This window comes from Setaria viridis, chromosome 2, assembly GCF_005286985.2.
Source record: "Setaria viridis chromosome 2, Setaria_viridis_v4.0, whole genome shotgun sequence".
Lineage (NCBI taxonomy): Eukaryota > Viridiplantae > Streptophyta > Magnoliopsida > Poales > Poaceae > Setaria > Setaria viridis.
In genome coordinates this window covers 8,039,616-8,160,061 of record NC_048264.2, presented here as the reverse complement: position 1 = coordinate 8,160,061, position 120,446 = coordinate 8,039,616, and the positions used below count along the sequence as shown (strand labels likewise).

The 120,446-nt window shown below is 46.2% G+C and overlaps 11 protein-coding genes, 2 long non-coding RNA genes and 1 pseudogene across 14 annotated transcripts; 10 read left to right on the top strand and 4 right to left on the bottom strand.

Moving 5' to 3' along the window:
* Positions 1-6,551: 6,551 nt before the first annotated feature.
* LOC117844057 (pathogenesis-related protein PR-4) lies at positions 6,552-7,116 on the top strand. Its single transcript, XM_034724835.1, has 2 exons — positions 6,552-6,836; positions 6,946-7,116. Exons 1-2 carry the CDS (start codon positions 6,552-6,554, stop codon positions 7,114-7,116), a joined length of 456 nt encoding a protein of 151 aa, XP_034580726.1.
* An 11,973-nt stretch (positions 7,117-19,089) lies between these two features.
* Positions 19,090-22,892, bottom strand: LOC117842387 (cadmium/zinc-transporting ATPase HMA3). Of its 2 annotated transcripts, none has more exons than XM_034722809.2 (6): positions 22,297-22,892; positions 21,599-22,213; positions 21,364-21,501; positions 20,938-21,265; positions 20,464-20,666; positions 19,090-20,384 (listed from the first exon to the last, which is right to left on the bottom strand). In XM_034722809.2, the coding sequence occupies exons 1-6, from the start codon at positions 22,592-22,594 to the stop codon at positions 19,249-19,251; spliced, it is 2,718 nt and encodes a 905-aa protein (XP_034578700.1). In that variant the 5' UTR covers positions 22,595-22,892; the 3' UTR covers positions 19,090-19,248. The 2 variants fall into 2 exon arrangements, with proteins under 2 accessions (XP_034578700.1, XP_034578701.1); XM_034722810.2 differs by having other exon boundaries at positions 19,154-20,372; positions 22,297-22,887.
* A 12,998-nt stretch (positions 22,893-35,890) lies between these two features.
* On the bottom strand, positions 35,891-38,950 carry LOC117846237 (amino acid transporter ANT1). Its single transcript, XM_034727362.2, has 3 exons — positions 38,475-38,950; positions 37,240-37,884; positions 35,891-36,579 (listed from the first exon to the last, which is right to left on the bottom strand). Exons 1-3 carry the CDS (start codon positions 38,733-38,735, stop codon positions 36,193-36,195), a joined length of 1,293 nt encoding a protein of 430 aa, XP_034583253.1. The 5' UTR covers positions 38,736-38,950; the 3' UTR covers positions 35,891-36,192.
* A 7,459-nt stretch (positions 38,951-46,409) lies between these two features.
* Positions 46,410-47,912, top strand: LOC117842610 (protein LURP-one-related 15). Its single transcript, XM_034723095.2, has 3 exons — positions 46,410-46,863; positions 47,249-47,476; positions 47,583-47,912. Exons 1-3 carry the CDS (start codon positions 46,603-46,605, stop codon positions 47,721-47,723), a joined length of 630 nt encoding a protein of 209 aa, XP_034578986.1. The 5' UTR covers positions 46,410-46,602; the 3' UTR covers positions 47,724-47,912.
* A 215-nt stretch (positions 47,913-48,127) lies between these two features.
* LOC117842611 (protein LURP-one-related 15) lies at positions 48,128-50,088 on the top strand. Its single transcript, XM_034723096.2, has 3 exons — positions 48,128-48,505; positions 49,445-49,672; positions 49,776-50,088. The coding sequence occupies exons 1-3, from the start codon at positions 48,269-48,271 to the stop codon at positions 49,914-49,916; spliced, it is 606 nt and encodes a 201-aa protein (XP_034578987.1). The 5' UTR covers positions 48,128-48,268; the 3' UTR covers positions 49,917-50,088.
* Positions 50,089-50,642: 554 nt separating this feature from the next.
* LOC117845781 (protein LURP-one-related 15) lies at positions 50,643-52,420 on the top strand. The gene is made up of 3 exons (XM_034726864.2): positions 50,643-51,125; positions 51,777-52,004; positions 52,089-52,420. The coding sequence occupies exons 1-3, from the start codon at positions 50,859-50,861 to the stop codon at positions 52,227-52,229; spliced, it is 636 nt and encodes a 211-aa protein (XP_034582755.1). The 5' UTR covers positions 50,643-50,858; the 3' UTR covers positions 52,230-52,420.
* Positions 52,421-56,586: 4,166 nt separating this feature from the next.
* On the bottom strand, positions 56,587-59,623 carry LOC140221976 (uncharacterized). The gene is made up of 3 exons (XR_011897479.1): positions 59,368-59,623; positions 57,732-57,821; positions 56,587-56,804 (listed from the first exon to the last, which is right to left on the bottom strand). It is a non-coding gene; the product is annotated as an uncharacterized lncRNA (long non-coding RNA).
* A 2,020-nt stretch (positions 59,624-61,643) lies between these two features.
* Positions 61,644-62,847, top strand: LOC117845619 (protein LURP-one-related 15-like; annotated as a pseudogene).
* A 373-nt stretch (positions 62,848-63,220) lies between these two features.
* On the top strand, positions 63,221-65,504 carry LOC117846558 (protein LURP-one-related 10). Its single transcript, XM_034727769.2, has 3 exons — positions 63,221-63,680; positions 64,838-65,068; positions 65,155-65,504. Exons 1-3 carry the CDS (start codon positions 63,411-63,413, stop codon positions 65,293-65,295), a joined length of 642 nt encoding a protein of 213 aa, XP_034583660.1. The 5' UTR covers positions 63,221-63,410; the 3' UTR covers positions 65,296-65,504.
* Positions 65,505-67,568: 2,064 nt separating this feature from the next.
* On the top strand, positions 67,569-68,371 carry LOC117844056 (protein LURP-one-related 15). The gene is given in 3 exon segments (XM_034724834.2): positions 67,569-67,778; positions 67,886-68,107; positions 68,219-68,371. Coding segments are annotated over 3 exon segments (585 nt in total).
* Positions 68,372-69,385: 1,014 nt separating this feature from the next.
* On the top strand, positions 69,386-70,602 carry LOC117844055 (protein LURP-one-related 15). The gene is made up of 3 exons (XM_034724833.1): positions 69,386-69,586; positions 69,689-69,904; positions 70,486-70,602. The coding sequence occupies exons 1-3, from the start codon at positions 69,386-69,388 to the stop codon at positions 70,600-70,602; spliced, it is 534 nt and encodes a 177-aa protein (XP_034580724.1).
* Positions 70,603-71,796: 1,194 nt separating this feature from the next.
* On the top strand, positions 71,797-73,648 carry LOC117844054 (protein LURP-one-related 15). The gene is made up of 3 exons (XM_034724832.1): positions 71,797-72,018; positions 73,186-73,473; positions 73,574-73,648. Exons 1-3 carry the CDS (start codon positions 71,797-71,799, stop codon positions 73,646-73,648), a joined length of 585 nt encoding a protein of 194 aa, XP_034580723.1.
* Positions 73,649-83,441: 9,793 nt separating this feature from the next.
* LOC117846225 (protein LATERAL BRANCHING OXIDOREDUCTASE 1) lies at positions 83,442-84,819 on the top strand. The gene has a single exon (XM_034727353.2). The coding sequence runs from the start codon at positions 83,519-83,521 to the stop codon at positions 84,620-84,622; it is 1,104 nt and encodes a 367-aa protein (XP_034583244.1). The 5' UTR covers positions 83,442-83,518; the 3' UTR covers positions 84,623-84,819.
* Positions 84,820-106,769: 21,950 nt separating this feature from the next.
* Positions 106,770-108,035, bottom strand: LOC117842995 (uncharacterized). Its single transcript, XR_011897478.1, has 2 exons — positions 107,658-108,035; positions 106,770-107,534 (listed from the first exon to the last, which is right to left on the bottom strand). It is a non-coding gene; the product is annotated as an uncharacterized lncRNA (long non-coding RNA).
* Positions 108,036-120,446: the final 12,411 nt, after the last annotated feature.

The window sequence follows — 120,446 nt, the reverse complement described above, 5'->3', positions numbered from 1 at the left end:
ATAAAGGGAATAATAAATATGAAACAAAATAAGTTTACAAATCTCAAGGCCTATGACTGCCACATGTTGATGACCCAGTTGCTTCCGGTTGCACTGAGGGTTGTTCTACCAGAAAATGTCCGGTTGTCGCTCGTAAAGCTATACGCATTTCTCAATGCAATTTCGCAGAAGGCAATCGATCCATCCAAGCTATCAAAGCTACAGAACGATGTGGTGCAATGTCTTGTCAGTTTTGAGTTGGTATTTCCACCATCCTTCTTTAATATTATGATGCACTTACTGATTTATCTAGTAAAAGAGATTGGTATTCTCGGACCTGTATACCTGCACAATATGTGGCCTTTCGAGAGGTTCATGGCAGTCCTAAAAAACTATGTTCTTAATCGTGCCCATCCAGAAGGAAGCATCGCCAAGGGATATGGAACAGAGGAGGTGATCGAGTTTTGTGTTGATTTTATTGACTCAATTGACTCGATTGGGGTTCCAACTTCACGCCACAAGGGGAGGCTACGGGGAATGGGCACCCTTGGAAGAAGATCAAGTTTGAGCAATGATACTGATTTGTTCGACAAGGCACACTGCACTGTTCTGCAACAGTCATCCTTTGTGCCTCCGTATATCGAGCAGCACAGACAGATGGTAGTTTCCAAAAACCTGACGAAATCCGATGCTTGTCTTACACGTCATCACATGGAAACTTTTCCCTCCTGATTGCGCTAACAACTTATGGATAACTCTGAGATTCACCCATAGCTCGCTTGGTTAGCTAGGGGACCTGCTAGCACAATACTGGAATTCCAAGGCTATGAGATAAATGGTTATACATTTTACACGAGAGCCTAGGACCAGAAAAGCACGAACCATAATAGTGGTATCCGCATATAGGCCATAGATAGAAATAATAGCAAGGAGTCGTATTATGGTTTCATACAGGAGATATGGGAACTCAAATACGGACCACTCTACATCCCTCTATTTCTTTGCAATTGGGTAAAGCTAACTGCTGTAACCAAAGATCAGTACGGAATGACAATAGTGGATCTGAGCAAGACTGGATACAGTGATGAACTATTCGTACTTGCCAATGATGTGCATCAGGTTTTCTATGTGAAGGACATGTCTAGCAAACCTAAGAGAAATCTAGAAGAGCCATGGGAGCCAAAGTGCCACATAGTTCTTCCAGGTAAAAGAAAAATCGTGGGAGTCGAGGATAAAATAGACCAATCAGATGATTATGATCAGTTTGATGGCATGCCTCCATTCGCTGTTGAAGTTGACCCAAGCATCCTGCTATCCAAAGAAGAGGCTCCGTACTTACACCGCGATCATAATCAAGGAACTTTCATGAAGAAGAAATTTTATAATGTTGTATTGTAATGCGCTAAATTTACTTAACCTTTATGTACTACTTGATACAATTTTTAATTTAACATATGTATGATTTCATGTGTGCTTAAATTAGTTGAGGTGAAGATTTATTAGATAAACATGAACAATGTTAAGCACATACATAAATGAAATTTTTCGCGCGTTCAAATTATTTAATTGAATAATTTTTCTTGATCATAGCAATGTAGTAAAATAATTATTTTAGAAGCTAAACGAACTAGTATAGAATTAATGACTAATTCACACTTATTGTCAATATACTCGCTAATTTAATATATTTTTGCATGTTCAAAATATGTAATTTTTTTTGTTTTTGCATCCTGAAATGCAGTGAAAACATAAATAGCTGTCCATCTCCAAAAAACAGGCGGGAGATGAAAGTGTGGGAAAAGGCCCTTTTGTCCCGGGTGCCAATAGCAACCGGGACAAAAGGCCCTTTTATCCCGATTGCCAAAAGTAACCGGGATAAAAGGGACAAAAGGACACCTTTTATCCTGGTTGCCAAATGTAACCGGGATAAAAGGGTAGTTTTCGATTCCTGCCAGGAACGTACCCTTTTATACTGGTTAGAGTTTGCAACCAGGATAAAAGGGGATGTCCTTCTATCCCGTTTGGTGTTGGCACCCGGGATAAAAGGGCCTTTAGTCTCGGGTTCAATTATGAACCGGGATAAAAGGGGAGGGGGATAAAAGTCACTGTAGCCTCTTCTACCCCCCACGCCAGTTACACTTAGCCAAATTTTCACCGGCGCCAGATCCCGCGCCCTCCCGCCTGCTCGGTCGCCGCCCATCCGCCTCCCTCGCCAGCCGCCGTCGTCCTCGTCACCCATCGCCCCGGCCACCATCGTCCTGCTACCCTGGCTGCCTCGCCTGCGCCCGGACCGCCTCCTTCTCCATCACCCCGGCCCGCCTCCGATCCTCCTCCATCGCGCCCCCTCGACCTCGTCGCCGCCGGCCGTCTCCATCACGGGGCCTCGTCGCCGCCTCCGTCAACACCACCTCCTCCGTCACCGCCGCGCCCTCGTCCGTCACGGCACCTCGTCGCCGCCTCCTTTCCTCGTCGCCGGCCGCCTCCGCCCCTCGTCGCCGGCCGCCTCAGCCCCTCGTCGCTGCGGCCACCTCGCTTCGTCCCCGCTCCGCTGGTGTGTGCATTGGTTCTCCGCCGCCTCGGGCGCCGTACGACCTTGTCGCCCAGCTAGGCACCGCGCGACGTCCGCCGGCATTGGCGCCGGGAATGAACGGCCCAAGGGCCTTTTTATTTTTTAGTTAGAAAATGAATAGATATTAGTAGAAGTTTTCTAGAAATTCCAATAAATTTGTAGAAATTAGTATTAATTTTGTAGAAATTATTACAAATTTAGTACTAATTTGTAGAAATATTTAGAAATTAGAAGAATTTTGGTAGGAATTCTTAAAATTATTAGGAATTAGTAGAAATTTTCTAGAAATTCCAATAATTATGTAGAAATTAGTATAAATTTGGTAGAAATTCTTACAAATTACTACTAATTTGTAGAAATTTGTATAAACATTTCGGACTTTGTGGGATTCATGTTATTGTATGATTTCATGTATATACCTTTACGTACATGTAACTAAGGCGATTTCATGTAAGTTTCATTTCATGTGAGTTGCCTATTTCATGCTTGTTCTATGATTCATGACTGTCATGTATGATTCCATGTATGTTTCAATCAGTAGTTGAAATGGCAGATGACGAGACCGCAAGGTATCTAATGGATCAGATTATTGCTGGTGATGGTAGTGGCTCCAACCTTTCCATATCGTACACCGATGAAGAGGGCACCCAGGCAGACATGTTCCTCAACATGTTCGGCGATAGCAATGAAGAGCCTGAGCCCCAGCGAAACCTTGCCGTGGTGGAAGGTTCCGGCGAGGTATTAAAAATTTCTATTGTTTTACCTCACCGTTAATACTATGTACTAATTAACGAATCTTGAACTGCTAGCCCTCTGGATCGACAAAAGGGCAGAAGACCCGAGGTCGTACAAGGGTGATGGAAGGGAGGCTTATCATCACGGAAGTCACAGAAGAGGGCAGGCCGGTTGCTCCCGAAAAAGTAGCAAAGAAGTACGTGAGTCAGATCAGGGCAATCGTAAGGGACAACGTGCCTATCAGCATCAGGGAATGGAAGGGCAAAAGCACTAATCCGTACGCGCTCCCGAAGACACAAAAGAATATGCTATGGGAAGATGTCAAGAGACATTTCACATTTCCTAAAGGATATATTGAAAAGTATGTGAAAGCGTGGACGCTGAAAAAGATGGCTACACAATTCCAGACATTCAAGAAGATGCTGGATGCCAACTATCTTAAGAAGGGACGAACTCCAGATTTCAATGTGTGGCCAAAGTTGAGGGACCACTGGAAGGCATTTGTTGAATATAAGAGGAGTGAAGACGGTATGAAAAAGATCTAGACCAATACTAAAAATTCTGGTCAGAAGGAGTACCATCATCATCTAGGGCGAGGTGGTTATGGCATAACAATTCCCAAATGGAAGAAGTTGGAATAAGACCTGATCGAATGGGGTATCGTACCTACAACTATTGAATGTCCCGAACGATCGAAAAATTGGTATTACGCTCATGGAGGCTCCCTGAGCCAAGAGGATGGGACGTTGATATTCAATGAGACAATACGTCAGAAGGCCGAAAGGCTTATGAAGAACATTGAAGATTCTAAGGCTGGGAGGTTGAAGGTGGACCGAGAGAATGATGAGCTCACATTGGCCCTCGGTAATCCCAAGCGCCCAAGACGTTGCCGAGGGTTCGGGGTCATTCCATGGAAGTTTGCTTTCCGAGGCGACAATGCATCGTACAGAAGCCGCAAGTGAAGGAAGGAATAGATTGAGGAGAGCTAGCGGCAGATGCTAGAATCCAAAGTGCATTCCCAAGAAGAAAGAATGTTGGAGGAAATCAATCGTCGAGTGGCCCACGCAGTTGCGGAGTTGGCCCAATCTGGAGCATTGCCGAATCCAAACTTCGTCAGCCCTTTTCAACACCTCTTGAGCAGTTGTACTTCTACAGGGCTCCCCGATGCGCAGATGCCCAGATTACCTATGGAGGAGCAACAGTTCGCTGTGGATGCCATCATGCAACGCATCTCATGTGAGCTGCATGCACCGGTCGGCAATCTCACTATTAAGGTATACTTATACATAATATTTATGCAATCTTCTCAAATGATCCACGCCTCGGGATCGGAGTTTAATAACTTGTTACTTCTACTATATGTACAGGTGGTGTACGGGAGTGCGTTACCAATCCTGGTAGGGCAAACAAGCCATGGAATGGAGATTCCACTTGGCTATGCCAGTGTTAGCGTAGAGCAGCTTGTTGATAGCCAATATGAAGGCCTAGAGCTCAACCTCCCGAGAGGCGACGGGGAAAGGACACTGGGAGATGCGCTTCATGGGATAATTCTATGGCACAAATGCTACATCATCATTCCCGGCACGAAGCCATCTACTCAAAGCTCAAGACCGCTCCCCGCAGATCCCCAGCATGACTTTCTCCTCAAAGCTCGAGACCATCATCTCCCGCACAACCTGCTCCAGGACCATCACTTCCTGCTCGATCAAGGTCTCCATCTCCACCACATCCTGGTGGTGGGAGCGACGATGACAATAACAACACCCCTCCTCGATCATCGTCACCGGGACTACGAGCAGCCCCGGTGAAGGAACCTGCAGCACCACTAAAGAAGTCACGAGCACCTCCTCCCAAGCCAAGATAGAGAAAGAAGAAAACAAAGGATCCTGAAGTGACTCGTAAGGAATGCTGGGAGGCAATGAGTCATGCCGAACAGTGGGCAGAAATCCAAGTAGAGGCCAGTGAGTGGTTCAAGAAACAAGCCGAAGAAAAAAAAGCAAGGGAGATGGAGCCACCGCTAGAAAATCGAAGAGATTTAAAAAAAAATTTTATCAGGATGGAAGAGGGAGCCAAGAAGAGGATACAACTGCTATCAAACTACGAACGGGCTTTAGTAAAGGCTGATGAGAGGGACAAAAGGAAAGAAAAGTCATCTTCCAGTGGTGCTGTTCCCGACCTCGGGCATCTACCAAAAAAAGACGCTCAAAAGATAGCAGCAATGCCGTTGGATCAGCAAGCACAAGTATTGAAATTCATGGAAGAAACAGGTATGGGACTTGATGAATGTTTAGGGCAAGTTGAGCCGCCAGCTGAATTCATGGAAGAAACAGGTATGGGACTTGATGAATGTTTAGGGCAAGTTGAGCCGCCAGCTGCACCGCCAGTTCCACAGAGATGGACTTTTGAGCTAGGCAAATCTCTAGTAAGGCCTGAGTTGGTACGGAAGCTATCAACAAAGATGTACGAATTCCATCAATGGTACATGAAGGTGTCCGCCGACTCGAGGGAGATGTTCGGCCTTAAGGTAAAACCGATAGATTTTCACGACGAAGGCGAGAAGGTTCTGTGGCTAGAATTCAAGTCTGCCAGAGTGTACTGACCATTCTCATCAGATTAAACCCTGGGCAATGGTTGTCATCCACATTGGCACTAGAAATTTACTCCGACAGCTTAGCACACTCTTCCCAGCTTAACGCACTAAAAATCTTGGTCATCCCACATAGAACAGCTCGGAAATATGCTTTAGAATCACGAGGCCACAAAGATTTTGTATGTTTCACACTGCACAAACGATTTTTACAAGGTAGGCATTGTCAATTTGGACAGATGATTCTGATTGGCAGATAATGACAAAGACATCTGTTATCTGTAAACCACTGTAATTTCATCCTTCATGTGTTTGCATTACGAACAAATTTTTCATTAAAGATGTGTATTCACGAGTCACTATCGGAAGCTAACCAACTATAACACATGTTGTTTTGGAAAGAAAGGCATATTAGTTCTTCTAATCTCATAGGTCTTATCGAATTAAATACTTAACTGATAGCAAGTCTTGACGATGAGTCGATGATAACAAGCCGGATTTGTAGCACACAAGCTCATCATTAGCTGTAGGCTAATTATTCTAGCTGATAACATAGACTATCGACATCAATTGGTATGTATAAGTATGCCCAGAAATGACACATGCCGCAAGCCATCCTTATCAAATATCCAACCCAAAGTGAGCAAAATACTAGTACTACACAGCCAAAGAAGGTAGCAGATGGGGATCACCCAGGCCACGAGGCTGTCACTGCTCCTCACCGTTGCTTCGGCTGTTTCCTTAGCCATCTGCGGTGGTGTCGCCGGCCAGCAAGCTAGTGGCGTGGTGGCGACATACAACATGTACAATCCGGCCCAGATCAACTGGGACCTAAGGGCTGCCAGCACCTTCTGCGCGACGTGGGACGCCGACATGCCGCTGTCATGGCGGCAGCACTATGGCTGGACCTCGTTCTGCGGCCCAGCCGGTGCCCACGGTGAGCCTTCATGCGGCCGCTGTCTTCAGGTACGTTTACACATCGTGCCCTCGGAAATATGAGTCATACAGCAATCATATGGAGGTAATATGATCAGGTGTGTGCGTGGTCATGCTCATGCATGTGTCTAATTTGAAGGTGACCAATACGGCGACCGGAGCGCAAACAGTTGCGAGGGTGGTCGACCAGTGCTCCAACGGTGGCCTTGACCTGGACATCTCCGTTTTCCAGCAGATCGACACGGATGGCGGTGGCATGGCCCACGGACACCTCATAGTGGACTATAAGTTCGTCGACTGCCATGACTGAACCTAATGGGAGTATTGAAATCCAATGTGCGTTAATAACGAAGGCTGGATTGAAAACTGATCAAGCATGAAATTATTCTCCCTCTTGAATGAGCTGCTCTGAAGTAAAACACGGGAGAAATCCTACACTTATGTGCACAATGTTGTGAAAATTACTCGGGAAACGTTTGCCAAGAAGATTATAGCACAGCGAACGGGACAGAAAATTTTCCCAGCCTGCCGTTTTCCCATTTGTTTTTTTTTTGATGAAAGCCGTTTTCCCATTTGTATGGAACGTTGCGTGCAACACCAAATTTCACTTCTTGCCTCCATTGTTTTCATTGTTTTTCATGTGTGTGTGTTTCTCTAAAACTATCTAGTGTTTGTCAGTAATTTTTTAAAAAAAGCTACACCATTATTATTGAAACAAACCACAAAACGAAAACCTTTTAAAACATAATATACAATGTTGACAACGTAGGTATCACAAGACTGGACTATTAGGAATCAATTTCACAAAGCACTTGATTAAACTATATATGATCGTAGTCTTCATAGAATTTATCGTAAAGTAACACTCTTTCAAAGCAGTTCTGCAAAGCTACATTTTTCTTGACATAGGTATCACAAGGTATTAGAATCAATTTCACAAAGAAACACACTTATTGTCTCTTCCTAAAACAGTATATATTTGTGCCCATTCATATTGCAAAAACAAATTAAAAAGTGTAGTTTTGTGATCAAAGTCACAATAACGTTGCAGTTTTCTGAAGTTGAATAACTATATCGCAGCTGAGCGAGGGGGGGGGGGGGGGTTGGCGGCGGAAAAAAAAGGGGCGGAGGGCACCGGGTGGAGGTGAGGTGCTTTATAGGGCGAGGGGGAGCGGAGGCGGCGCCAGTGGGAGGGTAAGGGCGGCGGCCGGCCATTCATGGTGGCGGGTGGTGGAGGCGGTCGTTACTGGTGGGGAAGAGGAAGCGGAGGGGGTGGCGGCTCGCGCGGGGGAGGCGGAGCGATGCAGGGAGCTGAGGGGGCGCGAGAGGCCGAGTGGCGCGGGTGCGCGGCAGGCAGAGCGGGCTACGGCCAGCCCGAGGTGGGAGACGGCCCCGACAGGTGGGGCCCACCTATCGGTGAGGAAGAGAGAGGGAGAGGGGAGGTGGGCCGGGCTGGCAAAGGAAAAAGCCCGGCGGTCTGCTATTGGGCTGGGCTGGACCGATTGATGCGGGTCGGGCCCACAAGTTCGGCCCGTTAGAGAAGAAAACATTATTTTCAGAAATAATTCCGCGTATAAAGATAAATCCAGAAAATTCTAGATAAATCATTTAGCTCATGAAAAATACTCTGAAAATCCCAAAAATTCCTGGAAAAATCCTAGAGATAGATTGGGACATGAGGAATCCAAATAAAATACTTGGAACCAATGAAAAAGAATCTAGAGCCTTCTAATAAATAGATTTAGCTCTAAGGAAAGGAGAATAAATTCCAAAAAAATTGGAAATTTCTCAGAAGGACTTGGTCATCTTCTAGGCGCATTTTAAAACATTTTGCACTCAAGAAAAACCAAGATGCATCGGCATGAATGCACAGACAAAGAACAACATTATTTAATCCGAAAAACAAACAATTATTTTTCCTATACTAAATTTCCTGTAAAAAAATAAATGTTGGAAAAAATTTAAAATTATGAGAAAATCTTTGTTTATTTATTCCTTTTAGTCACATCCTAAAATTCTAAAATTTCAGTGTGTGGGAATAGGGCCCATCGCAACCTGCTCGACCACCGTCTTTAGCACCATCAAATCCTGCAGGCGCGAGCAACGATGACCAAAATACCCCTCCTCGATCACCGTTTGCAGCGTTGGGACTAAAGTTTGGTGCGAGCATGGAACCACCTGCAGCACCTCTCAAGAAGTCGCGACCACCTCCTTCCAAGCCAAGGAAGCCAAAGGCAAAAGAATCAAGCAAGAAACCAAAGAAGGAGTCGGAACCTATTAAGAATCTAGCAAGCGATATGACTTATGACTTATGAGGAATGTGAGATAGTATCGCAAGCACAGGTGACTGAGTTCTTCGAAGCATGCGCTCAAAAAAGAAAAGAGAAGAAGCTGGAGCCACTACCTGTAGATCGAGCCAAATTAAAGTTTTTTATTGGCATGCAAAAATATGTAAGAAGAAACTACTATTGAACTATGATCGCTCGTTACTTAAGTCTTAACAGAAGAAAAAATGAGGAGATTCATCGTCCGGTCGTACTGTCCCCCAGGTCAGGGAGCAAGATCAGTTAGCAGATAAAGACGATCAAGCTATAGCAGCTTTGCCTTTAGAACAACAAATCAAGGTCATTAAGTTTATGGAAGAGACAGTTCTCTTGCTTTCTGAACTTCTAGGGCAAGCCAAACCGCCACCTCCAGAAAAGACTATACCTAAATGGCCCTTTAAGTTAGGCAAGCCTCTAGTCAGGTCTGAATTGGTACGGAAGCTCATAACTAAGATGTATGAATTCCATCAGTGGTACATGGAGCACTCAGCCAATGAAGGTGAGAAATTGATTGATTTTTTCGGTGAAGGTGAGAAACTGTTGTGGTTGGAATTCAAGGATATTTATGAAGTGTACCATCAAGATGCCTTTGATGTCTCCCTTATCAGCACATAGGTTATGTAAGTGTGTGTTTATTAGATGTTAATTTTGGCTCAGATCATTATTGTGTGTCTCTCCCACTAACTTTGTTTTTCATTTTATGTAGGATGTAAATTTAGAGGTGCCACCGAGAATCATACTTCATCGTTGGCTTCATGAACCCAGCTCTTGTTAACCAACAACAGATACATGATCACCCAAATGATACATTGGACCGAATACATACTACTGCCTTACAACTTTAATTAAGTGTGGGTATAGTCTTCTTTCATTTTTCTTTCCTTACCTAATTAATGTTAGTTAGTTCTAATATGAACATTTATGTATGCAGTTTCCATTGGATTCTCCTTATAATTATGATTGATAAAAGTAACACTGTTGTGTTTGATCCGTTGAGGAAACCAAAGGACGAGTACCAAGTCATTCAAGACCTGCTTAACTTGTAATAATTCTGGACCTTTATCTCTATGCAAAAGTTTGTTTCGTAAATTTTCACCTATCACTAATTTTATTCATTATTTTAATTCGCAGTGCACGGAAACGATTCCGTAAGAATCACCATGGTGATTTCAAAGAAAAACTTACATTTAGTACAACTTTTCTGATCTATGAAGTTTGCACATTTTGTACATTCTATAACACAAATATTTCATAACTTGTTTTTTTCACTAAAGTGCTTGAGACACGAACAAGGGAATAATTTGTAAGGATACTACGTCTATGAGCACATGCACCATTTCGTGAGGGACAAGGTGCTATCGGACGATATAACTATACGTAAAATAAACCTATTAATTATTAATCATTTTCTAGCTTCTTTTATTTAATTGTTGATGTAACATTCACATATTTCCAAATTACAGATGTGGCATATTCGCGAAGAACTCTTGGAGAAGGAAAGGCATTTCGGAATCCAAGAAGCACTCATAGGATTTCTGGTGGACGAGGTGATAAATCCCAAAGGAGAATTTTATTACAATGGACATTCAATAGCCGAACCGATCAACACCATGACGGGAGGATCCTAAGAGTTATGAGGATAAATTATTGTATATATAGTAATTGTATTAATACTAGTTTGATGTGTATAATATACTAAGAATAGTATTTATAATTAATATTATGCATATACTATCATGAAATATACATACGACATGCATACAATACGAGCGTATACGTATAAGTAGTGTACGTTAAGGATGTATATGGATAGGTATACATACATACATACATACATACATATAATAGTGAAGCAACAATTAGCATTTAATATGGAAAATAATTCATGGTAAAAAAAAAGGTCTTTAGTCCTTGGGTGCAAACTTCCATAGGCAATTCAAGAACAAGACCCTTACGAAATTGTTCAAGCGCCTATGCAGCCAGAATTAGGATAAAAAATTCAACCTGCTGTGGAAGAAACTTGACGACCTTACAAAGAAAGAGTCCGAAGAACTAGGCAAGAGGCCGGTGAACAGCGAGGCCGACCACCCTGTCTCTCTGGAGGATGTCGGACTCGATGGTTCCACTGTCAGGCTAAGATGGGGAAGGTCCATCAAGACTTTCTCACAATGGATTGAGCATGAGTCGAAGGACAAGTGGGTATTACTCTTTGATGATGGAGGTTCTCGGTGGGGTATAATGACTACAAACCTAGCTGAGGTTTACAATCGGGTCCTGCGCGGTGTTCAGGAACTACCCATTGTTGATATCATGGAATTCTTCTGTACTGCACAATGAAGTACTTCAAGGAAAGGTACCAGTTGGCTGATAACTCAATGCGCGACAATCATAGAATATATGGGTACCAAATGACAGAGTACATGGAGAAGGCGGTTAAGAAGGCTCATAATCATCGTGTGAATGAAGTGGGAGCCGTGGAATGCCGGTTCGAGATTGTTTGCAGCGACAAAGGTCGAATGGGTGGGAGGCACAAGAATCACACACAGGAGTGCATCATCAGCAATGAAGGGTGTGTTTGCTCTTGCCACAAGCCAAGGTTGTTGCACCGGCCTTGCAGCCATGTCATTGTTGCATGCATCGAGGTAGGGGGACTTCAGCCTCGTCGGTTCGTGCCGCACTATTTCCTGAAGGAAACTATATGGCACACTTGGAGAAATGAGATTTATGGATATCATTTACTAGACAACTACATAAACAATCCCCGTAATACCGCGCACTACATTTCTGACCCTGATCCAGAAATGTTCCAAGGGGTCAAGCGACACAAGAACAGACGTATCTGGAATGACATGGATCAATCTGAAGCAGGTTGTGATTTCCGCCTCTGCTCCAAGTGCCATGAAGCCAGTCACACCTCCAAGAAATACCCTGCAACGACATATGGAGGTGGGAGTAGCCAAGCTGGGCCATCAAGCGGTGACAGAAATGCTGCAGTGCGCGGTCGGGGTCATCGTGCACGTGGCAACAATGACGGGCTTCTATGATTCATGTGTTGTATGTTTGTGAACTTGTTGTGTTTTAAGGTTGTCAAGTCGTGGTGTTGTATGTTTGTGAACTCGTTGTGTTTTAAATTTGTCAAGTAGTTGTGTTCTATGTTTGTGTACTCGGTGAACCTTCATATATGTAATGTAATATGTAACCTAAGTTGTAGTAGTAAGACATTGTAAAATTTGCATATCGTCTACTATTTCATTAATGATTCCTTTGCAATATCTCATTTGTAGTTTATTTAATTTCATTTATGTTTTGTCGTAGTTATTATTTCGGGCGCGTACTTATATTTTTCATGTTGCAGGTATGGCACGGCAGGTTCCAGAGGGGTACTAGACCCCTGAGTTGCTTGACCCTACCTTGGACGGCCTTCACAGGTCATTCATGTTAGCTGTACGGGGCTTGAGGCTAGGCACGTTTTGGGCACATACCCCGCTTTCGACGATGTCGATCGACACCTGTTGGATTTCGAGGTATGTCGTACTTAGTTAAATTTATTTGGTAAGTTGTAGCATTACGCTGTTTCAACTAATAAATATTATGCATGGTACAGGTTACGCGCTACAGGCCTCCTCCCTCTAGCGAGGTTGGTTGCGGGAGATATGGTCGATGGCGCTGCGTGGCCCGGGGAGAAGTCTACACGCTTCCACTTCGACATGTCACTGCTGGCAGCTCTTCTGGACTGGTGGCGGCCCGAGATGCACACCTTCCACCTCACAGTGGGTGAGATGGCCCCGACACTTGAGGATGTCTTGCTGCTACTTGGCCTTCCTTGTGCCGGGAGTGCTGTTGCCACGGTGGACGTGCCTCCTAGCTGCCGTGACGAGCTGTTGGGCCGGTTTGCCGACGTTCAGCACAATGATCGGGCCCCGCCGTACCGGACCTTCAGCTCGACGCACGGGCCCACGAAGGCGTGGCTCTTGCAGTTCAGTGTGAGTACTTAGTTACCTGACTATCCATATTGTTTTCTCTAACTTTTTTGAATTTCTCAACTAAATGTTATTGTTGTGCAGGCTGAGTACATGAGAGACGACGCCACTGACGCCACAATTGCGCGGCACTTGGAGGCGTACCTACTGTGGCTCTTCGGGTGGATCATGTTCTACACCTCCCAGGGCAACTCGGTGCCTAAGCACCTACTTCCTTACATGAGGGCCATTGCGGAGGCCCCACTCAACGATATTCCACAGTACAACTGGGGTTCAGCTGTATTGACGGCGACCTACAGGGGTCTTTGCACAGGCTGCTGCAAGGTAGACTCGATGGAGTCAATCTTCCTTGGTTGCCCGTTGCTGCTTCAGTTGTCGTCGTACGAGTGCTTCCCAATCGGGCGGCCACGGAATGACATGTCCCCCTACTAGGAGCCACCTTTCGACCATGACGACGTCGACAGACCCATGATGGGGTCGTTGTGGTGCTTGATGAAGGTATGGTAATTCACCTACAATTACTCAATTCATATGATGCATGCTTTAAATGTTTCATTTCGTGAGCCTTGTCATGAGTTTATTTGTTGTAGGGATCGTGGGTTGGGGTGCAGACGAAAAAGTCGCACCCGAACTTCGTCAGTCAGTTTGACACTCTTGTCGACACCGATGTGAGGTGGAGACCCTACACCATGGATGATGTGCATGCTTGTGCCCCGCATGGCCTCATGGAGTACTGGAGGACGATGAGGCCACTGGTCTACAACATCCATGTCGAGGACTACACGATGCACCGTGTCATGAGGTAGTTTGGCCTGTACTAGCAGTCCCCATTCCTTGTTACTCACGTCATCCCGGCCGCCGTTCACAGGTACACCCCACCCTTTCATTCTCCTTGTAATAGAGATTTTTTGTTTATCTAACCCACTGCACGATGGTTATGTTAGGGCTACCCATTAGGGTGGTGGTAGGCCTGGGGCCTAGTGGGGTCCGAGGATGGTTCAGTGGATCGAGATGTGGACGATCGCTTTAAAGGAGGTGGTGGAGGAGGACTATCCGCATGATGACGACGCTTTCGCAGCGTACCTTCGGTGGTTCTTGCCGAGGACCAGGATGCGGGTCATGTACGTTCCGAGGCAGCCACCGACAGAGACCGTGCCTGTGACGCAAACGTACCCGCGCTCAAGGGACATCAACGTCGACGTCACAGTAAGCTTCTGCATCATTTGTTACTCAAACTGCATCATGTGGTGTGCCTAACTTGAACCTTGTCCTTGCCAAAAGTACGACGTTATTGCAGAGGTTGCCACTGAGCTAAGGTATGGCGTTGAGAACTTCCAGCAGCTATCTGTGCAGCAGCACGAGACGTTGTACAGGAGGGCCTTGGGCGCCTGCAACAGGTTCCTGAGGGCCGTCAGCTACTGTGGCGGTCACGCGGACGTCGTGCTTCCACCACGGGCTGCCTACCCCCGTTCATCCTCTTCAGCTCCTACTCACCAGGCCAGTATGTCCTCTCAACCACCCGTTTGTCCGTCGTACCCCAACCCCTGTACTGCACCATAGGCACATGCACCCTCCTAGGTACCAACGGCCGGGCTGTCCTAGGGCCTACCGACACCACCATCGTTTTGGTATGCCCCCACCGGCCCGTCCACTGCTCCACAGTACGTGACCCCGATAGGTACGTGATTGTTATTTTGTCATACACCATTGACGAAACATTGTCCAATTCACCTTACTAACTTATAATTTCGTAACACAACCCCGCAGATGTACGGAGCTTACAGTGGACTGGGGCCGTCTTCTACTGCACTGGGCACAGAGCTACACTACTTCGGTGCGTGATAAATACATGTTTTCTATTCCATTTTAAATACGCAACAAAACTAACAATCATTTCCTTGGTTCGATAACAGGGTTTGCAGACCGCGGAGGGGCTTCGGATGACTCCGTCAAGGAGGGATAGAGGTCCAGCGTCCATGCATAGGTGGACGATCTTCTCAGATCCGACCCTGACATGATCGGTCCTTCGCAGTTGGGTGACGCCCCGGAGGCTCCTACACAGGGCGGGACTTAGGACTTCGCAACACCACCTGCGGCCGCAGCAGGACGTCCGCCTTACGACGTTGCCCCACGGGAGCCCTTGACGTACGACCAGTACCAGACCAGAGCTGCGCAGCAGGCAGCGAGGCGTGGTCATGGTCGCGGTGAGCCTTGTTTCAAGTGAGGATGCATTTAGTGCATAGGACCTCCTTTATCTTTTGTCGGCCAGTGCAGGCTATCATGTGTATGATTCTGTACCGTACGATGTGTGCTCATCCGCAGACTACTTTATGTAGGCTGGTGCAGGCTACGATGTTATGCAGTGTGTGCTGTGTAGGTTTTGATAGCTAGGCTGGTGCAGGCTATGAGGTCCATGCATGTCCTTTTCCATTTTCCATTATGGACATGGTCATGGATCATCTTAATAGCATTCTATATATAAGATGTTCAGCCAACGTTCAAAACCACTACTAACACCACGCAACCCGAATCCACCATTTGCAGTGAGGTTGCATCTCCCTCCAAGAAATGTCGTCATGGAGGCAAGAGCGAGATGGGGTTCCACCATGGAATGAGCGCCTCAAATGCCATTGTGGCTTTCATGCATGGTTGCAGGTATGTGAGGATAATAAACCCAACGGGAAGAGGGGGTGTAGATTCTTCAAGTGCCCCGATATTGATGATAATTTTGTGGTCAGTCCATCTATTCATAAACATTTCACATACGTTTTGTACATGTACCAGTTCCTTTAACTACTAACAAATGAACATGCAGGCATGCACATTCATGGAATGGATCGACACTAGGCCTATAAGGGGGGAGCCCCATTGGCCAAGGCAGTTGGAGACCAAAGCCCAATACTATGGAAGGATGGAAGCAGCTCGAGACGTGGCACGTGCTCCTCGGCTCGAGGAAGAACGACACGTCCACCAACGAGAAATCTGTCTGAAGGGCAAGGTGGATCAACTCCGAAGACAGCACGAGGAGTTAGGTGCGCGAGAGGTAGCACTGAAATGGTAGGAGGAAGAGTTCGAAGCTCATCAGGCACAGCTCCTTGAGGAAGAAGAACGATAGAAGAAGATGAAGCAGCAAGAGGGAGAATCTTCCTCCTAAGCATCAAGCAAGGGGAAACATCCCCACTTCACCCAGTAGAATGTTACTTGTCCTCCACCGATTTATATTACATAAGGCATTCTATCTTAGTGAAGGTGCTCTTTTATGTTTGTCATGTTGGGTGCCTCGGATGCCATTGTACTGTTTCTTGTACTGTTCCTTGTACTATTATAATATTTTGTCTCCTTTCATCAAGTACTGAGATTCCACACTATTCCAATTACGCTACACTGCGGCAAGTACGGTACTCAACAGTGGCTTCCACTATTAATGTGACCTCTCACCGAAAAGCCTACACTATACACTGTTGACGAGAACCCTCACTTAAAAGCCTACACTATAGACTATTGACGTGAACCCTCACTGAAAAGGCTACACTGTAGACTGCAAGGACCCTAAACATGAAGCCTTCTCAGGCGGATGGGATTCCACACTTACACCTACGTCCATGCACCTGCAAAGGCTATATGTACCATTTCTCAGGATGATTGAACACGACGGCGTAATGAGCACATAGGCTGCAGCACTTCTGCATCTCAGCACTCCTTATAAAGAACCCCCCTCTCCCAAATCCTTCCAACCCACTGAGCACGAGTAAGACTCCCATATCCTTCGACGCCACTAAGCACGGGTAAGAACTATGGCATCCGCAAGGGGGAGAGGTCGTGGGAGGAGGGGAAGAGGAGGGGGTGCTCTTATTCCAACCATCACTTGGCCAGGTTCTTTTGGCCCAACGGAGTATGAGGCACCCCTCGATGAGTTCCCTCTGGAGGACAGGGCTAACTACGCCCCTCCAAACTGCCTTAGGCCTTATCATGACCGCTAGGATGCGTGGCCAATGTGTCACCATAGCGTGGCTTGTGTCGTCCAGCTCTATGACGGCTACAACGATGGAAGTCAACGTTTCTTTCGATGCCCGTATGGGTTGGTGAGTAAAGTGATTACTTCATTACTCTTCCTAAGCTTCTCATCCTTCAAACTAACATCACGTTCATACCTATCTCGATGAAGGTAACTGCCGCTACGCCAAGTGGGTCGATCCACCACTTCCTGAGCCAACACAGGAGTACATACACTACCTGAAGTGCAAGATCTTTGACTTGGAGTGTAAGGTCGAGGATCTTTAGTCCGAAGTTGAGGCGAATCCTTAGGCGGTTGACATCGCTAGTAACTTCATTTGCAAAGATCCATGGTGCAAGTGCCCCTACCACCACAACAGGGATCGCCACCCATCTCCCCCATCCTCTGGGGGTGCTGGCTACTATGAAGTTGGGCTGTCGCAGTTCTCGTAGAGCCAGTTCTACTAGGAAGTAGACATGGCTCGTTCCCCAGCTATTTCAATTACCTAGGGCATGTTAGATTTAGAAACGGTACTAGTTTAGGATAGCATATGTGCCGCACATGCCACCGCAATGTATAATTACTTGTTCACCCTAGAGTCATTGTTGTTCGTATGTTCCGCAGGAATTTCGTTTCCATCCGTTGTAATCTCGCTGCAAACAGCTATGTATCTAATGGCCGGGAGTTAAATCATTTTTAATTATTCCGTTCAATCACTCTACCTCTCTCAAATTACAAAGTTACATATTGCAATGGAACTACATATTTTACTTTCAAAAATATCATACAAAAATAAAGGAAAAATAATTTAAACAGAGTTATAGTCTAAAATTACGAAGTTACGTATTGCAATGGAACTACACATCTTACTTACAGAAATGTCATACAAAAATAAAGCAAAAATAATTAAAACAGAGTTATAGCCGATTCAAACAGCTATAAGAGGTTATAGCCGTTTCAACCAGTTATAACATCCCAACCCGGCTAAACCTATCTGAACTGTAAGCTGCTAAAGTTCCACCAGGTTAAACAGCCACCTTCTGCCGTACGAAATGGTGGTAAGTGGCCTACCTGCCTACCACCGTTAAGTGGCCTACCTGCCTACCACCGTCTCAACTGGCAAAACAAGCCAGTCCACCACGGCAGGCATCGTTCCGCCAAATGAACCAGCGAAAATAGGCCTACTGCCAATTCGTACGGCGGCTTAGGTCTATTTTTGTAAATTTTTGGTTCAAGTATTTATTTCTGCAAATTCATAAAAAAATAAAAATAAAAAAATTCCACCAATTACCCCAACATGGCTCTAGTTGCACTCATTCATTATTGAACTAACCTAGAGAATTATAGGATCCACTGCATAATTTTTGCCAAAGTTCCCAACCAACCAATGGAATGCTTCAAGTTTACAAGTATTCGAGATCAATGCTAGCTTTGGTACTACTGTTGTCACGACCTGATTGCTCATGACAATAATTGGGGTTTAGGAAAACTATACAAGCTTAAGAAGATCTAGAGGTCAACGAAGTATTCATCATTGTTGTGTGACTCAGCACAAGCCCGATATGTGTATGCCATCATATGAGCTTCAGCCTATTACAGACTAACAGGTAGCAGCGTGCAAACCAACTTACACGACAGGCCCGGTCTGCTTGCTGCTCTTGGTTTGTCTTGGGCCTTCGGTCATTATTAGGCCGGAGGTCTTGAGAAGGTTAATCTGTACAAAATTCACAACAAAAATGTGAAATGAGAACGACAACAATTTTCATTGAGCTGCCCAGTCGATTTGAACACACACGTTCGATGCCCCGGTTAATTTTTCTAATTGTTTTAAGTAGAGCTCCATCTGATTCTGATTCTCCATGCGAGTTGATTCTCAGAGAGAAGTGATTCTGTGGCTGAAAATGATTCTCTTTGATTCTTTAGCATAAACTATGATTCTCTTTAATTCTTTAGCATAAACTCTTAAAATCAGGATGAAAAATCACTTCACAGAATCAGAAGAAGCTACCTTTTTCCGCTCCCAGCCTCTTAGTTATTTCAGAGAATCACTTCACACAATCAGCGAAGAATCAATTTTCTTTAAAAAATTGTTTGCAGATCTCCTGTTGGATTCAGCAGCTCTGGTAGCTGTGCCAAACGCACCCTCAGTAATTCACTTGCACTTGGGAGACACCACCGGAACAACACCTTGCATCGTCCCTGCAACCTTGCCCTTCCTTCCTAGGAGAACCCCGCGCACCACCTCCATTGTTGCAGCAGGCTGTCTTAACACTCACACGGCTGTCTTCTTTACGGGCACAACATTTTCTCGGAACGTCAGCTGCAGAAGTCACCGTGGAAGCACCACAAGCTTTGCCGGCGCCGCAACATCCACCGCCGCTGCCTTTCGCCGTGGCGCGAGGAATCTGGATTTCTCGATGCTCGGCAGATGATGATGATGCCGCCGGTATGTCGATCACAACCGAGTGCTCCTGCTCAGACGACTTTCCTGGCTTCTGACAGCAACGGCAGCTTCTAGTTCCTCCAACATCTGGTCCCTGAATACTCGCCGTCGCGCCGTTCGATGCTGCGGCGAGCTGGGACGACCTCATGGCCAGCGACCTCGCCGTGGCGCGGCACACCTCGTCCTTCCCTCCCCTCCGTGTCCCAGGTTCCCTCAGCAGCGTCATGCTGTGGAGCACGACGAGCAGGCACGTCCCGACGTCGGCGAGCACGGCCGCCCACAGCACGGGTCGCCACGCGACGGCGAGCGCGACGACGGCGGCCTTCGCGGCGACGGAGACAACCACGTTTACGGCGATGGTCCGGCGTGCGCGCCGCCCGAGCCCGACGGCGGCGGGCACCCTGAGGATGTCGCTGGACATGAGCGTGGCGTGGCTGGTCTCCATGGCGGCTGCCGAGCCCGACAGACCCATGGACACGCCGACGTCCGCCATGGCCAGCGCGGGGGCGTCGTTCATGCCGTCTCCGACCATCATCGTCGGCCCGTCCCGCGCCTTGAGCTCGCCGACGAGTCGGACCTTGTCCGCCGGGAGGAGCTCCGGGTGGAGCTCATCCATGGCGCCCCTTAGCTGCTCCTGCGCGCGCATGGCCGCCGACCTGCTGTCCCCTGTCAGCATCACCGACTTGATCCCCATTGATCTCAGCTCGCGGATCGCCTCCGCCGCGCCGGTCCGGCAGTCGTCGGAGAGCGAGAACGCCCCCACTAGATCCCCGTCGCAGATCACATAGCCGATCGACGCGCCTTTTCGATCATCCATTTCTGGTACTGCGCACGTAACTGAGTTTAGAAGTTCAGAATTGTGTAATTTCATTTCCTGAAACTTGTTCAGTGTCAGCCTATTGTTTGTGTTGCTCACCTGTGTAGCATGAGGACCTTGCCATGATCCTTCTGTTTCCAATGTAGACATGTCTTCCACTGATCTCCCCATAGATGCCTTCCCCGGGGTAGATGCGAAATTCAGTCGCGTTTTCCGGCTTCGGCTGGATGGATTTGGACTGAGCGTACTCCACAAGTGCAGTTGCCATTGGATGGCTTGATTTGCTCTCAATGCTAGACACCCTACAAAAAAAAAGGGTTTCATCCAAAAAAGTTCAGCATCATCGTTTCACATAAACTGAGCTGAGCGACGATCAATTCGAACAATCGATAAGAATTGGGTCAGGCATGCTCAGTACAGGTACAAGTATCCTTATGGCTCTGTCTCTGTTCTTTTCAGTACCAAAGCACTCTAATTCAACACGCGGTACATGACTACAAAATCAAATTTCTTATTAATAATAAATTTAATATATCCAAAAGGAAATTTGGAGAGGTAAATCATCAACCATACCAGTAAAGAAGCTGGCTCAATTCAACTTTGTCCCCAACCACATGGAATCCATCAATGCTGAACTCCCCTTTTGTGATAGTTCCCGTCTTGTCGAATGCCGCAACCCTGATCCCACCTAGTGTCTCAAGAATGTCCCCTCCCTTGATGAGAACCCCCATCCTCGCCGCCCTCAGGAGCGCGCAGAACGTAGCGACCGGCGTCGACAGGACCAACGCGCACGGGCACGCGCTCACCAGCAGGACTAAGGCCAGCCGAAACCATCTTCGCATGTCCTGTGCTCGCAGCAGCAGGGGGACAAGAACCACACTTGCTGCAAGAGCAACCACGGCTGCAAAAAGAAAAAAAGTTTTTTTTTCCTAATGAATTTGCTGTGAATTGTATGTTTTCAGATCATGGTCTGGTGTGGAAGATGACGGTGTCGCGTACCCGGCGTGTAGTACTTTGAGCAAGAATCGATGAGCCGCTGCGTCTTGGACCGGCTGTTCTGCGCCGCCTCCACCAGCCTCTCCATCTTTGCCACCGTCGAGTTCTCGGCCAGAGCTGTTGTCCTCACGGCAATGTAACCTGCAACATCAGAGTTTCTTGATTATGATCAACACATGAACATTTTTACCATGGATGTTTTCTGAATGCAACTGAAAAAAAATAACGCAGCTTTTACCATCCAGGTTCATGGTGCCGGCCCAGACCTCCGACGGCGGCTGCTTTGGCACGGGGAAGGACTCGCCGGTGAGGCTACTCTCGTCGACCTCGCTCTGCCCGTCGACGACCACGCCGTCGATCGGCACCACTTCCCCCGCCCTGACCGCGACGACGGCGCCGACCTTGACGTCGCGCAGGCTGACGACCTCCCCGGTGTCGGCGAGGACGACCCTGGGCGGGATCATGCTCATGAGCGACGACATCCCGGCGGTGGCCTTGGTGCACGCCAGCGTCTCGAGCCACTCGGCGGTGGTGAAGAGGAACACGATGGCGCCTGCCTCCGCGAAGTCCCCGAGCGCGGCGGCGCCGGCCGCCGCGGCGAGCATGAGCACGTTGATGTCCAGGGCAAGCCTTGTCGCCGAGGCGAGCGCCCTGAGCAGCACCGGTGGCGCGCCGGCGCAGGCCGCCGCCAGCGCCAGCCAGCGCAGCGGCGGGAGGAGCGGCGCGAGGGAGGAGGCGAGGAGGAGGCCGCCGCTGGCGAGGATGTACGGGCTGGGCCACCTGCCGACGACCCCGCCGCTGCTGCCGTACGCGCGCTCCGACGCCTCCAGGCCCGCCCTGTTCAGAGCCTTCACTGGTCCGGGGTCCCGACACAGGTGAGCCAATTCTTGCAAGGATCTGCAAGTCTGAGGAGGAGGAAGACAAGGGGTTGGTTACCGATGTGGGACAGGGAGACGGCGGCGGGGTCGTGCTCGACGATGACGGTGCGGGAGGGGACGACGACGGTGACCCCCTGGATGCCGTCGATCGGCGCCAGCAGCCGCTCGACAAGCGCTACCTCCGCGGAGCAGCAGACGCCCAGCACGTCCAGGTACGTCTTCTCCCACTTCCCCCTCTTCCTCCTGCCGCCGCCGTCAAGATCTCGGCTCCTCGCCGCCGCCGGCGGCCGCAGCAGCCTCTCCTCGAGCTCGGCGGCTCCTGGCGCCTTCGCTGGCCTCTCAGCACCACCCATCATCGCCGGCGCAAGCGACGGGATTACTGGATCGAAGCACAGGACAGCAGGAACAGCAGTGACTCAGCGAGAGCTCGGCAGAGGTCAACGGCAGCCGAGGTTGTTTTCCGGAGGTGGAGCGCGGAATTTGTTGGCGCGAGGAGCACGCAAACGCGACAACGATAACATCGGCGGCCACAAAGAACGGAGCTTTCGCTGTCCGCTTGTGTGATTCGGTATTGTGTATTGCTGCAGCCTGCAGGACGGGGTCGTGCTGATGGAGCTGTGAAGAAGGAAGAGACACGCTCACACGCGTCGGAATGGGATTGGTTGGGTTCTCGCTTTCACTTTGGTCAGAAAATGGAGATGTGCTGCTTGCCTGCTTCTGTTTAGGCTTGCCTGGGGTGGTTCTTGTCGAGCCAGGAGATCCTTGGGAATACTGTTGTAAAACACGCCAGCGGTTGATCTCCCTCTCACGGTCTCTCACAATAAGCATAAAAATAGGAGACAGTAGACAAGACATATTCGATGGACTATTCTTTATTCTCTAAATATTGATAATTTATATTGAAGATCTCCCTCGTAAATATACTCCCAACTATACCTAGAGATTTGGTAAGAGCCCATAAGCAACTGGATTAGGACTAGGACTTCTAGTCCTCCTTTCCTTCCATAAAAAGTCCAGTTGTTTTACAACATTTCCCCTTGGGCGATTACTGCGAATGCATATGCCTCATAAAAACTCCATCCGAAAAACCCAAGGGAAAAAACGGTTCTTGGAGAAAAGAGTACATATCAACCGCTATTGTATTGCACATGTTGCCTCATCTAAAACCTTATGTGAGAAACCTTCAAGTAAAAACTCACAAAGGGAAAACGAGTACAACATTAAACCTTCTTAGTTATATAGTATTCTATATTTGCTATTCTTCATGAATAGTAATCAATCTTCAAGATTTATGCATGAACTTCATGATTCTTGCAATAAAGATCTGTATGATCTAAGTAACTGAGTGATATACCTTCATAGTAAATTCAATAATTAATCATCAAACTGATTCCTTCTACGAACAACTTAAAAGATTTCAGATCTAAGGGTCCCCTTGGTTGGGCTTCCCAGCCTGCTTTTGCTTCTCAAAAAGCCAAAAGCCAACCAAAAGGTGGCAAACCCATAGGTGCTTTGGGCCAAAGCTACTTTTCCTCAATACAAAACTCACAGCAGCTTCCCCCTTGCTTTCTCCGGCTATGGAGGTGGGCAACTTCGAAAAAATTACCCACCTGCCACTGATTATGAGATACCGATTCGTTTTTTCCCTTCTATTCCCGTCCGCGGGTGACCTCCACCACCGTCACCCCTCCCACCCCCGGCGCTCCACATGCCTAGCGCCACTCCATCTCCGACCCCCTCCTCTCCACCCCCCGCTCCTCCCGTCGCCGCCCCTCTCCGGTCCCTTTCCTCCTCTCCCAGCCGACGGAGAGCAGGGGTGGCGGTGAAGTGCCTAGCGCGGCGGGCGGCCAAGGGCCCGCTGGAGAAGGCCGGTCTGGCAGGGCTGGCCACGGCGGCGGTGGCGGCTGTAGCGCTGCTGGTGCTGCTCTACGCCACCTCGCTCTGTTGCTCGGCGACAGCGCTGGCGGCGGCGCCCCGGAGGCCTCCTGCTCTTAGCCCCTACTCTCCACCCTCCTACTCTCCTCCCAACGACGCCCTACTCCTGTCCCCTCCTCTCTCGGCGGCGGTGCAACTCGGGGCCGGCGACGCCACCCACTACATCGGCCGCCGCTCTACTTGACGCGTCGTGGCCCCTCCATGCGGGCCGGCCTGCCGTGCTGCCGCCCACCACGGCATTGCGAGATGCGAGAGAGGAAGAAGAAGACGCTGATGAGTGGGGTTTGCTCGTCAGTAAGAGAGGGAGAGAGTTGAGTGGGGTGGACTGTGAATGACATGTGGGGTCCACTCATAAGTGTTTCCGAAAAGCCACGCCATTTTACCAAACGGCTTTCAGCTTTCTCCCAGCTCACAACCTACAACAGCTTTTCCACAGCCCGCAGCTCACAACTACTTTTTTAAAAGCCACAGCTCAACCAAACACCTTAAATATGATTAAAGATATGCTCCCCCTCATAACGACATCCTTTGAACTTCAGTGCTCAAAATGCCTTAGTCACATTCTTCATAAATGTGCATGAGTACAATATTTAGTCCTTCAAAGACTTAATTCATAATTATATTAGGAGCAATGCTTCGAGCACTAGTAATCACTTATTTAACTGTGCAACACAAAATAAAACTTATCCTTTTAGAGGAATCTAGGGATAATGAGTTGCAAATTTGCATATCTTCTAGATATTACCTTTCAAACTTCAATATTTGAACTTAAAATAACAGCAACTCTATCTTAGTGGATTTGAAGTTATAACCAATGATCTATTCTATAGATCTTCAGGAATTGGCTTGTTCCACACTTCCACTATAGATAATCAGTCTTAAGTTGGCATTTGAGGGGATAATTCAAATTGCCAGTCACTGTTGGGTATTTTAGTGATGCGCGAATGAATCCACAAGCACATGGATATCGTTATAGCTTTCACCTCAGAGTATTCTAAGGGTATCGAATCCAAGGAAACGTGTGTGTATACCTACGACTCTAATATCCAAGGACAACCAACCAAAGGTGGGTGAAAGATAGAGATGATTACTATGTATAGTGATGGATAAGTTAAAGGTCGATCTCTTGGTCAAGATACTCGCTTCAGGCACCGTCTTACCCTAACTTAGTCAGGCATCTCCGGCCAACGGCTCTACGCTATATCCAAACGTGGAGGATTACAAAGGACCAATAGGGCTGTCACCACCTATGACCTACGATATAAGACAAACGAAGGATAACCCTTAGCCCAGACACCACGTCTACGCTACTAATTACTACTACAATCTAACTACGTCTGTCGACCTGTAGTAGCTATACAGCACTCCGTATAACTACAAAGTGACGAAACTGTGAGTAAGAGAACTGATCTCACTTATAAGTAAAGCACTAAACCATAGAAGAATCACGAATACTTACTGAAATATACCAAAGGAAGCTAGCATCCATAGAGGTACATGGCTGGAGTAGAGTGCTGAGGAACTCGACACTCCTCCAAACTACTCCCTCTCTCTCTCTCACTCTCTTCCTATCCTAAGCACTTGCCTAAGCAATGCTTCACCATGGAGCTCTTCTCTTGATAGAAGTGGAAGTGGAGTTGGAAGGTGTGGTTGTTGTTGTTGTTGTCCTCAAATGAGACCCCTCCCCTCATATTTATAGGCACTTGGGGGTCGGTTCTGAGGGGAATATTCAGGGAATCTTCTATAATCGTCATTGCAAGGTCGGTAACTAACGACATGTGGCGGTTGGTGGTGAGTGGAGCCAGCAGGGGTTCGGCCGACCCCTGGCAACCGCCTTAGCCAACCGCCTTTGGCTGGGTGGCTGCCAGGTGGGTCCTCACTTGGGTACGGGGTGCTTTGCAGTGAATCTTGTCATTTTACTCCCGTTTGTGGGCCCTTCAATCGGTGTGCTTGCTCCTGATTGGTTGAGAGTGTGTTTCCTTGCTCTTGAAGTGTGTTTTCTTCCTTAATGTACCTGCATACAAATATTCACCAACACTTGTGGAATTCGTTAGTAATGACTCCTACCACTACTGCTTGTGCTCATCTTTTCTGTGTTTATGCAGGAGTTGATGGCCTAGATTTGGTACTTAAGAACCATCAACAATCACCGATATACCTTCTATGGTATGTGAGGATACATGTTATCAATGCTAGCTAGTTACATATGCACTTAGATGTGCTTGCATGGTACATTCAGGACCATATGATGCCACACTATATTCTTAATTCAATCACTTGGGTCTGTATGAATTTTTATTCACATCTTCAGGATTATTGGTGTTCATTCAGGAATTGACTGATAAGTCATTCATTAACTATATCCTTCAAGAATTATTTAATTCTTCGAGAATAGTATTTCTCTTCTGTGAGAAATCCCCTCATGCAAGAGAGAAGTGATTTATCTGATTCTTTTAATTTGAGCTCTTCAACGAACTCTTTTATTGGGAATGTGTTATTCACAATAAGTCACTTTTATGATTTTATTTCCTTTGAGGAATTTCTCTTCTAGAGACTATTAATATTCATTCAGGAATATAATCAACCTTAGACATTCAATACTTAGTATGAGATTTAACTTCTATTTGTTGTGATTCTTATTCCTTCAAGAAATGATGAGTCCTTCAAGGATCATCTCTTATAGATTTTCAGAATCCATCTATTAACTGGACAATATATATTTCATTCATTCTTTCCATATGCATATATGTAGCAGAATATGCATATATTATGAACCATTGCATTTCACCATGTCATTATTTCATAATGATTCATCCAATTTGAACTTCCAGGTTCAAATACTTTCTTCATGGTTCAACCTCAATTGCATGCTTCAATTGGACCCAACATGAGTGCTTCATGCAACTCTACCATGGACTTTATTTATGGATCCATATTCTCGTTAGAGAAATATTTGCAATGATAGAGGTAATATTGTCGACATTCATTCTTTTCTCTCCCATATCTTTAGGATAAGACTATGATATAGTCAATTAGCAGCTGCTATCCCAACACAAAATACTGAGCGCGGTTTATAGTGATAGGCATTCATCTTCATGATGATTATTTCTTAGTTTGTGAGGTATTTGACCATAATAGTCTTCTTTCTAGAATTCAATGGAGATTTCAATAAATTGTTTGACAAGTTCATTCAATCCAAAACCAACAGGCATCCCAGTAGATTTTAAATTAATGATCAAGTCATTTGCCATGGTGAGTATATTATTAAATACCCGGGATATATCACACATAGCATTGTGTTTACTACAAGTAAACTGAACTTCTGGTCAATAACTTCAGGTTTGTTTCTCCTATTTTCTAATTTCCCATTTGTCAGTATTCATTATGTGCGCATTCTTACTGGGATAAAGTCCTTCAGGAAATTTCATTTTAAGTGTATTTCCACATCAAGTGGTGCCCTTCATAGGCTTCTTCACATTTTAAATTTATGGCATTATACTTCGCTTCATGCGATTTAGCGTGTGTTTCTATTCCTACTTCAAGCTTTCAGGAACATTATGAAGATTAATCTTCCATTCAATACAAGGCATTCATATGGGCTTCCTCTCCCCCTAATGCTAGTATTAGATCTTCATAAATAGCATACTTCCAATGATATCCTCGTGAGCTTAATGTAATGGAAATTCAAATTCATATTTCTCCAACTTTAATGCAACTTGATGCCCATTTGTATGCTAAGATGGTGAAATAAAATTTCACGCACTTTATTTTAAACTTTAGAGTTTATTTGTTATGGAGTGATCTAGATTTCATTAATATATTTAGCAGTTGGCATGTTCTGCATACCAATAATCTGTTCAAAATATTCATCCAAATACTTATACTATAAACTTCAAGTACTTCTGATAATTAAACTTCAAGTTTAAAATTTATGCAAAATATAATCTACATAGAATTTCTTCTGAAAAATTTTATTGCTTTTTCATTCACGAATTCCCATTTGCTTTTAAATCCATAATATAAAGTTGTTTTCCATACAATGAACTTATCCTTTTATTTGTCCGCAAACTCATTCTAATTGGGCTAACCAATTTCTAATTGGATAAATTCCCTATTGGTTCAATTCTTAACCAGTCTGCTTGCCTTAATCCTAGCGTTCTTGTCTAAAGATTATTTAATGACTACTAGTTATTTTGCACATATGTATATAATATATTGATTTGCTAGCATGCTAGCTGGTTGATAGAGTGCTATGATGGCTTACCGGCCATCTTATCAGAGTGGGAGCTACTTCTCAATAGGAGAAGTTTTGAATGATCACAGCATGCAAGCTGGTGCAATGATAGGAATAGCATGATGGCTACAAGCCAACATGAAATGGAATTTTCATTTGATGTGCATGCAAAGACTTCTAATTATTGTGGTGACATGCAGGTCCTCACATTAGTGTGGAATAACTACTAACTTTGTCATTCTAAGTGACATAGTGATATCAGGATTACAAAGCTACATGGAGCTCTTGTGTTTCCTTTGTCTTCAGTGGCAAGCATGAAGCGGGTTGCCGGCGCATTCAGGAGGATGACGGGTTCAAACTTGTCCCGCTTGTGGTCTAGCACAAGCTCTCCTCACTCCTCCGAACCAACACCGAGCCTGACTTCAATGGACTACGAAAAAGAGCAAGAAGAGCAAGCTGAACCACAAGTCAAAGCTATGGACGTGGACGCAAGTGATGCCCCTACCTTGACTTTCAAGGCGACCGAGAGAAGCAAGCCTACGCCATCCTCAAGGACCGGACATTCGGTCACACCAATGCCTACGACCCGGAACTTCTGGAGAAAATAGGTATGGATATCGAATTCACCTCTATTTGGTCTGCTATTGGGTGGGATGATTTTTCACTAATTGGAAAGCTTGGTTCTCAGCCCCTCACCATCCAGTTTCTTTGCACTCTTCAGGACATGATGGATGGTGTTTCTTTCTGACTTTTCATGACGGAATATCATTTTACTTGGAAGGAATTTAGCCGTCACCTCGGTTTTGGTCCTTGTGCTATTTTTCTCAACAAAGCTTGTCATGGTTTTTCTCGACATGGTTTTTAGGGTGAAATCTCTGGTCAGATGGTCAGTGGTAAATTTACACCTCGGTGCAATGACATTCAGAATCCAACCCTTCCCTTGATGCACAAGTGGCTTGCCATCACCCTCTTCCTAAGAGAGGATGTCAGACCCGTGCGCAACGATGAGTTCATGATTTTATATGCCATGGTCAAGAAGATCAAGATCTTCCCCATCAAGGCAATGGTTCGGCAATGGCTCGAGAATTTTAAGATGACGGGTCCCATTGAGTGCATTTCTTTGATCACTCGCGTCGCTTCGAGGAACGGGGCTCTAGATGGGAATGCTATTCCCTTCATTGAGATGCCTTGTCCTCACATCGGAGAAGTGTATTTGATTTATGGCCACACACTCAAGAAGGGTCTGGATGATTCTTTAGTTTTCTTCTTTCCCGGTTATACAAATGAGATCCTATCACCTAACCCGGGACTTCGTTTGTATAATTGCCGGTTGCTAACCATGCCTGTTCTACCACAAGAGGAAGCTCGCAAGAGCAATGTTTCTGGTGGCAGGATGACCAGGAGCATGCCGAGGAGTGCAGCCATACAGCAGCCACCACCACCGCATCCGCAGCCACAGCCTCCCGTGTACCTAGCTCAGGCAGGATGGCCCACAGCTGGTTGTGTGCCCGGGGTAACACCCGAGTACACTTCCGGTTGGGACCAACCCTCCTATCAGCACAGGGCGAGTAGCTCAGCGTGGCAGAATGTGGACAGTGATGAGTGGGACAAATCGATCCATCGGGACTGGTCCACTAGTTCCAGCTCCGGTGGTGTCCCTTTCACGTTCAGCGCTTGGCGCTCGTTCTCATCTCGAGACCACACCGGTCTCACTCAGCAGCTGAGCGAGCTCACCATGCGTACTAGCGACATGGAGGAGTTGCTGAACTAGCACATCCAGTCCACTCAGGATTGGCAACAACAGGCCGGCGAGAGGATCCACGAGATGCAGCAGTTCCAGCGGCAACAGCAGGAGGAGCTGAGGGCTTACTTCCATTGGACGGGGTACAACCCCAACCAGCAGTAGTGAGCCAAAAGCTAGCTTGGGGGAGGACCCCCATAAGAGAGGTAACTTGTATCTTTACTGCTTTCCGAATATGCATGATAAAAACAAATAAAAATCTGAAAAAAAAAACTAAAAAGACCAAAAATATTTACTACTTTCCTATGCGCGGTAAGAATGTTTAAATTCTCCATGGTTGAAATGATACATAGTTTCTCTGTTTATTCCCTCTCATATGTCTTGCTACAACTTAGTATCCTACCCATGTTTTTGAATTTGTTGGCTTGCATGATCAAAACCTTAGCTTGAAACTTGTGGGTAGCAAAAAGCATGATCCATGTCTAGGTTGTTGTGAGATATGATATGGTAGAATAGAGCTGCTATTATCTTGTTTTATGTGATGCTTGATATCCAGAGTTTTATTTTTGAAAATGCTAAAATGATAAGTTCCTCAATGATGAGAAATTCCTATCCAAGGTCATGTGTTGATCCTATTATATAACCTCCACATATGCAGCTTGTTCTCTCATTGAGCTTTGTCAAATTGTTGTGACCCTTAGTGAGAAACTTATCATACTCTCATGATCAAGATCACGTACACGCCACTACCATATGATAAGCTTCTACACTGGAACTTAGTAATCATCATTTCATCCATCCACAAAATAAAACTCCATGTTGTTTTATGACCTCTCTCTCCAAAAGTATCCTTGCAAAAGAGACTTGGGATATGAAAAAGAAATAAAGAACATGCTCATGGAAGCATGATGAAAAAAAAGATAGCCCATGTCTCCAAAGAAAGAAAGTAAGGAGAGAGAAGGATCATACAAAAAGCAGTCCATATACCATCCACCATATTCACCGTCCACACACATGCACATCTTGATCAGGTTGTATGACTTGCTTCTCCAAAGGATCCGATCTTTGACTTAGCAATATATGAGAAACAGGTATACCTTCATTCGTCCCTACCTATAGCTCCACATATAAGCCTATTAGGAGTAGGTTGTGAAAGAAAGGCAATCCTATGCCTTGGTGAGGAATCATACACATTGCGCGATCCGAGAGTATCATTTGAGGAACTTTGATTTCTTTTGAAAAATGTTGCAAAAACCTCCAAATTGATAGCTGATCAAAGTATGAGTGAATGGTGCTCTATAAAACCATTTTATCTCTCAACCACCCAAGACAAGGTGAAGCTACATGCCCCACAGAAGTAAGGTAAGAGGTAAGACCAATGCCAACTTATTCAATTGTTGGTAGAATATTTTATTGTAGGCTTGGCATGAGTTAGGAATACAACATCATAGCAACTCCTGATCAACCAACCTAAGTCTTAGCATTTGCTCAGGATGAGCAAAGGGCTAGCTTGGGGGAGTTGTTGACGGTCGTTGAGTACAAAATATGACCGTCAATATACTCAAGAATAAACGAGGTTGGCATTTCTTACACGCATATTTGGTTTCGAATAATGTAGTCCCACTTGTCCTTGGAGAATATTTGGTTGTAGGTGAATTAGCATAAAAGGATGGAGAAAGTACCCTCTAAGGATCCAAGAAACATGCTTCTGACCAACAGGAGGTTGCCACGTATGCATCCCATGGATTGAAGGGCTCACAAACTACCATAACTACCTCAATCCACCGGATAATGCACACAACCACCATTGGGACCCACCAAACAATCACCCGGAGAAAGGCAGTTGCGAGGGGGGCCCACAGGGGGTCGGCCAGTTCCCTTGTCCCCTCTCGTCTCTAGCTTCCATGTGGCGACGATTTACGTCGGTTAAGGGATATTCCCCAAGATTCCCTCGCAAAACCGCCTCTTGGAGCCTATAAATATAAGGGGAGGGGCTCCATTCTAGGACACACACACAACTAGTGAATCACTCTCTCCCTCTTAGTTTCCAAATTAGTGGAGTTAGGCTAGAGTTGCTCTACTTCAGGTTCCAGGTCTCCTTGGAGTGTAGGGTATGGCTCTTGTATCATTTATTCCTAGGTTGACTTTGTTCTATTCAAAGTATACATATTCTTTATATAGTGTTGTGTTTGGTTCTCATATGCATGAGTTAGCTATATACCCTTGCTATGTTGATGTGCTAGGCTTATACGCTCGTATGCTAGTCGTATACCCTTGATATCGTAGTATAGGCTTATATACGTCCATGTATGCCTCGAGACCATGCTTCAATACATACTCTGTGTGCATATATATCTTGTATAGCTTAGTTGATCTATGCTACGGTATCGGTTGAATGTCCATATTTATGGTGGCTTCAGCCATTGATATAATAGCCCGGTATGGCACGAGTGTTGTTAACAATGCAAACATGGTGCTTGGATATGAGTTTGCATCACGAGTTGCTAGGGGTAGGCCGCAGGTGGTGACAACCCTATTGGTCCTTCGTAATCCCCCACGTTTGGATACGCTGTAGGAGTTTGGAAATTAGTAGTAACTTTACTGGGCAGAACCAGTACGGGTACTGTCTCCCCGTGTGTGCCTGGGTGCATAGGCCTGAGTTCTATACACTGTGTATGTATGTTATACTTGTATGATCTGTACAGTATATAGGAAGTACATATGAACCTAGAGCTAACTCTTAGTCCTTCTCCCTAGCTTAGTTATCTTGAGATGATTCCATTGTGTGTCATACTATCTATCTATCTATCTTACCCCTATCTTGAGTATTGTCTCTATCCATCTATGGTATACTCATATGCATAGTAAACTCTTTTGACCTACCCGCCTTCCTTTGGGAAATACAATACCATTGGGAACACTCTTGGGTGAAATGCTACAACGGTATATCCGTGCGCTTGCGGATTTATTCGTAATCATTAAATATACCAACATCGGGTGGAAGCATCGCGAGCCTCGACGCACCGGCAAGCCCGCGTGACAACTGGCAAGCCCTGAGCGAGGCCTCAGGATTCTGCGTCATGCAAGGCATCGGGGGGACCGGACCTGGACACGCACCGGCAGGAGTCCGCAGAACCAAGGGTCCAGGAGGGACCTCCTGACAGCATCGGGCAGCAAAAACCAAGCCGCGCCTGCATTAAAATCTTCTGAGCGAATCCCCGATTCCCTCAGAAGCTCGGGGACTAGACCCAGTGGGTCCGCTCGCGCAAACCCACAGGACATTTTTGGATACCGAACAGCATACAAGAATAATAAAGGAGTCTTCCCCCGACCACAAGGTTGGAGGAAGCCTCGGGAGCTACTGACGGGTTCCTATACCAAGGGTAACTTTGAGGAAAGGGATCCTAGACAACTGCACGCGAAAAGGTCAAAGGCCCAACGGCGAGGAGCATGTTGGAGGCAGCCCATGAAATGCCACGGCCAACCTCCCGACCTCCTCAGGTCGAGATAAAGGACGTGATCCACCGCACCAGCCTGGGGATAGGGCCCACACGGGGTCCACCATGCCCCGCCTACTATTGTCGTGCCAAGGGCATTAAATGTGAGGCGTGGCCCCCCTGACCGCCCCACGCCAAGACGTGACCCGACGAAGGGAGCCGACCATTAGCTAGGGGTCCAATGGTGAGGCTACAACCTTCGGACCGCCCAGGACGACCTACGGGACGAGGCGACGTGGTCCGTACTCGCTTACTTACCCTTGCGTCATCATCACCCTCCCTGCTATAGTGATCCACCGCAGTCAAGGTCAGACCACCACGCCAGGTCCGTTACAACCCGCAGACAACGCAGGACCCGATGTCAGGCGTCACGACATTGAGTGGCCGTGAGCATGCTAGAGAGATCAGGGAAAGCCGGAGAAAGCGGCACGCCATGCCCTGGCCGATGACCCAAGCCTCGCGTACTCACCCCAGGTACGGTCATCAGTAAAAGTGTTCGTCCCGTTCACTGCCACGGGGTTGGCGGACAGAACGGGGGCGTATCTGGAAGTGGCCAGGCCCTGCGTAGGCATCCCACGCTGCACAGGGAACTCGTACAGGTTGCATGGGGCCCACGGCGACGAAGGGGGCATGATGAGAAGGCCCTGCAATGCTAAGGAAGGCCAGGTCACCTCGGCCACCTCTGAGGTCGGGGAACCCACTCCTTTCTCCAAACATTGTCGCCCGGTCCTTGGCTTATATAAAGGGAACCGAGCCTTCCTTCTGGCTCTCTAGCATTCATTCACGTGCACACACACTCACATATCGCACGAACGCTTGCTTGCAAGCATCCCGTTGTAAGCCTAGTGCACTCGATCCAGGAACACGACTCTTGCCGAAACTGGACGTAGGGATCTTCCCAAACTAGTATAACTTCTTGTCTCTTGTGTGCTGGCCATCAAAAGTGAGGAGAGCATGGCATACAATCACTAATGGGCGGTACGAAACAACAACAAGAAGGCCATGTGATTGGCAAACAAAGAATGCTTAGTTTGATCAGGCCCGCTACTCACCATCGATCTTCCTTCCTAGGCCCAAGTAGCTAACCCTAAACCAAGGTACCTCACCTAAATTTTCTCCTGAAGATGACTAGGATTTAAGCATTACACACAAATTGTCATGCAATTCGCATGGGTTGAGATTCGACCGACTTTGCCATAAAAAATGAGTCATAGATAAAGTGCAATTATATAAGTAAACTTTGGAGGTAGTCCAATCACTCTACATATTATCACCTACATATATCGATCGTCTATAATAATAAATTATATATGCACCTTTTAGGGGACAAACCAACTAGGTTTGGTTGAATATTCGCAGTAGCTCTCCTCCGGTGGCCCGTACAGGCATTCCGAAGTGTAATCCTTCATGTTGTAACACTCCAAAGTGTAATCCTTCGTGGTGTTACTAATAGAATTAAAGGGTCCCCACGAGTTACTATAAAAGTATTGTATTCCCTATTCAGTTAGATGTACTGTGTATGTGAGATGGTAAGAAAACTACACGCGAGACTTGAGGTCGTGGGTTCGTATCCCACGCACCGCGCACGCACATATTTCGCGTGAAAAAAATCATATAACTTGTGACGTGCAAAGTGCGGAGGGGCCTCCCGAGAATTTAAAATATTTTTTTGATGCAAAACATTTTAGTCCCGGTTAGTATTACCAACCGGGACTAAAAGAAGGTCTTTTTTCGCGGATGGAAGATCCAGGATTAAAAATGGGGACCTTTAGTCCCAATATATGAGGTTTCCCAACTAGAACTCATGCTCGTTTTTTCTACTTAGTGAGGGAGAGAGCGCGCTAAAAACATAGGACGTAGAGGAACTTTGGCTGACAAGCAGGGGAGGAGTCGACCGGCCAAGAGGTGATGCCGCCAGGGAGCTTCACGACGACATACCATAGTGGTGTGAATTTTCCTTTTCTATTTTTTTCTATGCATATTTCTTAAGTTTGCGGGGAGCTTTTCTAAGAATGCTTGCCAATGCTACTGACACTGATGATATGGACAATATTCACCAGTTCGTCAAATCCCGATGCCATGCCTTCACCGCTCATAGCGATACGACCTGCCGTTGTTTCCTTCGTTGACCAAGTGTAGTGAGGTACTTCTGGCTAGTACACATCGTCTTAAAAAATAAGAAAAGTCACCTACACCGTAAGTTACAGAGAACCGTCGCAACAGACCCGGTGAAAAACACCATAGCTGTAGCAAATCATGTCCAAATCAAACCAAGGATGCTCTTGTGCATAAACCGTATACAGCCCATGTGCACTCGTCAAATGGGGCAACTCTCTGTTTTGTCCACGTGCAGAAAAGACACAAAGATACATCTGTGCATTATATAAAATGCTTGGAACAACCGGCAATACAAATATCAGAGCCATCTCCATTTGATCCATGCCATCCCAAGATCCAGATTTGTCAGCAACGCTGTCCAGCTGATGACTTCCTTAGTCTCTTGGGTTCAAATCCTGATGTACACATCTTGACCGTTTGGGCCATTGTTCAATGTGGGGAGAGTGCAGTGACAAGACCATATCCTGCAAAAGCCAGACCAAACAGAAGAATCACGTAGTCCAGCACCCGCCTCCACAAGGACATTGACGAGCCCACAATGCTGAGATGGAAGAGGGCGGGCAGCACGAAGGAGAGGAGCGCGCACATTGTGCTCCCGATGAATGAGATGAATGACCCAAAGGCAGGGATGAAGGACGCCACCACAGTTAGGATGGCCACCACGAGGATGCGGCTCGAGTGCAGGCCTAGCCACTCCGCGCCACGGACATTGCGGGAGAGCTTCTGGAAGCTTGATCTGAACCTTGTCTCGACGATCTCATGGATCGGGTGCATCATGACTGGGAATGTTAACGCCAGCGCAACACATAGGCCAACCTGCCCATCGATTGCAGATTGTTATGAGAAAAATGTGATTCAAATATCTATTGTCAATTGTCATCTAATTCCCATGTATGAATGCTACTTCAATGCACAAGCCAATCTGTCATGAAACTTCAATACAGTCCAAATTACTACATGTGCATCATTGTCTTTCCAGCGAGACAAGACTCATTTTACTTTTTGTCAAGAAGAGATCTCATGTGCATAACAAGATCAGATCTTATATCTCTGAATATAGAATGTTAGGTTGCATTTTCCAATCAGCTGCATGTCTCAGGGGGTGTTTGGATACCCCTAGTTTAGCACCTGTTACATCGGATGTTTAGATGCTAATTAGGAGTATTAAACATAGGCTAATTACAAAACTAATTGCACAGATAGAGTTTAATTCGCGAGACGAATCTATTAAGCCTAATTAGTCCATGATTTGACAATGTTGTGCTACAGTAACCATTTGCTAATGATGGATTAATTAGGCTTAATAGGTTCGTCTCGCGAATTAGCACAGGGGTTCTGCAATTAGTTTTATAATTAGCTCATGTTTAGTCCTCCTAATTAGCATCCGAACATCCCATGTGACATTGTTAAAGTTTAGCACCTAGTATCCAAACACCGAGTAACAACAAGAAGCAAACTAGTGAAAACTGCACTAACCTTAACTGCAACTGACGACCAATTGTTTGGAAGATTAAGTGTTATGATGTCTTTGGTGGCGTCACCATAGGCCAAGTACCCACACACTCCAAAACACACGTACACGGTTATGATGGCGGCAACTGCTTGAGAAAGTACCCCGCGGAACTTTCTCCGCTCCGCCATTGATGCTTCCAGTGCAAGGGTCATGCTGAATCCTTCAAAACAGAAGACTGCAACCCCAAAAGTGAATGGTACTGCCCAAAGTCCATTAAAAGCACTTCTGTTTGCAAATGGATGATCAAAAAGCTGAAGATCCTCTTTGATCACAATTGCCATGGCAAGGACATTGCACACATCTGCAAATATACTGAACGGAGAAAGAGAAGACAGTGAACGGATGAAGGAGAGAGCGATCTGCACAGGCAGGAGGATGGCAAAGATGAAGCCAGCTGGTGACATCAGCTGGCTGAATATGGAATGAAGATTTTGACCAATGAATATCAGGTACGCTACAGAACCACCCGCCTGGGAAACAAGGATGAGGATTTCTGTCAGGCACCGGCCTACAGTCCCGAAGCACCTTTCACCCAAATCCCCATATGTATAGTGACCATGATAGCACTCCTCGGTTTCGTCCTCTTCGAGTTTATCCCTGCAGTCCACCTTCAGATTCGAAATGACAGCGAGTCAATTAAACAGAAAGCAGTTAATGAATCCAAAGATGTTCGGTTCTGAAAGACATGGCTTATATAGCAATTCCAAACCTTATTTTATTTGTGTAAGTCGCAATCATAATTCTAGTGTTGAACGAGAAGCAGAAACACAAAATTCTCATGCAAAGTCCAATTAAAATCTAAGCAGATAAGATAAGAAGAACTACCATTTTGGGCTTATTAAAAACGATTTTTCGTTTTTATCAGAGCTGATCGATTGCAGATTTGTCCTTATCCTCTGCATTCAGTTTCTTAAAAAATCATAGGCAACAAGAAGTTGCATATCTGCCAGCACACGAGTACTACCACAGCTGTGTCACTGCACCGCAGGCTACAGCTAACACTCATTTCAGAGTCTGAAGTTTGTGTATTGCAACCTTCAGAACTCAAGAGAAAACAGCGATTCGGATCTGTAAGAGGAAGAACGCGCTGTAGGCTGAACCGCTGAAGCCACAGACAAAAGCAGAGTGCTTGGGAAGGAGCGCAGAGGACTCCGTTCTGAGGAAAAGAGGGGGGAGAGAGATGGGCGGGCGTACTGACGAGTAGGAGCATGCAGTAGAGCGTGGCGAAGCCGGCGGCGGCGACTCCGACGGAGCCCGCGAGCCAGCCGGCGGTGCTGAAGGCGTAGGGGAGGCCCAGCACGCCGGTGCCCACGATGGAGACCACCACGTTCCCCAGCGTCTGCGCCGACGTCGCCCCGCCGCTGCCGCGCCTCGCTCCCGGGCTCCCTTCCTCCCGCGCCAGCAGCGGCGCCGCCGCCACCGGCGCCCCGTCCGCGGCAGCAGCCTTCGCCCCCGCCATCCCCGGCGCGGCTTGCCGGGAAACAAGCGGGCACGGGAGGGAGGAGGAGGTGGCGAGGTGGGCAGTGAGCTTCACGTAGCGAAATTGGATTTTGGATTCGCGCCAGCCTCCGGCGCGCGAGGGGATGGAGTTGGTGGGGGGCAGAGAAGAGGAAGCTGGGCTGTCGCCGTGAATTAAAGCGAGAAGCCGCCGCCGTGGAGGCCAGGGTGGTGTCTGGATTGGTCGGGGCTCCAGATTCGCCACGTTTTATTTTGTTAGGGGGGGGGTTGGATTGGTCGGGGCTCCAGATTCGCCACGTTTTATTTTGTTACCGGGAATTTGGATCTCTAGTCCGGACTAAAATTCATACCACATCGAATATTTGAAGGCTAATTAGAAGGATTAAACATGAGCTAATTATAAAACTAATTATATAGATACAAGCTAATTCACGAGACGAATCCATTAAGCCTAATTAATTCATCATTAGCACATGTTTACTGTAGCATCATATTATCAAATTATGGACTAATTAGGCTTAATAGATTCATCTCGCAAATCAGTCTCCATTTATACAATTGGTTTTATAATTAGCCTATGTTTAATACTCCTAATTAGTATCTAAATATTCGATGTGATAGGAATTTTAGAAGGTGCTAAACAAACAAACACCCCCTTACTTCTACTCTTTCTTTCACTGTTGCATGCCACTTATCTTCATCGTACTTACTGAGGCCCGTTTGGATACCCTTGCTATAGTTTAGCACTTGTCATATTAGATGTTTGGATGCTAATTAGGAGTATTAAGCATAGACTAATTACAAAACTAATTGCACAGATAAAGTCTAATTCGCGAGACGAATCTATTAAGCCTAATTAGTCCATGATTTGACAATGTGGTGCTACAGTACCCATTTGCTAATGATGGATTAATTAGACTTAATAGATTCGTCTCGCGAATTAGCACAAGGGTTCTGCAATTAGTTTTATAATTAGCTCAAGTTGAGTCCTTCTAATTAGCATCCAAACATCCAACGTGACACCGCTAAAGTTTAGCACCTAGTTTCCAAACACCCCCTAAAGAGTGTTTGTGTTTGTTTCCTAAGGGCTAAACTTTAGCCCCTACCACATCGGATATTTGATACTAATTAGGAGTATTAAATATAGTCTAATTACAAAACTAATTGCACAGATAGAGGCTAATTCGCGAGACGAATATATTAAATCTAATTAATCCATGATTTGATAATATGGTGCTACAGTAACCATTTGCTAATGATGGATTAATTAGGTTTAATAGATTCGTCTTGCGAATTAGTTCAGGGTTTCTGCAATTAGTTTTATAATTAGCTCATGTTTAGTCCTCCTAATTAGCATCCGAACATTCGATGTGATAAGGCTAAACTTTAGGCAAGGAAACATGTCCTAAGAATAGATGTATTCGTATGTCTTCAATCTCAATAGTTTCTGTTAATAAACCACAAGCTCGGTGGCTCATGAACACCCTAAACGCTTATAAAATTCGGAAGTGGATCCAACTAGAACCGAGAAAAGGTAACTGGGTTGAGAATCCAGTTTACCTTCACCCGACGGACATCCTTGCCACCACGGGCACCTGCTGGTCGTGGGCGAGTTGGCATCGACGGCCAGATCCGGTGCTGCTATCGTCGGATCTACAGTCTTCCGACCTGGATCTGCACGGGCTCAGCTTGTTGCCGCCCACAGGCCATGGAGGCCGAGGCTGCCGTCTGCGGTCATGGAACCGGGTGCTCGTGGCCGTAACGGAGGTGGAGGCTGCTTCGCGCAGGCGTCGTGGCCGTGATCTAGGCTTTGATGGTTGGGCCCCAGGCTGGGCGGAGGCGAAGGCAACGGCGCAAGGAGGCCAACGTGCTCGCCGGGGTAGACCCTGGCGGCCCGTGCAGTGACACATGCAGAGGTGGTTTCGGGCCGGATCTGCGGCGGGCACTCGCGAATCTGTGGGCTGCAGCCGAATCCGCCACCGAGTGAGGCGCGTGGAGGCCGCGCGGCGACGGCCGGGAGCGGGCCAGGTCTCGCGGCCGGGGCCAGCGAGCCATGTGGAGGTCACGCGACGGTGGCCCGGAGCGGAGGTCGGTGTGGAAGCCGCGCGACCGTGGCTAGCGGTGGTGCGTGGAGGCTACGTGGTGGCGATGCAAGCTGAGTAGGCGATAACGCGACGCGGGGTGAGTGACATCCCAGCAGAGGTGGGGTTTGGTCACACAGGCACTCCGGCCAACTCAAGGTGTTGTGGGACGTGTGGCGGCGGTAGGGGTCGTCAACGAGGCGACCGTGGCAGTGTGCAACCGGAGTACGGTGAGGAGGAGGCACGTCAGCGAGGTAGCAGCTAGCGCGACGAGTGGCCACGAGTGGTGCTACGACAGCTTCGTGCCTGACAGCACAACGATGATGAGGTCGCGTGCGTGAGGCAAGGCAGGTGGTGGTCGCATGCAGAGGAATGCTACAGGAGGTTACCTGGCGACACTGGTAAGGATCTATGCCGGTGGTGGGATGGCATTGCTATCAACACCGGTGGTGAAGTAGGGCTATGTGGAAACATCGGCGAAAGCATACCTGGTTATACCAGGTACGACGATGGCGACGCTCTCGGGCGCTGTTCCTCTCCTTGGAGGCATTGCCTTTGTGTTTCTCGTAACCCTTTGTCTAGCCGACGTCCGATAGGCCTCGCCAAAGAGATGGACCATGGTCTTTTGAAGCTTTTGGTCTGCCCATGTGGTTTTGCCGGGATTCCGATGGCGACAAGGCGAAGGTGTAGTTAATGGAGCGGCTCGGTGCCTCTGTGTCACCCTAGGTGGCAAAGACAATGCGGGTCTTTGGCGTGGAGTCCAGCAACAGAAGTGGCGAGGCCCCCGTTCGCTTTAAGGTGATATGTTTGAGGAGTGGTGTGAGGCGGTGGATGAGGTGAGGCCCCCATGCATTCGAGTTAGCCTTGGAGGGTCTAAGATCCGATGTGGTGCTTTGGTCGTTTGGTGTGTTCGGTGCTGTAGCGGTATTTTCAGCGATGGGTCCTGCATGGCAGGGGCCTTTTCGGTGTGGTGCGGTGTGCCCTCCTTTTGACTTCTGCTGACGCGGGGTCGTGTTTGGGAGATCAACGATTGCGTGGGCGTGCTCTTAGGGTGACGGTGGCATGGTGCCATAGTGGAGGAGGCGTGGTGGCTACACAGATTGCAGTGGCCAGCACTACATGACAGTGGCTGGTTCGGTGTGGGGCATCGTCGGGGACGACGGTGCTTGTGGTGAAGACGACTTATCAGCATAATTTCCCGGGTTTGGGTGGTGCAGCATGGTGCGGAGTGTTGTTTGTGGTGTCATGCAGCATGGGTTGAGGTTCCAATCCAACCTACTACATGTTGTTAGTTATTGTTGTGAGAGTAGTTGATGTGGCAGTTTTTATATTGCCCAGTCTGTATTACTTCTACTTATTAATATAATTCTACTTATTAATATAATTGGTAGCACTTTTGCCTATTCGTTTTTTTAAAAAAAGAAAAAGTCCGAAATATTTCGGGCCAAAATATCTAGCACACGTCCACACCGCAAGAGACATCACATTGTTATCGAGCCAGGCTCAGACCTAGCCTGGAATACGCACTATTTTTATGTGTAATCATAATTAAAATAAATAATATATCGGGCTAAATCTGTCCAATCTTTTTGGAACCGGCAAAAACGAATTTGAAACCAAACAGTGATAATCAAGAATGAAAACTATAGACGAGCCGTTCATTCAAGAATGATCACCCCTTTTTATAATGGGGATGGATCTCCTTTTATAATCGAATCCCAATTATTTTACATACCCAAATTATCCTTCCACAACTACTATATTCTAAAAAATAACATACAATTCAAATTGGATTTTTTATCCAAATCACGCTTCTCACGCCACTCGATCCGGACCTTCACTGAGTTTCGTTTCGACCTCAGACCTCGAACATTTCCTCGACCGGGGGGGGGGGGGGGGGGGGGGGGGGGGGGTCGTCACAGGTTCTGCCTCCGTGGTAAGCCTCGGAGCACGCAACCATCGTACAAACATGCGATCGGTGTTATCTGCCTGAATGTCCGAGGGTTATCCGTACAGAACCTGAGCACCCGAGGTCTCTTGAACTCTCTTATAAGCCTCGGATCGTTACAATGAGGAGTCATGCTCCCCTGTTTCCCAGCTCGTTTGACCATTCGAGGGTTCTTGCAAGGATCTAGGTAATCACGGCAACACAACAATATCCTTTTGCAAATAAGCTACCCGCACGATGACCCCGCATCGGACGCTCGAGGGTTTGCACTATTTTTGTGATCCCCAACACAAAATTAGCGCCACACCTAGCCATATTAGAGAAGGGGCCGAGCTTAGCCCAGTGGGCTCAGGCCGGGCCGGGGTGGATCATATTTGCTTAGATTTAGATCTAGATCTAGCCATACAAAATAATTGGTTGGGTCCTAAGATACACTTTAAGCTATCTGAAATTAGATGTATTTCATATTAATCACAGTTAACTTTCCCCACCTATTTGTTTGAATCTTATTTGAAAACGTTTGTAAAAAGTTAGCTGATCGAATTGTATTAAATAAGTTTTATACAAAACTTAGATGAACGATTTTATGCTGAAACCATATCTTTGAGTAAGTTTTCTTGGAGAAGCTGAAAAGCGACAAAATTATGTGCAGAAGGTGTCTGAAATAGTTTCAAAAACTAAAAAAAAATGTCTTCCCAAGACGTTCTTATGATTAAATTCTCATTAAAATGTGCTCAAAAGTTATAGTGAAAATGTTTTTCTTGGTACAACATCTTGAAAATATTATGCTAAAAGGTTATCCGTATAGAAAAGTTGTGAGAAGTTATGCCATACATCGAAATTGGCGACTCGAATAATGCCTAGCACTAGCAGCCTGCTAGAGCTAAGCTTCATCAGCACGTCACCTACATAGCCTATGGCCACTGGCGGTGCCGGGTTCGTAGGAAAATTTGGCCGGGGAACAGCGCCGCGCGTACCATCATTCCATCAATGCAATGGTGATCGCTGCGGCGGCGAAGTGATGATCTGTTATTCTGTTACGAAATGACTCAAATGAGCAATCGTGGGCCAGGACTCAGGATGGGAAATGGGACGATGGAGCGGGGCCCATGGGTCGAGTCCGGAGGGGACTGGACGACGAAAAAAGCGTTGTCATGCTGATCTAATTGGGATATTACCTTGAAGCTCTCTCCTCGCACAACGTGCGTAAATTGTAGATCAATTCTTTTTTTTTCCCTTTTAGACGACCCAAGCCCAATTTACGCAGGCTCTCCATTTATTATTTCTAGGCTTGCTCGCTCTCCTCCGTCATTCCTAGAAAGGCCCAAACAGAAAAACCCATCAACACAGGCCCATGTAGCGTTCCGTCCGTGTTAACTGTGCTAACCTTTCTTCGGTTTTCAGTTGTCTTTTTTCCTTTTTTTAAAAACGGAAAGTTTTCTTTCTTTCTGAATTCGCTCGTTCCTCTCGCATCCAGTTCTGGTGAACAAATTGATTTTTTTTTCATTTTACAACAGGGACGCATCCGTTAAAAAATGACGGGCTGCATTTCTTAACAGGAGCGGAAGTAAATAACCTTCGTGTTTGGTTCTGGATCGAAGTGGGTTGGGATGGATTCAACCCATGTTTGGTCGCAAATGAGTGTGGGTTGGAGCCAACCCTCATAGGTATATTCCGTTCAGGTCATCCCACCGAAACGAAGGGACCGCGCCAACACAGTGAAACGGCGTGCGGCTCCGTCTCGCCTGCGCGCGAGAGGAGGCGCTGGAGCGCTTGCCACCAGGCCGGGAGGAGGCGCTGGCATGCTCGCCGTCGGGCCGTGGAGGTGCGCCGCCGGCTGGGGAGGAGCGTCGCCGGGCTAGGAGGAGTCGAGGCAGGGAGTTGCGCCGCCGGGGTGGGGAGGTGCACCGCCGGGCTAGGCGGGGCCGGGGCGGGGAAGAGCTAGGGCGGGGAGGTGCGTTGCCGGCCTCAGGAGGAGCGCCGCCGGGCAGGAGGAGGTGGCCAGCGGCGCTGAGGGGAGAGGGGGGCGCGGGAGGAGCCAGGAGGAGAAGGGGACGCGGGAGGAGCCAGGAGAGGGGGGAGCAGGTAGACGAGGGGAAGGGGAAAAACAGAGAAAGGATGATAGATGGGCTCCGCAACTGATAGGTGGGATCCACAACTAACAGCAACCCTCTCAACCTTCTCAACCAAACACAGGACTGGATTCAACCCATCCCTCTTCACCCCTCCCATCCAAACACGAGATGGGTAAGCTCCAACCACACAAAAATGGGTCGGCTCCAACCCAAACCACGTCGTCCCAAAACCAAACATACGCTAATCCGACCCTTCACGCATGAGTAGCAGTCATTATTACAAGTTGCGGTGAATAAAATACACGTTTTCACATGAAACGGTCGTCACCATGAAAAAAAATCCCAAATAGTTTATCTCATAACAGTCGGTCAAAGGTGGAAATGGAGCAAAGTTGGTCAAACAATTAACGGCGGCACCCCCATTGCCACAATTAACGCGTAAGCATGTAAAATAATGGCGCGTGATTTTGATTGGTTGCATTGGCATTGGCTGGGCGGATCTCATCCAAATGTATTTATGCGTTACGTGTCCAAAGCTGATGTCGGATAACTTTCATTAATTCCTTTTTCAGTACATAAAAAATATAAAGGTTGATCCAATGCACATGCTTACGCGTTAGATTAAGAAGTGAATAATACCTAACCCACTATCTTGAGTTCACCGAACCGATCAAGAAATTTTACTCAGCTAGAGTACCATCGCCGCCTCAGATACCATGGCCACAAGTACCACCCAAGAGAACGGTATCTAGACACGATATCCCTGTTCACACCCTATAGAGTCTCTCTATAGTAGAAACAGCACCTACGTTGATATCAGGGTGTCAGGGCATCGTTAGACCTCCTCCAACAATACACCATGTTAGCTAGCTCATAGGAATATATCTACCTATCATTATGCTTATGATGTGGAAAAGAGAGAATATGTGAAGAGAGAGTACTATCTTCTCGAAGAGTTAGCTTATAAAGACAATGTTTTTTATTGATGTGAGAGAGATTGCGGAAATTTTTTTCGAACAATGTGCTATAAGATAGATCATTGGATAGTATCTTTTTTACTATCTCTTTGGTAAGGTGGACAAGTTTAGAGCTAATACACTAGCTCCACTATTGAAGAAGACCTTAGGACCAGTTTATTTGAGCTGCAGCTTTTGAGCTTTTCGGAAAAGCTGATATTGTTTTTTTTTTCCTGAAAAGCTGGCCAACACTATCTTTTAGAATATGCATTTAGCTTTTTGAGCTCAGAAAGCTACGAAAAGTTCATAAAACTGAGCTTTTCAACTTTTTTGAGTTTCTAACTTTTCGGAAGCTGCATGAAAAATTCGCTGTTTGTTTAAGCTTGTGACTTTTCACGCTGAGAAACTTACCCTTAGAGCACCTTAGTATTATCGTCACTAGCCCGTTGCTGTACCGTACACACCCACACCACCCGCCAAGTCAGGAATAATTGAACATATAAATTTAGGTGGGAACACACAATTTGAAACATGGGTTTGTTAAAAGTAAATCCGTTTGATTGGTCAAGCAACAGAACACGTGAGCTTTTTATACCGCAGGCCACACGAAATTTCTACACACCGCGTGCGCGCGCCTGCCTCTGTTCATAAATTGAGATCGTCCAGACCCCAACAACAACGGCCTGCGAAACCGAAGCTGCTACGGCTAGGACAGCGAGAACGCGTGCCGCTGATCGAACTCAAAGCCACCGAGCAAGCGACGAGGTCTCCTGCACCGGCGCCAAGGCGATCGAGCTCCCCACAAATAATGGCGGCGCCCTACAACGACGGAGCTCCGGCCCAGGCGCCGACCCCGGTGGCGGTGGTGTCCCCGCCGCAGTTCTGCGCGCCGTACGCGGTGCCGCTGACGGTGGTCAAGAAGGCCATCAGCCTCTCCGGCGGGGACTTCGTCGTCACCGACGCCAACGGCGCCGAGATGCTCCGGGTAAAGGGCGCCGTCTTCAGCGTCCACGACCGCCGCGTCCTCCACGACGCCGCCGGCCAGCCCCTCGTCTCCATGCGGGAGAAGGTTGTTGGTGGTGTTTTTCTCTCTTTCATTCATGCACTCGACCAAATTCTTCCTGAGTACTCGTATATTATAGTCCCTGTTGGTTGACGCAATCGATCGTTGACTTTGATCTTCAAGTCTCTACTTGGTAATTCAGCTTAATTACTTTAATGATGGTAGTTCCAATTAGCAATGCAGAAACAATAGTCAATAGTCTGTTGTGTTGTTGACAGCTTCAAAAGATGTAAATTGTTTTGTCAACTCATCCGGTTTCCACGTTAATTTTACACACCAAATACTTCTGATGAACTTTAAAAAGAAACTGTCAGTGTTCCTTGAGTAAGTAGAGTGGGCATGCCAATGCCGCAGCATGATCTAACAACGACGGTGAATTCTATTCTGTCAGGTATTTAGCATGCACAACAGATGGGAAGTTTTCAGAGGGGACAGCACGAACGCGAGCGATCTGCTCTTCACAGTGAAGAAAGCTTCGGTGTTCCAACTGAAGACAGAGTTGGATGTCTTCCTGGCCGGCAACACCGCACAGCAAGCCTGCGATTTCAAGATCAAGGGCAGCTACTTCGAGAGATCATGCGCCTTCTACCTCGGAAACTCCAACAACATGATCGCTCAAGTGAGTACAAAATTAAAAGAAATTTGCTCGGTTTACCATATATCTTCTATATATTGAAATTGAAATTTTATCAGTATTTAGTGAGAATATGCGTTTGGTGCTGCAGATCAACCGCAAGTACACAGCAGCAAACGTGCTGCTCGGGAAGGACACCTTCGTCGTCACCGTGTTCCCGCATGTCGACTACGTGTTCATCGCGGCTCTTGTTGTGATCTTGGATGAGATTCACCGGGAGCGATTCGACTGATGATTCACATCGGCCTTAAAATTAAAGCTTCCATCGAGTTCAATAATGGCCTTGATATTGTCACAATGCTATCTTGTTACCAGCGTTATGGTGATTCCTTGTTGCATGAAAAATTGTGCTGCCCAGAGATCAATTTTTCAACTGTTTTAATAATGTGAATGTGATTGTAGTTTGTGGGTTGTCATGCAATGTCTGTCCCTCCCTCCCCCACAAAAAAAAGTGTTACCATTTGAATACGAATTATAATTTTCTGTTTTTTCAAAAACAAAGAATTACCATTTATTTTAGTATACGAATCCGAAATCTATAAATAAAAAATATCTGATATTCTGGCATCTGTTCGATGGGCCCACAAGCACCTGGTACATCCTCCCTTTGCTCTCTCCACCACCTTTTGTCGGGGGCGAAGGCAAGATAAACCGCCCGGACTCCAACAAGACAACTAGAGCACGACGGCACGTGGAAGCTCGCCGCTCACCGCCGATCGAATCCACCGAGCAAAGCCGCCGTTGCAGGAGAGGTGCCGAGGCGGCGATCTCAATCCCATGGCGGCGGCGGCGCCGGCAGCCCTGGTGGCGGTGGTGTCCCCGCAGTTCTGCGCGCCGTACGTGGTGCCCCTGACGGTGACGCAGAAGGCCATCAGCCTCTCCGACGGCGACTTCACCGTCACCGATGCCAACGGCGCCGTCGTGCTGCTGGTCAAGGGCGCCCTCTTCAGCGTCCACCGCCGCCGCGTGCTCCTCGACGCCGCCGGCCAGCCCATCCTCTCCATGCAGCAGAAGGTAAATATATGCACGGATCAGCCATCCATTTCTTTGTTTCTTTCCTTTGATTGGCTTGATCTGAAGTTCAGAAGGATCGACCGTTGTCCTAGAAACAAGAACAGAAAAAAAAAGAACAAACATCACTCTCTTGATGTATTCTCTGTTTTTCCCTTCTTTATTCGCTCTCTTGATCTATTCTCTGTTTTATTCCTTCTTTATTCAAAGTTGCTAAATGGGATTGGATGGTCGATTTGAGGGAGAAGATAGGAGCATGAATGCAGGATCAATTGCCGAGCTTAAGCAAAAAAAGTTGTGCTTCAAATCGTGATAAAGAAATATTTCTTCATATTCCACTACTTGGTCAATTTCATGGCATGGAAGGGCGTCTGCATTTGGAAATTGATGCTTCCTGACTCCTGAGTACCTGACTGAAGTGCTAGTTGACCACAGGGTACTCTCGTACTGAGGAACGGTAGCAATAGTTTAGTTCCCTGCGCAATCTCTGTCAAAACTCACAACTTGATTAAAAGAAATTTTACGATTTGGACTTCCAGGAATCAGGATTTGGGATGCTTCCGCAATCCAACTTAAGAATTCATACTGAGCATGATATTAAGTGAGCATCACATAGCAAGGTTCAAATAAAGATGAAGTCCAACAACTCAATATAACCATAAGGTTTTGCGAGAGAGTAAAAACAAAATAATTTCTGAACTTTGTTTGTGACAGAAACCTATTTTTAACTCTCTGTATTAGACTGTACTACAAAAAACAGGAACTTGTTGACAGATTTACAGGACATCACTCTGTTACCAACACATCCAATTTCCATGCATTTTTTTTACGTTAAATCCCCGTACCATTGCTACAAAACCAACAAGCCCTCTGTTTAATACGCTCTAGTAGGTCGATCATATATACCAGTTTAGCATCGCCTCACCGTGGCACATTTACCAGGTATTCAGCATGCACAAAAGATGGGACGTGTTCAGAGGGGATAGCGCGAAGGCAAGCGACCTGCTCTTCACCGTGAAGAAGAGCTCAATCATCCAGCTGAAGACGGAGCTGGATGTCTTCCTGGCTTCCAACACCGCGGAGCAGGCCTGCGATTTCAAGATCAAAGGCAGCTACTTCGAGAGGTCGTGCGCCTTCTACCTCGGCAACTCCAACACCATGATTGCCCAAGTGAGTACCCAAAAAGAAAAAAAAAAAGGCTCTGTTTCTAATCGTAGGTTTGGAGTTCTGCAAATATTCAGTAGCTTGATGTGGTTGTCATTTGGTGCTGCAGATGAACCGTCAGTACACTGTCTCGAATGTGCTGCTCGGGAAGGACACGTTCGGTGTCACCGTGTTCCCGCATGTCGATTACGTGTTCGTCGCTGCTCTGGTGGTGATTCTGGATGAGATTCACAGGGAACGATCCGACTGAAGACCACCACCATCAACTCCAAGCTTCCATCGAGTTGGACACAAATTTGACGTTGTAAACCGCGGTTGAGGGTTTTGCTTGTCAAATTATGCTAGCAGAATCAACTATTGAACTTTGTTGATTCATACTGTGTTATGCCGACGTTCAATAATGTGTACTACTGTTTTTTTAAGGCCTCGTTTGTTAGAGCTTCGGCTTCTCATAAAACGGCTTTAGCTTCGGCTTCTTCGGTGGAGTGGCTTTTTTAGTGAAGTTGAAGCCGTTTTGCAAAACGTTTGGTAAAACGGCTTCTCAATGGCAATATATGTAATTTTATGATCACTTAATGCTTGGAGAGAGAGGAGAAGCCGGTGAAGCTACTTTTTTCGGCTTCTCCTCTTTAGTGTAAGCCGTTTTGCGGCTTCTCCCCGGCTTTGGTGGTGAAGCCGTTTTGAAATTGACCATTTGGTAGGGCTTCACCAAAAATCGGTGGAGAAGCACCAAACGGGGCCTAAGCTAAATAATGTGTACTAATTCTGTGCCCTTTGTTGTAAGGAGTCCACTGACTTGTATGGGCTGCCACCCGCATTGGGCCCTTGAAATGGCCGAACTAGTCCATTTAGGAATGAATGAGGCCTCCTGAATCTGCTGGACATTCAGAAAAACCAGCCCACAGTTCACACAGCAGGGTTCGTGCATGATTTCTCATTTCTGGATTGGTTGATCGGCCGGATACGTAACAGGGTCGCTATGCGCCGACCTTCTTCGCAATTACACAGAAGATCTTCGCACTTTCCTTTCAAAGCTGTCACACTCCAAAGAGGAGCACACGGAAGCTGAAGCTGAGCCTTCGAGTACAGCAAAAGCGCGTGTAAATCCTTCGAGCACCACGACCGTCAAATACTCAAATCTATCCACCGGAGACGACAAGGGGATCGAGCCAGCTTCGTCGATCCGATCCCCATGGCCATGGCAGCACCGTACAGAGATCTTTCAGCGCTGGCGCCGGCGCCGGCACCGGTGGCGGTGGTGTCCCCGCAGTTCTGCGCGCCGCGCACGGTGCCGCTGACCGTGACCAAGATGGCCATGAGCTTCTCCGGCGGCGACTTCACCGTCACCGGCGCTGACGGCGCCGTCGTGCTGCGAGTCGAGGGCGTCTGTTTCAGCGTCGGCAACCGACGCGTGCTCCACGACGCCGCCGGACGGCCCATCCTCACCATGCAGCAGAAGGTAATACAGCGGATCCGGTCGGCATCTATTTCTTTCTTTCTTTTGTGGGCTCCATGGGAGTTCAGAAGGATTGGTCGTTGCTTCTACAATACTTGCAAAAATTAAAAGGGCAAATATCCAAGCAACCGGACTGTACGTAGTTGCAGCTATTTTTATGTTCTGGCGTACAAATACAAGTTTACTCAACAAGTATATACTTTAACCCGATTGTCAATTTCATGCGTGTTCGGAACATTAATATACTTTGACTGCGTTTTTTTGGTTGTCCATGTCACAAAACTATTTTGATTTAAGGTTTCGGGGCGTTCTAGCAACTGATTTTGTGAGATCAACCACTGATAATCATTCTCTTTTACTTATTCTTTTCAACTTTTTGGGGTGGGAGGGGGAGGAACATTCATAACTAAAAACTATGTTAACTGGTTTAGACTGAACTTCATTGCTTGAATAATGTAGGCATCACATACAAGAGTGCAGAACTGAATTTAAAACAAGCTAACTATTGTTTCATTATAAATTTTAGATGGTTTAACTAAATTAGGACAAAGCTAGGAATACACTTATTTTTGAACGGAATGAGTATGTAAATATACTTCAGTGTGTTTAGTATACCGATTCTGCGTCACCTCACAAAGAGCGCATTATCCGCAGGTATTTAGCATGCACGACAAATGGAAAGTGTTCCGAGGGGATAGCACGAGTTCACGTGATTTGCTCTTCACTGTGAAGAAAACATCAATTTTCCAACTGAAGACAAGTCTGGGTGTCTTTTTGGCTCGGAACACCTCAGAGCAGGTATGTGATTTCAAGATCAAGGGGAGCTACTTCGAGAGATCTTGTGCCTTCTATCTTGGCAACTCCAACGCCATGGTTGCTCAGGTGGGTAATATTGTGTCAAATTTCTAGTTTTATTTCAAAGTTTAAACATATTTTAGTAAACATGCCTGCCATTTGGTGCTGCAGATGAAACGTAAGTTTACTGTGTCAAATGTACTGCTCGGAAAGGACACCTACTGTGTTACAGTGTTCCCTAACGTTGACCACGTATTCATTGCGGCTCTTGCTGTGATTCTGGATGAGGTTCACAGGGATCGATCCAAATGACGACGTGACGTCATCGACAAATTCCAAGCATCCATCAAGTAGTTTCAATGCTACGGTCTACAGTGTTATTCGATAAAAAAAATCAGGCAGAACAAACTTTTGTTGATACACTACCGGAAATCTTAAAATTGCGAGTGTATTTTTTTTTTGCCGAGTGTTTTTTTTCGAGCACTCGGCAAACAAGCTCTTCACCGAGTGCCAAGCCAAAAACACTCGGTAAAAAAAAATACACTCGGCAAATCGGCGCTTTGCCGAGTGTCAAATAAAAAACACTCGGCAAAGCCCCCTCTTTGCCGAGTGTCAAAAAAAAACACTCGGCAAAGAGGGAGGTTTGCCGAGTGTAAAAAAAAACACTCGGCAAATAGGGGGGTTTGCCTAGTGTTTTTTTTGACACTCGGCAAAATAATAATTTTTTTTCCTCTTTTCACCATGAAATTTTTTCTACTCCCCACATACAACATGTGGTACTCCATGTTAAAATTTGGTATATTTTTGGATTTATTTGCTATATTTATTTAATTAATTACATTTCAAGGAAATTTTTGGTATAAGTCAAATTTGAACTGCAAGTGATTCAAATTATGGAACAAAATGAGTAGAAAAATGATATTCATGTTATTTGGCCCAATTTGAGACCTGACCCATGAAATGAAAAGAAATTTCGAACGTCTTGTTCAGGGAACACGACCATGAACGTGTGGTAGTAGTATTTTTAAATTGTAAAAAAACAAGCAAAGTCTGAAAATCATGAGATTTGTCATGATATGATGATATAATACGTGGAGGCTGTGGAAAAAAATTGAGAAGGTTTTGCACATTTCATCATGTACAATGATTACAAACCGAAGCATCTAAGAAGAAGAATAGTAACTTTGAGAGGATTCGATAAGATTTAGAGTCGAAGTGACGGTCGAGTTTGGTTTGACTACAAAACTTTTTGTATAGTCACTAGAGAACATATATTGGTTCGTGTGAAAATTTGGTATTTTTTTGAAACTGTTGGATATTTTTAAATTTTTTTTCAAAAAACTTTGCCGAGTGTCCTACGTGGGACACTCGGCAAAGAAAACCCTTTACCGAGTGTCCACGTAGGACACTCGGCAAAGGGCCAAGCCCACCCGCGCCGCTAAGACCCCCCCCACCCGTCCTCCGGCCCGCAACAGCCGCCCCCACACCCTCCCTCCGCGCGCACCCCCGGCCGGCCGACGCCCCCCCCTCCCCCACCTTCCTCTCCCGCCGCCGGCTAGCCGTCGCCGCCGCCGCCCCTTCCCTCCCTCCCTCCCTCTCCCTCTCCCTCTCCTACCGGCGCCCCTCCCCCTCCTCTCCCCTCCTCCCTCCCTCGCGTGGCCACCCCGCCCCTCTCCCCAGATCCGGCCGGATCCGACGGGGAATCCGCCCCTCCTCCCCGGATCCGGCGGGGACTCGCGTCGGGGGCCCCGGATCCGGCAGGGACTCGCGTCGGGGGCCCCGGATCCGGCGGGCGTGGATGGTGGCGGCGGCGGCGGCGTGGATGGTGGCGACGTGCTGGTGGTGCGGCCGACGGTGTCGGCGTACCTCCTCCGGTTCCGGCGCCGCCGCGTCCCCCCTCCAGATCCACCCCCTCCCCTTCCCCTCCCTCTCCGACGCGGGCGGCGCCCCTCCCCTCCCTCTCCGGCGCGGGCGGCGCCCCTCCCCTCCCTCTCCTCCGGCCCTTCCCCTCCCGGCTGGCGGTGGTGGTGGTGCTGGCGGCTGGTGGCTGGTGGTGGTGGCTGGCGGTGGTGGCTGACGGTGGCGGCCGGTGGCGGTGCTGGCGGTGGTGGCTGGCGGTGGTGGCTGACGGTGGCGGCCAGTGGTGGTGCTGGCGGTGGTGGCTGGCGGTGGTGGCCGGTGGTGGCCGGTGGTGCTGGCGGTGGTGGCTGGTGGTGCTGGCGGTGGTCGTGGCGGCGGCGGAACAGTTTTTTTAATTTTTTTTCAAAAATTGGATGCCGAGTGTTTTATGGCCACTCGGCAAAGACTTTACCGAGTGCGCGACAGAAAACACTCGGCAAATCCGTGTTTGCCGACTCAAAGTTTGCCGTGTGCCGTTTGCCGAGTGTTACACTCGGCAAACGGCTCGCCGAGTGTATTTTGCCCTTCGCCGAGTGCCCCTGGCACTCGGCAATTTTCTTGTTTCCCGTAGTGATAGTGGTGTACACTATTGTATTTTTAATTAGAATACTATTATTTGGTTCTTTGCTGCAGCGCATATGTTTGTTTGCTTAATGTTTTGGTAGGTGGAATTTACTAAAAAATTAATTACAAAAATAATTTGACATAGTAAGGGATAGAGTTGGGCCCAAGCAACAAGGGTATGTGTTTGGTTTGATGGTTGAAGTGGTTGGAATGGGTTGGACCCAATTGAGCGGGTGTTTGGTTGAAAAGGTAGTGGGTTGGCTTCATCCCAGTAAGGGAATATTCTCTCAATATCCGGGTTCGTTCGGTCCGCTCAAAACGAAGAAATTGATCTGACCTAGATGAACGGTGTCTTCCTCCGTTGTCTCTGCGTGCGAGGGAGGGTGGCGCGAGGCAGCTCCGCATCGAGCGGCGCGAGGCAGCTCCGCATCGAGCGGCGCTGGACGGGGCGGCGGAGAAGGCCTCGTGGGGCCGCGTCGGCCATGGAGCAAAGCCGCACGGGTGCGGCATGGAGGCGGGCTAGCGGGGAGCATTGGCGACGGTCGGCGGGGAAGCCGCGGCAGAGCCGGCGGGAGGCGGTGGTGACGACCGGCGCGGAAGCTGTGGCAGGGCCAGCAGGGAAGATGAGGTAGGGCCGGTGGGGAGCGGTGGTAACGGCCGGAGGGGAAGCCGCAGCGGAGCTAGCGGGGGCGGTGGCGACAGCCAACAGGGAGTCAAGGCAAGGCTAGTAGGAAGTTGAGGCGGATGGAGCAGATGCGGGTGGAGGTCTGGAGGATGAGAAAGAAGATAAGGTAGAAGAAAAAACATAATACAAGAGAATGATAAGTAGGCCCCACTGTTGACATGCGGGCTCCACAATCTACTGTAGCTAATGGTGTTAAGATGACATTCATCCTATCCCACCTAACCATTACAACATTACAATCAAACAAGAACATGGGTTGAATCCATCCTCATCAACTAAACACGAGATGGGTTGAACCCAACTTAGGTTGGAGCAGACCCAATCCACTTGATCCCGAAATCAAACACATGCTTAGCAGCCCAGGTAGTAGGTGGGCCTCCGGATCCTCGCAAGGACTTCGTTTCCTACCTCCACTCCCCCAACGTAGCAAAGTAGAAGTAGGCCATAGAACAATCTCCTTTTTCGGTAGCAGCAGACAGAACCAGCAGAGACAGATGGCAGGCTTAAGAGCATACCTTGATCACACCTCCGTGTTGCTCATACCGAAGTATCATATGAAATCAAAGGCTATGTAGCAATATCGAAGTCAGAGTATCGTATTAGAGACTATATCAGGCACCCTAACGGGCATATGTATACATTGGCTCAGAGGGAGTGCATATCTGCATGACATATTCTCTCGGGGATATCCAAACATGGGAGAAAGAAAAAAAAACTTCTCATTTTGTTTATATTTTGAGAATTTTGAAAAGAGCCTGTGTGAATTTAGTTTCGAGCCAGTGCCCCACATATACAAACCAACCAAATAAAGCTGTAATCTTTGGAGATCCTCCAGTATAGGAGAGGAAGAAGGGTTGGTTGGAGTGGTAGAAAATCCAGGTCGAGTAATGCGTCTGTTCCTCTTTTCTGCAATGGCCACTAGTAGAGAATTGGGCTTTAGTCCCGGTTGGTAGGGTGCAAAGATCCCGAAAATGCATCCGGGATAAACCAACCGGGACAAAAGGGGGGGGGGGGTCTTTTATCCCGGGTCACTCAACCGGGACAATATTACCAACCGGGATAAAAGGGGTCACCCACGGCCGACGTTGCAAAAAAAAAAAAATTCCCGAGCTCCCAGGAGGCCCCCCCACACGCGCACGTCGCGATTTTTCACGCGAAATATGCGCGTGCGCGGTTCGTGGGATTCGAACCCACAACCTCCAGCCTCGCGCGTAGCTTCCTTGCCATCCCACCTACACACCACATCTGACTATGTAGGGGATACTATCCTTTTGTATTAACTCGTGGGGGACCCTTTTTTATCCCGGTTGGAAACACCAACCGGGATAAAAGACCCCCTTTTATCCCGGTTGGTGTTTCCAACCGGGATAAAAGGGTTCGAGGATTTAATCCCTTTCCAGCCACCTTCCAGTCACCTCGTTGGGGGACCCTTTTATCCCGGTTTGAAACACCAACCGGGATAAATGATCCCCTTTTATCTGTCACACCCGGTTTTAAAGGCAAAACCAAGTGCTACCTATATGTATGCCAGGATCAAGTTTCATACATATAGTGACATCATTAGTGAATAACAGCAACAGTATCACGTAAAAAGATACAAATAAAGACTTACAAACCATCAGAGATATACAGCTTAATTATGGAAACGGAGGCTCCAAACTTCACAGGCAATCGACTAGGGCTGCGTACGCCTAGGACTCAGCACCATCTTCACAATAACTTCATAGCAGCTTCTTCTTCTGAGCAACGTTGTTTATAGCAAGGGTGAGCACTTGTCGTACTCAGCAAGTGTGAGGAGAATATGAATGCAAGGGTTAAACAAGGAAAGGCTGACCGGTTTACTACATTAAGCATTTTTAGTTGGTCAAATTTTATTAGCACCTAATTACTAAGGTATAAGTATATACCAACCCACAATTAATAGAAACATAAACATAAGCCATAAGCATATGGCACAACCATAACCATAGCATAAACCACAATCTAAATCCATCTTCAAGTATATTACTCATGTGAGGGTCCAGGCCGCTCTTAACCGTGAGCACGGCTGATCGATCAGTTTTACACTCTGCAGAGGTCGCACATCTTTACCCACAAGTCGCGTAAAAGCTCAAAAGAACTTTAGACCCAACCACGCTTGTGCTGATCAGGCACAATACCACACTTCCGAGGTGTGATTGCATAGGGACGCTACGAGGCCTTTACAAAGATTCATTAGTCAGTGGTAACCCGCTAAGGTTTCGGTGTCTGGCGTGCACCACCCATCCCAGGTAAAATGCAACGACTCAGTCCCCCCTCTTGCCTCATCACGAGTAAGGTCACCCCAGACTAAGGTTTCTAATTAATCAGCCAAGACCAGAGCCATTTAGTCTTGTGGTAGCACTGTTTTCCTAGGTGGTCGCTCCATGTTCCAATTAAATATTGTAATCTTGTAGCAACAAAAGGTATATCATAAACAGAATAAGTTCACCATGTTGTTCATTAGAACCACCATAACCCAAGTATAGCAGCTAAGCATAGCTACCCAACAGAAAGGTAAACCCAGGTTGGCAAGGAATAATCACAAAAACTAGGCAAACCTTAATAGGACCCATAAAATTTAATGCAAGCATATGCAATAGTGATTAAACAAAGTTATTAGGATAAAAGCACAAGGACACACTTGCCTTTTTCCAGCGACAAGTTACTTCTTACTGCTCTTCGGCTCTTGCTCTCTTGAAACTCTTAATCTTCAAAGCTTTCGAACAGCGATCCTTCTTCTCAAAGCAATCACCGGCACAATCATACAAGCAAACAAACAAATACAACTAAGAGCAGTACACCAAAATAAAAGGAAAGCTTTAAAAGAGCGTACTAACGACAAGGCTCGATCTAAGGTCACGCGAACGTAAGGAACGCTTAAAACGGAACTATGGTTGAAAAGATAAAGCTATCGAGAGTTTTGAATTATAAAAGAAAGATAAGAGCTACAAGCTTTATTTATTTTAGTTGAGAAAAGCAATGTAAAGATATTTCAGAGAAATATCCTTAGTTAGAATTAATCAAGTCATATTTATATTTTCATAAGAAAAGACGGTGTAAAGCTTAGTCCAATTTTATTTATAAATATTTGAGTACAATTTATGCAAATTAAACGTTTAATTTAAAAATAAGATACATGTAGACATCTAAGCGTATAGCTTTACATCTCGAGTTCAACTAAGTAGATTAAATTAAAAACACATTTATATTTATATTAGCCAAATTAATATTTAATTATGAAAACTCGAGATATAACCTATACAGATTTTATTTAGAAAACAAATTAAATAGACATCAATCAAGTTGAATTTAATTTATGAAACGTCGAGGTATAACTCTAAGTGGCTTTTAATTGGAAGAATTATTTAGGTAGGCATTATTCCAATTAACTTTAGTTTATAAAAAAAACCGATATATAACCTAATTGGATTTTATTTAGAAGAGGGTATGAAGTAGGCATTAATCAAATTAACAATTATTATGAAAAACAATGTTTAACACTAAATAGATTTTATTTAGAGAAGAACTCGTTTGTCAGGCATTAATCAATTTTAAAATAAATTTTATTTTCAAAAACATGTGTGAAGGAAAACATTACCACTAACGTGTAATTTACATCATTATGAATCTAACGCAACTTGAACGGACGAAAATGGAATTAAAACGTAGATTCTATGGGTTAAACAAGGTTGTAGGGGCCTAAACATAATTAACCGTAGACCTGAGGGGTTAGCAAGGAAAATTTGCAAGACACCAGGAATAGTGCTCGCAAATAATAGAAATAACAGGGTTAGATCCAAAAGATTGTGAGGCTCGGTTTAAATTGAATGGGACCGGAAAGATCGAGGGGTTTTCTGTGAAGTTGCCAAGACACAAGAATTAAGCTGAAAATTTGAGTTTTCCTCAGGGGCCTAATAGCAAAATCACCAACTCATCTTCAACCTTCCAACTCTGGTAACACGTTGGCCATCGACCGTGGCCTAGGCCGATCCTGCCGGCGGCGACGGCCGGGGCCGGGGCGGCTTGCGCGAGCGGCGGGTGGATGCGCCAGCAGGGAGGCTCGGCCGGCGGCTCCGGCGGCGCACAGGCGGTGGCGCAGCATGCAGGCGGCGGCCAGGGGCGAACGGACAGGCACCGATGGTTTCAGTTGCGTACAGAAAGAAAAGAAACAGGAGGGAGGGAGAGAGAGAGAAGGAGGGGTAGGTGGAAACGAAGTCCGATCTCGCGCATGAACGGCAAAATGGAACGATATCGACAAGGCGAACAAGATGGTGTGCTCACCTTCGGCAAGAGATGAGAAATGGCGGTGGAAAAGCTCGCCGGAGTTGGGGAGGACGACGGAGCCGACATCGGATTCATGCAATCCACCACACCACGGCGTAGAGCTCGAAGAGAGGAACTCTATGATGGTGTCGGTTTTCGCCGAAAGTCCACGGTTTCGCCGGAAAAGCTCGCCGGAGTTTGACGAAGACCGAACTTTGACTTCAGATCTATGGAGTTAGGAGATGCAACTCGTGAAAAGGTTTGCAGATCGGAAATCCTCGCATCGAGACGAACGCGGTGATATATATATAGGCCACACTCGGAAAAAGATATTTTCGAGTTGACTTTTTATTTTTCGGAATTTCTGATTTTATTTATCTGCGCGAAAACAATTCCAGAAATAGCTGGACTCGTTTTCTAAAGCGAGAAAAATACCTAGAAAATTCCGAAAAATCTGAGATAAATCTCAGAGATGGATTGGGACACAAAGAATCCAAATAAAATACTTGGAGCCCGTGAAAAGGATTATAGAGCCTTCCAAAAATTAGATTTAACTCTAGGAAAAGGAGAATAAATTCCAGAAAAAGATGCAAAAACCTCACAAGGGTCTGGGCAACGTCTAAACGCATTTTTCAAAATTTTGCACTCAAGAAACACTAAGATGCAACGACATGAATGCACAGACATAGAATAACATTATTAATTTATAAAAGCAAATAATTATTTTTCCTATACTAAATTTCCTGTAAAAGAAAATTAAATGTTGGGAAAATTTTAAAATTATGATAAAATTATTGTTTATTTATTCTTTTTATTCACATCCTGAAATTCGGAAATTTCAGGGTGTGACATTATCCCGGTTGGTATTACAAACCGGGATAAAAGGCTCTTGACCCTTTTATCTCGGTTGGTGTTACCAACCGAGATAAAAGGGGGGTCTTTTATCCCGGTTGGTGTTTCAAACCGGGATAAAATGCCTCTCAGAGTCTTTTTTTCCCACTAGCCTTTGCAACCGGGATAAAAGGTCCCGGTTGGTGAGCCCTCCACCAGTGACCCTTGCGACCGCATGTGGTGACAAGTGTGATCACAGAACGGTAGAGGCTGGGTCTGTGGAGCCTTGTACCAAGAGAAGTGTGCCCGACACGGGTTAGGGGATTGATGGGGACGGCCGACAAGGGAAGCGACCCTCTATGGTGCGCGGATGTCGTGAACCTTTTGTCCCGGACCAACTTTAAACCGGGACAAAAGGAGGCGTATGGAAAGGCAATTCTCTACTAGTGGGCTATAGCTGTGTGCTCGGAAATTGATCGAGCTCGGAGATAGCGCGGCACGGGCAGACAGCGACGACCGTCCACAATGGCGGCATGCACGCGGCGGAGCGTGGTGGGCCCACACTGCGCCACATGCGGCCTTGACAAAGAAGAGGCAATCAAGCGACTTCACCGTCGCCGACCGGCGACATTGGCGGGCATGGCGCGACGCCATCGATCCTGCTGCTGCTGATGTTGAGTTGTTGACGACGAAGAAGCTAGCTGGGGGGAGCTCTCGCCCTCTCTTCTCCACATGCTGCAAAAGGAAAACTAGCCCGCGTCATTTCCTTCCATTTATGGAGCGCGTGGATTAATTATTTGGATCGTTGGAGCGCGTGGATTAATTATCATTTCCTTATGGATAGGGTGGCGAGCAGTACTTGTATTGTACTTCAAATGTGACAAAAAAAGCTCGCCAAATATATAGCTGCCACCGGCACCGGATAGAAGGGACGTGGCAACACGGGGGCCGATAATATAGTATATTAGCAATATTCAAGTGCTAATAACTCTCAAATAACTACGTATCCGTTTTGCATATTTATATTTGTGGCAATTGAATAATCTATGAAATAAGATGTCACCAACTATATCTCACTGCAAAAAAAAATGATAATGATATTGTGTGGGGTCCACGTGTCATAGTAAGAAGTTGAATTGATTTGGCTAGGTATCAAACACAACGTCGGCAACGTTTATTCAACATATTTGTAAGCAATTTTATTCAAAACTCTCATCCATCATTGACCAGTTGATCAATTGGTCAAAGAGAAAATGAAACTATAAAAATACAGATTTGTGGTGATTATGCCTTGACCTGTTCTTCACCCCAATCATTTGAGTTTCCTGGGCCCCACCAAGGGAGATCTTTCCACAGTCCACGGTCCACGGCCAGTACGCGCCTTACCTCCACGTCCTCCCGTCAACTCAACCGTGTGTTATATATACTCCAACGGGCAAGGGGCAACGGCAACAGCAAACGAGAGCAACAAGCCTACAAGGACGACAGCAAGAATAATCCTTGCCGCCCCCGATCAAGTCCGTCGATCAAGACAAACTCTAAGCACCGGCGTCAAAGCGAGCTAGCGGCGGCGATCCCCATCGACGACCGATGGCGTCGCCCTCCGGCAACGAACCCCCTTTTGGCGGCTGCGCCGCCGGTGGTGGTGGTGTCACCCCAGTTCTGCGCGAAGGAGGTGGTGCCGCTGACGGTGACCAAGAAGGTCAAGAGCCTCACCGGCGGCGACTTCACCGTCACCGACCCCAGCGGCGCCGTCGTGCTGCAGTTCAAGGGCAGCGTCTGGAGCGTCCGCAACCGCCGCGTGCTCGTCGACGCCGCCGGACAACCCATCCTCTCCATGCACGAGAAGGTAAACACGCCGAGTTGGGCCATCCTACCTGCCCATCCATTTCTCTTCTTTGTTGCTTCTTTTTTGGGCATGATCAGATTCGGATGGATCGATCCTTCTTGCTCCGATGCACAAAGTAGCAAAGATCCAATAAACCCGAACAAAAAAGTTTAAATTGAAAATTCCAAGTCACCTGACCTGACTACATCGCACTACCAGGTACTCAGCGTGCACAACAGATGGGAGGTGTTCAGAGGGGACAGCTCGAACGCGAGCGACTTGCTCTTCACCGTGAAGAGATCCACGCTCCTGCAGCTGAGGACAGAGCTGGAAGTCTTCTTGGCCGGGAACAACACCGCCCAGCAGGCTTGCGACTTCAAGCTGAAGGGCAGCTACTTCGACAGGGATTGCGCCTTCTACCTCGGCGACTCCAACACCATGATTGCTCAAGTGAGTGTTCTAGCTACTTCTTCTTATCATGCTTTCAATTTTGTGCTTGAAAATGTTTAGATAACATATCTTATTTCGACTTTTTTGTGCTGCAGATAAGCCGTAAGTACACTGCCTCCAATGTCCTGCTGGGAAAGGACACGTTCAATGTTACCGTGTTCCCTGACGTCGACCATGTGTTCGTCGCGGTTCTTGTTGTGGTTCTGGATGAAGTTCACAGCAGGGACCGAAACTACTGATGATGAACAACAACTTCCATCGAGTTCGACGCGGGTCATAATTTTTACATGTCAAATTATGCTAGCAGCATACTGGACTTCGTTGATTTATGCTGATGTACATTATTGTATATTTGCTTTCGATTGAGGAGCGCTACTCTGTTTGATTGATCTTTGCAGTGCATGTTTGTTTGCTTTAAGTTTTGGAATAATAGTTGAATGTTCTTAACCAAAACGAGTCATGTCGTTTTTAGTTTGCTCTTTCGATTGAAGACTATTCTCTATAACTAAACGTGCATCGAATGTGCACATCAAGAAGGTTCGAAAGGAATTTAGATCCGGGACTACTGCCTCTCTAGTCCCAGGTCCAATTCATCCGAGACTTTGGACAGTGAGTACTGAGGTTAATTACCGTAATAAGTCTTGTTGCTTGAGTCAAAAAGTTCGAAGTTTCAGGCTTCACACCACGTTAAATTCGCATCACAAAAAAAGAGAGAGTTAAACTAGTGGATCAGCTCACTTGGCGGTTGGGTCACCAAGAACATGCACCGTCCATTCTTTTGGGTTTGGCACCAATCCCCCTATAATACAGGAGGTCCCTCGATTGGCTTCCTTTGGCAAAACATAGAGCCCCGGCCCAACGACTGTGCACGTCCGGCAAGAACGTCGTATGAGCCCCGTATCCAAACCGACGACCAGCCCCTTGCGCTGCTACCTGCGACGGCGAGACCTTGATGGCGGCGCCGCCCCTCCCAGCGCCACCGCCGCCGGAGCCCAGCGGAGGCATCGTCGAGCCGGTGCCGGTGGTGGCCCCGCATTTCTGCGCGCCCTACGTGGTGCAGCTGAGCGTGAAGGAGAAGTATGGCCTGCGAGAGGGCGACTTCACCATCACCGACACCAACGGCGCCGTCGTGATCAGGGTCAAGGGCGCCTTCATCAGCATCCACAACCGCCGCCTCCTCCTCGACGCCAACGGAAATCCCCTCCTCTGCATGCGGGAGAAGGTAAACCATGCAATTACTTGTTGGATGGAAAATGGAGCCATCCGTGCATTTCTCTGCTCTTCCGATCCCTTTGTAGATTCACTTGATGGGATCGGAGTAGATAATAAACTGATAAAGATGGGATCAGAGTAGATAAACTGACAAATTAAGATGGCTCCCTGGATATAGAAAAGAAATGGGCAGGATTCAAGAAAAAAAAAGAACAATATTAGGACCCTTTCCGATTGATTGAGCAATACATAAATTAAAGGTATAATGTTTTTCAGAATAGTATTGTTTAGTACAAATTTTGAAGGACCTAGATGAGTTGGAATGAACCACATGAAAAGTACGTTGAAGGATCTAGATGACCATTGAGAGTTTACGAACTCATATGAGAATGTGAAAATAGTTTAGGAACCCATAGTGTATTTCACTCATCCGATTATATCGTTTTAAATGTAATTATCTCATAGCCTAAATGGTTTAATGCATCAATGTGCAATATACTCCCGACATCCCATAATATAAGCGCGCGCAGTTCAAGATTTAAACTGAGATTCTTGGCCTACAGTTTGTCTTACAAAAAATATCATTGGACTTGTATTTAAAACTACTTTCATATGGCTACAATTTTGTTGCTACAAACATTATGGTATGGGAGATATTAAGAATCAAATGTTAGTATTGTGTAGATCATATATGTCAAGTTTGATCATGCCTTATATTTTGGGATAGAGAGAGTACGGTTTAAGCTTTAGCAGAAGGGAGGTTGAAACAATCCTTTAGAGAGGAAATGAGCTTCTTCTATTTAAGGGGTAGGAGAGTGAAAAAACGCGGCTGAGGTCCTGGCTTGATCATTTCGGATAGTTCTTATTATATTTTAGCTTGGGTCTTGCAGACCATTGTACAATTTATTTTCCTTCTCTGTAGTGGTCAGTAGCGGCCCCTCCTGTTTTCGTAAAAAAAAAACATGAGTATGAAGGTTAAAAGGATTTCCATTTATGAATTCATTTGTCACTATTCCTTTAAAAGGATTTCCATTTATGAATTCATTTGTCACTATTCCTAATCCCAACACTGTATTTCAACTGTTCATATTAATTGCCAAGGATAAAGTTTTTGATATGACAGGTAATACCAATTATCTAGCATCACTAATCAATGTGCATTGCCAGGTAATTAGTATGCACAACACATGGGAAGCGTATAGAGGGGACAGCACGAAATCAAGTGATTTGCTCTTCACTGCCAAGAAATCTTCAATCATCCAACCGTTTAAAACAGAGATGTACATCTACTTGGCTTCCAACACTTCACATGAGGTCTGCGATTTCAAGATGAAGGGTAGCTTCAAAGAGAGAGCGTGTTCTTTCTATCTTGGTAACACCAACACCTTGATAGCTCAAGTGAGTACAAAACTTGGTTGTGCTTCTGATCATGCTTTGAGGATTTATAGAAAGTTTGTTAACAAGTGTACAATCGGGTTATGCAGATGCACCGTCAGCATAGCGCCATGAGCACGTTGTTGGGAACAGACCACTATGGTCTCACCGTATTTCCAAATGTCGACTACGTCTTCATTTCGGCTCTTGTTGTGATTCTACAGGAGCTTCACACGGATAAAAATGATTGATGACCACAGGGATCCAAGCTTTCACGCATCGAGCCGTGGATGTCATATATGATATATATAATCTTTTTGTTTCTATTTTTAGAGCAACTCTAGCAATAGCTCTAAACGGAGACCCCTACATCTTAAGTAGGGGCTTCTAGGGACCTATTTTCTACAACTAACTCCAGTAAGGATCTCTAAATTTGAACTCCTATTTATTTCTTCTTTTATTTTCGCACACATCCTCTATGTATATTCTTCATTTCACACAACATTAATTCAAACTAAAATATTAATAATGCGTAGTGGACTATTTCTAAATTTGTGATTTGAAACACACGATCCATATTCAAATTCAAAATTTTTAATGAAAATGACCATATTCACAGCTCACTAACTTTAAAATGCAAAACCATCACACAGTTTGAACAAGCACGTGAGTTGAAGTTACATGCATCCAGGTGAAGCCACAAAATACAAATATTTTAACCAAGACTAAAAATGTTCTAATTTTAACAAACGTGCAAATAGACTTGGAGAGTGAAGACACTGGACCCTTTCAAGAACCGCAGCCTGCATTGTAAAAAATATGCAATCAGAAATGAAACATGCTACCATGTACCAAAATTCAGTATAAGGGACTGCAATACTAGAATGCTCAATGCATCAATTCCATATACCTGTGGATATACAACAACGCCATCACATCAAACAAAATTAAATAGGCCAAATGGAATGAACAACACAAGGATAAAATGATCGATAATGAAGCATGCTACCATAATACATACCTATTGTGATGCTCCATTGACATCACCACCTTTAAAAGAGTCAAACACACCATCAAACCTGCTGCCAAATCCACTATTGAAGGCAGCCATCTTTTGTGCTGCAATTTGTGCCCTCATTGCCAACACATAGGTCTTCTGATCCAGATCAAGGTGCTCACATCACAGAACATGATCCTCTGTTCTTGCTCCCAAATGAACTTTTCCTTTTCCAAGAATATCTTTTGCTGATGAATCATCCTCGTATCCTTCCACCTCTCCTCCTTCAGTTTTTTCTCCTCCTCCCTCAGTTTCTTCTGCTCTTTCTTATCCAAGATCAACTCCTCAATAGCTTCTTTATATGGACCTGCATCTCCTCCGATCTTCAACCTTTGATTTGCTTTCTTCCTTCCAATTGGCCTCTTAGTTTGGCTTGCCCGTGCTGAATTAGGAGTCTGACTCTTACCTTTCTCATCCCCCTCTTCTTCTTCAGGACCTTTCTCAGATAGTGTGGAAGACTTGCTGGGCCTTGATCTCTTGTGCAATTTATCTATTGCTTGAAACTTGGGACAATTCCACACCTTGAGCCAACAGTGAATAAACTGAAATGCCTTCTTTGGTGGCATGGTAGTGAACATTGCTTGGAGGTGCCAGCTGGAGTGGAGCACATCCACGCACGCCGTAGCCCATGCTTCAGCAAGAGCTCAGGCTGGCCTGGATCTTATCCTCCTCATGACCTAGCGAGGTCTTGGTGGGGAAAAGAGATGAAGAGGGAAGGAGGCAGCGCAGGCCTGCGCGCGGGATGAGCGAGATGGAGGGAGGTGAGCGGACTGCCGTGTGCGGGATGGAGGTGCGGGATGGAGGTGCGTGGAGTTTTCTATTCCGCGCCAAAATAACCGTGGATGGGGATCTTCGGAGGGACCCTCCAGGTCTGGGGAGTGTGGGAGGGAATTTAGAGGCCTCCCCAAAATGGGGGCTCTAGTAGGGACCCTGCTGAACTTCATTTTTTTTACTTAGCCTCCGAAGTAGGGGCTCTATTTAGAGGATCTGCTGGAGTTGCTCTTATTAGTGTAATTTAGTTCATGATTGCACGCAGAGAAAAATTTCACAGAGATTAGTCAAACTCATTTACTTATGCTGATGTATGTGAATGCATATTTTCTTTTTGGTTGGTCAATATTCAGTAATTGCTTGCTACAGCGCATGTTTGCTTGCTTGAATATGACGTACATCTGTTAGATAGAGTTTTGAATCAGAATATGAAACTTTTCAGTTGACACTTTAAAGCTAGCCCATCAACCAGCTGGGCCTGCATGCAATGGCTAGCAATCTTCGTAAAAGAATTATTTTGGTATTAATATTTAATTATAAATATTTTAAGGCAAGGATGAGTAATCAGGAAGGAGTCCGACAACTTGGCGCAGAATTTTTTTTTCTCTACGTATCTCCCAGGAAGAAACCCTCTCCCAGCACCAGCCGGATCAACCGAGAGCATCGCCGGACGGACGATCTCGGCTAACAATCCCAATGGCGTCGCCGCTGGCGGTGGTGGACACACGGTTCTGCGTGCCGCGCACCCTGCCGCTGACCCTGACCATGAGCCTCACGCTCGGCGGCACCGTCACCGACGCCAGCGGCGCCGCCGTGCTGCGAGTGGACGCCCCTCTCTTCGGGTTCCTCCACCGCTTCGTCCTCGCCGGCGTCGCCGGCCGGCCCATCCTCTCCATCCAGAAGAAGGCACGGCACGCTTGTCTCGCATCACTCAAATTTAGTCTCTCGGGTCGTCCTGCAGCTAATTCAGGTACTTAATCGTACGACGGACATTGGCACATTGCATTTGTCAGGCATTTAGGTGGGAAGCCTTCGGAGGGGACAGCCGGGACGCGAGGGACCTGCTCTTCACGGCCAGGAGATCGCCGATCTTCCAGGTGAGGACGCAGATGGGTGTGTTCCTGGCGCCGAACACGGCGTGGCAGGGCGCCGCCTGCGGTTTCACGATGAAGTGCAGCTACCTCGATAGATCATGCGACGTTTATCTTGGCAAATCCAGCACCAAAATCGCCCAGGTACGGCGAGAACAAGAATCTTTTAATTTGTCTCGTTTATGATGATAATGGTTTGACGTTTTTTTTTTGGTTTTGTCGATGAGTACGTTTATCATCTGGTGCTGCGTGCAGGTGCGCCGTAAGTTCTCTGCAGCAGGCGTACTGCTCGGAAAGGAGAAGTTCAGCGTCACCGTGTTCCCGAACGTCGACTAAATGTTCATCGCGGCTCTTGTTGTGATGCTAAGCGACATTATTCACACGGCTGAAACAGACAGACGACGATAACAACAGGTCCACAGCGATCCAAGCCGTTGATCGAACTAGGCTTGTACTGTCATGTGACATGCCATCCTATATATGCTGCTGCTGCTAATACAAATAGTGTAATCCAATCGAGAGTAGCATGCAAAATTTTGCTAGCTGGCAGGACCGTCGACAATTTTGTATTTGCTTTTCGTTTGATCATTCTATACAAACTATTTGGTCAGGGCAGATGACTTGAGTAAGAACAATGTTTCTGACAAACACTGCGTATTCTATGACTGGTAATGACCATCTATACAAATACTCTGTCTCATAATAATAGAATATACTTGCTAAACGTAAATAAAAAGTTAAAAATATTTGACTTTAGGCAAACCTAAATGTGATAATATTTTTTGTGGAGGGAGTATTTCTTTTTGATAAAGATAAATATTACTTCAGTAGGCTAACATGTACTCTCTTTGTTCCAAATGGTTGGTTACGTCAAACCTCTCAAACTTTGTTAATTGCTCAATTTTCATAATACCAAATAAATACACTATAAGTACATAATTCGTGGGGGAATTTGATAATGAAACTAATTTGTTGTTGTAGATGTTGGTACTTTTAATTTTCTACAAACTTGTCAAATTTAGATAGGTTTGATTTGGGACAAAACTAATTAAAATTACCAAGATTTGGAACGAGTAGTTGAAATTAATGCAGATTCTCTACCCTTCTTCCATCCGACAGCCACATATGGTTGCCTACAATGATGTACTATACATATGACCGGAACCTTGAAATTGAAATTGTCGTGGCCAATCGACAAGCACCAATATCAAAGTGAAAAGGACACCCCCCAGAATGTCGTAAACGTATTGCATCCTCCAAAATCTTATATACAAATTTCGCAACTTCTTCAAGTTCCCTTCGTGTCACCCAAGAACAACATCTTGATCGAGAGACTCCAAGTCGCCAAGACGCACCCGGACCCACCTAGCGAACAAGAACTATAGGCTATAGCTACCTAGTACGTACGTCCGGCGGATCCCAATGGCAGTGACCCCAGCGCCGGTCGTGGGCTCGCAGTTCTGCTCGCCGCAGGTGCTGCCGCTGAGACTGACGACGAAGCTCACCGGCGGCTGCACCGTCACCGACCCCGCCGGCGCTGTCCTGCTGCGGATCGACGTCCCGCTCTTCCGCTCCTGCCCTCGACGCCGCCCGCCGGCCCATCCTCTCCCTGCAAAGAAAGGTGTAGAGTCTCAACTCTCAAGCTTTGCACCTGATGAACATGAACTCCCTTTGAATTTCGCTTCCTAGATGATCGACATGATCTCGGCGTGTCTTCCGTGTCAGGCTCCTGGCATGTGGCAAGTGTTCAGAGGGGACCGCGGCAATGGCGGGGACCTGCTGTTCACCGCCAGGGCATCGCCAGTGGCCACACCAAACTCAGGCCTCGACGTCTTCCTGGCCGGGAACACGGCGCAGAACGTCGCCGACTTCAAGATCAAGGGTGACTTCGGTGGATCCTGCTACTTCTATCTTGGTGACTGCCACACTATGGTCGCAACGGCAAGTGTTCTACATCTTCTGGATATTGGTCCTCACTTCTCCCATTTGACACAAATTTAATTTCACCGATATATATGGCGCACCGTTTTATATGTCGATGCTAATAAACTAAGATCAAACCATTAAGCCAATATATAGTCTTTGTAGAGAAAATATAGAATGCACTTTCTGGTATTGTGTGATAATATGAATGCTCTATAGTGTGAAGTGTGACAAAATGCATGATTCATTAACATGTTTCACCTTGTTGTTTTAAGGGTTTGATGACATCATATTAATTATTTATGATAAGATTAAGCTTATGATGAATACTTAAATAACTTTGAACTAAAAATATTTTGTAAATATAATATAAGATATGTGAAACAATATTTTATCCTGTTTTCGAAAGCTCCTTCTAAGATTAGAAATTTCCTGAAAGCTGCTATAGAGCCGTGTAAACTCATATTGGATAAAGTGAAAAAGGAAGATTGGGTTCACTGCCTCACTGGAGCTCAAGTTACAATAATATGGGATATCTACCATTCACATGCTTGTCTGTACATGCTTGGCTAAAGTGACTTCCCCCTCTTGTGCTGCAGATGAACCGTATGAGTAATTCTTTGGGAAGGCCCTTTTTTGGTGTCAACGTGTTCCCTCACGTCGACTCTGCACTCATCGCAGTCCTTGTTGTGATTCTTCATGGAGTCAACACGTAGAGGTTAATGAGACCTGTGATCAGTTGAAAGCGTTCTGATCGATCAGAACCGTCGTTGGAATTAATATTTCCCTTCTGGAGTATTGTCTTACAATGGACATAGTGTGAGAGCGATTAATTGCAACCAGTATTAATGTTCAAATAATACTATGGCTTTTTATTACATTTGTATAATGGTATCCAAATTTTCTGAAGTTTCACGCCATGTCTCAAATAGTGACATTAGGCGAAGTATCCAAATCTTAGTGAGTATAATTTTCTGAAGTTTCACGCCATGTAATAGTATCATCATTGATTTAGGAACAGATGAAGTATAAATTAAAAAAAAAATTGGTGCAAAAACAATCTGATACCAAGGATTGTCCAGGTGAAAAAAAACATGTTCAGCAGGTTGCCATCCATATCTTAGATCTTAACTGAATTTTGTCGTGAGTGTAAGAAAAACATTGTTTGTGCACTCAACTATCTTTATGCTCTTACAACCAAGAACAACATGTGAAACAAAAGATAGGGTACGTATCCAGCCCAAAACACCCTAAAAGTTGTAATGTTTGCAAAGTCGTCAAAAACCATGGCTAGAAGCTTGCAATAGAGTAAATTAAGCACAGTTCTAGTGAGATTGTGTCCTTCATCCTTGTAAAGATTTCACGAGCAAACTCAATCCCACCTATAACAAGATGAAAAAAAAGAAGACTATAAATTAAAATGAACACAACTACACAAGTATATATACATGCCACAATGTACACGGGTCTTATATCAATCAATCCAAACCTTTGATGAAAGAAATATATGCAGGTTCCATTATTGCTATAAAGAACGGCACCTCCACCTGAACATGAATCTACTCCTTCCGTCCTAAATTACTATTTATTTTTAATTTTTCTAGGTACATAGTTTTTTATATACACCTAAATATATTATGTCTATATAAATAACAAAAGTTATATATCTAAAAAATAAAAAAACGAGTAGTAATTTGGGACAGGACTAAATGATGATCAAAAGTGGGAAAAATAAACTATTTTAATCCCCTAATCATTCTCCCCGATGTATATCAGATATGAACGTAATCTAAATTCACACACACGAAATCTATCCACGGCCTTTCAACTTCTTCTCCAAGCTCTCTCCGCTGATTTGAGACTCGGACGCCAGCAAACACACATCAGCGACGTCCGGCCGGCCAACCCTAATGGCAGCTCCTTCAGCGCCGCTGCTGGTGGTGGGCCTGCAGTTCTGCGCGCCGCACGTGCTGCTGCTGACGCTGGCCATGAAGTACAACGGCCGCTGCACCGTCGACGACGCCAACGGCGCGGCCGTGCTGCGGATGGAAGAAGTCTCCTTCTTCAGCTTCCGCCGCCACTACGTCCTGGTCGACGCCGCCGGCGTGCCCGTCATCTCCCTGAAGGCAAAGGCAAGACACGTGTATATCCGATGGTCAGTCAAGAACTCAAGATCACCCTGATGATAAAATGCTCCAGCAAGCATTTCAGACATCCACACAAGTGCAGCTAGGCAACGGCAACCTTGGGCACTATTCTGGATCGACAGGTGGAACGCCGGTTCATCACCTTACATCATTGCGCCAGATCTTTGTAGTCTGATCAGAGCAAGGATGAGGAACAGAATGACAGTAGCGGCAGTGTTGCAGAACAAACAGTGGATACACTTTATTGTCGGACCGCTAATAGTCAAAGCAATTCACCAATACGTCCAGATGTGGCATGAACTGCAGCAAGTTCAGTTGGCGCCTGGAACGGAGGATGTGGTCAGCTGGAGATGGGAACCATCTGGACTCTTCTCATCTAAATCCACCTACAGGACGTTCTTCATTGGTGCTGCCACCTCCGGAAAGCTCATCTGGAAAAACTAGGCGCCATTGAAGGTTCGCTTCTTCACGTGGCTCGCCACCAAGGACAGACTCTGGACTGCAGTTAGGCGCCATCGCCGCAGCCTTCAAGACAGTACCACGTGCGCTCTTTGCGATCAGAAAGCAGAAACAGCAGATCACCTGTTCTCACACTGCTCATACACGCAACAAATTTAGCATGCTGTCTGCTCCCTACTGCGCATTCCTCATCAGGCGCCAATTCAGGGGACAAGCATGGTGGATGATTGAATTCAGAAGCGCAAGGGGCTCGCCAAGCCGAATAAGAAAGGGATGGACTCTACATACATGCGGTTTCATGGATGGTTTGGAAGCAACGTAACGACCGAGTGTTCACAAGAAGCAGCCCCAAGCAACCAGCACAGCTCATGACAGACGTCCAGGAGCAGGCAGCCTACTGGTGCTCTGCAGGGGCAAAGCACCTTTGTTCTGTAGGTTGGCCGCTACGAGCGGCAATACAGCACACGACCTAGTGTATTAGTACCTAGGTTTACGCGCCTTTCGGTTGTAAATTCCAACATGTAATCAACTAACATTTCCTAGCTGTGTGCGTGCGCCCGGGAAGCTCGCATTATACGAAACTTTTACCTTCTTCTTAATCGAAAGATACGTAACTCTCCTGCGTATTCCCGAAAAAAAAACAAATCTCGTGTCCTTGTGATTAATTCATCGCGACTTCCGTCGATCGATCAGTTCGGCGGGCTTTCATGGCAGGTGTTCAGAGGCGACAGCCACGACGCCGGCGACCTGCTCTTCACCGCGACGGCGTCTTCAGGGGGGCGCTGGCCATTTAGAGGCCTCGACGTGTTCCTGGCCGGGAACACCAGGAGGGGAGCCGCTGATTTCAGGACCAAGGGTGACTTCCGCAGATCCGGCTACTTCTATCTTGGCAACTCGGACAAGATGATTGCTTCCATATGTAGTATATCCGCTGCCAATCAACAAATTCCCTTCTCATGCCTTCTGAATCATGCATTTCTAGTATGTGTTTTTTTTAAAAGAGTTTCTAGTATGTGTTCGACTATGAACAATTTCAGGCTTCATGAAAAGTGCTCTTTGTGACTTTTATCTTGTGTTGCAGGTGAACCGTATGAAATCTTCTGGAAGGCCCGTCTTCGGTGTCACTGTTATGAACGACGTATGGAATATGAAGTAAAGAATCAAACCACAGAGGAGACACACGATTTAACGTGGAAAACCCCGTCGATGTGAAGGGGAAAAACCACGGGCACCAGCCAGCAACAATCTTACTATCTCAAGAGTTTAGGGTTACACGCCTGTGGCGACTTACAAGAGAATCTGATGATCTCCTCGAAACCCTAGCAAGGGTATGTATATATATATAGTACCGAAACCCTAGCAAGGGTGTAAAAGTTGTACGGACTCTTGGTCCCGGGCGAGGATGGAACTCCGCCTCGCCCGACCCTGAGCCCGGGGTCGGATGCGCCTGACCCCTTGAGGGTGGAACTCCGTCTCGCCCGACCCCGAGTCCTGGGGTCGGGTGGAACTCCGACTCGCCCGACCCCGAGTCCTGGGGTCGGGAAGGTCGGCCTTTATCCTGGAGTGAATTTGGAACAACTCCAACAAACTCCACCTTGAGACAAATTCATCTTGTATCATAAATCAACCCTTCATCCTGAACATAACAAAGATAGAAAACCACTGGTGCCAACAATAGTCTCTTGGACTATCCAATTAAACCAACTAAGCTTGAGCACAGCTCAAACTTAGCAACAGGAACAGGCTTTGTCATCATATCAGCAGGATTATCATGAGTACTGATCTTGCATACCTTCAGCTTACCTTCTTCAATCACATCACGCATAAAATGATACTTGATATCTATGTGCTTAGTTCTTTCATGGAACATCTGATCTTTAGTGAGGTAAATTGCACTTTGAGTGCAAACTTATGCAAGATTCAACTCCACAAAGCTCAGCGTACAAACCTTTCAGCCAAATTAATTCTTTGCACACTTCACAAATAGCCATATATTCTGCTTCAGTAGTAGACAAAGCAACAACCGACTGTAAAGTAGCCTTCCAACTCACAGCACAACTGCCAACAGTAAATACATAACTTGTAAGTGATCTTCGCCTGTCCAGATCAACAGCATAATCAGAATCCACATAGCCAATAAGACCCTCATCAGTTCTTCCAAACTTTAAACAGGAATCTGCTGTGCCTCTGAGGTACCTGAAAATCCACTGAACTGCCCTCCAATATTCTTTGCCAGGATTAGACATATATCTACTAACAAGACTCATAGCATATGACAAATCTGGGCGAGAGCAAACCATGGCATACATCAAAGACCCAACAGCACTAGAATAAGGAACCTTTGACATGTATTTAATCTCTGCATCTGTACTAGGACACTGAGCATCTGACAACTTAAAGTGAGGTGCAATAGGAGTACTCATAGCCTTAGCATCTTGCATGTTGAAACACTGAAGAACTTTCTTGATATAATTTTGTTGACTAAGAAATAGCAAACCAGATTTTCGGTCTCTACTAATTTCCATACCAAGAATTTTCTTAGCACTACCAAGATCTTTCATATCAAAACCACTACTCAAAAGCTTCTTTAACTTATTGATTTCAATCTTACTCTTGGCGGCAATCAGCATATCATCAACATAAATCAGCAAATATATAGGTGATCCATTAACATGCTTGATGTAAACACAGCTATCATACTTAGATCTTTTAAAGCTGTGTGATAACATAAATGAATCAAACCTCTTGTTCCACTGATGAGGGGACTGTTTCAAACCATACAAGAATCTCTTCAACTTGCACACATATCTTTCCTTGCCAGGCACTATGAAACCTTCTGGTTGGTCCATGTATATGTCCTCCTCAAGCTCTCCATGCAGAAACGCAGTCTTCACATCTAACTGCTCAAGCTCAAGATTATGTGAAGCAACAATACTAAGGAAAGTGCGAATTGAACTGTGTTTTACCACTGGAGAGAAAACATCATTGTAGTCAACACCTGGAATTTGACTGTAACCTTTAGCAACTAACCTTGCCTTATACTTTGGAGGCTCGCTTGGAGATAAACCCTCCTTTCTCTTGAAGATCCATTTGCAGCGGATGGTCTTCTTATTCTTAGGCAAAGGTACAAGCTCCCATGTACTGTTCTTCTCAAGGGATTGCATCTCCTCATGCATAGCAGAAAACCAATTCTCAGTATCACCACAATGAATAGCTTCCTTATAGGTTGCTGGCTCATGAACATTCTCCACCTGTTCAGCACAACTCAAAGCATGGTAAGACAAATTACACTCTTCAATAAGACGGTTAGGAGGTGCAACTGTCCTTTTGGACTTGCGTTGAGCAATGGGTAAATCCTCCTCTGACTGCAAAATAGGAGGAGTTTGCTGAACATCATCATGAGCATCAGCCGACCCCGGGACCAAGGGGTCGGGTGCATCCGACCCTGAGACCAAGGAGTCGGGCGCATCAGCAACATCCGACCTCAGGACCAAGGGGTTGGGCGCATCAGCAACATTATCAACAGGCTCCACCTGCATGCGCATGCGCTGCAGCTCTTTTTCTGGAACGTGATCTGAGGGCAAACTGTCAGTAAACATCACAGATTCATTGAAAACAACACTCCTGCTCATAAAAGTCTTTCCTGTTTCCGGGTTCCACAATTTATAGCCTTTGACACCCGAACTATAACCAAGGAAAAGACACTTAACAGCTCTAGGCTCTAATTTTCCATTATCAACATGAGCATAAGCAGTGCATCCAAAAACTTTCAACTGTGAATAATCAGCAGGCGTACCAGACCATACCTCAATGGGAGTTCTTTTATTTAGTGGAATAGAAGGCGACCTGTTGATCAAGTAACAGGCAGTATTAGCAGCTTTAGCCCAAAAACGCTTGCTCATCCTGGCATTAGACAGCATGCAACGGGCCTTGGATATGATGGTTCTGTTCATGTGTTCGGCCACACCATTCTGTTGTGGAGTATGGGGTATGGTGTGATGCCTAACAATGCCTTCCGATGTGCAATAATCATTAAATTCACGCGAACAAAATTCTCCACCATTATCAGTACGAAGTAATTTCACCTTCCTTTCAGTTTGCCTTTCAATCATTACTTTCCAGTCCTTAAAAGCAGCAAAGGTATCATCTTTCTATTTAAAAAAATAAGGCCAAACACTTCTAGAGTAATCATCAATAATTGTAAGCATGTAACGAGCACCACCAAGTGAGGACTTACGGGAAGGACCCCATAAAACAGCATGAATATAATCAAGAGTACCTTTAGTGGTGTGAACAGAAGTGTTGAAACGTACCCTTTTATGTTTCCCGAAAATACAATGCTCACAAAACTTCATTTTACTCGAAGTGCAGCCATCCAGTAGGTTTCTCTTCATCAATTCTGCCATACCATGGTGACTCATATGTCCCAGACGCATATGCCAAAGGTTAGTTTTACTAGGTTCCTCATTAGTAACAGCAGCAACAGTGGAATCAGAACCAGGTAAAGTACACCCTCTAAGGACATATAACTTTGCAGAATTAAGATCACCTTTCAAGCAGACAAGAGAACCTTTTGATACCTTCAGAACACCTTCTGAACCGGAATATTTGTAACCTTCTGCATCAAGTGTGCTCAATGAGATAAGATTTCTGGACATCCCTGGTATATACCTGACGTTTTTCAGAGTGCGTGTCATGCCATCATCAGTCTTGATCTGAACTGATCCAATCCCCACAATGTCACACGGGCTATTATCTCCCATCCGCACAACATCCCCTTTCTGCACAGGTTTATACGAGCTAAACCAATTTCTGTTAGTGCAAATATGAAATGAACATGCGGAATCAAGAATCCATTCATCATGACCAGCAACACAACCGGCAAATACTACCAGACAATCTCCAGACTCTTCATCGGACACGGCAGCAACAACAGAGACCTTACCAGCCGACTTGTTTTTCTTCTTCTCCTTATTCTGTTCTTTTCTGCAATCCTCAACAGTATGATTTGTTAGCTTGCAATAAACACAGAATTTTTTATTACCATGCGGCTTGGACTTTGAGCGGCCTCTCCTTTCGTAGTTTTTTCTTCCATCATCATTGGAGGATCTGTTTTCAGTTCTGCCTCTCACAAGCAAAGCATTGCCCTTGGAGGACGACGTCCTGTCATTCTGCACCATACCTCTCATCTTCTCCCTTGACTGGAGAGCCTCATAAACTTCCTTTAGGGTTAGTTCATCACGGCTCAAGAGTATGGTGTCACGAAAATTTGCATATGAATTTGGCAAAGAACATAGCAGTAAAAGACCTAAGTCCTCATCATCATACTTCACCTCCATTGATACTAGGTCGGCGACGATCTTCTTGAATTCAGCGATGTGGATCATCACTGAATCCTCCTCCTTCATCTTCAGAGTGAACAGCTTCATCTTCATCTGCATCTTACTGGTTAGATCCTTGGACATACAGATCGATTCCAGTTTCAGCCATAGTTCTGCAGCAGTTTTTTCTTTCAGACACTCCTGCAAAATATCATTATGAAGATGCAACTGTATTAAGGCGAGCGCCTTCTGATCCTTGCGGATCTCTTCTGGAGTCCACTCGGCGATCCTCTTTTTGAAACCATCCAGCGCCTCACCATAGTCATGAGTCTGCGCCAGAATCCCCCGCATCTTGACTTGCCATAGCGAGAACCGCGTGTCGTAGTTCAGCAGCGGTAGATCGAACTTCATCGATGACGTCATGAACCCTAACAGCAACCAAAAGCTCTGGTACCACTTGTTATGAACGACGTATGGAATATGAAGTAAAGAATCAAACCACAGAGGAGACACACGATTTAACGTGAAAAACCCCGTCGATGTGAAGGGGAAAAACCACGGGCACCAGCCAGCAACAATCTCACTATCTCAATAGTTTAGGGTTACACGCCTGTGGCGACTTACAAGAGAATCTGATGATCTCCTCGAAACCCTAGCAAGGGTATGTATATATATATATAGTACCGAAACCCTAGCAAGGGTGTAAAAGCTGTACGGACTCTTGGTCCCGGGCGAGGATGGAACTCCGCCTCGCCCGAGTCCTGGGGTCGGGTGGAACTCCGACTCGCCCGACCCCGAGTCCTGGATCCGGGTGATACTCCGCCTCGCTCGACCCTGAGTCCTGGGGTCGGGAAGGTCGGCCTTTATCCTGGAGTGAATTTGGAACAACTCCAACAGTCACTGTGTTCCTGCAAGCCGACCATGCATTCATCATAGCTCTTGTTTTGATCTCACATTATGTTTTTACCAACATTGAGAGGGAAAGACAAAGGCAAGAAAACAGATGAGTTGAAGGCGCATTCTGGTCCTGATCTTCCTTGGAGTTCCTCTACGCCGTATTGTCTCTCTTATGGATGAGTGTTGATGTTCGGAGCAACAATATCAGTGACTTGAAGCTGTACAAAGGTGCATCTAAACAAAATACCTGCCTGCATTCACATTTTTTTCATTTAATACGTTAAGAGAAATATCACTCCTCTCCCACATTCACGTTGTATTTTTTTTCAAATAATATGTTAAGAGAAATATTTAAAAAGTAATCAGATGAAGTAAACAGTTCCTCTTCATAATTCTGATTGCTTTAAAGCAGTTCGAGTAACGTAAAGATGAATATTAAGAAACCAAATCAGCTATAATAAAAGATCATGCGGGGGATCAAACCCTGGAGGCTGAAGTCCTGATCTTACCAAGTTTTTCAGTAGAGAACTTTGCTCTGCAGGCTCGTAAATGTGATATACATCATGATGAACATGTATGTACCAAAGAAATAGTGAAAATGCTACCTCTGCTTAAGTCCATTACATACCCTTCTAGTCATAGCTTCTTTCTAGTCCATTTTCTAGACCAATTTCGGACCTACTCCTTTGGACCCCATTGATTGAGGTGGCCAGTGGTGGTTTTACAGCCCACCGTACAAAAATTTGATGTATGAATTGAGAGGATTTTACACGGGTGGCTCCAGTTCTCGGTGATGAAATTGAAGCTACAAGCTTGGAGTCACAAGAAACTCGAACTTAACACGTAAGAGCAACTCCAAAAGTACCTTCAAAAATTCTTCCCCAAAACTATGTATCAGGAGTTCTCCTAAAAAAAATTTCCCCCAAAAACATATCAATCCACAGTAGATCGCTAATAAATTGCCCACAATATTTCAAAATAGGTCACGTCATTGTATTGGGCCGATCAGAAGGGACGCGCGGGCGTGCGGGAATCAGGATTGGGGGAGGAACGCTAATGCTAAAATATACGCGGTGACAGGCTGTTTTTTAGCGTCGCTAAAAAATTAGGGAAGGTTTGGATGGACTGTTGGAGTTTGTTTTTTCTCCTTTTCTCCTAAAAAAAATATTAGGGGTAAGATTAGCAGCTTTTTGAAGTTGCTCTAAGCTGTTTCTCGCTCCCCTATACTTTAAGAGGATATATCTAGGTTATATTAAACCACCGTACCATACCACTAGGCCATATGGGTCAACAATTACTACTGTAAAAGGATATCTAGGCTATCTAGGCCAGGGTATTATATAAGGAGACTAGGGGCATCTAAATGCAGGTCTTGACACGAATAGTCTGATGTAGTTGTACCATACAACATGGCACAAGTAATGTGGTGGGGTAGCCCGAGCAACACATCGACCTTCTAGTCAATCTGAAGTTAGGTTGGAGAGAACAAGAAGAATTAAATGCTTAAATCAATCTCTAGAGAGCATGAAGAACAAGAGTGAATTATAATAAGGACATCAATTTTTTGGGGGGTTAAGAAAGGTCACTGTGAATCATTAAGATCATATTTCGACTTACATATTACTCTCACATCTTTTGCGTATTCAAATGTACCTCATGCGGCGATACGGTATATGCCACCGTCGCGGGGGTGGCATGGCTACAGAGTAGAGCAGTGTGTAGCTCATGGAGTGCTTGCTATCTTCGGACTACACACATGTGCCCTGACATGCTTTTCCAATATAATCTCCAGTTCTCCGTGCCACAAATCATCACAAGTATTTTATCTTAGAAGATGAAATACCGATCTTTAGGTAATATTAATTTCACTTGCACAATACTGAATTAATTCGTCATAGCCTTAAAAAGCAAATGTGAAGTAAAGCGTTTATTGACTCTAATTCGTAGGATTATTTTTTGAGATGTTTTATCATCTCTCTTATACATATAAGCAATGTAGGGGTCCAAGCAGGATATATAAACACATTTGATGCAAAGTAAAAAGATGTTATACTTCCAATCAAATGAATTGTGATGTAAGCAAAATTGAAGTGAGTGCGCTCTTTTGCACGGTACACCTTGCTAATTTAACAACTAATAAACCGCAGGACGAGGGAGCCGGGGCAAACATTATCATATCTTTGGGTCTAACTCTAACAGCTCCTGGTGAACCCAAAAGCTAGCGTACTGTATTTTGTAGTGGTCCAGTAATATAATCCATTATATTTTCACTGTGCTTGATCGCGCAGGTCGTCCGAGCATATAAATAAGTCGATAGGTACCCTGGGGATCGATCTTGGCAAGATACATTTGGAATCTAGATTTCTCCCATGCACGGCATCAGACTATGTTTATTTTTTTTTTACCAAAGCGCTGGTGAATACGTCTACCATGCTCTTGTTTATATGATCGTCAAACGAGAATGCCATCCCACTCGATCGCCTCATTTGCCCAAAGATACCTGAGTGATATATCATATATTACCTTATTACTTAGTTTTTGACTTTGCTACGTGGTGGACGCATCTAAACCGTGGATCAATGCAAGCATTCACCGTGCTCGATCTTGTCGTCTTGTTCATATATACAACCTTAAAATTAAAGAACTATTGGCATCTCTCGATCGTCGAAAGATACTTGAGTGCTTAGCCGCCCTAATTACAGCCTCTCTGTTTTTTTTTTGTCCACGTCACGTGCAAACTGTTCGATATCGCCCTAAAAATGAGCTGATCCGCATCTCATTCACCATCTTATACAGTTGCTGGATTGAGAAATGAATGGCTAGGATTCACCTTGCTCCATTTTCTAGCTTCAGCTGGATTGCCACTACTTTGGTCGGAGCACTCCCAGATTAGGTGCCTTCTGAACAACGAACGCATATAGGTACACTAATAGAGAACTGACCTTCTAGTCTATTCAAATACTTTTGTTTCGGTTGACTATGAACCTGAGATTAAAGGTACTTTAGTCCCGAGTCAAAAATAAGTCACTGAAGGGGGAGCTTTAGTCCCAGTTGGAAAGACCAACCGGGACTAAACGCCCCTCCTAATCTCGGCTGTAACGGCTAGTGGGACGATGGGGTGTTTTGTCCTGGTTGGAAACACCAACTGGAACAAAATGCCGCTCGTTCCACACTTATCCTCTCACGTAGGCGCCTCCCACCCTCCTCCCTCCCTTATCCTCTCACGCAGGCACCTCCTCTCCCTCCACCGGTGCCTCCTCTCCTCCTCTTTCCTCTCTGCACCGCCGCCGCCCCCTCCCCTCCATCTCTTCCCTACCTTCCTCTCCCACCCCACCCTCCCTCTGCTGCCCCTCCCCTTCCCCCTCTGCTCGCCCTCACTGGCAGTGAGGAGTGGCAGCGGGGTGAGGGCAGGGCAAGCGGCGGCCGAGCGGCAGTGGGCGCGGGTGGGCCGGCAGACGCGACGCGGGCGGGCGGTCGACGGGCGCGGGCGGAGGCGGGCATAGGCGGAGCAGAGGCGAGCGGTGGCGGGATGGAGGCGGGTGATGACGGGCGGCAGCGGGGTGGAGGCGGGTGAGGGCGGGTGGCGGCAAGTGGCCGGCGGGCGCAGGCGGGCAAGCAACTGCCGGCGCGGGCGAAGGCGGACCGAGGTGGGCGGAGGGGCGGGCGGCAGCATGTGGCGGCGGCGGGCTGCAGGCAGCCGGCGCGGGTGGGCTTTTTTTATTTTTTTGGAAATTTTTTAGTCCCAGTTAGTAATATCAACCTGGACTAAAGGGGGTCTTTAGTCCCAGGTGGATGACTCGGGACAAAGGGGTGTCTCGAAAATTTAGTTCTTGTTGGATTTTCGGGATCTATGGCGCTATTCAACTGAGACTAAAGGTGGATTTTCCACCAGTGGTAGTGTGTGCTGATAAAAATTGTACTACTCCCTCGGACCAAAATATTACCGATGCTAACTTTTTCTTGCAACGTTTGATCATTCGTCTTATTTAAATATTTATTGCAAATGTACCAAAGATAAGTCATGGTTAAAATACTTATGACGGTAAAATAAGTCACAAACAAAATAAATGATACTTACATAACTTTTTGGATAAGAAGAATGGTCAAACATCATGACCAAAAATCAACAACGACAGATATTTTGATAAGGAGGCAGTACTATGGCTGCTACATTTACCATCCAAGAGCTGAAAGAGTACACAAATTATGGTGTAATTGATTTTTGCAAATGAAATCCGATCCAAGGCCTAAAAAATGAAGCCCATAGTTTGGAACTATATGTTTTTGAGGACCTATTTGGATCTAATATGGATTGTAGAAATGAACTACAAAAGGTTCCTAAAATAAAAGAAAGAAATGAACTACAAAAAAAATTCCAAAATCTCTATGAGATCCAAACACCCTAGATAGATTCTTTTATAGATTATAAGAATCCAACCATCTAGATTATAAGAATCTCAATGTCTCCTTAACAGTACTATTTGAAGATTATTTGGAGAGAGAGGGGCAAAATCCATAGTATAATTCAGGATTCCAAACAGCCTAAATTTTTATTAGTTATATAAGCCATATATTTAAGGTAAAAGCACATATAATTGCTGTCAGTTTTGGGGAATCTCTAGGCTCATGTCGTTTGGACGTTGCTCCTTTGTCCCATGTAAGCAGTAGTGCGAACTCGCTCGCCTATAAAGAAGCCACCCAGCAGCCCATCCCAGCACACGATCGAACTAGGCAACGTTGGAGAGCTTTTGGTACGTTAGACCACACGACCCACGACTCCTGTAACATTCAGTCAGCCTACACACACCATGGTGCACGAGGCTCAGAGGAAGCTGGTGCAAGAGGTGGCGGCCGGCTGCCTCGGCGGAGCGCCGCCCACCAAGTACGTCCTGAGGGAGGAGGACCGCCCGACGTCCGGCGTTACGGCGACCGACCTTGAGTTCCCCACGGTGGACCTGCGCCGCCTGGCCGACCCCGCCGACGTCGAGGAGGCCTCCAAGCTCCGGTCGGCGCTCCAGTCCTGGGGCCTCTTCGCGGTGTCCGGCCACGGCATCCCGGGCGCGCTCCTCGACGACCTCCTCGCCGCGGCGAGGGAGTTCTTCTACCGGCCGCCGGAGGAGAAGCTACGACACACCAACGTGGTCGACGCCGACGGCGGCGAGCGGTTCCAGCCCGAGGGTTACGGCGTCGACCGCATCGACTCCGACGAGCAGGTACTCGACTGGTGCGACCGGCTCTACCTCCAGGTCGAGCCGGCGGAGGAGCGGCGGCTCCAGTTCTGGCCCAGCTACCCGCCGTCGCTCCGGGCGCTGCTGGACGAGTTCACCGCCAAGAGCGGCGAGCAGGTGGCGAGGCCGATGCTCGGAGCCATGGGCAGGGCGCTGGGGTTCCGGGAGGAGGTCTTCGTCGACAGGCTCGGCGGCGAGAGGGCCGCCACGTACGCGCGGTTCACCTACTACTCGCCGTGCCCGCGCCCGGACCTCGTCAACGGGGTGAAGCCCCACACCGACAGCTCCGTCGTCACCGTGCTCCTCCTCGACCCCGACGTTGGCGGGCTCCAGGTGCTCAAGGACCGCGAGTGGGTCAACGTGCCCGGCCTCGGCCACGACCTTCTCGTCATCGTCGGCGACGAGATGGAAATCATGAGCAACGGGGTGTTCAGGGCGCCGATGCACCGCGTGGTGACGAGCGACAAGGAGAGGGTGTCGCTGGTCATGTTCTACCTGCCGGAGCCGGAGAAGGAACTGGAGCCCGTGGAGGAGCTCGTCGACGAGGCGCGGCCGGCGATGTACAGGAAGCTCAAGGCGGATACCTTCGCCGATAGATTCTTCGACGCGTTCGCCGCCGGCGAACGGGCCATCGACTTCCTCAAGCTGAGGGTGCAGCAGGAGGCGGCGGCATCCACCTCCTGAATCCAGGCGGCAGCCAAACTGAACCCCTGCCTACATTTCTCGCTTCCATATATGCTGGAGTCCAGTCTGAGTCGGTTTGTGTGTCAGGCTGTCAGCAATAATGGCGACTTGTGTTGCCCTAGCTCATGCAGATGGTTGTAGCTTGCCGAGTCAAGCAACGTTTCTCTTGAAATTAAAGAATGTTTTTTTTCTTGTCAGTTCAGACAAATACTCTTCTCCAAGACTCCAACATCTCCTAGCATTTGCGTTGTCACTGGTAGAGAATTGGCCTTTAGTCCCGGTTGGTAGGGTGCATATCTTCCGAAAATCCATCCGGGATAAACCAACCGGGACAAAAGGGGGGTCTTTAGTCCCGAGTCTTTTAACCGGGAGTAAAGGTCCACCTTTAGTCCCGGTTGGTGTCACCAACCGGGACTAAAGGGCCTGCCACGCCAGGCGCGGGACAGGCCCTTTAGTCCCGGTTGGTAAAAGCAACCGGGACTAAAGGGTGCCCCTTTAGTCCCGGTTGGCAATCGGGAGTAAAGGGTTACCCTTTAGTCCCGGCTGGATTCCAACCGGGACTAAATGGCGCCCTGCATGGCACTGCCTGGCGCCTGAATTTTTCATGCATGCATCACGTACGTAGTACCGCGGCCCTTTTGTTAACCTTTAGTAGTTGAAATTTTTTTAGAACGAAATCAACTAGTATTTAAACGAATGGGATTTGTAATTATACAATTACTATATATATACACAATTCTTATACACAATTCAACTAGTACAAATCGATCATAATTAGCGCGTATTATATATACAAATAAATCAAAGTATCTATCTACAATCTTCCCGTCGTGGTGTTGCTGATCGGAGTGTCTAGTTGTCGTCCATCGTAATAAAATTCTCCTTTTGGATCTACCACCTCGTCCATTAGGAATCCAATGAGACCTTCACATATTGCCGCTACTCTTTCTTCCTTCAAGAGTCCTTGTTGAATATTTAACATCTATAATTTGGAAATTTGTGAATGTTACACGAACAAATACATATAAGGAGCTAGAAAATAATTAACTAGTAATAGTTTTATTTTACGTACTTTAAAGTTGTGCGACGTCATCTTCAGTCCCTTGGGTCCCATAAAACTGTGCATGTGCTCACAGATGTAGTAGCCACATAGATTATTTCCGGGTTCCTGTCTTAAGCACTTCAGTGCAGAAAAAAATAAGTTATGAAATATTCTTGTTATACAATGTAATAAATGTGCAGACTTCATACGTACCGGGAAGTCTGTGTTCCATGTAAGTTTTTCTTTGAATGGACCTTTGTGTGTCCTTATGAATTGTTTCCATACGCTGCGGATTAGAATAATGAATGATATAGTGTAACAGGGATAAAATTTAGGAAACAAACTTTTGCATAGAGATAAAGGTCCAGAATTATTACAAGCCTAGCATGTCTTGCACTTCTTGGTACTCCACCGGATCTTTCCTCAACGAATCGAAGATAGTGACATGGCTTCTTTCAGGCTCAATTATAATAAGGATCCAGTGGAAGCTGCGTGCGTAAAATGTTCATGCATATTAGAGCTAACTAACATGTAGAGATAAGGAAAAAGACATCGAAAGTAGACGGTATACACACACTTACTTGAAGTTGTATGGAAGTAGTATGAAATCCTTGAATGTTTGTTTGTCTAGGAAATTGTATACTTCCACCAAGGTTTTTTCCGGCGCTAATTGTATCTGTTGTTGGTTAACTACAGATGGATCCATGAAGCCTATATGTAGGTACGCCTCTCGGCGGCATGTCTGAATTAGCATCCTACATGAAATGGAAGACGAAGTTAGTACGGTGACGCACGCCAAAATTTACATGTAGAGATAAACGGACACTTACAGAACCCAAGCGCTGATCAGAGAGACGTCCAGGGCATCATGATGGTACACTTCATATATATCATTGAAGTCTAGCCACAGCACTTTCTCCCCTTCGCCGTGAAATCTATCGGTTTTACCTTCAGGCCGAGCATCTCCCTCGAGTCGCCGGATGCCATCATGTACCATTGATGGAATGCGTACATCTTTGTTGATAGCTTCCGTACCAATGAAGGCTTTACTAGAGGTTTGCCTAGCTCATAAGGCCATCTCGGCTCAGGGGGCGGTGCAGTTGACGTCTCAACTTGCCCTATGCATTCATCAAGTCCCAGACCTGTTTCTTCCATGAACTTCAATACATTTGCTTGTTGATCCAAGGGCATTGCTTTTACCCATTGAGCATCTTTTATTGATAAATGGCTGAGGACGGGGACAGGACCGCTGGAAGATGACTTTTCTTTCCTTTTATCCTTTTCATCAGCCTTTACTAAAGCCCGTTCATAGTTTGATAAGAGTGGTATCCTTTTCTTGGCTTCTTCTTCCATCTTGATAAAAAAGTTTAAATCTCTTCGACTTACTGGCGGTGGCTCCATCTCCCTTGCTTTTTTTTCTTCGGCTTGTTTCTTGAACCACTCACTGGCCTCTCGTTGGATTTCTGTCCACTGTTCCGCATGAGACATTGCCTCCCAGCGTTCCTTACGAGTCACTTCAGGCTCCTTTGTTTTCTTCTTTCTCTGTCTTTGCTTGGGAGGCGGTGCTCGTCACTTCTTTAGTGGTGGTGCAGGTTCCTTCAAGGGGGCCGCTCTTGGTGCCAGCGACGGTGATTGGGGAGGGGTGTTGTTATTGTCGTCATCGCTCCCAGCACCAGGATGTGGTGGAGATGGAGACCTTGATATAGATGGAAGGGACGGTCCTGGAGCAAGAGATGACGGTCTCGAGGTATGAGGAGAAGGTCGCTGCTGGAGATCTACGGGGAGCGGTCTTGAGCTCTGAGGAGATGGCTCCGTGCCAGGAATAATGATGTAGCGTTTTCGCCATAGAATGATCCCATGAAGCGCATCTGCCAATGTCTTTTCCCCGTCGCCTCCCGGGAGGTCGAGCTCTAGACCTTCATATTGGCTATCAACTATTTGCTCTACGCGAACGCTGGCGTAGCCAGGTGGAATCTCCATGCCATGACTGCTCTGCCCCGCCAGGGTTGCTAACGCACTCTCGTACGCTACCTGTACATATAGCAGAAGTAAACAAGTTGAACTCCGATCTCGAGGCCTAGATCAATTGACAAGATTGCATAAATATTATGTATAAGTATACCTTAATAGTGAGGTTGCCGACCGGTGCATGCAGCTCACATGAGGTCCGTTGCGTGATGGCATCCACGGGGAACCGTTGCTCCTCCACGGGTAACCTGGGCGTCTGCGCATCAAGGACCCCTGTAGAAGCACAACTGCTCAAGAGGCGTTGAGAAGGGCTGGCGGTGTTAGGATATGGCAATGCTCCAGATTGGGCTAACTCCGCAACTGCGTGGGACACTCGATGATTGATTTCATCCATAATTCTTTGTTCTTGTGCCTGCACTTTAGATTCTAGCATCTGCCACCAGCTCTCCTCGATCTGTTCCTTTCTTTGCTTCCGGCTTCTGTACGAGGCGTTGTCGCCTCGGAAAGCAAACTTCCACGGAACCACCCCGAACCCTCAGCAACGTCCTGGGTGCTCCGGATTACCGAGGGCCAATGTGAGCTCATCATTTTCTCGGTCCACCTTCAACCTCCTAGCCTTAGAATCTTCAATGTTCTTCACAAGATGTTCGGCCTTCTCACGTATTGTGTCATTAAAAATCAACGTCCCATCCTCTTGGCTCAGGGAGCCTCCATGAGCGTAATACCAATTTTTTGATCGTTCGGGCCATTCAATAGTTTCAGGTACGATTCCCCGTTCGATCAGATCTTGTTCCATCGTTTTCCACTTGGGAATTGCTGAGCCATACCCACCTCGCCCCAGATGATGATGGTAGCCCTTCTGACTAGCATTTGTTGTGTTGGTCATGATCTTTTTCACATCGTCTTCACTCCTCTTATATTCAACAAATGCATCCCAGTGGTCCCTCAACTTTGGCCACGCATTGAAGTCTGGAGTTCGGCCCTTCTTAATGTAGTGGGTATCCAGCATCTTCTTGAATGTCTGGAATTGTGTAGCCATCTTCTTAAGCGTCCACGCTTTCACATCCTTCTCAATATATCCTTCGGGGAATGTGAAATGTCTCTTGACGTCTTCCCACAGCATATTCTTTTCTGTCTTCGGGAGGGCGTACGGATTAGTGCTTCTACCCTTCCATTCTCTGATGCTGATAGACACGTTGTCCCGGACGATTGCCCCGACCTGACTCACGTACTTCTTTGCTACTTTCTCCGGAGCAACCGGCCTGCCCTCTTCTGTCACTTCCATGATGACAAGCCTCCCTTCCATCACCTTTGTACGACCTCGGGTCTTCTGCCCTTGCGTCGATCCGGAGGGCTAAATGTTCAAGATTCGTTAATTAGTACGTAGTAGTAACGGTGGCGTGAAACAATACAAGAATCGTTATATATACCTCGCCGGAACCTTCCGCCATGGCAAGGTGTTGCTGGGGCTGTTGCTCTTCATTCCCATTGGCGGACATGTTGAGGAACATGTCCGCCTGGGTGCCCTCTTCATCAGTGTACGATAGTGGAAGGTTGTCGCCACTACCATCACCAGCGATTATCTGCTCCATGATATACCTTGCGGTCTCATCATCTGCCATTTCAACTATTGATTGAAACATACATGGAATCATACATGACAGTCATAGAAATTGCCTTAGTTATATGTATATAATGAAATCATAAAATAACATGAATCCTACAAAGTCCGGAATATTTATACAAATTTCTACAAATTAGTAGTACTTTGTGACGAATTTCTAGCATTAACATAAATTTTTACGAATTTCTAGCAATAACATGAATTTTGTACGAATTTCTAGCAATAACATGAATTTTTACGAATTTCTACCAATAACATGAATTTGTACGAATTTCTAGCAATAACATGAATTTTTACGAATTCTAGCAATAACATGAATTTGCGGAGGCCGGGGCGGCGGGCGGATGCGGGGACGGAACCACAGGCGGTGCCTAGGTTGTGACGCCGGCGGTCAGGGCGGCGGTACGGCGGAGGCGGGGACGGAACCACGGGCGGTTCCTACTAGGTTGTGACGGCGGCGGTCAAAGCGGCGGGACGGCGGAAGCGGGGACGGAACCACGACGAAACACGATTCATTTCTAACCTAGGCGGAGCGACGAACCTAATTACTACTAATTACTACTAATTTACACTAATTTGATTTTAAACACATATACAAAAATCTAACTTAAAAATCTAACTTAAACACATATACAACAATCTAACTTAAAAAAAATCTAACTTAAAAATCTAACTTAAACACCTATACAAAAATCTAACTTAAAAATCTAACTTAATTTTCTAACTTAAAAAAAAGGCCCTTGGTGACGCAAGCCGGTGGGCTTGCGTCAGCAAGGCGGTAGATCCCGGCGCCAGTGCCGGTCGGCGCGGCGGACCTCTCGCGCGCGGTCGTCGACGGTGGCCGGGGCGACGAGGTGGCCGGGGCGGCGGGACGGTAGCGGCCAAGGCGGCGAGGACAGCGGCCGAGGCAACGACGGAGCCAAGGCGCGCGGGACGGCGGGATGGCGGAGGCGGGACGGCGACGAGGCGGCGACGAGGGGCGACGAGGGGCGACGAGGATGGAGGCGGCGACAAGGCCCGCGATGGAGCTCTGGCGGCCGGCGGTGACGAGGTAGGGGCCGAGCGCGACGGATGAGGAGGATCGAGGCGGGCCGGCTGGGGCGATGGAGGAGGAGGATGCCTGGGCGCGGTCGGCGGTGGTACGACGACAGCCGGGGCAATGGCGGACGACGACGGCAGCGGCCGGTGAGGGAGGCGGACGGGCGGCGACGAAGCAGAACGCGCGGGACTTGGCGAAAATTTTGCTAAGTGTAACTGGCGTGGGGGTAGAAGGGAGTACAGTGCCTTTTAACCCCCCCCCCCCCTTTTATCCCGGTTCGTAATGGCACCCGGGACTAAAGGGCCTTTTGTCCCGGGTCCCGTCACCAACCGGGATATCCCGGTTGGTGACGGGACCCGGGACAAAAGGGTGCATCCGCCAGGTGGGGCTGGGAGCCTACCCTTTTATCCCGGGTGCCACCACCAACCGGGATAAAAGGGGGGGGGCTTTTATCCCGGTTGCAGTTGGCAACCGAGATAAAAGGGTACGTCCAGGCGGGAAACGAAAAGTACCCTTTTATCCCGGTTGCAGTTTGCAGCCGGGATAAAAGAGGGGCCTTTTGTCCCGGTTGCTGTTGGCACCCGAGACAAAAGGTCTTTTTCCTAGTTTTCTTCTCCCGCCTGTTTTTTGGAAATGGATTTTATTTATCTTTTCACTGCATTTCAGGATGAAAAACAAAAAAACCTTCACATATTTTGTACATGCAAAAATATATTTAATTAGCGAGTAAATTGACAATAAGTATGATTTAGTCATTAATTCTATACCAGTTCATTTAGCCTCTAAAATATTTATTTTACTACATCGCTGTGATCAAGAAATTATTCAATTAAATAATTTCAATGCGCAGAAACATCCATGTTTGTATGTGGTTAACATTGTTCATGTTTATCTAAAAAATCTTCACCTAACAAATTTAAGAACACATGAAATCATACATAGGGTAAATTAAAAATTGTATCAATTAATACACAACGGTCATGTAAATTTAGCGCATTACAATACAACGTTGTAAAATTTTTTCTTCACATAAGTTCGTTGATCATGATCACGGCGTAAGTACGGAGCCTCTTCTTTGGATAGCAGGATGCTTGGATCAACTTCAACGGCGAATGGAGGCATGCCATCAAACTGATCATAATCATCTGATTGGCTGTTTTATCCTCGACTCCCACGATTTTTCTTTTACCTGAAAGAACTATGTGGCACTTTGGCTCCCATGTCTCTTCTGGATTCCTCTTGGGTTTGCTACACATGTCCTTCACATAGAACACCTGATGCACATCATTGGCAAGTACGAATGGGTCATCACTGTATCCAGTCTTGCTCAGATCTACTATTGTCATTCCATACTGATCTTTGGTTACAGCAGTTAGCTTCACCCAATTGCAAAGAAATAGAGGGATGTACAGCGGTCCGTATTCGAGTTCCCATATCTCCTGTATGAAACCAAAATATGACTCCTTGCTATTATTTCTGTCCATGGCATCTATGCGGACACCACTATTCTGGTTCGTGCTTTTCTGGTCCTCGGCTCTCGTATAAAATGTGTAACCATTTATCTCATAGCCTTGGAATTTGACGATTGTGCTAGCAGGTTCCCTCCATAACCAGGCAAGCTGTGGGTGAATCTCAGAGTTACCCATAAGTTGTTGGCGCAACCAGGAGGGAAAAGTTTCCATGTGATGACGGGTAAGCCAAGCATCGGATTTGGTCGGGTTTTTGGAAGCTACCATCTGCCTGTGCTGCTCGATATACGGAGACACAAAGGATGACTGTTGTAGAACAGTGTAGTGTGCCTTGTCGAACAAATCAGTATCATTGCTCAAACTTGATTTCCTTCCAAGGGTGCCCATTCCTTGGAGCCTCCCCTCGTGGCGTGAAGTTGGAACCCCAATCGAGTCAATTGAATCAATAAAATCAACACAAAACTCGATCACCTCCTCTGTTCCATATCCCTTGGCGATGCTTCCTTCTGGACGGGCACGATTAAGAACATAGTTTTTTAGGACTGCCATGAACCTCTCGAAAGGCCACATATTGTGCAGGTATACAGGTCCGAGAATACCAATCTCTTTTACTAGGTGAACCAGTAAGTGCGTCATAATATTGAAGAAGGATGATGGAAATAACAACTCAAAACTGACAAGACATTGCACCACATCGTTCTGTAGCTTTGATAGCTTGGATGGATCGATTGCCTTCTGCGAAATCGCATTGAGAAACGCGCATAGCTTTACGAGCGGCAACCGGACATTTTCTGGTAGAACACCCCTCAGTACAACCGGAAGCAACTGGGTCATCAACATGTGGCAGTCATGAGCCTTGAGATTTGTAAACTTCTTTTGTTTCATATTTATTATTCCCTTTATATTCGAGGAGTACCCAGACGGGACCTTCAAACTATTCAAGCATTCAAACATGCTATCCTTCTCTTCCTTGCTGAGAGTGTAACTGGCAGGACGTAAGTAGTGCTGTCCATTATCTCTCTTTTCCGGATGTAGGTCATCTCGTTGCCCCATGGCTTTCAGGTCCCGTCGTGCTTCCAATGTATCTTTTGAGGTTCCATAAACACCCATGAAGCCTAGCACATTCACGCAAAGATTATTCGTCAGGTGCATCACATCTATTGCGTTGCGAACCTCTAGGATTTCCCAATAAGGTAGCTCCCAAAATATTGACTTTTTCTTCCACATGGGTGCATGTCCGTTATCGTCGTTCGGAACAGGTTGGCTACCAAGTCCCTTCCAAAGACTACATTTACATCCTTCATCATCTCGAAGACACGCTTTCCATTACGGTGTGCAGGTTTTTTACGATGGTCTGGCGCCCCTTTGAAATGCATCCCGCTCTTTCTCAGCTGGTGGTGAGCAGGGAGAAATCGACGATGACCCATATAGACGACCTTCTTACAATGCTTCAAGTACATGCTGTCTGTGTCGTCTAAACAGTGGGTGCATGCCCGATATCCCTTATTTGTCTGTCCTGAAAGGTTACTCAATGCAGGCCAATCATTGATGGTTACGAACAACAATACTCGTAGATTAAAGATCTCTTGTCTATCTTCATCCCACACACGTACACCTTCTTCCTTCCAGAGCTGTAAAAGGTCATCAACCAACGGCCTTAGGTACACGTCAATGTCGTTGCCGGGTTGTTTTGGGCCTTGGATAAGCGCCGGCATCATAATGAACTTCCGCTTCATGCACAGCCAAGGAGGAAGGTTGAACATACAAAGGGTCACAGGCCAAGTACTATGGCCACTACTCAACTCACCGAATGGATTGAATCCATCAGTACTTAAACCAAACCTTATGTTCCTTGCTTCACTTTCAAAGTTCGGGAATGTTCTATCAATTGATCTCCATTGTGCCCCATCTGCGGGGTGTCTCAGCATCTCATCTTCCTTACGGTCTTCTTTGTGCCATCGCATCAACTTAGCATTCGCCTTGTTCCTGAACAAGCGCTTCAAGCGTGGTATTATAGGGAAATACCACATCACCTTCGCGGGAACTCTCTTCTTGGGAGACTGCCCCTCGACATCACCAGGATCATCTCGCCTGATCTTATACCGCAGGGCTTCGCAGACGGGATAAGCATCCAATTTCTCGTATTCATCACCACGATAGAGGATACAGTCATTAGGGCATGCGTGTATCTTCTGAACATCCAATCCGAGAGGGCAAATAATCTGTTTAGCTTCATATGTTGTGGACGGTAATTCATTATTCTCGGGGAGAATCTTCTTGACAATGTTCAACATCCCCTGAAATGCCTTATCGAACACACCATTTTTTGCCTTCCATTGCACAAATTCTAGCGTTGTACCTAGTTTTTTATGGCCCTGCTGGCAACCTGGGTACAACAATTTTTGGTGATCATCTATCATGCGCTGCAACTTTGCTGCTTCCTTCTCAATTTCGCAATCTCTGTATGCATCTCGTATCACCTGACCAAGGTCATCAGTAGGGCTATTTTCTGCAAACTCATCTTCATCAGCCTCGCCCATTGTAGTACCTGCAAAAGCTTGGCCTGCAACCCAGTCCGGAATGGTGTCATCTTCCTCCTCCTCCTCGCCATCTTCCATTACAACCCCTAGTTCACCATGCTTGGTCCAAACCAAATAGTTAGGTATGAAACCGTATTTAAACAAGTGGCTGTGAATAGTCCCCCAGGAATCCTTTGAATACTCCTTCTTGTTATTGCATTAGAAGCATGGACAACATACGAACCCATTCTCTGGCTTGTTCGCTTTGGCCACTTCGAGAAAATAATGCAAGCCATCAATAAACGCCTTGCTCCGCCTGTCTGCATTATACATCCATTGCCGGTCCATCTGCATCGTATTACGCATGAAAATGGATTACACTTGACAATGGATTACGCGTGAAAATCGATTAAAGATCCAAACAACATGGTACAATACAACAACATGAAGATCCAAATACACATATTAAAATTAAAGTTCCAAACAACATGATACAATACAACAAGCCATCCACTGGTTATTTATAGGAGGACTTTAAGCATCCTTGGACGGTGAAGACGAAGGTTCCGCTGACCCAATCTCATCCTTAGGTTTATTTGTGCCGCCTGAAACGGTAGTACTAAGTGGACGTGAAACACCCGGGACTGAGGGTGGAGCATAACGACCACCAAAAGGAGGTTCCTGACCCGCGGCAACAGTTTCTTCATGACGTTGCTGCAAATAACGAAGCATTGCTTTTTCCAGCGCGCTCTTTTTCTTCGGCTTATGCTGAGGGCCAACTATGATTTTCCCCTTGCCGAAATAGGAACCACGATCGCCCCCACCATCGCCACTTCCTCCAGTAGCAGAAGCCATCTATGTACAAAAATTATTACCTTAACACTGCATAAGTTGTTGAACTTGAAGACCGTGATCATCTCGCGAGCATGTCCTCAATTGGGCGGCACCGCACTTTGTCATGAAAGAGGTTAGATGCTACGGAAAAGGGGACACTGTCACGATGTCCATATCCACTCTTTCTCGTAGAATCAAACCTCCTTCTTGACATACGTTGCTGCTCGGCGGAGAACATCCTATGCGAGATGACCACGGTATGCAAGTTCAACAAGTATGGATTTGAAAACCTTATTGAATTTGATAAGTTCAACAAGTAGCAGAAGTCATCTATGTACAAAAATTGTTTCCTTACCACTGCAGAAGTTGTTGAACCTGAAGACCATGATCATCTCGCGAGCATGTTCTCAACTGGGCGGCACCGCACTTCGTCATGAAAGAGGTTAGATGCTACGGAAAAGGGGACACGATCACGATGTCCGTATCCACTCTTTCTCGTAGAATCGAACCTTCTTCTTGACATACGTTGCTGCTCGGCGGAGAACATCATCGCAGAGATGAACATGGTATGCAAGTTCAACAAGTATGGATTTGAAAAACCATATTGAATTTGATAACATAAACCGTCTAGACAAGGTAGCATCATTCTTAAACCACTGCAATAATGCATACTATATATATGACACATCAATCTCCCTCACATTCTAGCTCAAAATACCTCTCCATTTTCTACTTCATCATCACATTCTAGCAAATAATCTTTCCATCTCCAAAGCATAAATCAAAGCATAACACGAGGATGAAGTAGCAAACCTTCACAACACTTGTGTTGGCCGAGTGAAATTCCCACGAAAATGAGGGAAAAAACTTCGGCCAGCACCTCCCTTGCTTCGGCACCACCGGAGAGTAGGTGAAGCTCAGCTCTCTCTGTCAATGTGCTGGACTGGCTCGGGCTGGAGGAGGAAGAAAGTGCTCTGTCTTGGCCGTATATAATGGGGATGAGTTTTTATCCCGGTTAAAAACTCCAACCGAGACAAAAAGGAACACCTTTTGTCCCGGTTGAAGGTTTAGTCCCGGTTGGAAACTCCAACTGGGACAAAAGGGACACCCTTTTATCCCGGTTGGAATCTCCAACCGGGATAAAATGGTGCCGCCACCGACGCCCCCCAGCTAGCCGTTGCAACCGGGACTAAAGGGGGGCCTTCAGTCCCGGTTGCAATTACCAACCGGGACTAACTCTCCCCTCCATTTTTGCCTACCGTGGCGCACCCTCTTTTGTCCCGGACCAACTTTAAACCGGGACAAAAGGGGGCGCATCGAAAGCCAATTCTCTACTAGTGTGTACAAGCCACGTACATGATCAATCCTGAACTAGTTTCATCAGATGGTCTCCTGTCGGGGCTCGTGGAAGGTGGAAGGTGTACAAGAGGTGTAACTATAAAGCTCACCAAACCTCATTATAGGACGCTGTAGCACAGCGCAACAACTATGCGCATGTACCAAAAGTCCATCAAAAACTATTTAATTGATAAAATATTGTCAATATTTATAAAAAAAGTTGTACCAACATTTTTCAAAAAAGTTGGACCAACATTTCTTGGAAAAAAGTTGAACCAACATTTATTTGAAAAAAGTTGAGCCAAACATTTCTTTAGAAAAAGTTGAATTCAATATTTTTTGGAAAAAAGTTGCACCAACATTTCTCAAAGAAAAGTTGATCCAATATATTTTTAACCTTCTTCTCCAGTGCGCGGCGGTGCGGTGGCGTGGGGAGGCACGGCGGGCGGCGAGCCCGCTGCAAGGTAGCAGGGCCGGCCGGCGATGCGGTGGCGGCGGGCCCCGTGTGGGCGGTGGCGGCGTATGCAGGGAAGGAGAGAGGGGTGGAGGGTAGGGTTTTAGTTTGATGCAGATCCGACGGACCACATTTGTTACACAATCTCAAAGCAACTTAAAAAAACTTTCAGAAGATGATAGGGTTTCCCTCTCCTATCTGCTAAGGGGTGCCTACTAAACTTTAGCACGTGTCACATCCGATGTTTGAATACTAATTAGGAGTATTAAATATAGTCTAATTAAAAAACTAATTGCACAGATGGAGTCTAATTCGCGAGATGAATCTGTTAAGCCTAATTAGTTCATGATTTGACAATATGGTGCTACAGTAACCATTGCTAATGATGGATTAATTAGCCTTAATAGATTCTTCTCGCGAATTAGACTCCATATGTACAATTAGTTTTGTAATTAGCTCATATTTAATCCTCTAATTAGCATCCGAACATTCGATATGACCCTACTAAAGTTTAGCATCTCGTATCAAACACCCCCTAACCCAATCTTTCAGCTTCTATGCCAGCAAATTCGTGTCTGGACTGGCCCAGGCTCAGTCGGAGGACTGTGTGTGTCCCAACTTGAACCGCGCGAGGGCCACCAAGGAGGAGTTGGGTTTCGGCCTGGCCCATACCCAGTCGGCCCAAACAGGAACAGTAGGCAGCAGGGACTTCAGCCCAGATAGAGGCCCCTCTCAACTTATTTTTCTTTTTGCTTTCTTGGCCCATACCTACGTACTTTTTATTTACTATACAGTCCATTTTTTATTATATTTCATAATTTTCTCTTTATAATTTTCAATTTTTCACATGTCATGAAAAGTGATATTTTATCCGTATGATTTCTGTTGTTACTTTTGAATTGTTTTTTATATATATTTATAATATACATAGTTACGTTGTTCCCATGTCACCCATAAGATGTCTCATAGTATATTCGACATCTGAAAGTTTATTGTTTCAATAAAATAGTTGAAGAGGTCATCCATAATTTGAAAGCCATAAAGTCCAATTTTTAGACCCCTCAACTCTTGAGTTTGTCTAATTTTGGTTCCTAATTGCTCCCTCCGTTCCAAATTGTAGGTCGTTTTAGTTTTTCTAGATTCATAGATATTATTATGCATCTAGACATATACTACATCTAGGTGCATAATAATATCAAAAATGTTTAGAAAAGTCAAAACAATCTACAATTTGGAATGGGGAGTATAAAGCATCTAAAATGAACATCCTTACTGTCAACCCCATCTAGTTTTGACCCCTGGCTCGTTTTATCTCTGTCCCTCCGCCACAGTCATAGCACCATGTGCTCACAAACCTGCCACGTCCTACCCGTCTGGGTACAGTAGCTGCGGATGCACAAAGGGCAGATGGTGCTTCTCAGTCCCAGTCCAGAACACATCCAGCCTAAGCAAGGATGACATGTGGCACATCCGAGCCTTGCCGGAACCGAGATGGAGGAGGGCAGGCTGGGGCAGCTCGCTTATGCAATATGGTGGTGCTTATGCAACATGGTGGTGATTGGTTGCCTGGCTAAAGGCTAACCTGGCTCCAGCAATGCAGAGAGAGCATGTTTGGTTGCCTAACCAAGGCTCTTAGTTTGGCTCCGCTAATGCAAAAGGTGCTCCTAAGCTAGGCTTACCTAGTACGCAATTCACGAGCGTTCTCCAGTGGCCAGGCTCTAGTTTCCTCATCTCCCCAATCCCTCACCTTTCCTCCTCTGCACCACCAGCAACATGGGCCACAGCAACAGTGGCGACCCCATCAAGTCAACTCCTCCGCGGCCAGTTCGCTGAATCTGTGAGTGCGGCTGCTTGTTGTGAATCTGAAGGTCCCCACTATCACTCGCGCACTACTCCGCCGCCCCTTCACGCACGAGCTCGACACATCAATCCTCTATCCAGTGTCTGCCATCCTTCAGCTTGCCCTCCATGTCCTGCTCTACGGCAGCATGCTACACGACAAGCACTCTACAATGACGCTGGAGCTTGATTCGGCCATGCTTGAGCTCAAGTTGACGGTGCTAGATCTCTGTGGGCCGTAGAGGAAGAGGGAGCAGCAGCAACATAGCCTGCAGGATGAGCCGGAAGAGACGACACCGGATTCATGGCTCGGGCGGTGCTCCTTCGTTGCTCATGCCGGATTGATACGCATCGACAAATCTGAAGGCGGCGGTAGCAGGAGCGATTTTGGAGCATGCTCGTCCTCATCTCGAATTGCAACGACAGCAATTGGTGGATGGAAAGAGAGACTAAAAGCTGATTTGATCTTTTTTATTTTGCTAATGTCTTTCTCCTAGATCGATTCTTCCTCGTGGTCACTTTTTATGTTAGTTCATAGTTTATTTTTCTCTTCACAACTTAGAGAAGGTGATGACCTCGAGTCCTCGACGGTGGAGAAGAAGAGAGATGAATGTGATGGTAAGTTCACCTTAAACCAGTGCAAGTTCATCATATCATACTATGCACTCAAACGAACAAGAGCTTCGCAATGCAGGCTATCACAAGCCACCGGACCAAACATGGGCAACTTGTATTGATTTAGCCTGGTGAAGACTACCCTAGCTTAGTCCTAGCCTGGCTAGCAACCAATACAACCAACCAATCACTACCTATATGAAGTGGCTGCCGGAGGCATCACTGTGGCCCCCATGGCCAAGGAGGATAAGGAGGAGGTATCGGTTGTACAACTTGGAGGTGTGTACTTGCTGGATCCGGCATGGCCTACTCAAAATAGCGAAGGTGGTGCCTTTGGCCTCGGCCTAGACTTCCTTGTTATCAACAGCCTGGTGATTTGAAGCAAGAGAGAAATTTTGATATTTCACACTCAAGACGTGCGTCTCACTGGATTTGACATCCAATTCACATGCCTTTCAATATTTGACACTCCGCACGCGAATTGTTTCGATTCAGGGGTTTCTCTTCCTCTTTTCCCAATTTTCATCTTTTCCTTTTGTTTTCTCTCAATAGGCCTAGTGACCGGACAATAATACCCCTGTTCTTTAACTCCCAATTCTTTTCTTTTTGTTTTCTCTCATCAAGCCTAGTGAACAGATAATAATACCCCTGTTCTTTAATGCTTTGCAAGAAACAAAACGTAAAAGCAAGAGTACGTTTTCACTTGTTCTTTTTCCTCTTCCTCTTCTTCCCCAACTTCATAAATTCAATCATGGAGAACCAGAGAACCTCAACCATGGAATGGAACTGGAGAAAGATGAAATAGAATGAGGGAAGGGCATCGAGTCTGATCTGGTGTTTTTTGGTTGGATTTGCATGCGGTGGTGCATGGCGGCCAGAACAAAGCTTGGTTGTTGGCTCGCTGGCCTTCATTTGCGACGCAGATGCCTCAATCCGTTGCCTGCTCTGCACGCCCGATGCAGGCTTGGCCAGCCCACCTACGTAGCATGGTGCCTGGCTGCCTCTGCCCTGCACCTCCCTTGCCTGCTCAACGGACGCCTTCGGCTAGCAAGGCCGCGCGCCACCTCCGCCTGCTGCCTGCGGCCGCATGCCATCGGTGCAGGCTCGCGAGTCGCATGGAGCGACGGCACCACCATAATGCGGCAAGGGTGTGCGGCAGTGGCGGATCTAGAATTTTACCACAGGGTATGCCAAAAAAAATATCTTATGCAATTCGATAAAACTATTTACAATTTCATAAATTCAAAGATTAAGCTAGAAACAATAACAAATCACAATATAAATAGTTCGAAATATAGCATAAGAGAAACTTACAATATTATTTGTCTGTTTTGTTTACCTGCCGCTTTTTGAATGACATGAATGTCTTGATTATATCTTCTTCATTCACTTGGAAGAAAATATCCTGCTCAATGAATGTGACTAGACAATCATCTAAAACACTATCACCTAGCTTATTCCTTGACTTTGTTTTCACTTTAACCATTGCAGAAAATACCCTTTTAACACTCGCTGTTGCCACTGGTAAAAGCAATATCAATTCGAGAAGTAAGTAAACCATATCATACACTTTGTGCCTCCGTGTTTGAACAAGTTTAACTGAGAGATCAACGATACTATCTAGACCCTTGAAGCTATCATCTTGTCACATGTCATCAATATAATCATCAAGTTGCAATTCTAGTTTTAGCAAATCATTGATGGAGAAGTTCTTAGAACAAAATTCAGCCAATCTGCTACCTTTTGTGCATCAAACGAAGCAAATGAATTGGAAGGACTGAAGACTGGCATACAAGAAAGTAGCTCCATATTGATCTCATCAAACCGATTATCAAGTTCTTGACTAATTTGATCAATGACACCAATATATACTTCTCTTCTAAAATGGTCATCATTTGTTTGGTTTCGAGCATGAGCATACCTTGCTGATTTTCCATATGGCACATAATCACCATCCATAGCAGGAACTTCAACATCATGTTTAATGCAAAAGAAGTGACCCTCTTAAAGAAGTGGTCCCAACCATCAGACCTTAACTGTTGCATTTTATTCTTTGCCACATTAACAAGGGAGATTGCATTAAGAATATCTTGATCCCTTCTTTGCAAACACTCGGATAACTCATTTGTGTATCCAAGAATAATAAACATTAAGTGCACAAAGAAAACGAACTCAAAAGTTTCAAATGCTCCAAGCACAAAATGTATCTTTGTTCAATCATCCTTATGTGAAATATCATCACCAAGATCAGTGAGCACATCATGGATTGAGGAATACATAGTAATGATGTTGCATATAGTTTTGTAATGAGAGCCCCATCGAGTTTCACTAGGCCTAGGCAAACTCATCTCTTGATTTAATCCACTCCCTGATTCAAACTCACCACACTCAAGTGCTTTTTTGATATTCTCAAGCCTAGCATTTCGAAGCATACCATGACGCTTGCAAGAAACTCCAATAATATTCAATAAGATAGATACTTGATCAAAAAGGCTCTTACAATCAGTATTTCTCTTGGCAACAACAACAAGAACTAGTTGGAGTTGATGTTCAAAGCAATGAATATGATACGCAGAAGGTGATTCTTGCACGATCAATATTTTAGCCCTTTAATATCCCCTTTCATATTGCTGGCCCCATCATAATCTTGACCTCTAATTTGAGTCATAGTCAATCCATGACTAACAAGTAAACCCTCAATAGCTTTCTTAAGTGACAAAGAGGTAGGATCATCTACATGAACAACTCCAATAAAATGTTCACAAGGCCTTCCAAGTTTATCAACATAACGCAAGCAAAGAGCTAGTTGTTCTTTATGTATGTCACTGGACTCATCAGCTAAAATTGCATAGGGCTCATCACTAAGTTCTTCAATTATTTTCTTTCTAGTTTCTATGGCACAACAATGAATAATTTTCTTTTGTATATCTGGGCTAGTTAAGGTGCAATTACCTGGAGCATTATTCAAGACATACTTGTTCACTTCATCGCTATTTCCTGCAGGAAACTTCAAAAGTTCAATGAAATTTCCTCTGTTGCTAGACTCTTCATTTTCATCATGTCCATGAAATGCCAATCCTTGATGCAAAAGAAACTTGATACATTTAAGTGAATATGTCAACCTTTTCTTATAAAGATGAAGATCCTCATCAGTCCACTTCTCAATGTGATAATCAATTGCTACCTTGGGATTTATAAAACCAATGTATCTCTCCTGACCTGCATTATGTGCCATAGAACCACTATGTTTGAGAAGTTATTTATTTCCTATATTCCAATTATTCCATCCACCAACAATAAATGTATTTGACCCAGTACCCTTCTTGAACAAGTAGCATATAAAGCAAAATGCAGAATCCTTCTTGATACTATATTCAAGCCGCTCATGATTATACATCCATACAAAATTGAATTGATAATCCCTACCTCCAATTTTTCTTGATGGAAAATCATGATTAATAGGTTTGAATCGACCTTTAATAATATATGCTCTTCGAATTGCATCTTCATCATTAACATGATAACTTTCAATGGGCTGCCTTTCACCTGGATCATGTGGAAGGCGATTAATGTCACAAACTGGCGGTTGTGATGCAGGTGGTTGCAGTGGTGGAGGCAAGGAAACAGGATCCGTGATTTCTTCAACTTTCACTCCATCCTGCTCTTGATTTTGTTCTTCCACAATAGTTTCAACTGGAGGTGGGATAGTGTTTGAAGCAGGAGTAGCTACCTTCTTTGCTGCGTGTTTCTAAGAAAGAGATGCAATATCTCCGCCTCTCTTCATAATTCAACCATTCTGAAAAAAACAATGTTTATGTAATGTAAGTATAACAAGTAACTAGACACTATAGCAAAATAAAGAAAAGTTTCTTTAAATAAGAAAAAAAAATAGAAGATAGATTAATCCTAAACCTTCCATCGCCCGTCAGCCGCCGCCGTCGGAACTGTCGGACAATAATCCACGTGTTAGCAGCGATTAATCCTAAACCTTCCGTAGTCCTGCCTCGGTGCTGCCGCCTGGCCGTTCGGCGTCTGCCCCGCCGCCCACGCTAGGAGACCAGCAGGCCGCAGTCCTATCCTGCCTGGGGCTGGGCGCCTGGCCGTCCGACGTGGCGGCGTCCGCCCGTGCCCCGTGCCAGAGCCTAGAAGAATCGTGAAGGCCGCAGTCCACAGAGGGCAGAGGCGCAGACTGCCGCGGTGCCGCCACCGAAGTCCGGACCCAATTGGAACGCGAATCGATGGGTCACAGGCGAGCGAAGCGGAACTGAGGAAGGCGAATCGTATCATATCGACAGGCACGTCGTTTTTGGCTCCGTGCCTCCGCGAGGTGCGCCGTGTGCGCTAGGCCCGGGCAGCCAGGCCAGGCTTACTCCGTACACTAACACCAATACACCGACTACTCATCAACTGGGCCCAGGGTATGTTGGGGCCCAATCGGCATACCCTGTAGATCCGCCCATGGTGTGCGGAGCTTGGCGGCAAGCTGCGGGGCGGGCAGGTGGAGGATGGGTAGTCTGTACCTGCTGCTGCTTTGGCTGCGGTGAGGAGACGTCCATGCCAGCGGTTGGCAAGTTCCCACACAAGAGGAACAAGAGACGGAGGTGAGAGAAAAGGATAAGGGTAGGGGCATTATCGTCTGTTCACTAAGGCTGATGAGAGAAAAGAAACAAGAAAAGATGGAAATTGAGAAAAAAAAAGAGAAACCCTTGAATCAAAATTCGCATGCGGAGTGTCAAATATCGAAAGCCATGCGAATTGGATGTTAAATTTGGTGAAGAGCGCGTATTGAGTGTCAAAAATCGAAATTTCTCGGTGCAAGAAGGTGGTTGTAGCTAAATGTAGCCTGAGCAAGAAGGACCTGGAAGAAGTTGATTGCATATAGGCACCGTAGCTCGGAGATTTTTGGCACAGAAACACGCATAGGTGAGCACGGTGAAGCCAGAGAGCAAAGAGGTCCTCGAGCTTGCTGGTGAGATGGAGGTGGCAGCAAGAGAGGGATGAGCGAGAGAGGGGAGAGAGGAAGAGAGAGGTGGGTTCAAGCCACGTCATTACTTAGTTGGCAAAAGGCCAAAACCATCGCCACGTCATCATAGTACCACCAAAAAGGGAATAGGGATAAAAATTGAGCAATATTAATAGTTGAGGTGCTAAATTGGACAGTTGGACAAACTTGGAGTTGACAGTTAAAATTGGACAAACTCAAGACTTGAAGGTCCAAAATGGATTTTTTTTTCCATAATTTGAAATGTTTCTCTTCACATTTTGAATTGTTCCTGCTAATAGTTTTAGTTTGCATAATATATTGAATCTGCCATGTCCATTAAACTAGAAGGCCTCACTTGGACTAATCTACTTGAACAGAGTGTTGGTGATTAGACAACAACATAAAACAAGACAATGTGGGCTACGTGCTCAAACAAGGATCGGAGTGGGCTTGGCCTGTTCTACAAAAGCTAGTTTTACAAGATTTGGTTGCAGCGGCATCAGTCGGATTAATTGCCATTGTCATGTATGTGCTTTTTATAATTTTTTTTATGGTCGTATCTATCCTAGTTATTGTGAGGTAGTGTTTTTCATGATTTTTATATCAGCTCGATTTAATATAACGATCATGAAAATCACTAAAGCTTTATTATAAAGAAATCATCCATTTTGTGTTAACATACTAACTTCATCCATTGCAGCAGCCGACAGGTGAGAGAAAATGAAAACTAGAAGGAAAAGTGTGTGCTTTATATCATCTACAGTATTAGTACCCAAGTGTTGCCAGATCATGCTGAACAATCTGAAATTATGACTAACCCACATAAACCTTGCAATCATGAACATACGCTTATTACTCATTTTTGTGACCCAATGATTTATTATATGTCATCGGGACTAAACAACTAAATGCTGCAGCATACATCTGGTACCCATCATCATATCCTGGCATGCATAAAAAAATCTAAACACGAGAAAGGGAGATAGCACGACCAATTTACCACAAATTTCTAGAAAGGATAGGTTGATTCTAAGAAGATGTTGAATGTGCAGATTATTTTATTTGTTATTTCAGCTATTTTTTATTAAAAAAAGGTAGAGTAATGAGTGATGACAACGTTTTCTCCAGTGTGTGGTTAATTTGAAAATTAGTAGAGTAAATGAGTGATAGCAATGTTTCCTCTGGTATGCCAAACACCTTTTTTTTCAGAAAACATGACCCTCGCTTTAGACCAAGTCGACCTGATGAAATCCCAACCTGCAAGGCTGCAAGTACCTACTCAAACTCATCTAGTCCAACCTTATTCAGGGCTTCCCAAAATACATTATATAGTTTCTTGAGAAGTACAAGATAGCCCATCTTTAACAACATAAGTACTACCTCCTTACATAAATATATGGTGTCTAGGATAAGCTAATTTGCTTGTCCTAATTAAACGCCATACATTTATGAATGGAGGGAGTATATATTATCAAATGCCAGCCATCAAACATACCTTTAAATCACGAAATGGCACATGCAGCTTGACAAAGAAAGGTCGAGAATCCAGACTTATGTCACATTGCTCTGATTCTTATTTTCTTTAAGAGAAACACATTTGTGGGACTACAATTGTCCAAGAGAAATTTTCAAATAATCAATTGGTATTAACATCTTTGCTTATGAATTTGACATAAAAGACGATATATCGTGCTTGTGGTTTTCTGGATTGTGCATACAAGCACAATACAACATAGAGCAATCATGCATATCCGATAATTAATACTCAAAACAACCAAACAGTACCAGAATAACTAATGCAAAGCTTAACACTGAAAACATAATGATGATTAACTTTATAAATCCAGCACGAATGACACTCAGACCCGGCCTGGTACTGTAAAACAACATTAAAAAGTGTACTCTTGCGATGCTGAAACTGCACAAAAAGTGTGGTTCTCCGACATTTACTCTAAATAAAGGTAGAATAAAGGAGTGATGACAACGTTTCCTCCCGTGTGCCAACAAAATAACTCTTTACTTTTTCAGGTAAACATAACAGTTGTTTCCGTCTACAAGTACTCAACCTGAAATTCTAATATCCAATATCTACTCCAACTAGTTAATATGTACTGTACGAATTAACCTTCTTCAGGGCTTCCAAAAAAGTATACAGTTCCTTGAAATTTTCCTAATAGCCATGTTTGATAGTGAAACATACATATGTCAGTAAGTTCCAAATATATGCTTGTAGTTAAGGCCAAGACAAAAGTATTTTCAAATAATCTCAGTCATCAAACTTGTGAATAAATTGCAAAGAGCATGTACATAGCTTTGACAGAGAAAGGTCAAGCACCCCGATTTATGTTCGGATTGCTCTCTTTCTTCCTTTTCGTTAAGAGAAGCCAACATCAGCATATTCATGGGATTACAATTCTCCAAGTAAAGGTAAAAAACATCTTTTAATTTACAGAAACTCAAATCGGATACAAGTAGATCTTTTAAAAATATAATATGTATAATTGATTTGCTATAATGTGCATAGATAGCAATCATGCAGACCCAATTATTCGTACACCAAACAACCAAACACTGTAAGATGTCTATGCAAAGCTGAACACTGGAGAAGGAAAGAGTCCATCCATCATCCAACCTAATAAAATCTTTAAAGAAACCCAACGCGTACGGACACCATATCCTAGTACTGTAACAGCTAACAGCACTCCATTAACACCTCGCATGGTGCAACAGCTAATTCACCCAATCCGTTCCGGCCAGCTCAGAAGCACAAGGTGGGACGCCATGGCCGCCGCTCGTGGTCGCCGACGCCATGATCCTGCGAGAGCCACCGTTGCTGGTGATCGGTCGGCGACGACTGCGGTGACCGCCTCCTGATGTTCTGGTTCAGCCAGCTGATCCAACCTCCGGCAGGCCAGATGGAAGATGACTTGCCTCTGCACTTGTTGTCCTTGGACTGAGACCTGGATTGGTAGGACGGTGGCGGCGAGATCGGCGGCATGGAGCTTGCGGCGGAGGCCGGTGTGACGGAGCTCTTGGGCGTGCCCGGCTTGGACTCCCACAGGAACGGCACCGTGCCGGCGCCGAGGCTGTAGTAAACCCTGAAGGACGCGTTGGCCACGTTTGAGCGATCCCTTGAGAGGATCCTCGAGCTGAATAGCTTGGGCCCTTCTTGCTTACCGGAGCTCATCTGCTCATATTAGAGAGAAAGGAGAGAGAGAAGAGAGATGCTCAGAGAGAGAGAGAGGGAGAGAGAGAGATGCTCAGAGAGAGAGAGAGAGAGAGAAAGGGATGCTTGCTCCTTGCAAAGTACCTTACAGGAAGTTGCAGCGAGCAAAGGTGTGTGGCACAAACGAGTACACAATTGAATGAGGGATGTGATTGCGAGTGAGTGGGGAGGGTGGTGTGTATATATGGGTCCGTTGATCTGATTCGATTGGGATGGCTTTTTTTGTTGGCTTGAGGCTGAAGAGAGAGAACTGGGACAAAAAAGTTAAGTGTTGTGGTGCTTGTCAAAAGAAAATTGTGTTGCGGTGTGGGGGGTGGCAATTATGTTGAGCTTAGGTGATAATGACCATGATTAATGGTGTGCATTATTGTTAGGCTAAAAATGGTGTGCCGTTGTTTATGGTTGTCTGAAGAAGATGATGCCCCAAGTACCGTGTTGGATCCAAAAGAAAATGAGAGGGGACAGATTAAAAGGGGAAGAGGTGACCCACTATAAGGGGGAAAAAAGCCTCAAATGTGCTCTACCTTATCTATTGAGACACATCTTGGGAGTATTCACAGTGGATTGGTAAAATAAAATAGTCCATCCTCTATCACCATTTAGTTTGAGATAATTTTGTAAACCCTCCTATTATTTACTTGGCATACTAGAGTGCATGCCATTTTTTAAAAATAAATCATTGATACCACTAGCATCTTAGGAGTATATACATATAATTGTTTATATTCACCACATGGAAAATGGTAATAGTATATTTTCCATGAAAGTAGTACTATATATTGTAATATTTTAAACATTTTCTGGACATATAATTAGGGATGTAATTGAGAGCACATGTTGAAACTCTCCTACCGACCCGTGAAAAAGAAAAGCGGAGTAAGTACGATGGAGCAAATAAGAGGACTGTACTCACAACAACAAGCTTAACCAAATCCCAACATGATTGTGTCATCTTACCTATCTATAGTGCAAATTAGCGTACTAAAAGATAGAAAAATTAAGAGGTTTAGTGACAAATGTCCACCTAAAGCTCCAATGGGCATTTAAACTTAACCGCCCGATGTTTCCCGGCGAAGAAAAGAATTTTGGAATCTTTCAATGAAAGATCAGAAAGGTCCACGAATTGAGCTCGCAACTACTTATTACCCTCCCAACATGCATCCATGAAGTACTAGGACAGGGTACTTTAGTTTTTGTTCTTTATGACCTTTTACAAAAGCAGGTCTTTTGCAACAGGATTAGCCAATACCTTTGCTGTTTTGCTTTATGCTTTGTTGTTTGATTCCATGGTTTTTGCTTCTGCTTAATGGAGAGAGTAGTTCAACCGAGTGGCTTCTAGTGGCTTGTCCATAACCGGGTGACTTTCAAATGGCGGTCATAGATTGTGTTACGATGATATGCGGTAAGGTACTATGGTCGGTACAAGTTCAACTTCTTCCTTTTTGATCTCCCTAATAGCATATTGAAATCTTCTACAAAATCTAGAAAAGGTTACTCATATTTAAGCACCATTATTGAAACTTGCGAATCACAGAAGAGTGTAAAATTAAAAGGTGTAGACATGTAGATCACAACTCGAAGAGTTTTAGTTAGGTTCAAGAATCTGGCCACGTGATTGTCCACTGTCCGTCAATAATTGTCTCCCTGTGGTACAAAGACCTACAAGCAGTCATAGGAATTCAAATTTATAATTACGCCCCACAAAATTATTTAGTTACAGCGACTTTCCAAACTAAATCATTGATATTGTAGCATTCAGTTCATCAATTGTCCTTGTACACAGATCGAATTGCAATGGTGAACTTCAGATATTACATTGTATTATAATGACGCTGGTGGTTGTCAGAATTAATAAGTCAATGGAAAAATATATGACTTTCGATTGGTAGTTCAATAAAACCACTTGAACAGGTTCCATGGATCTAAGCAGAAATCAAGTACATATATTACTACTAATTTAGTTTTGTCATGCCATGGATTTAATGTAACATTGTTAGTATGTAAAGCAAACACGCTGAATTTCTTGTAAAAGCTATGATTAAATATGTTTAATTCATTCTTCTTCTTTTCTTGTAAATGTTTGCACACAAATAACCTTCTAACTCGAGGTTGGTAGACGTACGCCCATGTTGTTGTAATCCAGGCATCCAGCAAGTAGAATAGTACCGAAAGCTTCCTAGAAAAATAGTGGCGAAAAGCACTCCCTACCAGAACCGTAGAAACAAAAATTTGCACGCAAGGGCTGAGATGCGAGCGAACACATGTAGTTTACGGTTTCAATTGACTGCCTTTTCACAAGTCTGCCAGGTCTCACCAAATCTACCAAGAATTTCGAGTGTACAAAGCCAAGAATCGATCGAAATTGGCCAAATGTATGGTTCACTTTCACGAGTCGGTCCGTTCATAAAGGCGATGCTAGCTTGACACAGGCCTATGTATACGTTGCAAGTGCAGTGTCATTTCGTTAGACGTTTTCATACAATGAGGTCATTAACTTTGATTCTGTCCAGATCAACCTACTAATTGCAAAAGCATACACGTTAACGACTAGCATGATTTGTCTGTACGTGCTTGTAGCCTTCGTAAACCTAAGCTTCTAAGAGATCTTACCAAGGGAAGAGATTATTGTATGCGTTTGATTGACCAGATCTTGTTATCAGTCAACAGGCACGAAATTTTCGTGGATTAGTTCAGCTAACTTTAGGCCACTTGCTTCCAAGTCGCTGGCCTTGCTTGGATGGATTTTTTAAAAGGTTAAGTGCTCCAGTTGGTAATAGCTAGCGATACTTCGAGTGCACCTGCCTCGGGTCAGTAGCAGAGCCGCTAGATGTCCATCATCTAAATGTGAAGTTGTGAACAAGACTTTTTCATCAGTTGTATGAAAATATATACACTCCAATCTCAAATATATCATTTTTTATTAAATATGCACGCAATCGAACTTATGGAACTCCAATTATTCTCTAAAATAAATCTATTGAAAACAAGAAGACTCTAGGCAGTTATGCACAAGGTTGACTTGCATAATCATAGGCACCAAGGCCAATCCTTGTATATACAGTTATTGATGAGAAGGACAAGAGATCCAGTGTACTGTTCGTAGCAAAGCTGCTAACACGACATGCAAACAATCGTCAGATTGCTTCGTCTATAATCATCCAAGTCATCACCTCCAGTGGTAGTCCCCAATCTACATCCATCTCCTATACTCAGGCCAGGTGATCCATCAGGCCACTCACTCACTGAACGCTTTCGGGAAACGAGCATCACCAGCTTTGCCGACGATGATGAGACATCAGTAGTGTAAGTGGCCCTCCTGCCGCCATGCCATCCTCTCAATGCAACTTCTGTTCGAACGTCACTGAAACTCCTTTTTTTCTGTGTGAAGCGTAGCTTCGAAATTTTTAACTTACAAGTTCTGATGCACTCGAAGATCACCGTGTAAGTGTTCAACCTCAAATTGAAACTCAAATTAAGATCAACCTTGAAATAAACGGCAAAACTTTTGACACATGAACCGTTGTGTTCCGAAAATCTTTAAACTTGTTTAGGACTTGGTGCTATCCTATCACACTGAAAATCTTAATAATTTAAGCGCTAGAGGGTATAGAAGAGTGCTCATCCAAAACCAGTTGAACCAGCGTGGCGGATTATCAGATGAAGGTGTGCCTACGGATGGGGACTGGATCTAGTGTGGCTGTGTGGGTTGTTAGCGCGTCGGCGTCGTGGGTGTCGCGGGGAACAAACGTGATGCCTACAGCAGCAACCGGCGGCGTCGCTGTGCCGTAAAACACGTACGCGGGGCACGACGCGACGCATGACATGCCTTCCTGTTCAATTCTAAGAGACGTGGATATGCGTAGTAACGCAAGTAACACAGCACACGTTAGCCATTCTTCAGCCATGGATCGGAGTCCCCTGGATTTTGGGCGCGTAGAAAGGTGCAGCTTCTTCTCTTATTTCCATTCTTTTCTTTTTGTGATCGAGCTAGGGAAACTTATTGTTTATTGGGAGCCAGGGAGGTATGTGCATGAATGACTGTTTTTAGTGGGAAAGAGTGTGTGATGTCTAGCAGCTCGTAATTTCACCAATTTGGAAGCCCATTAGCTCATTTGTTATGGCAAACATTGCTTATACATGTTGTATGTTGAAATTGGGGTTGTTTGTGATAATCTGCAACTCTGGCGTCTCTTTACAAGTCTGCCATTTTAAGGGGCAGCCCCAACTCGAACCAGAACCGAGTGTTCTGTTATGTTCTTCACCTTGGGAGAGAGCTAGCGTTAGAGAGAGGAGAGGACAGGCTTAGATCCACCAAATCCATCTAGTAGAAAGTGAAATCCGTGAGGGATTTGGAGCCTCCCCATCCTTGTTAGCTCCCACCTCTTGTATTGCTTCTTCATATAGTGGATTGCTCGCCGCCGCCCGTGATTTTTTCCCGCAAGGGGTTTCCACATAAATCTTGGTGTCTACCCTTAATTTGGTATTTTCTTTGCCATATGTGTTGATTAAGTCACCGCCTTGCTTGCTATTGATCCATGTGTGAAGTTGTTGCTTGTATGGATGAGTTGGCATGAGAAGCGTATGTGTGTTCTTTGATATGTTGATATGAGATGATGGGGATTGATATTCTAGTGAGCTAGCTGCTGCAAGTATTTTGTTACTGAATCATTAGACAGCTTGTGGTTTGAAAGTTTTGAAGCATATTTGGTGTCTTGTTCATGCTCACAAGGTGTTCGGTGAAATGCTTGTGACAAGTTATTTTGCTAATTTGATTATTCCGCTGCTCCATTGTTATCACAAGTGGTATCGAGACTATTAATTATCAAAGGCACAAATTAATCTTGCTGATTTGGTTCAATATGTGACGGGTCCATGGACCCGGGGTCCCCAATGGGACCGCCTCCCTACAATGCTTGGCCCAACAAGAGGTGCGGCGACGACACGTACCTGGGCTGGCCTGGCAACGCAACGCAGGCCGAGACCAAGATCTGGCCACCGACCGGCTCCTCTGACCAGGAGGCCTGGTTAGCGCCCCGACCAGAAGGGTCCAGTCTGGGGTGGGACCACAGTCCGGCCCCTGACCGAGTTCCCCCGACCGGGGATGCGCCGTACCGACCACACTACTCCCCCCGACCGGCACGGCCGGGGCCGACTAGGATGATTGACCGGGGACGCCCGCTCGGTGTGGGCCCAGGAAGTAGGTGGAACGGATAAGAGGAAGCACCCAGGTCAACTACCGTACGAGGAACCGTACCACGCCATGCCCTACACATGCCCTACACTGTGCCGCCGCAACCTACCCGCTACAACAGAGTGGCCTGACGAGGTGAACAGGGACCAAGGACGGCGACCATACCATACCCGATGATGTGAGCCTCGACAAGACTAGGCAGCGCCGCACACTCTCCCTCCCCCCCTCTCTCTCTCTCTGACTTGTAAGGTCGTCCCCTTCTACTATAAAAGGGGACGGGTCCTCCCCGTCTGAGCGCTCTCTCGGGCTTCACCACTTCCACATGCTTCATGCTCTCGAACACTTAGTGCATGTCTGAGCCCCCGGTCACTCTCTCCCACTCGGACCAGAGCACGATCAAGTCTCAAACACCCCCTCTCATCTCTCTTGTTTGTACCCCCACTGTAAACTTTGAGCACCTGGGCTCAGGAATATAGTCGACCGACCAACCCTGACTGGACGTAGGGCTCGTTGCCCGAACTAGTATACATCCTATGTCATTGTGTGCTAGGCCATATCCGATCTAATGCATGGCAAAACTACAATATTTACTAGTCGACCAGATTTCGCTCCGACAGTTGGCGCCGTCCGTGGGAAAGACGTCGTGCTTTCGCATTTTTGCAGGTCATCGGATGGCCCACCTTCCTGCTACTTTCGGCATGACGAGCTCGAGCGACACGATTCGTTTCGGCTCGCTGGAGTTTCCTGTACCCATGCTCGGTGGGATATGGGTTCCGCCCGTCTTCGCGCCATCCTAGACCTTCCGCATCGGAAATCTGGACTTCATTGCCGATCAGCTCGGCGTACTCCGCCTCCGCAAGGAGGCAACCACCCCGGCGTCCCCGGGAGGAGGAGCTCCCTCCATCGACTGCGAGCTGCTCGACGATCTCGACGTTGAGGCGCTCACACTCCGCATCAAGTCCGTGTTGGGCTCGAACCCCACGGTGACGTGGACACTATCGTGTACTCACTGATCAACACTTTCCACCAGCTTCCCAGAGGGACCCCGCTGTCTCCGCCACGCGGCTGGTTCCCTTATAGTCTCGCGTCCCCTGCGGACGCGTACGCACAGGGGCTCTGGAGGGGCATGACGTCACCCCCTCACCCATGCGAGTTCGTGGGAATGGCGGATTACACTCCCGCCTCCTTCCACGACCTCTGCAACGAAGAGATAGAAAGCAACGGCTCTAGCATCGGTGGCATCATGGCGTCCAGCCATCCTATGGCACGGGAGCGCCATGGCGGATGCCAAAGGACAGCCACCAGAGGTGTTGGAGTCTCAGCAGGCTCACACCCCACCGGACCACCATGCAGAGGCCCAAACGCAGGCGTACGGCAACGAGTCGTGTCAACAGCGGCAGGCCCAACAGCCACCCGCGCCGGCGCGCCCAGTGGCGCACTCTGAGCTGTACGCCCGCAACCCGATGAGCGGCGCTCGAGGTCGTGCCCGCTAGGTCCAACGCAACATCCTAGTTGGGAGGGACGATCCCCCACAGTTCGCTCAGGCTGGTCAGAACATCGCAGTCGCAGCGATGCTTCTGCGCAGCCTCCCCAAGCCTGCCGACCTGCAGGAGCAGGAAATCCACCGGAACCTCCGAGCGCTAGTAGAGACCGCCGCCATCCAGCAGGCTGAATGCTCCGCATCACGACAACGGCACGTGGCCTCTTACCCGACCAGGGCATTAGGGCCGCACCAGCCGAGTTGCTCCATCTGGTTGCCCCCGCAGCTGCATCAAGCAGGGCGGAGTGCCGCGGCCGCCCAGCAGCCCGACCCGGCACCAGCTCCATGTCGCCAGCACATGCGTGAGTGGCTTGGACCGAACCGTGATCCACGCAGCGTCATCCATGCTTGACGCCTAGCTCGGCACGATGCCGACGTCCACCGAATGGTGGGAAACGCGGGTGGCGTGAACCACGACCGGTCCGACGAGGGACACGAGGAGGTACACCCTAGGCGTGGCGGCCAACCGAGCGACCAGTACGGCGACCGGAGTCCCAGCCCGGATGGACCGGGACCATGGGCCTTTGGTCATCGCATCCAAAAAGCATCATTCCTACAGCGCTTCCGACCGCCCACCAACATCGCCAAGTACACTGGGAAGACGAACCCCGGTGTATGGTTGGAAGACTTCTGGCTCGTCTGCCGAGCTGGTGGCGCAAATGATGATTACTTCATCATCCAATACCTCCCCATCTACGTAGGGGAGTTCGTTCGAGCTTGGTTCGAATTCCTTCCACCCAGCAACATTCGTGACTGGGCGGACCTCAAGAAGGTCTTAATATGGAACTTACAGGGGACCTACGTCTGCCCTGGGAACTCCTGGGACCTCAAGAGTTGCAACCAGGAGTCCAACGAGTCCCTACGGGATTACATCCGCAGGTTCTCCACGCAATGCAACTCCTTCCCCAACATCGTCGACGCAGATGTCGTCAGCGCGTTCCTCTTCGGGATGACCTACAAATCCTTGGTCCACAAGCTCAGCTGCGTCAAGCCCCGGACCACCCGCGACCTGCTTGACATTGCCATGAACCACACCTCTGACGAGGAGGCGGTCGGGGCAGTCTTCAACGGTGGTCGGGACAAGGGCAAGGCCAAGCGCGAAGTCCAGGACAAGGGCCCCTCCACACAGAGGGGTAAGAAGAACAAGAAGGACCGGCGGCCAGCCCATGAAGGGCTCGAGGCCGCCTCGTGACAAATAAAGCCAGGGGAGAAAATGAAGATGAGCCCCAGCGGCCTTCGCCCGACCTGCTCAGAAGCAGACAGGGTCATCTCGACCTTCTTGTTCAATCCTGACCTCGAGCCATGCCCACAGAATCTCCATCGAGGGGAGGTCAGTGGGTGAAGGAGACGTGGAATCCCACATGAGGGCTATGTCGACCCCGTTACGAATGATGGACCTGGATACCACTTGGACATGCCTGTTAGCGAGCTCACCGAGCGCGTCACTCGAGCCATCGAGGCAAGTGACGTTAGCTCAACCCCTCCGGTTGCGGAAACCGCGGACGGGGTGATGCATGAAAAATGCGACCGACCAACCAAGCTCAATGGAGCTTAGGGGCTCGGGCCACCAGATTCTGACTTGGGAATATGACCTACGACACAGGTCACGGTCAGAACACACACAGACAAGTGCCCCAACTCGCAGGAGGAACCACCTCATCCTGACCAATGGGGACACAAGAGTCCACACCGTTAGAAAGGAGTACCAAAGTGCTCAGCCTCCAACCGACTCCCCAGTCGGCCGCAGGCTCCCACCGGATCCGCTCGCGCACACCCGGTGGAAGATGGACTACCAACAAGTCCCCTTCTCGGGAGCTAGGCACCCATGCCTACACGGCGCGCCTCTATGGACCACGCCAGTCTTCTCCTCAGGAGCTGGGCATCTGTATCTATCTGACGCACCTCTGCGGCCTCTTCCAGTCATCCTCTTAGGGGCTGGGTGCCTATATTTGCTCGGCAGCCAGATGCCAGATCCTACTCGGCTACACTACACATCACGGCAGACAAAAGGGAAAAATGCCAAGAGCCCTGACGACAGCCCGCCTCCACGGCGCAATGGTACAAGAAACATATATCAAATATAAGCTTTCATTCAGCTAAAAACAGAAGCCAAAGGCTTTTACAATATCACGCAAAGCGTGCAAATACAGAAGTCCCAGGATTTTACAATATCACGCAAAGCATGTGTGAACAGCCTCGGGACTACCCTACGCCTCGAGACCAAAAGAAACAAAAAGAGCGCATGCAATACAAGAAAGTTGTGCTCAAAGTTCTCTCCTCCCTCTGTGGCAACCTGGGTAAACTGCCTCGGGACCACGCGTCGGAGAAGCCGGAGTACGAGTACGGCGGTTTCAATGACGACGTGCAGTCTTCGGCTACCTGGGAAGAGAGCAAGGACAAGGAAGCCGTGCTTTCCCTTCCTTCCTCGGTGGTGCCCTCGTCCTCCGAACCAGCCTCAAGGGCAAGTTTTGCCCAGGACGCACAATGCCCTCTCCTTACGAGAGATCTTCTAGTATCATGGCCCCCAGACATGCCTAAAGAGGCTGCGAAGGAAAGGAGCATCCGGATGCCTATTACGAGAAATCTTCTAGCAACATGAGGAACGGCCTAAGCCACCCATGGCGAAGAGTATGAGTCTAAAACCTACTGGCTCTACAACCCGAGCCATGTGAACTTCGGATGCGGAAGCATCCCTATTTATAGCCGGGACACCGGCTTCATCACTTCCACATGCTTCACGCTCTCGAACACTTAGTGCACGTCTTAGCCCCTGGTCACTCTCTCCCACTCGTACCAGAGCACGACCAGGTCTCGGACACCCCCTCTCATCCTTCTCGTTTGTACCCCAACTGCAAACTTTGAGCATGGGCTCACAAATATAGTCGACCAACTGATCCCGACTGGACGTAGGGCTCGTTGCCCAAACCAGTATACATCTTGTGTCATTGTGTGCTAGGCCATATCCGATCTAACGCACGGAAAAACTACAATATTTACTATTCTGCCAGATTTCACCCCGACAATATGTCAACATTAGAAGTGAGAAAATTTGATGGTAATGGTGACTTTCGTTTATGGCAAGTGAAAATGCAATATGTCCTAGTTGACAAGGGCTTAGATATTGCTTTGGAAGAAATTGTTCCAAATTTGGCTAGCATATCAAAAGAAGAGTTGAAGAAGATAGATAAGAAGGCAATGGCAGTTCTCGCTTTGGCTCTTGCTGATAATGTTTTGAGGCAAGTTTGTGAGAAAAAATCTAATGTGGCACTTTGAAAGAAAATGGAATCACTCTATTTTGATAAATCACTCTCAAGTCATTTCTACCTTATGATGCGCTTGTTTAGGATGTGTATGCAAGAAGGCACTACTATCTAGCAATTGATGAGTTTAACAAGGTGGTGCTTGATTATCAGAATGTTGCCAACTCTATGGATACAGATCATTTGGCTATTTTGTTCTTGTGTTCACTCCTAGATTATCAGATCCTTTATGGCATAGATTCTGTTTCTATGGATGATATCACTTCTATCCTTTTGTCTAAGGATTTGCTCAAGAAGTCTCGTATAGAGAGTCATTGCCAAAGTGAGGGCCTTGCTGTGAGTCGTGGGAGATCCATAGAGCGTGGTCATAGTGGTGGTAATGCTTCTGGCAGTGGCAGGAGTAAATCTAAGGGTTGTTCAAAGTCACGTTCAGGCAGCAAAGGCATTCAGTGCAGGTATTGCAAGAACTTTGGCCATTTCAAGTGGGATTGTTCCAAATTGAAGAAAAAGAGGGACAAGCAAGGTGATGGCAGCAAGGGTGAGAATTCTTCAGCAGCTAGTGTAGACAGTTCTTCAGTTGGGCAGTGTGCTTCTAGTGTTTCAGCTGATTGTGATATGAGCTTCAGCACTAGTTGGATTCTTGATTCTGCTTGTTCTTACCATATGTGTCCGTATAGGGAGTGGTTTGCTACTTATGAGCCATTGAATGGTGGTTCAATTTCTATGGGCAATGACACAAAGTGCAGAGTTGTTGGTATTGGCATAATCAGATTCAAGATGTTTGATGGTATTGTTCGTACACTCACAGATGTTGGCCATGTGGTTGGGCTGCAATCTCTTTCAAGGCACTTGATCGAAAAGGCTACAAATTTGTGACTCATAGCTATCAGACCAAGGTTTTCAGGGGTTCCTTGTGTGTGATGAAGGCTCTTACTACTTTAGATATAGATGACTTGTATTTCTTGCAAGGCAGTTTGCTTACTGGGCCAGCAGCAGTGGCTTCTAGTTCCCAAGTTGATGATGACACTATGACTACATTGTGGCATATGAGATTGGGGCACATGTCAGAGCGTGGTATGGGAGAGTTGAGTCATTGTGGTTTGTTGGGCAATCGAAAGATAGGTAGTTTGCAGTTTTGTGAGCATTGTGTTTTTGGGAAGCAAACTCATTTGAGATTTAGCAGGTCAGTTCACACGATGAAGGCCATTCTTGACTATGTGCATACAAATTTGTGGGGTGATGCATCAGTAACATCTATTGGAGGTGGAAAATATTTGTTAACCTTTGTTGATGATATCAGCAGGAAGGTTTGGGTCTACATCTTGAAGTCTAAAGATGAGACATTTGCTCATTTCCGTTAGTGGAAGGCTATGGTGGAAACACAAACAGAAAGAAAGGTCAAATATTTGAGATCAAACAATGGCACTGAGTTTCGCTCAGGAGAGTTTGAGAAGTATTGTCGGGACGCCAGCATTATTCAACACTACACCATAGTTGGCACTCCACAGCAGAATGGAGTAGCGGAATGTATGAACAGGATATTGTTGGATAGGACTCGTTGCATGCTCTCTCATGCCAGGTTACCACAGTCTTTGGGCAGAGGCAGTTACCACAACATGCTACTTGGTTAATTGCTTGTCTTCGACAACTATTGAGTGTAAGGCACCAGAGGAGGTGTGGTCTGGCAAGCCACCTCAGTATGATCACTTGAGGGTATTTGGTTGTCCGGTGTATGCACACATTTGCCAGAACAAGTTGGAACCTCGAGATTTGAAGTGTGTCTTTCTTGGTTATGGTGATGGAGTTAAGGGGTATCGTTTGTGGTGTAAAGATTCTAGACCCCCTAAGGTGATCGTCAGTAGAGATGTGACCTTTAATGTGATGGCAATCATTGCTCTAGCTTGTCGGCAGTCGGAAGAGACTTCCACTTCAGGTGGAGCTTCTTCAGGTGGTGGTTCAGGGGCAAAGCAAGTAGCACATAGGGTAACATTTGAGGTGGAGACTCCAGTGATCGAGTCTACTACAGTTGACAGTCAGCAACAGCAGCAGCAGCAGCCATTGTTGTCAGAGTCTATAGATGGTGTTCAGTGTGACACAAATGAGGTAGATTTTGAGTCAAATGTAGCTGATGGTCAGTTAGTGGATATAGTTTCAAGTGGAGATTCAAACCAGACTCTCCTATGGTACATCATTCACAGAGACAGAGGAAACCAACAAATTTCTATGGAGAGTGGGTCACACCAGTAGCAAGAGGCAGAGGTACAGCTGCCTTCGCTTTGACAGTTGCTGAGGATATTATTCATGATGAGCCTAGCGCTTATAGAGAGGTAGTTAGTAGTCCTCAAGCAGCTAGTTGGGTCCAGGAAATGGCAGAGGAGATGGAATCATTGCATAAAAATAATACTTGGGACTTGTGTTGCCGCCCAAGGGGTGCAAGATTATTGGCTATAAATGGGTGTTTAAGCTCAAAGATGCTTCTCCAGATGTTATTGCTCCGAGATACAAAACCAGATTGGTGGCTAAGGGCTTCAATCAGAAGGAAGGAATTGATTACCATGAGATTTTTTCTCCAGTTGTGAAGCATACATCAATTCATGCTTTGCTAGCTTTGGTTTCTATATTTGATTTGGAATTAGAGAAAATGTATGTGAAGATAGCATTTCTTCATGGTGAGCTTGAGGAGGAGATCTTTATGGCACAGCCAGAGGGTTTTGTGATTGAAGGCAAAGAAAACCATGTTTGTTTGCTAAAGAAGTCATTATATGGCCTGAAGCAGTCTCCAAGGCAGTAGTACTATTGTTTCAAATCTTATGTTAGTGGTCATGGTTTTGAAAGAAGTTCATATGATGCTTGTGTGTTTCAGCAGGTGCTTGCAGATGGCT

Bases quoted from the DNA above. Each gene is read 5' to 3' on its own strand.
- LOC117844055 (XM_034724833.1), top strand. From the start codon at position 69,386: ATGGCAGTGACCCCAGCGCCGGTCGTGGGCTCGCAGTTCTGCTCGCCG. The intron at 69,587-69,688 runs GTAGAGTCTCAA...CTTCCGTGTCAG, and splicing joins CTCTCCCTGCAAAGAAAGGT to GCTCCTGGCATGTGGCAAGT. The intron at 69,905-70,485 runs GCAAGTGTTCTA...CTTGTGCTGCAG, and splicing joins GCCACACTATGGTCGCAACG to ATGAACCGTATGAGTAATTC.
- LOC117842611 (XM_034723096.2), top strand. From the start codon at position 48,269: ATGGCGGCGGCGGCGCCGGCAGCCCTGGTGGCGGTGGTGTCCCCGCAG. The intron at 48,506-49,444 runs GTAAATATATGC...CACATTTACCAG, and splicing joins TCCTCTCCATGCAGCAGAAG to GTATTCAGCATGCACAAAAG. The intron at 49,673-49,775 runs GTGAGTACCCAA...TTGGTGCTGCAG, and splicing joins CCAACACCATGATTGCCCAA to ATGAACCGTCAGTACACTGT.
- LOC117842387 (XM_034722809.2), bottom strand. From the start codon at position 22,594: ATGATGGGTGGTGCTGAGAGGCCAGCGAAGGCGCCAGGAGCCGCCGAG. The intron at 21,266-21,363 runs GTACGCGACACC...TTCTTTTTGCAG, and splicing joins CTCAAAGTACTACACGCCGG to CCGTGGTTGCTCTTGCAGCA. The intron at 20,667-20,937 runs GTATGGTTGATG...TTTTTTTTGTAG, and splicing joins TTGAGCCAGCTTCTTTACTG to GGTGTCTAGCATTGAGAGCA.
- LOC117846558 (XM_034727769.2), top strand. From the start codon at position 63,411: ATGGCGGCGCCGCCCCTCCCAGCGCCACCGCCGCCGGAGCCCAGCGGA. The intron at 63,681-64,837 runs GTAAACCATGCA...GTGCATTGCCAG, and splicing joins TCCTCTGCATGCGGGAGAAG to GTAATTAGTATGCACAACAC. The intron at 65,069-65,154 runs GTGAGTACAAAA...CGGGTTATGCAG, and splicing joins CCAACACCTTGATAGCTCAA to ATGCACCGTCAGCATAGCGC.
- LOC117845781 (XM_034726864.2), top strand. From the start codon at position 50,859: ATGGCCATGGCAGCACCGTACAGAGATCTTTCAGCGCTGGCGCCGGCG. The intron at 51,126-51,776 runs GTAATACAGCGG...CATTATCCGCAG, and splicing joins TCCTCACCATGCAGCAGAAG to GTATTTAGCATGCACGACAA. The intron at 52,005-52,088 runs GTGGGTAATATT...TTGGTGCTGCAG, and splicing joins CCAACGCCATGGTTGCTCAG to ATGAAACGTAAGTTTACTGT.
- LOC117846225 (XM_034727353.2), top strand. From the start codon at position 83,519: ATGGTGCACGAGGCTCAGAGGAAGCTGGTGCAAGAGGTGGCGGCCGGC.
- LOC117846237 (XM_034727362.2), bottom strand. From the start codon at position 38,735: ATGGCGGGGGCGAAGGCTGCTGCCGCGGACGGGGCGCCGGTGGCGGCG. The intron at 37,885-38,474 runs GTCAGTACGCCC...TCGAATCTGAAG, and splicing joins TCTACTGCATGCTCCTACTC to GTGGACTGCAGGGATAAACT. The intron at 36,580-37,239 runs GTTAGTGCAGTT...ATCGATGGGCAG, and splicing joins GGTCGTCAGTTGCAGTTAAG to GTTGGCCTATGTGTTGCGCT.
- LOC117844054 (XM_034724832.1), top strand. From the start codon at position 71,797: ATGGCAGCTCCTTCAGCGCCGCTGCTGGTGGTGGGCCTGCAGTTCTGC. The intron at 72,019-73,185 runs GCAAGACACGTG...TCGATCGATCAG, and splicing joins TCATCTCCCTGAAGGCAAAG to TTCGGCGGGCTTTCATGGCA. The intron at 73,474-73,573 runs GTATGTGTTTTT...CTTGTGTTGCAG, and splicing joins TTCTGAATCATGCATTTCTA to GTGAACCGTATGAAATCTTC.
- LOC117844057 (XM_034724835.1), top strand. From the start codon at position 6,552: ATGGGGATCACCCAGGCCACGAGGCTGTCACTGCTCCTCACCGTTGCT. The intron at 6,837-6,945 runs GTACGTTTACAC...TCTAATTTGAAG, and splicing joins CATGCGGCCGCTGTCTTCAG to GTGACCAATACGGCGACCGG.
- LOC117842610 (XM_034723095.2), top strand. From the start codon at position 46,603: ATGGCGGCGCCCTACAACGACGGAGCTCCGGCCCAGGCGCCGACCCCG. The intron at 46,864-47,248 runs GTTGTTGGTGGT...CTATTCTGTCAG, and splicing joins TCGTCTCCATGCGGGAGAAG to GTATTTAGCATGCACAACAG. The intron at 47,477-47,582 runs GTGAGTACAAAA...TTGGTGCTGCAG, and splicing joins CCAACAACATGATCGCTCAA to ATCAACCGCAAGTACACAGC.